This window comes from Coregonus clupeaformis, unplaced genomic scaffold (assembly GCF_020615455.1).
Source record: "Coregonus clupeaformis isolate EN_2021a unplaced genomic scaffold, ASM2061545v1 scaf0595, whole genome shotgun sequence".
Lineage (NCBI taxonomy): Eukaryota > Metazoa > Chordata > Actinopteri > Salmoniformes > Salmonidae > Coregonus > Coregonus clupeaformis.
The window spans coordinates 75191-187169 of NW_025534050.1; the positions used below are offsets into that span (position 1 = coordinate 75191).

Below are 111979 nucleotides of genomic sequence, written 5' to 3' on the forward strand. Positions count from 1 at the left end.
GGACCTAGTGAATGACCTGCAGAGAGCTGGGACCAAAGTAACAAAGCCTACCATCAGTAACACACTACGCCGCCAGGGACTCAAATCCTGCAGTGCCAGACGTGTCCCCCTGCTTAAGCCAGTACATGTCCAGGCCCGTCTGAAGTTTGCTAGAGTGCATTTGGATGATCCAGAAGAGGATTGGGAGAATGTCATATGGTCAGATGAAACCAAAATATAACTTTTTGGTAAAAACTCAACTCGTCGTGTTTGGAGGACAAAGAATGCTGAGTTGCATCCAAAGAACACCATACCTACTGTGAAGCATGGGGGTGGAAACATCATGCTTTGGGGCTGTTTTTCTGCACAGGGACCAGGACGACTGATCCGTGTAAAGGAAAGAATGAATGGGGCCATGTATCATGAAATTTTGAGTGAAAACCTCCTTCCATCAGCAAGGGCATTGAAGATGAAACGTGGCTGGGTCTTTCAGCATGACAATGATCCCAAACACACCGCCCGGGCAACGAAGGAGTGGCTTCGTAAGAAGCATTTCAAGGTCCTGGAGTGGCCTAGCCAGTCTCCAGATCTCAACCCCATAGAACATCTTTGGAGGGAGTTGAAAGTCTGTGTTGCCCAGCGACAGCCCCAAAACAATACTGCTCTAGAGGAGATCTGCATGGAGGAATGGGCCAAAATACCAGCAACAGTGTGTGAAAACCTTGTGAAGACTTACAGAAAACGTTTGACCTGTGTCATAGCCAACAAAGGGTATATAACAAAGTATTGAGAAACTTTTGTTACTGACCAAATACTTATTTTCCACCATAATTTGCAAATAAATTCATGAAAAATCCTACAATGTGATTTTCTGGATTTTATTCCCTCATTTTGTCTGTCATAGTTGACGTGTACCTATGATGAAAATTACAGGCCTCTCTCATCTTTTTAAGTGGGAGAACTTGCACAATTGGTGGCTGACTAAATACTTTTTTTCCCCACTGTATGCTTAAATCATCAGTTATTTTTATGCACTGTAGAGAATATGTACTTAATTCTATCTGCATTCAATACTAATTTCAGGTCAACAAAGTTTTTCTGTAATACAATGAAGGTACACTGTAGTTCAGATAGAGCCTGGTCAACAGCATACACAACAGTATCATCAGCATACAAGTGCAGGTTACAGTTTTTTACAGACAAGTCAATATTGTTAATTTAAACAGTAAGAAGTAAAGCACCCAGAATGAACTTTGCGATGACACATTTCATAATGTCCAGGAAACCTGATTTAACACCATCAGTAGATTGGGGCTTTAATATCGTATTATGTTTTTGTGCGATATTCCAAATGCCTGTATCGCAGAATTCGCTTGTTCTCATGTTGTCTTTTTGGTCTCATCTCGTTCGCTCCTTCTGTGCTGTGGACCTTTACACCAGAGATCTGTATAAATGATAAGATGCTTATGTCTCCGCCCTAACAATGGGAGTCGTTGTCCCAATGGTGGGAAGGCAGGCGACAAGCTTATGTTCAAAATGCAGTACCAGTCAAAAGGGGTTTTCTTTTTGTTATTTTTTCTACATTGTAGAATAATAGTGAAGATATCAAAACTATGAAATAACACATATGGAATCATGTAGTAACCAAAAAACATTCTGCTCAAGATGGCGCTGATAGGGTGGCTGTCATGAGCCGTCGTGGATGTGGTGGAGGAGTCAAGTGCAGGAAGCAGAGGTTAGTCCAACAAGACTTTTAATAGTGTCCAAAGTAAGTGTACAAGCCCCGACCTCGAAAACACGAAGAGGCGAGGAACATTACGCACATGCGTAAAACACTTCAACAAGGCAAAATAGACACGGAAAAATAAACACGTATCAAACAACGTGGCAACGGACAACAACACACAAAAACCCTAGATTACAACATGGAACTTATAAGACACGTAATCAACACTAAAACAAACACAGGTGTGACAGACAGACAAAAGCAATGGAACACAGAAACATAGAGCGGTGGCAGCTAGTACTCTGGGGACGGCGAACGCCGAAGCCTGCCCGAACCAGGAGGAGGAGCAGCCTCTGCCGAAACCGTGACAGTACCCCCCCCTTGACGCGCGGCTCAAGCCGCGCGCCGACCCCGGCCTCGGGGACGGCCAGGAGGACGCGGACCCGGGCGCGTGGGATGCCCATGGTGAAACTCAGTCAGGAGGGATGGATCTAGTATGTCCCTCCTGGGCACCCAGCACCGTTCCTCCGGACCGTACCCCTCCCACTCCACGAGATACTGGAGACCACTCATCCGGCGTCTCGAGTCCAAGATGGTCCGGACTCTGTACGCCGGGGCCCCCTCGATGTCCAAAGGGGCGGAGGGGTCTCTCCTATCTCATCCTCTTGGAGTGGGCCAGCTACCACCGGCCTGAGAAGAGACACATGGAACGAGGGGTTAATATTTTTATACTCTATAGGCAGTTGTAATCTGTAACACACCTCGTTCAATCTTCTCAGGACTTTGAAGGGCCCCACAAACCGCCGACCCAGCTTCCGGCAGGGCAGGCGGAGGGGCAGGTTTCGAGTCGAGAGCCAGACTCGATCTCCCGGTGCGTACACCGGTGCCTCACTGCGGTGACGGTCGGCGCTCGCCTTTTGGTGACGGATGGCACGCTGCAGATGGACATGGGCAGCGTCCCACGTCTCTTCCGAGCGCCGAATCCACTCGTCCACCGCAGGGGCCTCGATCTGGCTCTCGTGCCACGGAGCCAGGACCGGCTGATAACCTAAAACACACTGGAAAGGTGTTAAGTTGGTGGAGGAGTGGCGGAGAGAGTTCTGGGCCATCTCTGCCCAGGGGATGAACCTCGACCACTCCTCCGGCCGGTCCCGGCAATAGGACCTCAAAAACCTACCCACATCCTGGTTGACTCGTTCCACCTGCCCATTACTCTCTGGGTGGTACCCCGAGGTAAGGCTTACCGAGACCCCCAACCGTTCCATGAACGCTCCCCAAACTCTGGAAGTGAACTGGGGACCTCGGTCAGACACAATATCCTCGGGGACCCCATAGTGCCGGAACACATGGGTAAAGAGAGCCTCAGCGGTTTGTAGGGCAGTAGGGAGACCCGGCATGGGAAGGAGACGACAGGCCTTAGAAAACCGATCCACAACGACCAATATGGTGGTATTCCCCTGGGAGGGGGGTAGGTCAGTTACGAAATCCACCGATAGGTGGGACCATGGTCGTTGTGGAACGGGCAGGGGATGTAGCTTACCCCTGGGCAAATGTCTAGGCGCCTTACACTGGGCACACACCGAGCAGGAGGAGACATAAACCCTCACATCCCTGGCTAACGTTGATCACCAGTATTTCATGCTAAGACAGTGCACGGTCCGGCCAATACCTGGATGTCCAGAGGAGGGTGATGTATGAGCCCAATAAATAAGACGATCGCGGACCTCGAGCGGAACGTACGTCCGCCCCACAGGACACGCGGGGGGAGTAGGGTCGGTACGCAGTGCCCGCTCGATTTCCGTATCGACCTCCCATACTACCGGAGCCACCAAACAAGATTCCGGCAATATGGAAGTAGGCTCGTTGGACCTCTCCTCCGTGTCATACCGCCGGGACAGTGCGTCTGCCTTAACATTCTGGGACCCAGGGATGTATGTGATCTTAAAAACAAACCGGGTTAGGAACATATTCCACCTAGCCTGACGAGGGTTCAATCTCCTAGCTGCCCGGATGTACTCCAGGTTACGGTGATCAGTCAGAATGAGAAAAGGGTGTTGAGCCCCCTCAAGCCAATGCCTCCACACCTTTAGGGCTTGGACTACGGCTAACAACTCCCTATCCCCAACATCATAGTTGCGCTCCGCCGAGCTGAGCTTCTTCGAGTAGAAAGCACAGGGGCGGAGTTTAGGTGGCGCGCCGGACCGCTGTGACAGGACTGCCCCAATACCGGTCTCGGACGCGTCCACCTCAACCTGGAATGGTAAAGAGGGATCCGGATGCGCCAGCACCGGAGCCGAGGTGAACAGGTTCTTAAGCTTGATAAATGCCCTGTCCGCCTCAGCCGACCACCGCAAACGAACCCGGACCCCCCTTTAGCAGGGACGTAATGGGAGCTGCAACCTGTCCAAAACCCTGAATAAACCTCCGGTAGTAATTAGCAAAACCCAAGAACTGCTGCACCTCTTTTACAGTGGTTGGAGTTTGCCAATTACGCACGGCCGATACCCGGTCTACCTCTATCTCCACACCAGCCGAGGACAACCGATAACCCAAAAAGGAGACGGACTCCTGGAAGAACAGGCATTTCTCTGCCTTGACATACAAGTCATGCTCCAACAGTCTTCTCAATACTCGGCGCACCTGGGCTACATGCTCGGCTCGTGTAGAAGAGTACACCAGGATGTCGTCGATGTAAACTACTACACCCTGCCCATGCATGTCCCGGAAAATCTCGTCAACAAAGGATTGGAAGACTGACTGAGCATTCATTAACCCGTATGGCATGACGAGATACTCGTAATGACCCGAGGTGGTGCTAAATGCTGTCTTCCATTCATCCCCCTCCCTAATGCGCACCAGATTGTACGCGCTCCTGAGATCCAACTTTGTGAAGAATCGCGCTCCGCGTAATGATTCCGTCATCGTCGCAATCAGTGGCAGTGGGTAGCTGTATTTAACTGTGATCTGATTGAGACTACGATAATCAATACACGGGCGCAATCCCCCGTCCTTCTTCTTCACAAAGAAGAAACTCGAGGAGACTGGGGAAGTAGAGGGCCGTATGTATCCCTGTGCCAAGGACTCGGCTATGTATGTCTCCATAGCCGCTGTCTCCTCTTGAGACAGGGGATACACATGACTCCGAGGAAGAGCCGCTCCTGTTTGGAGATTTATCGCACAGTCCCCCCGTCTATGAGGAGGTAGCCGTGCTGCCCTCGATTTGCTAAACACGAGTGCTAAATCCTCATACACGGGGGGGAATGCGCAGTGCGGGCACTTGGTTCGGACTCTCTACCGAGGTCGCCCCTACGGAAACACCTAGACATCTCCCTACACACTGAGCAGACCACTCCATAAGAGCCCTCTGTTGCCACGCTATAGTAGGATCATGGGTGCTCAACCAGGGAAGGCCCAACACCACGGGATACGCAGGAGAGTCAATCAGATAAAACTGAATGCTCTCCTCATGACCCCCCTGCGTCGTCATAGTCAGTGGTGCTGTGACCTCCCTGATTAGGCCCGACCCCAACGGCCGGCTGTCTAGTGCGTGTACAGGAAATGGATTGTCTACCGGCCGAAGGGGAATCCTTAACCTACTACAAAATGCCCGATCAATAAAGTTCCCAGCTGCGCCTGAATCTACTAGCGCCTTATGTTGGGAATGAGGTGCCACCTGTGGAAACCTCACAGGAATGCTCATGTGACCAACAGAGAGCTCTGGGTGAGTGGAGCGTCTACTCACCTGAAATGACTCCCCAGTGCGTGGCCTGTTGTCACCTCTCCCAGGAGGCGGAGTGGGTGGGGTTATATCCTTCCTGTTTGGCCCTGTCCGGGGGTTTCTTCGGATGGGGCCACAGTGTCTCCGGACCGCTCCTGTCTCAGCCTCCAGTATTTATGCTGCAGTAGTTTATGTGTCGGGGGGCTGGGGTTAGTTGGTTATACCTGGAGTACTTCTCCTGTCTTATCCAGTGTCCTGTGTGAATTTAAGTATGCTCTCTCTAATTCTCTCGTTCTCTCTTTCTCTCTGAGAACCTGAGCCCTAGGACCATACGTCAGGACTACCGGGCATGATGACACCTTGCTGTCCCCAGTCCGCCTGGCCTTGCTGCTATTCCAGTTTCAACTGTTCTGCCTGCGGCTACGAAACCCCTACCTGTCCCAGACCTGCTGTTTTCAACTCTTTAATGATCGGCTATGAAAAGCCAACTGAGAGACCTGAGCCCTAGGACCATACGTCGGGACTACCGGCCGTGGTGACTCCTTGCTGTCCCCAGTCCGCCTGGCCTTGCTGCTATTCCAGTTTCAACTGTTCTGCCTGCGGTTATGGAACCCCTACCTGTCCCAGACCTGCTGTTTTCAACTCTTAATGATCGGCTATGAAAAGCCAACTGAGATTTATTCCTGATTATTATTTGACCATGCTTGTCACTTATGAACATTTTTGAACATCTTGGCATGGTTCTGTTATAATCTCCACCCGGCACAGCCAGAAGAGGACTGGCCACCCCTCATAGCCTGGTTCCTCTCTAGGTTTCTTCCTAGGCTTTCGCCTTTCTAGGGAGTTTTTCCTAGCCACCGTGCTTCTACACCTGCATTACTAGCTGTTTGGGGTTTTAGGCTGGGTTTCTGTACAGCACTTCGAGATATTAGCTGATGTAAGAAGGGCTATATAAAATATAATTGATTGATTGATTGAGACCCTCCCCAGCACCTGGCCGCAGTGTGTCCTCCACGACCGCAGGTGGTGCAGTGGATGGCCCCCCTCGGGTTCCCTCTCCTCCTCTCTCTAGCGCCAGCACCCCCTAGCTCCATGGGAATCAGCTCGGGGGCGCTGGAGGGTGGACTGGACGACCCCCACTCGGGACGTCCGCGGGTAGCCAGCAGGGTATCCAGACGGATGGAAACGTCCACCAACTGGTCAAACGACAGGTTGGTGTCCCTGCAGGCCAGCTCCCTACGAACGTCCTCGCGTAGACTACATCGGTACTGGTCGATGAGGGCCCTCTCATTCCACCCCGCATCCGCCGCTAGTGTCCGGAACTCCAGTGAGAACTGCTGTGCGCTCCTCCTCCCCTGTCGGAGGTGGAATAGACGCTCTCCCGCCGCTTTCCCCTCAGGAGGATGATCGAAAACAGTCCTGAAGCGGCGAGAGAACTCCGCGTAGGTGATGGTAGCGGCGTCTATTCCCCTCCATTCGGCGTTGGCCCATTCCAACGCTTTGCCGGAGAGACAGGAGATGAGGGCGGAGACGCTCTCGTATCCCAAGGGCGCCGGGTGTATAGTGGCAAGGTACAGTTCTACCTGCAGAAGGAATCCCTGACACCCGGCTGCAGAACCGTCATATGCCCTCGGGAGTGAGAGCCGAATGCCACTGGGTTCCGGTACTGAGAGAGGAGGACTGGTTGTTGGTGATGCGATGTTGTAAGGGTCCTCAGAGTTCACCAAACGGCGCAGGGTGTTGGACACCTTGTCCATAGCGGTCCCGAGTTGCTGGATCATGGCGTCCTGGAAATTGATCCGGTCCAGCAGGGATTCGGGAGACGCCGCTGATCCTGCTGACTCCATGATGGTGTGTTGTTCTGTCATGAGCCGTCGTGGATGTGGTGGAGGAGTCAAGTGCAGGAAGCAGAGGTTAGTCCAACAAGACTTTTAATAGTGTCCAAAGTAAGTGTACAAGCCCCGACCTCGAAAACACGAAGAGGCGAGGAACATTACGCACACGCGTAAAACACTTCAACAAGGCAAAATAGACACGGAAAAATAAACACGTATCAAACAACGTGGCAACGGACAACAACACACAAAAACCCTAGATTACAACATGGAACTTATAAGACACGTAATCAACACTAAAACAAACACAGGTGTGACAGACAGACAAAAGCAATGGAACACAGAAACATAGAGCGGTGGCAGCTAGTACTCTGGGGACGGCGAACGCCGAAGCCTGCCCGAACCAGGAGGAGGAGCAGCCTCGGCCGAAACCGTGACAGTGGCCATGCTACTAGTCAACTTTGCAGTATTTTGTTTTACATTATTAGCCCCGGAAATGTTTTGTGTCATTACATACAGCTGGGAAGAACTTTTGGATATCAGAGCGGCGCAACTACCAGCATTATGACCAGGAATACGACTTACCCGAATCGGATCCTTTGTTCGTACCCCCCAGGGCAATTGAACTGATTCCAGAGGCTGATCCAAAATACCGCCGGGTGGAGAAGAGGTATTCGGAGTGGTCTTCTAGTCCGACTCAGGAGGCGAGCACACCACCCACCACTTCCTAATATATTACTCGCTAATGTTCAGTCTCTGGATAATAAAGTTGACAATCTCACGGCAAGGATTTCCTTCCAGAGAGACATCAGGGATTGTAACATACTTCATTTCACGGAAACATGGCTCTCTCGGGATATACTCTCTGAGTCCGTACAGCCAGTTGGGTTCTCAGTTCATCGCGCAGACAGACATAAATATCTCTCCGGGAAGAAGAAGGGCGGGGGTGTTTGTTTCATGATTAACTACTCATGGTTTGATTGTGATAACATACAGGAACTCAAGTCATTTTGTTCACCTGACCTAGAATACCTCACAATCAAATGCCGACCGTATTACCTCCCAAGATAATTATCTTCGGTTATAGTCACTGTCACGGTTTCGGCCGAGGCTGCTCCTCCTCCTTGCTCGGGCAGGCTTCGGCGGTCGTCGTCCCCGGAGTACTAGCTGCCACCGTTGTATGTTATCGATGTTCGTTTGGTTTTGTCTTTATTTTACACCTGTTTCCATTTGAGTTAATTGTGTCCTCTATAAGTTTCTCGTTTTGTTAGTCGTGTGTTGTGTGTTATTGTTCGCCTGTCATCAGATGCGGCTTGTCTTTTGGATTTTGTATTTTTCGTCGTCGCACTGTACTGTTTTCGTGCGCTCTGGATTACTTGTGTTTTGCGCATTGTAGCGCATAGTCCGCCTCCTATTTTGTTTGAGGCAGTGTCGATATTCATTGTGATCAGTAAAGTTGGTTGGACTTAGCTTCTGTGTCCTGCGTGTGACTCCTCCACCACATCCACATCAGCCACTGTGACAGAATAACACACCCCTTATGGAGTCAGCAGGAGCAGCAGCAGCACCCGAGTCTCTGGAGGAGCGCGTCCGCGGGCAGGACGATCGGATCAATCAACTCGGGACTGCCCTGCAGGATGTAATTAACACTCTGCACCGATGGGAGACCAGAGGGGTACCCACACCTCCACCTACCCTACCATCACCATCGGTCAGTCCTCCCATCGGTGTTCCGGAACCCAGTGGGATTCGGCTCTCGCTCCCGAGGGCGTATGATGGCACCGCTGCCGGGTGTCAGGGGTTCCTCCTGCAGGTGGAACTCTACCTGGCCACCGTACACCCGGCGCCCTCGGGACACGAGAGCGTCTCCGCCCTCATCTCTTGTCTCACCGGCAAGGCGTTGGAGTGGGCCAACGCCGAATGGAGGAGGATAGACGCAGCTACCATCACCTACGCAGAGTTCTCTCGCCGCTTCAGGGCCGTGTTCGACCATCCACCTGAGGGGAAAGCGGCGGGGGAGCGTCTATTCTACCTCCGACAGGGGAAGAGGAGCGCACAGGAGTTCGCACTGGAGTTCCGGACTCTAGCGGCGGATGCAGGGTGGAATGAGCGGGCCCTCGTCGACCACTACCGTTGTAGTCTATGGGAGGACGTCCGTCGAGAGCTGGCCTGCAGGGATACCCACCTCACCTTCGACCAGCTGGTAGACATGTCCATCCGGCTGGACACCCTGCTGGCCACCCGCGGACGTTCCGAGTGGGGGTCGTCCATTCCACCCTCCAGCACCTCCGAGCCGAGCCCTATGGAGCTCGGGGGTGCTGGCGCTAGAGAGAGGAGGAGGAGGAGCCTGAGGGGGGCTGTCCCCTGCACCAACTGTGGTCGTGGAGGACACACTGCGGCTAGGTGCTGGGGAAGGTCTCCTAGGGGAGAGGACAGCAGGCCACGTACTGGGGAGTCATTCCAGGTGAGTAGGCGTCCCACTTACCCAGAGCTCTCTGTTGGTCACGTCTGTTTACCTGTACATTTTCCTCAGGTAGCACCTCATTCCCAGCATAAGGCGCTAGTAGATTCAGGCGCAGCTGGGAATTTTGTGGATCGTAAATTTTGTTTAAAACTAGGGATTCCCCTTCTTCCTGTCGACGCCCCATTCCCTGTCCATGCTTTAGACAGCCGTCCATTGGGATCGGGGTTGATTAGGGAGGTCACAGCACCACTTAGGATGAGGACGCAGGGGGGTCATGAGGAAACTATTCAGCTATATCTGATTGACTCTCCTGCGTGGTGGTGGTGTTGGGGCTTCCCTGGCTGATTACCCATAATCCCTCTATTTCGTGGCAACAGAGGGCTCTTAAGGAGTGGTCTGCCCAGTGTGTGGGGCGATGTCTAGGTGTTTCCGTGGGGGCGACCTCGGTGGAGAGTCCAAACCAGGTTCCCGCACTGCACATTCCCCCTGAGTATGAGGATTTGGCTATCGTGTTCAGTAAATCGAGGGCGACGCAGTTGCCTCCTCATAGGCAGGGAGACTGTGCGATAGACCTCCAGGCAGGAGCAGCGCTCCCACGGAGCCATGTGTATGCTCTGTCTCAAGAGGAGAAGAGAGCTATGGAGACTTACATAGCCGAATCTCTGAGACAAGGATACATACGGCCTTCCACTTCCCCTGCGTCCTCAAGCTTCTTTTTTGTGAAGAAGAAGGATGGAGGGTTGCGTCCGTGCATTGATTACCGTAGTCTCAATCAGATCACGGTGAAATACAGTTATCCACTCCCTCTGATTGCGACTATGACGGAATCATTGCACGGGGCGCGTTTCTTCACAAAACTAGATCTCAGGAGCGCATACAACTTGGTACGCATTAGAGAGGGCGATGAATGGAAGACAGCATTTAGTACCACCTCGGGTCATTACGAGTATCTCGTCATGCCATACGGGTTGATGAACGCTCCTTCAGTCTTCCAATCCTTCGTGGATGAGATCTTCAGGGACATGCAGGGGCAGGGGGTGGTCGTGTACATTGATGACATTCTTGTGTACTCTTCTACCCGAGCCGAGCATGTAGCCCTGGTGCGCCGAGTGTTGAGGAGGCTGTTGGAGCACAACCTGTATGTCAAGGCAGAGAAATGTCTGTTTTTCCAGGAGTCGATCTCCTTTTTGGGTTATCAGTTGTCGGCGTCAGGGGTGAAGATGGAGGTTGACCGGGTGTCAGCCGTGCGCAATTGGCAAACTCCAACCACTGTTAAAGAGGTGCAGCAGTTTTTGGGGATTGCAAATTACTACCGGAGGTTTATCCTGGGTTTTGGACAGGTGGCAGCTCCCATAACGTCTCTGTTGAAGGGGGGTCTGGTGCGTTTGCAGTGGTCAGCCGAGGCGGACAGGGCTTTTGGGAGACTGAAGGACCTGTTTACTTCGGCTCCGGTGCTGGCGCATCCGGATCCCGCTTTACTATTTCAGGTAGAGGTTGACGCGTCAGAGGCCGGTATTGGGGCCGTACTTTCGCAACGGTCCGGCACGCCACCTAAACTCCGCCCCTGTGCTTTTTACTCCAAAAAGCTTAGCCCGGCGGAGCAAAATTATGACGTAGGGGACAGGGAGCTGTTAGCCGTCGTACAGGCCCTAAAGGTGTGGAGGCATTGGCTTGAGGGGGCTCAACACCCTTTTCTCATTTTGACTGACCACCGTAACCTGGAGTACATCCGGGCAGCTAGGAGACTGAACCCTCGCCAGGCGCGGTGGAACATGTTTTTAGCCCAGTTCATATTTAAGATCACGTACATCCCTGGGTCCCAGAACGGTAAGGCAGACGCACTGTCTCGGCGGTATGACACGGAGGAGAGGTCCGTTGAGCCCCCCCATACTGCCGGAGTCTTGTCTGGTGGCACCGGTAGTGTGGGAGGTCGATGCTGAAATCGAGCGGGCATTGCGTACCGACCCTAGTCCTCCACAGTGCCCGGAGGGTCGGACGTACGTTCCGCTCGAGGTTCGGGATCGATTGATATATTGGGCTCACACGTCACCCTCCTCTGGACATCCTGGTATTGGCCGGACAGTGCACTGCCTTAGCGCTAAGTACTGGTGGCCAGGGATGTGAGGGTTTATGTCTCCTCCTGCTCGGTGTGCGCCCAGTGTAAGGCGCCTAGACACCTGCCTAGGGGAAAGTTACAACCCCTGCCCGTTCCACAACGACCATGGTCTCACCTCTCGGTGGATTTCGTCACAGACCTTCCCCCCTCACAGGGGAATACTACTATACTGGTCGTTGTGGATCGGTTCTCTAAGGCCTGTCGTCTGCTCCCAATGCCGGGTCTTCCTACTGCCCTACAGACCGCCGAAGCTCTATTCACCCACGTTTTTCGGCACTACGGGGTACCCGAGGATATTGTGTCAGATCGAGGTCCCCAGTTCACCTCCAGAGTCTGGAGAGCGTTTATGGAGCGTTTGGGGGTCTCGTGAGCCTGACCTCGGGTTACCATCCGGAGAGTAATGGGCAGGTGGAACGTGTGAACCAGGATGTGGGTAGGTTTCTTAGATCGTATTGCCAGGGCCGGCCGGAGGAGTGGGCGAGGTATGTCCCCTGGGCAGAAATGGCCCAGAACTCTCTCCGCCACTCCTCAACCAACCTAACCCCTTTCCAATGTGTGTTAGGTTACCAGCCGGTTCTGGCACCGTGGCAGCAGAGCCAGATCGAGGCTCCTGCGGTGAATGAGTGGGTGCGGCGCTCGGAGGAGACGTGGAACGCTGCACACGTCCACCTGCAGCGGGCCATCCGTCGTCAGAAAGCGAGCGCCGATCTCCACCGCAGTGAGGGGCCGGTGTACGCACCTGGTGATCGAGTCTGGCTCTCTACCAGAAACCTACCCCTCCGCCTGCCCTGCTGGAAACTGGGTCAGCGGTTTGTGGGGCCTTTTAAAGTCCTGAGAAGATTGAACGAGGTGTGTTACAGGTTACAACTGCCTAGTGATTATCGTATTAACCCCTCGTTCCATGTGTCTCTTCTCAGGCCGGTGGTAGCTGGTCCACTCCAGGACGATGAGATCAGAGAGACTCCTCCGCCCCCATTGGACATCGAGGGGGCTCCGGCGTACACAGTTCGGTCCATCTTGGATTCGAGACGTCGGATGGGGGGTCTCCAATATCTCGTGGAGTGGGAGGGGTACGGCCCAGAGGAACGGTGCTGGGTGCCGAGGAGGGACATCTTAGACCCGTCTCTCCTGACTGAGTTCCACCGTGGTCATCCCACGCGCCCTGCTCCGCGTCCTCCTGGTCGTCCCCGAGGCCGGGGTCGGCGCACGGCTGGAGCCGCGCGTCAAGGGGGGGGGGGGTACTGTCACGGTTTCGGCCGAGGCTGCTCCTCCTCCTTGCTCGGGCAGGCTTCGGCGGTCGTCGTCCCCGGAGTACTAGCTGCCACCGTTGTATGTTATCGATGTTTGTTTGGTTTTGTCTTTATTTTACACCTGTTTCCATTTGAGTTAATTATGTCCTCTATAAGTTTCCTGTTTTGTTAGTCGTGTGTTGTGTGTTATTGTTCGCCTGTCATCAGATGCGGCTTGTCTTTTGGATTTTGTATTTCTCGTCGTCGCACTGTACTGTTTTCGTGCGCTCTGGATTACTTGTGTTTTGCGCATTGTAGCGCATAGTCCGCCTCCTATTTTGTTTGAGGCAGTGTCGATATTCATTGTGATCAGTAAAGACGGTTGGACTTAGCTTCTGTGTCCTGCGTGTGACTCCTCCACCACATCCACATCAGCCACTGTGACAGTCACAGCCGTGTATATTCCCCCTCAAGCCGATTCAACGACGGCCCTCAAAGAACTTCACCGGACTTTATGCAAACTGGAAACCACATATCCTGAGGCCACATTTATTGTAGCTGGGGATTTTAACAAAGCAAATTTGAAGAAAATGCTACCGAAGTTCTATCAACACATTGACTGAAGTACTCGCTCTGCTAAAACACTCGACCACTGCAACTCCAACTTCTGGGATGCCTACAAGGCCCTCCCCCGCCGTCTCTTCAGCAAATCTGATCACAACTCCATTTTGCTCATCCCTTCCTGTAGGCAGAAACTCAAACAGGAAGTACCTGTGCTAAGGACTATTTAACACTGGTCTGACCAATTGGAATCCACGCTTCAAGATTGTTTTGATCACACGGACTGGGATGTGTTCCGGGTAGCATCCGAGAATAGCATTGACAAATACACTGATATGGTTACTGAGTTTATCAGGAAGTGTATAGGAGGTGTTGTACCTACTATGACAATTAAAACCTACCCTAACCAGAAACCATGGATAGATGGCAGCAATCCCGCAAAACTGAAAGTGCGAACCACCGCATTTAACCATGGCAAGGGGACTGGGAATATGGCCGAATATAGAGACAAAGTGGAGTCGCAATTCAACGGCTCAGACACAAGACGTATGAGGCAGGGTCTACAGACAATCACTGACTACAATGGGAAAACAGGCCACGACGGACAAGCTAAACACCTTCTTCACCCGCTTTGAGGATAACACAGTGCCATCGACGCGGCCCGCTACCAAGGTCTGTGGGCTCTCCTTCTCCGTGGCCGACGTGAGTAAGACATTCAACTATGTTAACCCTCGCAAGGCTGCCGGCCCAGGCGGCATCCCTAGCTGCGTGCGCATACCAGCTGGCTGGAGTGTTTACGGACATATTCAATCTCTCCCTATCCCAGTCTGCTTTCCCTACATGCTTCAAGATGTCCACCATTGTTCCTGTACCCAGTAAAGCAAAGGTAACTGAACTAAATGACTATCGCCCCGTAGCACTCACTTTGAGTGACTAGTCAAGGATCATATCACCTCTACCTTACCTGACACCCTAGACCCACTTCAATTTGCTTACCGCCCCAATAGAGCCAAAGACAATGCTATCACCATCGCACTGCACACTGCCCTATCCCATCTGGACAAGAGGAATACCTATGTAAGAATGCTGTTCATTGACTATAGCTCAGCATTCAACACCATAGTACCTTCCAAGCTCATCATTAAGCTCGAGGCCCTGGGTCTGAACCCCACCCTTTACAACGCCCCCAGGTGGTGAAGGTAGGAAACAACACCTCCACTTCGTTGGAGTGCTGCAGAGATGTTTGTCCTTCTGGAAGGTACTCCCATCTCCACAGATGAACTCTGGAGCTCTGTCAGAGTGTCTATCGAGTTCTTGGTCTTCCTAGAGTGGCCAGCTTTAGGAAGAGTCTTGGTGGTCTCAATCTTCTTCCATTTAAGAACGATGGAGGCAACTGTGTTCTTGGGGACCTTCAATGCAGCAGAAATGTTTTGGTACCCTTCCCCAGATCGCTGCCTCGACACAATCCTGTCTCGGAGCTCTATGGACAATTCCTTTGACCTCATGGCTTGGTTTTTGCTCTGACATGCACTGTCAACTGTGGGACCTTAAATAGACAGGAGTGTGCCTTTCCAAATCATGTCCAATCAATTGAATTTACCACAGGTGGACCACAATCAAGTTGTAGAAACATCTCAAGGATGATCAATGGAAACAGGATGCACCTGAGCTTAATTTCGAGTCTCATAGCAAAGGGTCTGAATACTTATGTAAATAAGGTATCTGTTTATTTTTTATTTTTAATACAATTGCAAGAATTTCAAAAATCCTGTTTTTGCTTGATCATATATATATAAGGCTGTAACCTAACAAAATGTGGAAAAAGTAAAGGGGTCTGAATATTTTCCGAAGGCACTGTATCTTTGACTCTGAATTGTTTAAAAGGGGTGTGTTTATCTGCCAGAGGAATAAATATGGAGGAGAAATGTTCTGGAGCCAACTCAGGATCCGGAATACAGGAGATAGTGGCTAAATCTGAGTAGAACATGTCAAGGAGAGATCTTTTTAAAAAGTATCTTAATTAAACAAGGATTAGTATTTTGCTGTTTGGTATCTTTAATACACACTATGAGACAATATTCACTGAGATCTATGGTAATATTTTATGTATCATTAAGGCAAATGTTGGGAAATGTCAAAAGTAAAATTTAGTAAACATGATTGACATTCTATAATCTAGATGCATGTTTAAATAAGGAATATAGCCAATACAGTGTGTAAACATGCTTTAATGAATGTATGTATATAATTTTTTAAGAAAGTGTCTGAGCCACGCCACCAATATAATGAGATAAGGGAAAGAGGCCTCATATGGAAAAGCGCCCATGGCCTTTTGGAGTAAACCACATGTGACATCTGGACGTTGAAAGATAAGGGTGGAGTGGCACTAAAATAAGTTAATCATTTGCCCTAAGGGGAGTAACTGTATATGCTATGTAAACATGATTATGCATTTGTGTGTGTATAAAAGGGAGCTCTAAGCCAAAGAGAGACAGCCGTTCCATGGAACTGCTCGGCTTTTGTTATTAGATAATAAAAGTCAAATTTTGGGATTCACAGGCTCCAGTTTCTTGAGAGATATTTTTGAGTTGACAACTTTTGAGTCAAATATTTCTACGACATAAATGGCGAGCTTTGCCAGGAGTTGAAAACAGGGACCAGAGACGGTGTACATCTGCAGTTGTGAAACGGCTTGGACGGACCATACAAACAAAAGCGGCCGCTTTTAAAAGGTAAGCCAAGTTCTTACTTATATAGTATAAAGTTTGTGTGGTTCGATCCGGGGCCCGGCATCAGCTGCAGAATACCAAGTAGGTCTCTCCAAATTTAAGAACCATAAAATTAGGGACTGGGAGCTTTTGGATTTAAAATGCATGTTAAATGATGAAAATCCTCGAGGGTTGCAATAATTAGAAAATAGTTTAAGTAGATCTGCTCTGTAGGTGGATGGTCTGCTTGGGTTGGTGTGAGTCAGTCATTGTGGTTGAGTGGGGTGGGTTATCTGTCTCGTTTGAGTTGATCATTTGGTCAGTATGAATGCATCTGTTTGACTAAACCGACGGTTTGACGCGTCTTGTACTCGTCGATGTCACTCGGTTGTTTGTCTGAACCGTTTGTTCAAATCATTTGATTCAATTGTTCGTCCTGGTGGTCATTCTGTTTAATCCATTGTGATTTGATTGGTTGTGGTCAAGTTGGATGATTCATCTGTTTCATTCAGTTTGCCCATCTGGACAGTCTGATTGATCTGTTTGATTCGATTGCTCAATTCATGCATTCGATCATCGGGGTCACTCGGCTGCTCATCTGATGCGTCTGTTCGATTCGGTCGATTCACTTGATTCATCTTGCTGATCACTTTGTCTGGGTCATTTCGGCACGGGCGGCTGTCCATCTGGTTGAGCGATCAGACAATAACATGTTAGAAAGTCCTACGAATACCACTTTAAAACGTGTCGGGAAGTTAATCGTTTTTTATGACTGCTTAGGTACGCGAAATCCTGTACAAATATTGCTTTTTCTCTTTGTCGAGGAAGTGAATCAGAGAAGGAGGGCAGAATTTACAGGTCACTTAGGAAAGCGTAGTAGAAGTCCAGGTGTGTCGAGGAAGTGTATCACCTAGCGGGCTAAATAAATAGAAATCCTGTATAAAATCGTCTTTCTTGTGCTGGGGAAGTGAATCAGAAAGGGTCGATCAGGTAAAAAGATAGGTCATCCGGAGTAGTTGACATAAATTGGAAGTTAACACCGGTCATCCTGAGTAGGTGAACGGGTTAAACAGCCATTAAGGCTTCAAAATGTAGAGAAAGTGTTAGATAGAGTAGGTCTGATCATCTCATGTGGATGAGTGGTTTGCTTGGGCTACTGTGATTCATTCAACTGTCTGACTCATTTGGGCACAAGTGGCTGCTCATCTGTGTGAGTGAGAATAATAAGAAATCCTGCAAGTAAATAGCATTTTCTGTAAGGAAAGGAACAATATTTGAGGTCGTTTGAAGCTTCTGTCTGGTGGAGAAAGGGCATGCCCAATCTCGCATTAGGAAAGAGAATAATTAATGTTATGTGGATATACATTTACCAACTGAGTGGAAAATTCACATTACTAGGAGGGGTATGAGAAATCCGGTTGGAGGAACAGGTTACGTGTACCGGTGTGATCATATGACGTCTATGCATTGTATTTTGATCAATCTTTTAGGGTGTGTTTCTGACATTATATTTGGAAACTTTAGAGGTGATGTAGTATTGTGATAAATTGACTACAGTAAAATAACAACTGGGATAGGGTTAACATTCCAAATTTGGGCACTTGGATAGAATAAAATATTCCTGTAGGTTATACAAATAGTAACTAAGCAAGTTTGAGAACAACATTGTGTGAATGTGGAATGAGAGTGGTATAAATGGTGTAAATTAGTGGCACTCTGAAGTTTGAATGATGAGATATAGAGGTGTGTAAGATAATTATATATACGTTGGAATAATAAGCTTTTCATGTAAATGATATCTTGGAGTTTCATACAACAATGCCTGTCATAGAATTTTGTAAGATCAGTGAATAGTGACCAGCCTATACGATTCTGGGAGGATTCTATGACTGAGGGGAAGGATTTGGGTAATTAGTTGTTGTTCCGCTGAGACTAGATTATGATTAACTGATTTGTGGCAATAAAGAATCATTAGAAACATGAATGGTTTGGTAGATGTGAATATATTAGAATAGAAGGAATTTTATGTGAGTGTAATTTAAAACGAGGGATTGGATGAAATTAATAGGTGTTGACTTACACGCCCAAACACGTAGACGTACGTGGGGGATGGGAGACAGTACATAGAGCATGTGGTGGAATTAAGCATTATAATAAGCTATCTATTAATATGCCGCTCACCAACACCATGTCAGGCAAAGATGCACAGACAATAGAATTTTCATGACAAACGCAGTTAATACATATGACAGTTCCAGTAGAATAAAAAGCAGGAAAAAGTTATTCGTACATACAGTGCCCTCCACTATTATTGGCACCCCTGTTTAAGATGTGGTCGAGGACTTCCAAAAATTCTCCTTTTTTTTTAAACAACATAGAACCCAAATGCAAAAAAAGAGAAAAATCCAACCTTTTATTTAAGTACATTACTTTGGTGGTAAAAAAAAAAATCACACATTTAGAAAAAAATAACTTGAAATCATGTGTCCCACAATTATTGGCACCCCCAACAATTCCGCTGAAAATTTTAATTGATTTTTTAAAAAATATATTTTTCTGTAGTTGCTAAAGTTGGTCAGGGTATCTAGGAACTTTTAATTAGTAATACATGACTTCCTGTTTCCCTGGGGTATAAATATGACGTGACACAGAGGCCTAATTCTCTTACCCATTTGTCAACATGGCAAAGACAAGAGAACACACCATTCAAGTAAGGAAGATTTGTGTCGACCTTCATAAGTCAGGCAATGGCTACAAGAAAATAGCCACTCGCCTTAACTTGCCCGTATCTACAGTCAGGGGAATCATTAAGAAGTTTAAAACAACTGGAACAGTGACAAACAAGGCTGGAAGAGGTCCCAAGTTTATCTTGCCACAACGCACAGTGAGGAGGATGGTAAGAGAAGTAAAAAAAAGTCCTAAGCTCACTGTCACAGAATTGCATCAAAGAGTGGCATCTTGGGGTCACAAAGTCTCCAAAACAACCATCAGACGCTCTCTACATGCCAACAAGCTGTTTGGGAGGCATGCAAGGAAAAAGCCTTTTCTCACTAACACTCACAAACGTAAACGTCTGGAGTTTGCTAAGCGACACTGGGACTTCAACTGGGATCGTGTGCTTTGGTCAGATGAGACTAAGATTGAGCTTTTTGGCAACAAACACTCTAAGTGGGTCTGACGTAAAATAAAAGATGAGTATGCCGAAAAGCACCTCATGCCCACCGTGAAGTATGGTGGAGGATCTGTGATGCTGTGGGCCTGTTTCTCTTCCAAAGGCCCTGGGAACCTTGTTAGGGTGCATGGCATTATGAACGCTTTGAACTACCAGGACATTTTAAATAAAAACCTGATGGCCTCTGCCAGAAAGCTGAAGATGGGTCGTCATTGGGTCTTTCAGCAGGATAATGATCCAAAACATGTGGCAAAATCTACACAAAAATGGTTCAGCAGTCACAAACTCAAGGTCCTCCCATGGCCATCTCAGTCCCCAGACCTCAACCCAATCGAAAACCTGTGGGGCGAGCTAAAGAGGAGAGTGCATAAGAGAGGACCCAGGACACTGGATGATCTAGAAAGATTGTGCAAAGAAGAATGGTCAAAGATCCCTCTCTCTGTGTTCTCCAATCTTGTGAAATGTTATAGGAGGAGATTAAGTGCTGTCTTGTTGGCAAAAGGGGGTTGTACAAAGTATTAACATCAGGGGTGCCAATAATTGTGGGACACATGATTTCAAGTTTTTATTTTTCTAAATGTGTGATTTTTTTTTTACACCAAAGTAATGTACTTAAATAAAAGGTTGGATTTTTCTCTTTTTTTGCATTTGGGTTCTATGTTGTTTAAAAAAAAAGGAGAATTTTTGGAAGTCCTCGACCACATCTTAAACAGGGGTGCCAATAATTGTGGAGGGCACTGTATATTAGTGTCAGAACAAATTCCAGTTAATTTAGTAGGAAGAGATACACTGTGTAGAATGGGGGTCCAGATTAAATGCAGATCAGAGGGACTAATAATAGTTAAGGAAGGGGTATGTCCACAGAAGGTAATGGGGAAACCATCATCACATTAGTAAACTATTCTGGTAGAAGGGGGGCCACAGGCATGTAGGAAAGTTCAACCAACGAGGCAAGGGATAGCATATTTGAGTTTTCGACATCACAAAGCATGTTGGGGGTGATTGAGTGGTAGCAGTGCGGCTAAGGAAAAGCCTAGGGGTTTTATGGGATTTTATTTTGTTTTATGTGCGCTGAATTGTGGAATTCACCGGAGAAGGGAGCAGTCACAAGTGATGTTCTTGAGGGTTGTCTGAAAGAAGGGATCAGGAGATGTGGCAAGAGAGTGAGAATTTCGAATTTAGATTGTGTGGACTGATTAAGAGGTATCAAAATGGAAACTAACTAAATGTGTACTTTTTCTTCCAGGAAAAAGGGGGGAGTGATTCTCTTTTCTTTGAAATATTTTCTGAGACTATAAATAAGGCCTGGCCATGTTTTGTTTGTTTATTGTTTTACTATATGGTGTTCGAATAACCACAAACAAACCACTTAGTATAAAATGTTAGCTGTATAGGATTTTTATTTCTATTTTGGGGTTTTTGATGGGATGGAAGTGAAATATCTTAAAGGGGCAAACACATGTCATTTGGGTTATTATTTACTGAGGGATAAGTAAATACGTGTGATTTATTTTGATAAGAGCTGTACGAAGGACTTACTGTACACTCGGAATACAACATTTATTAAATGTTTTGATGGTTGTTAATGAGTAGTATACTATTGGATGGAACAATTCATTGAATGATTTCAATGACCTCTGAAATCTGTCCTGGCTTTATAGTGTGACCTGATCACCCGCACTGTAAATTCTAGAGGCTTGCTGAATTGGGGGTTAGATATAATAAGGATAATTGTGAAGATGTTTATAATTTGGAAAAAATCCTATATATTAGTACCAAACAGGACAAGGATGAAGTGAGAGAGTTAGTCCTGAAGGAGAGGTATTCCTTGAATAGTGTTATGGGATACAGTTAAGTAAAGATATGCTCAAGGGTTGTCATTTTAAGTTTAGTTATTATTTTTGGTTTGATAGGCAATATTGTTGTTGTTTTGTTTTTTGAACACATGAATCACGATGTGATGCATGTGTCCAAGGGGGGAAGTTGGGCTTACAGAAGTTTTAATATTTTATAATGGTTTTGTGGGGAAATATGCAAGGTGTATTAAGGATATGAGCAGTAGTAATAATGTGTTATGGGTTAGGTTAAATCTTTTTTGTTTTTGTGATAGGAGGCATGGTGTAGAGGGGATCTGTCTATGAAATGAGTGGACTACAACAAGCTGGAAGCAGGTGCGCTTCATAATCTCAAGGCTTCTCTTGACGGATGAGAGGACATAAGTAGCATACTGTGTCTCACCTAACCTAACAATGTTCTTAAGATTTTATTTTCATGGGTGAAGATAACTCTGCCCAACTGAGTAGGAGAATCTGAGTATTTTCTGTGCCCTGGAGACTATGTGATGGCAAAAGACTACAGAAGAAAGAGCTGGAAAGACCCTATGTGGAGGGGCCCGTACCAGGTGTTGTTGGCTACCTCAATGATTGTAAAAGTGGGAGAGACCGATACTTAGATCCATGTTTCCCACTGTAGGAGTGTTCCAACCCCAAGAGAGGAAGACGGCCCGCTATTGGGTAGCATTGTTGTCTTTTGTGTTTGTCTGTGCTTGTTTCTTTGCAGCAGTAACTCCGAGCTTCCCTATGGGTAGGCTGATAGAAGGACACTCTTTGCAGACCGATGTCGATAGATTGAGAGGGACTCTGGCTGATCCGGAGACCCTAGTGACGGAGGAAGGTTAACAGCTAAAGTGACCATACATCGTTGTACAGGTTACACCAATGGTGGTACGGATAGAGGGGAGCGCGATCGGGTATCTTCTAAACCATTGTACCAGAGTGAGGGAACTGATGACTAAGAGACCACCAAGACTTTCAAGACCTCCCAAGACCTTCAAGACCGCCGAGAGATTCTAGACCACCGAGAGATTCCAGACATTCAAGATGCACCAGATATCCTCATCATTGATTTCTCTGCATGTGACTAGTTCCCTGAGAATAAGGGGAATGGGGTACTGATAATAGTAAAGAGCAGAAGAACAAGACATAGAAGGGATATAGACAGGATTAGAATGTATATTCCTGCGCAGGCAGGAACCATAACTAAAATACAGAAGAGAGGGAATGGAAGGAGCCATTAAACAATGATTGGTATAGATAAGTACAATATATTGCATTACAATTAAATAAAAGAAAATAGTCTAATATGCACCACATCTCTGTTTTAAATAGTTAACAGTAGTTCAACATCTCCACAGTTACTAGGACTGTGTGCTAGGATTCAATCACAACTTTTGTAATATTTAGGAAATTCTAACTATAAACAATTTTATGATCAACCAGGATGAGGAGAAAAGTGTAAGCAATTGTTAGAATAGGAACAAGGAAAAGGGAAACACCAGAGTAATATCAAATAGACTATGAGGAAATATAGGAATGTTACAATAAAACAATTGGGTTATATAATTTGGGAGAATTCAAGGGAGAATGTGAAACTAGGGGGCGTTTAAACAGATAGCCTTTGGAATATAGGGACCCCTCAAAGAAATGGGTATTAAGAATGAGTGATGAAACATAATGATTTGTCATATAGACAATGTTAATAGGGATGTTTTGGATTGGAAATTAACTCAACTAAACTGTTATGATCTGTCCTTTCCTGAGGTTACTACGGATGGTGTCGTAATGCATAGCAGAGATAATTCGGTCCAGAACGGTGTAAACCTCAATAAAAACCAAAAACCCTCTACCCGGCTGAAGAGGAACAACAAAGGCGTTGAAGACGTTCCTGTCCGACACCACCTCTGCCAGGAGATCTGAATCCAGCATCAAATCAAAGCAATCAATGGCCTTCTCTTTTGTGCCTTTTCTCTCAAGAATGTGACAGGAGTCCATGTGGAGTGAGCAGGAAGAGAGAGGTCTATGCCAATGCAACGTTCTTCGTAGTTTGGGTATACTGGTTGGAAAATGGACAAAACAGAATGGGGGTAGAGGTGAGGTGGTTCAGGTGTGACATTGGAATTGGGATATTGCCATGGGCAATCCAAGATGAACTATGAAGCTATCTGAAGAACATAATGAAGACGCCAGAAGATTGAGTGCCGGTAGAGGAAGGGAGTGTTAGTTGAGGTAGTATGTTGATTAAGGAGGTATTATACACTACTAAGTTTATAGTAATTTAGACTAGGAATGCATTAAGATACTGATCTGTTGTAATTCTCGTTATGAGGAAGTTAATGCTAGAATTATGATAATATAAATATACATTCTGCCAGTGTCAAAATGTGCCAGGGTGAGAGTTTTAACTTTAAATGAAGGAACCAAGGTGACTAACTAAGAATTGTCATTCTAACCCTCCCGTTGTCCTAGGGTCAAAATGACCCGCCACTGTGTTGAACCAACTTTCTTTAATTTTTATATTTTTTTGATCATTTGTGAGAAGGAGGCAGTGATACTTTCTTTAAAGTCTCACTGCCTCCTTCTGACAAATGATCCCAAAAATATAAAAATTAAAGAAAGTTGGTTCAACACAGTGGCGGGTCATTTTGACCCTAGGACAACGGGAGGGCTAAAGTTGTTTTGGGTAATTCATTTGATTATGATTATAAATTATAGGTGGACTGATTGATCTGAATAAGTTATTAATATTAATGCCTAATGATGTTGACATTGCAATTAATGGATTAGATATTGATATTGATTATTTTGATTGTTATAATACTTGTGATATGGGTGAAAAAGGTTATGTAAGCTAAAGATGTTGACACCATTCTTAACATGTCCTAGATATTATTGTTAAGACAAAGTTGCATATTTTGATGTGTTAGGATACTAACACATATGGGAAATGCTACAACTAAACAAAGGTGGGAAGCAATGTTTACAAAGAAATACACCCAGTTCAGGGAGCTCCAGGAATGTCCATTTGGGAATTCTGAATGTTTGTATGAAGTTGTTCCTGGGGGTTGATGGGCCTGCCATGGTTACAAAGCCCAATAGAAAATGTGGAGGTTAATTTCGAGGAAAACCTTCCAGACTTGTAACCAATACCTGACTGGGCTCTGGGTCCTCATCAGGATGGGTTAAACAATGAGGAATATATATTGGTTTAAATATATGCATATAAAAAGTAACCACATTTGGCAAGGCTAAGAATAAGTAAATGCACCGGCTTACATTCATTTAAAAGTAAATCTTTGTCATTATTGGGACTTTGGAAGTCCCAGAGGGGGGATTATATGGTAATATTTGATGTATCATTAAGGCAAATGTTGGGAAATGTCAGAAGTAAAATATAGTAAACATGATTGACATTCTATAATCTAGATGCATGTTTAAATAAGGAATATAGCCAATACAGTGTGTAAACATGCTTTAATGAATGTATGTATATTATTTTTTAAGAAAGTGTCTGAGCCACGCCACCAATATAATGAGATAAGGGAAAGAGGCCTCATATGGAAAAGCGCCCATGGCCTTTTGGAGTAAATCACATGTGACATCTGGACGTTGAAAGATAAGGGTGGAATGGCACTAAAATAAGTTAATCATTTGCCCTAAGGGGAGTAACTGTATATGCTATGTAAACATGATTATCCATTTGTGTGTGTATAAAAGGGAGCTCTAAGCCAAAGAGAGACAGCCGTTCCATGGAACTGCTCGGCTTTTGTTATTAGATAATAAAAGTCTACTTTTTGGATTCACAGGCTCCAGTTTCTTGAGAGATATTTTTGAGTTGACTACTTTTGAGTCAAATATTTATACGACAGATCATATGCAAATACTCCACTAGACAGAGATCAATTGAGTCAGATTAAACTACATGCATATACTCTTACATTGATCTGAGGCCGGGGATAGCCAATCCAGATTCAAATCCCTTAAAATGTCCAACTCCGAGGACATAAAAGGTAGACTGAGCATTTGACAGACCCCCTCAAGTCGCTGGATGCAGGGGCTGGGGCGAGAACTGGGAGAGCAGTGTTGGCAGAGCTCAGTCTACCCTGTGGACTGAGTGGAGCTACTGCTGCAGGGGATTGGAGTGCTTGCCAATGCTCCATGATGGGTGTGCACATGAGGCCTTGGTGTGGCTGCCATTGGGGGCAGGAGTGTCCCAGGCCTGTCCTGGGGATGGGCGTCGTGAAGGTAACCAAAATTGAGGAGGGTGGTGAGGAGGGCAGTGTGGCCTGCAATGCTCCAAACTCTGCATGGGGCCTCTGACTGAGTACGGCTTGGGCATAGCTCAGTGTATCTGCATGCAGTTCCTGGGAGAGAAGTGGTGGAGGGTGGTGTGGGGGGCAGTGTTGCTGGCTGTTCTCCAGTCTCTGTGAGGCGCCTCCAGAAGCAGGTCTAAAGGAGTGTCTGATTTGTCTCAGGGAGTTGGTGGCTGTTCTGAAGCTCCTGTGGGGTGAGGTGGACTGGCCACCCACAGCAACATCCTTTTAACGTCCTGTTGAAGGTGGGGACTGGTGTACATTGCCGTAAAGACAGTCCAGGCTGAGGGTGTGATGGTGGGCCAGGTGCACGTTGGGCCATAACACACAGTCCTGAGAGAGGCTGGCATTTACCCTCTGGATGGTGGCAGGGTGGAAATCTCTTTGGAGCAAGGTAGATATTACTATCTTCGCAAGGGGGAAAATGGTGAAGGCTATCTCTATCAGTGATGTGGCCACCCTCTCCTGTTGGGCATGCAGGTCATTGGTCCCCGTGTGAGTGATGATATGGCTTGTGGAGCCAAGCTGGTCCACAGTAGCTCTGTCTGTTGTGGGGCACCATAACTTTGATACCTTTTTATTTGGGAAAAGTTTCTCTACTATAATATAAACGTTTGAGTCCATCGTTATTATAATGTCTGGTTTCTCGTCAGATCTATGGAGGATGGCAGGAGTGATGGGAGTAATTACAAGCCATGAGATGGAGATGGAGGGGGTCAGCTGGGTTGGTGCATTGTTTGGTTGGTAGGTTCTGATTCAGCTGTTGGCCTGGTCCTGGGTTTTTGTGGGACTCTTTGTAGAGTGGATGGTGGTGGCTGAGAAATCCCTGCCTTAGCTCCTGTAGCTCCTTTTGCAGGTTGTGCATGTGGCTGGTGTTGACTGTGCTGGACTTTTCCTCTCTAAGTCTGCACACTTCCATCCTCAACATTTTTTCATTGCACACTGCAGCTCCCGTATCTCCTTCCTATGCTGATGCACCAGGCTGATCTCCTCCTCTATAAGATGCTGTGGTACTGCAGGTGTCACGTGTGAGAGAGGCATGCTCAGGGCTCTGTCTGCTGCAGGTGAGGGAGGGAGAGGGACACTGGGGACTACATGCTGGGGCACAGAGGGAGTGGAGGCTGTCCTAGGTAGTGACAGTGGAGTAAGTTCAGCAACAAGTTTTTATTTGGTCGAAGTAGTGGACAAATTGATCCAGACTGGCCTCCGAACTTTGAATCATCACAGTGCCATTATTATCAATGTACAGTTGCCTTATTGTTCTGTTTTATGATATTAAGTTCATTGTGGAGAGCTGTGTGCCAAGCATTACGACCATCATGTTGGTGTTGTGGAGAGCTGTGTGCCAAGCATTAGGACCATCATGTTGGTCTTGTGGAGAGCTGTGTGCCAAGCATTAGGACCATCATGTTGGTCTTGTGGAGAGCTGTGTGCCAACCATTAGGATCATCATGTTGGTCTTGTGGAGAGCTGTGTGGAGCTCTATTTTCTTGTAACTGGATGTGATGACTAGCTTAGAAAGAATGCATTAATGATTAAGCATAAAAGGTTTGTACCGTACTGATATAAATTGTTTCACATAACAAGCTGTGATTCATGTGAGGAGCTGATTTAGGGAGTAGGGGGAGATAAGAACTTGTATTTCTCACAGACACATACACACTGCCTCTTTCTTAAACCATCATACTCAAGGATGTGTACTGCAAAAGTGCTGACTTTCTGGAAAAGTTGCAAAACAACTAGACACCTAGCAACAGTGGAGCGCCAAGGGTCTGGGACCAGCCTGTGTGCCAACGATAGGTTGGGCAAGTCTAAACCACGCTCAGTCTCTACCCTGATAGGCCCAGCAGAGAGCGGGAACTAAAACTGTCAGGGTATTTACGGAATAATTTGTAATGAGGAAGTCAGTTCTCTGTCTGCCCTGCGTGGTGTTTCAGTGAGCCCGTATACGAACCATCATACTTATCATACATACATTTTGCATATAATACATTTAGCTTGGATTGAATATCTCTTGATTATGTTATCTTATTCCAATACCAGATTTGAATTACGCAATTTCTAACAATTGGTGACCTCCGACTGTGATCTGGTAGCGGAACTTCGCTGGAATTCATCCAGCCCATTGGACATCGCTGTCGTCGAACGGTGTGTTTCACAAAGTGCCTGGGCTTCTAAAAACAGGTAAGCAGACACCTATTGTTATGTAACTAAAGTTCTGCACATTGGCTTTATCCAAATTAATATTGTGAAGCACCTGTTTGATGTAAGTGAACTCTATTACGCTATAAATAACGATTATAGAATACTAATTCAATTTTATAGAATACCATGCAAATGTTAGATAATTCTGATGGTTAAACCCATGGGAAATAGAAGCGGCTGTGTGCCCATAGAAGCGGCTGTGTGCCCATAGAAGAGGCTGTGTGCCCAAATAGTAGCGGCTGTGTGCCCATAGAAGAGGCTGTGTGCCCAAATAGAAGCGGCTGTGTGCCCATAGAGGAGGCTGTGTGCCCAAATAGAAGCGGCTGTGTGCCCATAGAAGAGGCTGTGTGCCCAAATAGAAGCGGCTGTGTGCCCATAGAGGAGGCTGTGTGCCCAAATAGAAGCGGCTGTGTGCCCATAGAAGAGGCTGTGTGCCCAAATAGAAGAGGCTGTGTGCCCATAGAAGAGGCTGTGTGCCCAAATAGAAGCGGCTGTGTGCCCATAGAAGAGGCTGTGTGCCCAAATAGAAGCGGCTGTGTGCCCATAGAAGAGGCTGTGTGCCCAAATAGATTGTGTGTCGAGTGTAAGTGTGTCATTAATGACTGTGTGACATATTTGACTGTGTGATAGGATTATGACTGTGTATTGTCAGTGAGTGCGATAACTGTGTACTATTTTTGCTGTGTGATAACTGTATACTACGTTTAACTGTGTAATAACTGTGTATCATTTTTGGCTTTGAATACAAACAATATTTTAAAACAGTAAATAATGAGAATTACAATTAGGAAATAAAGTTTAAATTGTGCAAACGTTAACAAAAGACACCCATAGGAGGTACTTTAAATAGACAGGCAGTGCGACGCTGTGGTCCATATCAGTTCAGGCTAGATATGGCTAGGATCATAACGGGCACTTAAATTTTAGTCGACTCCAGGCTAGGATCACCAGTGGTGAGAACTGGAGGCGTACGGAATAATTGGTTAAAGGTGTGACGCTTTTGACACGTATCAGCAAAGGCTCGGTACGGCTAAGATCAGAGTGTTGTCGTATGCATGAGAGTGTGAATGATAAACCTGTATACCTTGATAGAAAACTAATTGGGAATTAAAGACGTCTGTGGCTGTCCAAACTGTATAATTTGTGAATAACTGTTGGGTTTGTGGTTGCTTAAACCGTATAACCCGTTAATAACAATTGGGAACATAAAGGTAAAGTGATGAATGGCTAGTGTGACTGAACTGAAACGTTTGAGCTGATATGATTGAACTGTGGCGTTTGATGTTTGACATAACATAATACTGGTTTTGAATAGTTGTGTTGAAGCAATTCGGTTTATTATTTGATTTAATGTTTGATGTTCGACATAGCATAATACTGGTTTTAGGTGCTTGGGTTGAGGCTATTTGGTTTATTATTTGATTTAACGTTTGATGTTTGACCCTGCAAAATACTGGTTAAATAATTAGACTGAAATAATTTGGTTTATCGTTGAAATATAAATATGCACCGACTTTAACTAATTAGGTGGGAATAATTTGATTTAAAGAAATAGACTAACGTACTTTAAATAACGGCAGAATATTGGAAATGCTCAAATGAAAAACAGATAAAGCCTGTTCCGACTGGACACAGGAGGGTAGGGGCTGGAGACAGCGAGAGTGTGGCTTTTGAAGAGTCAGGAGAGAAAAGGGGGGTGATTTTGTCACGCTCGTCGAATACAGAGGACCAAGGCGCAGCGTGGAATGCGAACATACTTTTATTTTTAATGATCACACGAACAAAAAACAACAAAACGATACGTGACGTCCTCGGTTCCAAACACAAACCTACACAGGAACAAGATCCCACAAACACTGTGGAAAACAGGCTGCCTAAGTATGGTACCCAATCAGAGACAACAAGCAACAGCTGATTCACGTTGCCTCTAATTGAGAACCACACTGGCCAACCTAGAATACAAAACAACTATAAACAACACACCCTGGCTCAACATAACTGATTCCCAGAGCCAGGGCGTGACAGATTTGTGTCGATTGGTAGTTGGCTGGGAACACCACGGGGCGATTGTTTAAGAGGTGCCTGTGGGTTTCTGACGATATTTACACGTATGAACTTGCTCACCCGAACGTAGACGTACATCATGGGTGAGAAAGTAGAGAATATTTACATTTGCATTTTTGGTAATTTGGCAGACGCTCTTGTCCAGAGCGACTTGCAGGAGCAATTGGGGTTGAGTGCCTTGCTCGAGGGCACATCGGCAGATTTTTCGCCTGGTCGGCTCGGGGATTGGAACCGGCGACCTCTCGGTTGTTGGCGTGGCGCTATTGGTCACTAAACTGCCTGCCGCCCCATATGAGTTTAAGGTTGTGCCGTTGTTTGATCATGTGATACGGTTTAATGGGTAATCGGACCATAACTAATGTGGTTATGGAAGTAATGTATAAATAGTGGAGAGCCAAAAGGGGCTCCATTGAACTATTATGGTTTATTTGGCATTTCGGTTGCATTTCGGTGAAGTCTGTGTGTATGAGTGAATTCAACGGCTGGTGTGGGTGGTGACCGGATGCTACAGAGTGTTTGGTTTGGTGATGTTGAATGGACGAGTTGTAGCGTGATTTGGGGTTAAATAGAAAGACTCACTTATTCAATAGAGAATGGGTGAAGGGAGAGATTGCATTACTTTGTGTTGCTAAATGAGGTGAGAGCTAGTGCGATTTTCATTTGGTGACGTCACTTGCTCTATGAACTGGAAGTATTTACTTAGAAAGCATCGCGGAATGTGCGGGGTGACTGGCGATGTATGGAGAGGGTCCCTGGTTCGAACACAGGTAGGGACAGTGGGTAAAGCTTTCGCATTGGGGCTATAGACCTAGATTATTACGTGGATTGAGAAATGTGGAAGGTTGAATTAGATGGCTTGAGTGGAAGTGTTCTAGAAGGGTCTGAGGATGTGTTGCAAGGTCCCCTTGCGCCTTCCCGGTTGTGTAGGAAGGAGCAAGGGGAGGGGTGAGAGTTCAAATGATAGGAATATCATTATCAACGATAGCAAGTATTTGTTGTCTGAATGCTTGACTGGAAGACAGTGCTTTGATAAATTCTAATTGTTATTACTTTATTCGATAGGTTGCTTAACACCAGTGGTGTATACAAATAGTTGGTAAATTTTAGAACGATAATTTATTTTCGTTAATGGGAACAGGGGATGCAAGTGGCATTGGCTGTTGTGCTGGGGGAATAGTGCCAGCCTGTGGTGGGTTCTGGATTTGTTATAAACAAACTTATATTTTAAACTAAAGTGATGGAATAGGCTACAATTATAACATTATCAGAAAAAAGGCACAATTTAATGTGAAATAGTTATTACAATTATTATTAATAGTTATTACAGTTATTATCATTGATCCAGTAATGATAGAAGGATAGTAGAGGAAATGCAAGGGATTAAATCTCATTTAGGGAAAGAAGAAGAGTATGAAATATTAGGGAGAAAATACCATTAACTGAGGGAACATTTGATGTAACCGTGATTGTATTGGCTAAAAACTGAAATATTATATTTACAGGGGGGACAGGAACAATAGAAGGGGAGACAGATTTTCCTAGGGGGTTGATCAAATAATTGATAATGGATCATTTGAGATGAGATCACATGTAGCAGAGTTAGGGTAATCAATTAAATAATCATTGTATACTCGAGGAATTTTGAGTGGTTTTATGGATTAGTTATGAGGAATTAGATTGATACAAACAATTATTGATGGGTTAAGACTGGGGATATCTGTTTCATGTTTTGTGTGTACTACCATCTTTAGATTATAACCAGGAGTAATATAATTAGCTCATCTCATTGGAATGTTGCCCAGGGCTAGGGGGAGCAGTAGTGAAGTTAGGCAGTATTTAGGTCATAAAAGTGAGATACCAAATTAAGTGGGGCCTGGCTATTTGTGGTTGTTGTTTTTCAAATTGGGTTTTTCAAACAAAAAAACAACACACCTAGTATGATGTTTATAAAGCCTTGTTGTTTCAATTTTTTGTTTCAATTTCTTTCAGCAGGTCAAAGGTGATAGGTCTTAGAGGAGCATGCACAGTGAATTTTATGGAGTTTTTTAGGTTTTGGCTGAGTTTGGGGTATATATGATTTCTTATGAGAATGAATGTCATGAGGACTTAATGAACATTTCGGATAACTAACATTTATGAAATATTTAGAATAATGGTCATGTTTAGTATACTATGGGATTAAACAGTACGTTGAATAATTTCAATGCCCTCTGAACTCTGTTTTAACTTTCTGGTGTTAATTAATTATCCACACTAGTAAATTCTAAAGGCATGAGAGGAGGACTTTAAGATTGTTTATTTTACCAAGTTGAGGGTAATTTATAATACTGTGAAAAGTGTGAAGAAGATTATAATTTGGTAATAATATATATGATTTGAACCATAAAATAACAGAAGAGAGAGTGGAGGGATGGCAATTGGATAATGAATTACCAATATTACCTAAGTGATTGTTTAGGTAGGTGGTAATATTGACACATGGGCAAATCATGTGTCAAAAGGGGGATGGTATGGTAGGAGATGGTAGGATTAAATAATAAATATATACGAAGGAGAGGACAAAATACAGCTGAACATGTATGTGTGAAGATAGTTTATTAACCACACCTGTATGTCAGAGGTTTTGTGCCCCACAGGTTAACTAAAGGAGAAGGTGACCCACTCTATCTAACCAGGAGACTGGTGAGCATCCAGTCCCTAAAGAAGAAAAACTGGAAGCAGGCCTGTTGGGAAGGGCCCTACCAAGTCCTATTGGTCACTGCCTTTGCCAGCAGAATAGCTGAGAGATCTATCTGGGTGCATGTCACACACTGCAAAAAGGTAAACCCAGCTACACCTGACGAACAAACACAGAGTTAGGAGAAAGAACCGATCACCACTAGGGCTCAGGGGTTGGCTCCTTAACGAAGATTCCCTTACCCTGCCTGATCATCCCTGTGTGAGTTCGATAGAAAGTAAAGCAATTGGTTGGCCTCCGGCGTCTGACATGTTCTCTGGGCGAGGGTGGGGATTCACAGGTCTCCTGACAGTAGGTAGCTGTCTGATTGTGGGGGCCATATTCCTAACACACTCAAACCCTCCTGATCAGCCAGAAGTAGTAGTTAACCTAACACAAGTTGATAAAATAATACCTGAGCACAGTCTACGAAGGCATAGGAGACAGCTAGACGTAGGGAAAGGGGAAGTACAAGGGACTTTAGGGAAGGACATCACCTTTTGAGGTCTTTGCGGACCAGTTGGGGACTACTGGCTGGTAGTATCGTAAAGGATGGGAGATATATATGTATGTCACCATGTACATCCTGGGACTATGTAGTTGCTCATACCGAGCGGGGGGGGGGATATGTCAATCTCCATACACAGTTTAAGGACAGGTGTAGTATTGTGAAAGTAGGGAATTACCAGAAATGGCAGTGCGACCCATATAAGGGTAGGTACTGTCTGAAAGTCTGAATTACGCTAAAACAGGTTACAGACCTGACAAGTGAGATATCCTCTTCAACTGGGGCACCCTATAGAGTAAACCTCTCTGAGGGAGGTAGTGAGACCGGGGCTGTGGTGAAGATAGTGCAAACTATAGACCTGAAGGAAGTAGTACAGGTGGAGACGGGGTATAGAAATCTTAACCTGTGGTTGGAATGGATTCAGTATACGGCAAGAACTATGTCTAAAGAGGACTGTTATGCCTGTGGGACAGCCAAACCAAGGTTAACAACTACTCCGTGCCCCTTGACAGACTTTAACTCTCTGTCAGGTTTATCCTCCATGATGAAATTGTTCAAGCCACCTGGGAATGTGGTGAAGGAGTCTTGTAGTAACTTGCACTATCTGTATCCCCCGATAACAAAGTCACCCCGACCTAGGTTGCCTCCGTTTGAAGTCTCAGGGGATTCTTATTGTTTTTCTAGGACTAGTAAGATAGGATACAGGGTAGGACATCTTAGCTCCTGCTCCCACACAGAGAATGTCACTTTGTTGCAGCCAGAGGATTTTAGGAACAAAACCAGGCCCGTGCTGACATCTGATGGTTGTGTGGTGATAACAGATTGTGAACTCACCTACATACGCAAACAATCAAACGAGTCAGAGACTGGTGAGTTGTCACGTAAAAAGTGGGACCTCCTCCCGGGATCCTTTGATGAAAGGATATATATTGATGGGATAGGAGTACCTCGAGGGGTTCCAGAAGAATTCAAAGCTAGGAATCAGATCGCAGCTGGGTTTGAATCAAGTCTTTTCTGGTGGTCAACAATTAATAAAAACGCAGATTGGATAAATTATATTTACTATAACCAGCAAAGATTTATAAACCACACTCGTGATGCAATAAAGGGATTAGCTGAGCAGACAGCGGCAACTAGCTTAATGGCATGGCAGAATATAATAGCTTTAGATATGCTTTTGGCTGAGCGGGGCGGAGTTTGTGTTCTGTTTGGATCTATGTGCTGTACTTTCATCTCCAACAATATAGCACCGGACGGGTCCGTGACCAAAGCGCTTCAGGGACGCACCACACTGGCGAACGAACTGGCTGAGAACTCTGGTATTGATAGCTCCCTAAACGGTTGGTTTGATAACATATTTGGTAAATGGAAAACTATTGTTGTAACTATTCTGGGTGAAGTTATAGCTTCTATGGGTATACTTGTTCTTTATGGATGTTGTCTTATTCCCTGTGTCTGAGGGTTGGTGAGAAAGGAGATGGAGAAGGCGGTTTCCCAACAGATGGTGAGATACGGCCCAATCCCGGACTCCGACCTAAGTAATGAAGGATATGACCTACCAGGCTTGGTGGAGTGACACCCTAGAGGGTGTCTAAAGGGGGCCAAAATGTACTTCCTTTTTGTGTTTTATGCTTTATTAATCAAGTTAACCATTGTGAATGTTTGTCTTTCCTTATGTGAAGGTAAAGGATTCCTGGGTGGCTGGTAGCCAACTCAGTACATGTTAGGTGTAGGGAAGGAACAGAGGGATTTTATTTTTTATATATTTACATTTTTATCATTTCTACTATATACGTGTATATGTGTTGATTTGTAATCACTTGCATTTAATTGGAGTGACACCATAAATGGTGTCAAAAGGGGGACTTCTAAAATGTTTGACATCTCGTATTTTGATTTGGGTTCACACCCAGTGGGTGTGAAAAGGGGGATTGTGGGGATCTATTTTCTTGTAACTGGATGTGATGACTAGCTTAGAAAGAATGCATTACTGATTAAGCATAAAAGGTTTGTACTCTACTGATATAAATTGTTTCACATAACAAGCTGTGATTCATGTGAGGAGCTGATTTAGGGAGTAGGGGGAGATAAGAACTTGTATTTCTCACAGACACATACACACTGCCTCTTTCTTAAACCATCATACTCAAGGACGTGTACTGCAAAAGTGCTTACTTTCTGGATAGACTTGCGCCAACGATAGGTTGGGCAAGTCTAAACCACGCTCAGTCTCTACCCTGATAGGCCCAGCAGAGAGCGGGAACTAAAACTGTCAGGGTATTTACGGAATAATTTGTAATGAGGAAGTCAGTTCTCTGTCTGCCCTGCGTGGTGAGCCCGTATACGAACCATCATACTTATCATATATACATTTTGCATATAATACATTTAGCTTGGATTGAATATCTCTTGATTATGTTCTCTTATTCCAATACCAGATTTGAATTACGCAATTTCTAACAGCTGTGTGCCAAGCTTTAGGGCCATCATGTTGGTCTTGTGGAGAGCTGTGTGCCAAGCATTAGGATCATCTGTGTCGAACAGAAGGTCTCCTTTTATATCCTTGTTAGCTTTTAGGATGAAGTCTGCCCTTAGAGTCTCTGGGGATTCTCTTAGCTATTTCTTTTTTCCTGACTCAATTGTAACATTTTCAGGATATGTGAAGGCAAGGTCTCTGAAACAATGATTAGAGAATGTATCCATCTTCATCTCCACGGTGACCTCTTTAAACAATGCACTCTGCTCTATAATGATGTGCATGTGCCTCTTGATGAAAGCACTTATTTAAATAATGCACCTAGAGATACAATGCATGAATAATACAAATAAAATCTAATTGTATTTGTCACATGCCGAATATAACAGTTTTAGACCTTACCGTGAAATGCTTACTTACAAGCCCTTAACCAACAATGCAGTTCAAGAAATAGAGTTAAGAAAATATTTATTAAATAAACTAAACTAAAACATTTAATAAAAAGTAACACAATAAAATAACAATAACGAGGCTATATACAGGGCATAGTGGTACCGAGAAAATGTGCGGGGGTACAGGTTAGTTGAGGTAATTTGTACATGTAGGTTGGGGTAAAGTGACTATGCACAGATAATAAACATCTAGTAGCATCAGTGTAAAAACAAAGTGGGGGGGGAAGGGGGTGTCAATGTAAATAGTCCGGGTGGCCATTTCGTTAATTGTTCAACATTCTTATGGCTTGGCTTTAAAAGCTGTTAAGGAGCCTTTTGGACCTAGACTTGGCGCTCTGGTACCGCTTGCCGTGCGATAGCAGAGATAACTGTCTATGACTTGCGTTACTGGAGTCTTTGACAATTATTTGGGCCTTCCTCTGACACCGCATAGTATATAGGTCCTGGATGGCGGGAAGCTTGGCCCCAGTGATATACTGGGCCATACGCACTACTCTCTCTAGCGCCTTACGGTCGGATGCCGAGCAGTTGCCATATCAGGCGGTGATGCAACCGGTCAGGATGCGCTCGATGGTGCAGCTGTATAACTTTTTGAGGATCTGGGGACCCTTGCCAGTTTCCTGAGGGGTAAAAGGTGTTGTTGTGCCCTCTTCACGACTGTCTTGGTGCGTTTGGACCATGATAGTTTGTTGGTGATGTGGACACCAAGGAACTTGACACTCTCGACCCACTCCACTACAGCCCTGTCGATGTTAATGGGAGCTTGTTCGGCCCTCCTTTTCCTGTAGTCCACGATCAGTTCCTTTGTCTTGCTTACATTGAGGGAGAGTTTGTTCACCTGGCACCACACTGCCAGGTCTCTGACCTCCTCCCTATAGGCTGTCTCATTGTTCTCGGTGATCAGGCCTACCACTGTTGTGTCGTCAGCAAACGTAATATTGGTGTTGGAGTCGTGCTTGGCCACGAGTCGTGGGTGAACGGGGAGTACAGGAGGGGACTAAGCACACACCCCTGAGGGGTCCCTGTGTTGAGGATCAGCGTGGCAGATGTGTTGTTGTCTACCCTTACCACCTGGGGGAGGCTCGTCAGGAAGTCCAGGATCCAGTTGCAGAGGGAGGTGTTCAATCCCAGGGTCCTTATCTTAGTGACGAGCTTTGAGGGCACTATGGTGTTGAACGCTGAACTGTATTCAATGAACCGCATTCTCACATAGGTGTTCCTTTTGTCCAGGTGGGAAAGGGCATTCATTTACTATTTATATTTGACTACTTTTACTTCACTACATTCCTAAAGAAAATGATGTTGTTTTTACTCCATATGTTTTCCCTGACACCCAAAAATACTAGTTACATTTCGAATGCTTAGCAGGACAGGAAAATTGTCTAATTCACACACTTATCAAGAGAACATCCCTGGTCATCTCTACTGCCTCTGATCTAGCAGACTCATTAAACACATGCTTTGTTTGTAAATGATGTCTGAGTGTTGGAGTATGCCCCTGGCTATCCGTAACAGAGAAAAGAAAAGAAAATGGGGCCTCGACCTTCGCCTCTTCCGAATCCATGCTGGAGTTGCAGCGATGGGACAAGACTGTTAACTACGGTTATGATGTCTTTTCATGGTGGTGTGGGAACAAGGTTAAATTGGTTAGAGAGGTGGCTCGTGGTGCCACAGAGTCTGGATTCTGGTATGTCGGGGGAGCTTGATGGTGTTTATCTTAGAATGATTGATAACAATGAATACAGACTTGGGGTACAGGGCAATAGCGTCAAAGAAGGGTGTGCCCACTGATGGTTACCATATGTTGTTGAGGAAACGTGTAACTGAAAGTATATAAACTGAGAGGTTTTCTTTGTTCAGTGAGTTCGACTGGCAAGAGGCGAAGCACGTGCCTTTTTGTTAGACGAACCACGGCACCGTTGATATTAAATATTTGTTTGAACTCTCCATCTAAGTGTTAAATATCTTCTTGCATCATGAATTACTTGATACCCTAGAAACTCATCATAACAACTACCAATTGGATATCACGAAATTGGGGAGAAAAAGGGGGGTAATAAAAAAAATATATATATATACAGTGGGGGAAAAAAGTATTTAGTCAGCCACCAATTGTGCAAGTTCTCCCACTTAAAAAGATTAGAGAGGCCTGTAATTTTCATCATAGGTACACGTCAACTATGACAGACAAAATGAGGAAAAAAATTCCAGAAAATCACATTGTAGGATTTTTTATGAATTTATTTGCAAATTATGGTGGAAAATAAGTATTTGGTCAATAACAAAAGTTTCTCAATACATTGTTCTATACCCTTTGTTGGCAATGACACAGGTCAAACGTTTTCTGTAAGTCTTCACAAGGTTTTCACACGCTGTTGCTGGTATTTTGGCCCATTCCTCCATGCAGATCTCCTCTAGAGCAGTGATGTTTTGGGGCTGTCGCTGGGCAACACGGACTTTCAACTCCCCTCCAAAGATTTTCTATGGGGTTGAGATCTGGAGACTGGCTAGGCCACTCCAGGACCTTGAAATGCTTCTTACGAAGCCACTCCTTCGTTGCCTGGGCGGTGTGTTTGGGATCATTGTCATGCTGAAAGACCCAGCCACGTTTCATCTTCAATGCCCTTGCTGATGGAAGGAGGTTTTCACTCAAAATCTCACGATACATGGCCCCATTCATTCTTTCCTTTACACGGATCAGTCGTCCTGGTCCCTTTTCAGAAAAACAGCCCCAAAGCATGATGTTTCCACCCCCATGCTTCACAGTAGGTATGGTGTTCTTTGGATGCAACTCAGCATTCTTTGTCCTCCAAACACGACGAGTTGAGTTTTTACCAAAAAGTTATATTTTGGTTTCATCTGACCATATGACATTCTCCCAACCCTCTTCTGGATCATCCAAATGCACTCTAGCAAACGTCAGACGGGCCTGGACATGTACTGGCTTAAGCAGGGGGACACGTCTGTCACTGCAGGATTTGAGTCCCTGGCGGCGTAGTGTGTTACTGATGGTAGGCTTTGTTACTTTGGTCCCAGCTCTCTGCAGGTCATTCACTAGGTCCCCCCGCGTGGTTCTGGGATTTTTGCTCACCGTTCTTGTGATCATTTTGACCCCACGGGGTGAGATCTTGCGTGGAGCCCCAGATCGAGGGAGATTATCAGTGGTCTTGTATGTCTTCCATTTCCTAATAATTGCTCCCACAGTTGATTTCTTCAAACCAAGCTGCTTACTTATTGCAGATTCAGTCTTCCCAGCCTGGTGCAGGTCTACAATTTTGTTTCTGGTGTCCTTTGACAGCTCTTTGGTCTTGGCCATAGTGGAGTTTGGAGTGTGACTGTTTGAGGTTGTGGACAGGTGTCTTTTATACTGATAACAAGTTCAAACAGGTGCCATTAATACAGGTAACGAGTGGAGGACAGAGGAGCCTCTTAAAAAATAAGTTACAAGGTCTGTGAGAGCCAGAAATCTTGCTTGTTTGTAGGTGACCAAATACTTATTTTCCACCATAATTTGCAAATAAATTCATTAAAAATCCTACAATTTGATTTTCTAGAATTTTTTTTCTCAGTTTGTCTGTCATAGTTGACGTGTACCTATGATGAAAATTACAGGCCTCTCATCTTTTTAAGTGGGAGAACTTGCACAATTGGTGGCTGACTAAATACTTGTTTTCCCCACTGTATTTGGTGTAATGATATTCTATGTACAATACTTCCTATGGTCACCAGGACAGAGCTAGCCCGTCGCCCTCCACCCTGCCAGAGTTCCCTGGTCACAACTCTCCTGGTAGAGCCTTACTGCTGGGTCTGAAGAGGGTGTCTGTGCGGCTGGTCGACTGCAGGAAAACACCAGGGCAGAGTGGAACTGTAAGAGAAGGACACGAGGAGGAGGGAGATGGAGATTTGATTTCATCAAGTAAGAACAATGTTGTATGTGAATTAGACTACAATCTGATTCTGAAACTTCTGTTAATTGATTGATAAACAATATACACTCAGTGGCCAGTTTATTAGGTACATCCATCTAGTACCAGATTGGACCCGCCTTTGCCTCCAGAACAGCCTGAATTCTTCGGGACATGGATTCTACAAAATGTCGGGAAAATGCTGATGCAATGGCATCACGCAGTTACTGCAGATTGGACGGTGACACATTCATGCTGCCAACAGCCGTTTCATCTCATCTCAAACATACTCTATTGGGTTTGGTCAGCAACAATGTTCAGACAGGCTGTGGCGTTAAATCGTTGCTCAATTGTTATCAAGGGACCTAACGTGTGCCAGGAAAACATTCCCCACACCAGTACACCACCGCCACAAGCCTGTACTGTTGACACCAGGCTGGATGGGTCCATGGGCTCATGCTCGGTATGCCAAATCCTGACTGCCATCAGCATGACGCAACATAAACCGAGATTTGTCAGACCAGGTAATGTTTTCCTATTCTCAATTGTCCAGTGTTGATCGCATGCCCACTGGAGCCACTTTTTGTTTTTAGCTAATAGGAGTGGAACCCGGTGTGGTTGTCTGCTGCAATAGCCCATCCGTGGCGAGTATCGACTAGTTATGCGTTCCGAGATGCCGTTCTGCACACCACTGTTGTACTGCACTGTTATTTATGGCCCGCCTGTTAGCTGGCACGATTCTTGCCATTCTCCTTCGACCTCTCTTATCAATGAGCTGTTTTCACCCACAGGACTGCCGCTGACGTTGTCTTTTGTTTGTCACTGGTTTTGCCTATTCTAACGTTGAATCAAAAAGTAACTGAATGCTTCAATACCGGTCTGCCTGCTTTATGTAGCAAGCCACAGCCACGTGGCTCACTGTCTGTAGTTGTACCTAATAAACTGGTCACTGAGTGATGATGATTTGTTTATGGACCCATATTTCATAAACCTAGTTATTCAATGTCTTTGTTTCTCAGGGGACACACCTAAATGTGGGTGGGAGGGGCTCATCATCTGCGGAACTTCAACCACATGTTGCAGATGAGGCAGAGAAGAGTTTCTCCAGATCAGAACACTTCAAGAAACACCAGTGTACCTATTATAAAAATTACAGACCTCTACATGCTTTGTAAGTAGGAAAACCTGCAAAATCGGCAGTGTATCAAATTCTTGTTCTCCCCACTGTATCTATCATCCTTGGGAGCAATTTCCAAACGCCTGAAGGTACCACGTTCTCTGTACAAACAATAGTATCCAAGTATATAAACCATGGGACCACGCAGCCGTCATACCGCTCAGGAAGGAGACGTGTTCGGTCTCCTAGAGATGAACGTACTTTGGTGCGAAAAGTGCAAATCAATCCCAGAACAACAGCAGTAAAGATGCTGGAGGAAACAGGTACAAAAGGATCTATATCCACAGTAAAACGAGTCCTACAGTGGGGAAAAAAAGTATTTACTCAGCCACCAATTGTGCAAGTTCTCCCACTTAAAAAGATGAGAGAGGCCTGTAATTTTCATCATAGGTACACGTCAACTATGACAGACAAATTGAGGAGAAAAAATCCAGAAAATCACATTGTAGGATTTTTAATGAATTTATTTGCAAATTATGGTGGAAAATAAGTATTTGGTCACCTACAAACAAGCAAGATTTCTGGCTCTCACCGACCTGTAACTTCTTCTTTAAGAGGCTCCTCTGTCCTCCACTCGTTACCTGTATTAATGGCACCTGTTTGAACTTGTTATCAGTATAAAAGACACCTGTCCACAACCTCAAACAGTCACACTCCAAACTCCACTATGGCCAAGACCAAAGAGCTGTCAAAGGACACCAGAAACAAAATTGTAGACCTGCACCAGGCTGGGAAGACTGAATCAGCAATAGGTAAGCAGCTTGGTTTGAAGAAATCAACTGTGGGAGCAATTATTAGGAAATGGAAGACATACAAGACAACTGATAATCTCCCTCGATCTGGGGCTCCACGCAAGATCTCACCCCGTGGGGTCAAAATGATCACAAGAACGGTGAGCAAAAATCCCAGAACCACATGGGGGGACCTAGTGAATGACCTGCAGAGAGCTGGGACCAAAGTAACAAAGCCTACCATCAGTAACACACTACGCCGCCAGGGACTCAAATCCTGCAGTGCCAGACGTGTCCCCCTGCTTAATATGCTCGTATAGCTCGACATTGACATGATTGGTTGACGGTAAGTGGGGGCGGTACTTCCTGTATAAACACAAATTCCCATCCTTGACTACTTCCTATACAACGAAGCCAACAAGCTATCGGCCAATAGCTTTAACATCACATGTATGTAAGATTATGGAACATATGATTATGGAGAGGCTAACTTACTTCCTGGAGAGCAGAGGGCTAGTATCGCCACATCAGAGTGGGTTCAGAAGGGGTAGGGGAACTATGGATCCAGTCCTCTGCTGAGAAGCAGAGGTCAGGAAGGCTCAGGTGAACAAGGAGACTGTTGTAGCTGTCTTTTTTTATGTGGAGAAGGCGTCTGATATGATGTGGAAGGAGGGATTGTTAATCAAGCTTGATATTATGGGGGTAGGAGGAAGAACGTACAACTGGATAAAGGATTTCCTGTTTGGAAGGGCTATCCAGGTGAGGGTGGGGATTTTGTGGCCATTTACACAGATGGTTCAAAAGATCCAAGGACAGGATGTACTGGGTCAGCATTTGTAGTGCAGGAATGTGGGGTGGAAGTCAGGAAACGTATTACAGATCATCTGGCTGTATATACGGCAGAGCTGATGGCCATACTGTTGGCCTTGCAGTGGGTGGAGGAAGTCAAACAAGACAGAGTAGTTATTTGCTCTGATTCATGTGCAGTGGTAATGAGTCTCCAGTCATTTAGCTCACGTAGCAGACAAGACCTGCTTTATGAGGTGCTCCAAACCCATGGCACGATTAAACAGATGGGTATACAGATACGATTTTTCTTGGGTCCCAGCCCATGTGGGGGTGGAAGGGAACGAGGCAGTAGATGAACTGGCTAAACAAGCACTTAGTAGTGGGGATGTTGATGTTTCAATCAGCAAGGCAGAGGCACAAAGACTGATATATACAGTGATGGTGCAGAGATGGCAGAAGCAGTGGAATAGAGATATACTAAGGGAAGGCATTTATTTCAAGTACAGAGGAAAGTCGGGGAGGACGACAGGAAGGGACAGAAGAGAGGAGGCTATTTTTACAAGATTAAGGGGGAGACACAGCCAGTTGAATAAGACATTAAATGTGATAGGAAAGTGTGATTATTGTCAGGAAACAGAGACCGTGGAGCATGTTTTGCTGCAGTTTGGGCAGTATCAGGGGGAAAGAGAGGATGAGATCTAGTATGAGGGAGAAGGGTATACAGGAAATCAGTTTAGAGTATATTGAGTAGAACGTCATTAGATATAGTCTCAAATATTTAATATTTTTTAAGAGTAACAGGGCTGGCAGGCAGACTTTAGTTTCTCCCTGTCTCTGGCCCACAGTCCTGTACAGTAGGTGGCGGTAATGCACCATAACGTTGGATGAAAACTGCCGATAAACCCCACTGAAGAAGAAGACTACCTCCTTCCAGCAGTGTGTAGCAGGGAGATTCCTAGATGTGAGAAGTGTGCAGGAGGACCTGGGACAAAGGAATGTGTAGTATTGATGGAAAAAGTTGTGTGTGTAAACGGTAGGGGTACCCATGGTGATGGAGATCAGAGGTGTCCGGTGAGAGAAAGACAGGTTGCGGTTGCCAGGATCAGAGTAGTGCAGAAGGTGTCGTATGCTGAGGCAGTGGAGAGAGTAGTAGAGGAAGATGGGTCCAGGGTGAGGGTCTGAGAGGATCCATGTGATTAGGCAGAGGTCAACAGAGCGTGATAGGAATAACATGCCATGGTTGTCAACTGACCAGCAGGAATAGAACGTAAATCACTGTGGATAGATGTTGTGGTGGCAGCTGCAGAGAAGTACTTGGGTTTACATTATTTTACTGCAGAGTTACAAGGTGTTTTGAACAATAATATCCGTCCTCTCAGGCTGCTGGCCTGGTGTAGGATCAGATGGCCAAAGTAGTGGAATAATGATGAGGTTTTAATGGGTTTAGGGTTAGTTGGTTTTCCCTCACTAACTTTAAGCATCAGTTGTCAGAGTGGCTTACCGATCACTGCACCTGTACACAGCCAATCTGTAATTAGCCCACCCAACTACCTCATCCCCATATTGTTATTTATTTTGCTTATTTGCACCCCATTATCTCTATTTGCACATCAACACATCGATTTTTCTATTGTGTTATTGACTGAACGTTTTGTTTATCCCATATGTAACTGTGTTGTTGTTGTTTTTATCGCACTGCTTTGCTTTATCTTGGCCAGGTCGCAGTTGTAAATGAGAAGTTGTTCTCAACTGGCTTACCTGATTTAATAAAGGTGAAATAAAAATAAATGAAAAAATGAATTAATACTACAGAATAGTAGGCAGACACACAGCCACTTCACTAGGTGGCGGCATGCACCTATAACAATTGTTTGCGGATCGCCATAATAACAAAGAAGAAGAAGCCCTGCTCTATTCCGTGAAGCGGAAGAAGTATACAGCCACTGACTACTGCGGAGGTTGCATTGCTTTAAATGCCTCATGGCCACTGCAGAGGTCTGATTGAACGTATATCGGGTTTTACTGCTTCGCTGCACAGATAGCGCTGCTGTAATCAGTCTGGTATTTTATAGGCTACCCTTACTGGGCCTCAGTAAATTATTACTATCTGGACTCTCGACGAGGATGTTGTTCCAAGTGGCTCTCGGGTAGAGGTAGACGATAACAGATATCAGGATTCTTGGTGAATAGGGTGTTGAACGTTTCATTGACTCTAATATATCAGGTAAAATCTTACCCAGGATCTTTCTGAAGTACGATTAGCCTACATTAGACGTTTATTTGTCACAACTGAAATCGAGTTTCGATATTTAAAAGGACGTTTGATTGTTCTGGTCTAGTTGTGACAAAGAAAGTAACTAGCGTAGGCTAGCTACAGATTTACTCTTGAGGTTTTTTTATTTGAAGAAACGCTGAAGAAAGAATAGCTTCCACGATGGATCAGGTAAGTTTGGTTTACTTTTCTTAACAGTATGCCTACTGTGGTGTATAACATGTCTAGGCCTAGTTTTCATCATCTGGTGGTAATAAACAGTATATTTTGTCCTTCAGCAAAGTAGCCTACTAGCCTATCGCACACAGATTGATACAAGGCAATGCGCAACGAGCAGCTAAAGTCAGAACCATGGAGAAATAGTGAGTCCAAGCCTACACCTTGCAGTAGGGGTGTTGGTAAAATGACCAGGGAAGCCAATCCAGAAAATTAGCCATTTTACAACCTATTTGTTGTGATAATTGCGTTGTTTGTTCTATAACCTGCTAGTTCATATGCCTTGAGACAGCCGAGACAAGAAGACAGTGGCAGAATAAATTCAACCACACCTTTTTTCAATCATAAAACCAGAGAGGAACATCTGTCTGGTTGAGTATATAAAACATGTTGCATGTAACAAACAGTTACGTGACCTACAGAATGGTCAAGCAAGTTAATGTTTTCGGGCCTACTAAACAACTTGATTTAGAGTTACTGTAAGTAGCAAAGAAAATAATACTAATAATATGCCATTTAGCAGACGCTTTTATCCAAAGCGACTTACAGTCATGTGTGCATACATTTTTACGTATGGGAAAACAGGCGCTGCCTCCACTATTCAAGCACCATTTCAACTTCATCATCATCTAATCACCTATGCTTAGTCTACAACAGTGACAACTAAAATATACTAAAAACCAGGGGTGCAACTTTCACTGGGGACGGGGTGGACATGTGCCCCGAACTTTCTTAAATTGCATCACCCCCCCCCAGTTTTATCATTGGAATGAGATACAAAACGAGGCAACGGTGTGCTTTAGGACCATGCAGACGCCTTCGAGCGGTCGGGTAGGCTGTTTGGAGTGTTTATCCGACTGGAATAAACAATTCAATAATTAAGTCCCAATTCTAAAACCAAAGTTGCGCCCCTGCCAAAAACGATTTAGTCTGATCAACCTAAGCTAAATATGTGTATCCATGGTACTGATTTCTGTGTGCGTGCAAGTAGAAAAATAACATGTTGACTCACCCAACTTGTAGAGAAATGTAAATTCCGTCCTCCTCTGTCATACAGTACACGCTTTTTTTGTTTTTTTTGGCCTAGGCTACCTGGCTAAGATGCTTGCACGCTAGCCTAGTGTTATGATGATTTGTGATACAAGATTCATGAATGTATGGAGAAATCATAAGCTGTATGTGGACAGAGAACAAGGATAAGCCATGTGTTATGTCGGTCACAAGGGAGTACTAGAAGGTCAGTGTGCCAAGATAGATTGGGGGGCCACTGTTGCTAATCTTAGGATTGGTGCGTGATGGATTGGCCTGGCTAGGGTGCCACCCGACAACAAGGAGAGGAATGATATGTAGGAAGTGAGTGGCAGTTAGTAATAGTTAGCAACTGGGTACGATAAAAGTTGGTTGGAAGGGCATTATATAAGTTGAAAGATGTGGTAAGGAAGTCAGTCATATGATGAGGCAAAGCATATTCCTCTTATTATGTGATCCAGTACTGAAATAAATGTAAATCAAACTTCCATCTGTGTCAACTGCTCTCTTACATCCTGAACTTCTCAATACCAGAAACTCATCATAACACCTAGTAACTTCCATTCATGGCCAACGATGCACCAGGCCAGCTAGTTAATGGCCCCTTTTCAAATTATTACTCTTTTTGAGAAGTAACTGTGAGATGCTCATCCCCCCCCCAAAAAAATGTGGACAATTATTATTTTATATTTTGTTTTAGATTCCATTATATTCTATTCTTTAGTGTTCAGTATTTTCTGCGACTACTTCGCTAAAAGTATTGCGTCTGATTAAAACGGCACTATAGTTTCAATAAAGTGACCATTTGAATAAGTTTGTAGGTGCAACAGTTTTTATTTCTGTCCATTTAAGAACCAACAATGTGCTACCTTTTTGTAGCATTTCTGACAATGCTAACTTAATTTCAGCCAAATCTGAGTTCTATCTAACCTGGTCAGCAACTTGGATGCTTGGCAACAATACAACTGCTCTTAGCTAACGTTAGCTTGCTTGTCCAATGTCCAGCAGCTAGCCTCTTTAGCTAGCTAACACCAGTCAGCTGAAAGTAGCTAGCTAGCTAACAAACAGGCAAAGAATGGTAGCTAGCTGTAATTGTTCATGGAAGTTTTGTTAAACAAGTAACTTCAGCCATTAGCTAGCTAGCTAGTTAGAACCAGACAACATCGACACAGAAGCTAGCTAATGATAGCTAGTTCACGTCCAAATGCCAGTCGTACATTTTTGTTCAAAACATAGCTACATCAGTTCAAAACCAAATTGTCATGCTGCTACCTTACAATGCATGCAATGCAATGGACTTTTGCAACACTAGCTAGCTATCTACTCCATAGAACAAGTTATGCTAAGAGCTAGCTACAGTTGAAGTCGGAAGTTTACATACACCTTAGCCAAATACATTTAAACTCAGTTTTTCACAATTCCTGACATTTAATCCTAGTAAAAATTCCCTGTTTTAGGTCAGTTAGGATCACCACTTTATTTTAAAGTGTGGTCGCCTGCTTCAATAGCCCATCAGTGACGAGGATCGACGAGTTGTATGTTCCAAGATGCCGCTCTGTTCACCACGGTTGTACTGCGCAGTTTGTGGCCCGCCTGTTAGCTTGCACGATTCTTGCCATTCTCCTTCGACCTCTCTCGTCAATGAGCTGTTTTCACCAACAGGACTGCCGTTGACTGAATGTTTTTTTTTTTTTGCTGCACCATTCTTGGTAAAACCCTAGACACTGTCGTGCGTGAAAAGTCTAGGAGGGCCGCCGTTTCTGAGATACTGGATCCGGCGCACCTGGCACGGACAATCATACCACGCTCAGCCGCTTGGGTCACTCGACTCACTGTATGTAGGAGCGGTCTATTTTCATGGAGGTAGTGTACCTAATAAACTGTCCACTGAGTGTATTTTGATATATTGTTGATATTTCTTTATGGATCCATATTTCCAAAACCTAGTTATTCAATATCTTTGTTTAGCAGGGGACACCCCTAACTGTCGCTCTCTCAGTGGGAGGGACTTTTCATCTGTGGAGCCTCAACAACGACATGTTGCTGACGAGACAGAGAAGAGTATCTCCCAATCAGAATACCTCAACAAACACCCCAAGAAACACCAGCAGAGACATGCAGGGAAGAAATCTCACCACTGCTGCTCTGACTGTGGGAAGAGTTTCACTACATGGAGGTCCTTCATAATTCACCAGCTGAGTCACACCGGAGAGAAACCGTACTGCTGCTCTCAGTGTGGGAAGAGTTTCACTGCTTCTCAAACCTTAAAATTTCATCAGAGATTTCATACAGGGGAGAAGCCTTACCCCTGCCTGATTGTGATAAAAGCTTTGCTAATTCGGGAACTCTAACCAAACACCAGTGTGTACACACAGGAGAGAAGCCTTATAGCTGTGATCAGTGTGGAAAGAGCTTCAATAAGTCAAGCAACCTGACTACACACCAGCGAACACACACAGGAGAGAAGCCGTATAGCTGTTATCAGTGTGGGAAGAGCTTTGCAGTAGCTTCCATCCTGAATAGACACCAGGTAATACACACTGGAGAGAGACCTTATAGCTATGATCAGTGTGGGAAGAGCTTTGCTGTAGCTTCCTCCCTGACTACACACCAGCGAACACACACTGGAGAGCGACCTTAGATAGCTATATGTGGGAAGAGCTTTGTCCATTTAGGGCCAATGAGAATACACCAGAAAGCAAAAATGGGTCGTATTTAATCTCCTATCCGGCACCGGCACCGGTTCCAGATACCTAAATAAAGGATCAATAGAAAACATCTAGCGAAAGATCATATCCATCTCCCATTCTTAAACAGTTGCCTCACTTCGAGGCAAGCAACACTGAACCATGCATGAGAGCATCAGCATCAGCTGTTCCGGATGACTATGTGATCATTCTCTCCCTAGCCGATGTGAGTAAGACTTTTAAGCAGGTCAACATTCGCAAGGCCGCAGGGCCAGACGGATTACCAGGACGTGTATTCCGAGAATGCTCTGACCAACTGGCAAGTGTCTTCACTGACATTTTCAAGATGTCCCTGACTGAGTCTGTAATACCAACATGTTTCAAGAAGACCACCATAGTCCCTGTGCCCAAGAACACTAAGATAACCTGCCTAAATGACTACTGATCCATAGCACTCACGTCTGTAGCCATGAAGTGCTTTGAAAGGCTGGTCATGGCTCACATCAACACCATAATCCCAGAAATCCTAGACTCACTCCAATTTGCATACCACCCTAATAGATCCACAGATGAAGTAATCTCTATTGCACTCCACACTGCCCTTTCCCACCTGGACAAAAGGAACACCTACAGTGGGGAGAACAAGTATTTGATACACTGCCGATTTTTCAGGTTTTCCTACAAACAAAGCATGTAGAGGTCTGTAATTTTTATCATAGGTACACTTCAACTGTGAGAGACGGAATCTAAAACAAAAATCCAGAAAATCATATTGTATGATTTTTTAAGTAATTAATTTGCATTTTATTGCATGACAAGTATTTGATACATCAGAAAAGCAGAACTTAATATTTGGTACAGAAACCTTTGTTTGCAATTACAGAGATCATACGTTTCCTGTAGGTCTTGACCAGGTTTGCACTCCTCCATACAGACCTTCTCCAGATCCTTCAGGTTTCGGGGCTGTCGCTGGGCAATACGGACTTTCAGCTCCCTCCAAAGATTTTCAATTGGGTTCAGGTCTGGTACTGGCTAGGCCACTCCAGGACCTTGAGATGCTTCTTACAGAGCCACTCCTTAGTTGCCCCGGCTGTGTGTTTCGGGTCGTTGTCATGCTGGAAGACCCAGCCATGACCTATCTTCAATGCTCTTACTGAGGGAAGGAGGTTGTTGGCCAAGATCTCGCGATACATGGCCCCATCCATCCTCCCCTCAATACGGTGCAGTCGTCCTGTCCCCTTTTCAGACAAGCATCACCAAAGAATGATGTTTCCACCGCCATGCTTCACGGTTGGGATGGTGTTCTTGGGGTTGTACTCATCCTTCTTCTTCCTCCAAACACGGCGAGTGGAGTTTAGACCAAAAAGCTCTATTTTTGTCTCATCAGACCACATGACCTTCTCCCATTCCTCCTCTGGATCATCCAGATGGTCATTGGCAAACTTCAGACGGGCCTGGACATGCGCTGGCTTGAGCAGGGAGACCTTGCGTGCGCTGCAGGATTTTAATCCATGACGGCGTAGTGTGTTACTAATGGTTTTATTTGAGACTGTGGTCACAGGTCATTGAACAGGTCCTGCCGTGTAGTTCTGGGCTGATCCCTCACCTTCCTCATGATCATTGATGCCCCACGAGGTGAGATCTTGCATGGAGCCCCAGACCGAGGGTGATTGACCGTCATCTTGAACTTCTTCCATTTTCTAATAATGGCGCCAACAGTTGTTGCCTTCTCACCAATCTGCTTGCCTATTGTCCTGTAGCCATCCCAGCCTTGTGCAGGTCTACAATTTTATCCCTGATGTCCTTACACAGCTCTCTGGTCTTGGCCATTGTGGAGAGGTTGGAGTCTGTTTGATTGAGTGTGTGGACAGGTGTCTTTTATACAGGTAACGAGTTCAAACAGGTGCAGTTAATACAGGTAATGAGTGGAGAACAGGATGGCTTCTTAAAGAAAAACTAACAGGTCTGTGAGAGCCGGAATTCTTACTGGTTGGTAGGGGAGCAAATACTTATGTCATGCAATAAAATGCTATTCATTGATTACAGCTCAGCGTTCAACACCATAGTGCCCTCAAAGCTCATTACTAAACTAAGGACCCTGGGACTAAACACCTCCCTCTACAACTAGATCCTGGACTTCCTGACGGGCCGCCCCTAGGTGGTAAGGGTAGGTAACAACACATCCGCCAAGCTGATCCTCAACACAGGGGCCCCTCAGGGGTCCGTGCTCAGTCCCCTCCTGTACTCCCTGTTCACGACTCTAACACCATCATTAAGTTTGCAGACGACACAACAGTGGTAGGCCTGATCACCGACAACGATGAAACAGCCTATAGGGAGGAGGTCAGAGACCTTGTTGTGTGGTGCCAGTACAACAACCTCTCCCTCAACGTGACAGGAAAAAAAAGAGGACTGAGCACGCCCCCATTCTCATCGACGGGGCTGTAGTGGAACAGGTTAAGAGTTTCAAGTTCCTTGGTGTCCACATCACCAACAAACTATCATGGTCCGAACACAACAAGACAGTCGTGAAGAGGGCACGAAAAAGCCTATTCCCCCTCAGGAGACTGAAAAGATTTGGCATGGGTCCTCAGATCCTAATAATAATAATAATAATAATATGCCATTTAGCAGACGCTTTTATCCAAAGCGACTTACAGTCATGCGTGCATACATTTTTTTTTTTGTGTATGGGTGGTCCCGGGGATCGAACCCACTACCTTGGCGTTACAAGCGCCGTGCTCTACCAGCTGAGCTACAGAGGACCACATGGATATAATCCTCAAAGTTATACAGCTGCACCATCAAGAGCATTCTGACTGGTTGCATCACCGCCTGGTATGGCAACTGCTAGGCCTCTGACCGCAAGGCACTACAGAGGGTAGTGCGTACGGCCCAGTACATCACTGGGGCCAAGCTTCCTGCCATCCATTTTTACATTTACATTTTAGTCATTTAGCAGACGCTCTTATCCAGAGCGACTTACAGTTAGTGAACACATATTTTTTTTATACTGGCCCCCCCGTGGGAATCGAACCCACAATGCAAACGCCATGCTCTATCAACTGAGCTACATCCCTGCCGGCCATTCCCTCCCCTACCCTGGACGACGCTGGGCCAATTGTGCGCCGCCCATGAGTCTCCCGGTCGCGGCCGGCGGCGACAGAGCCTGGATTCGAACCAGGATCTCTAGTGGCACAGTTAGCACTGCGATGCAGTGCCTTAGACCACTGCGCCACTCAGGACCTCTATACCAGGCGGTGTCAGAGGAAGGCCCTAACAATTGTCAAAGACTCCAGCCACCCTAGTCATAGACTTTTCTCTCTGCTACCGCACGGCAAGTGGTAACGGAGCGCCAAGTCTAGGCCCAAAGGGCTTCTTAACAGCTTCTACCCCCAAGCCATAAGACTTTTGAACAGCTAATCATGGCTACCCAGACTATTTGCATTCCCCCCCACCCCCTCTTTTATGCTGCTGCTACTCTGTTTATTATCTATGCATCACCAACTCTACCCACATGTACATATTACCTCAATTACCTTGGCTAACCTGTGCCCCAGCACATTGACTCTGTACCTGTACCCCCTGTATATAGCCTCCCTACTGTTATTTAATTTTACTGCTGCTCTGTAATTATATTTTTTATTTTTTACTTATCGATTTCTTTACTTAACACTTATTTTTCTTAACTGCATTGTTGGTTAAGGGCTTGTAAGTAAGCATTTCACAGTAAGGTCTACACCTGTTGTATTCGGCGCATGTGGCAAATAACATTTTGATTTGATTTAGTCTGATCACCATGGTAACCATGCTGGAGCATAATATGCAGCTCTGATCTGGGATCAGGTCTCCCCTGTGTCTATGTAATATCAACTATTGGGATTTAAATAGATAATAATAATGTTTCAACAATAGGTGTCTGCATTAATATTATGTGAATGCTAAAGGCCCGTAATTGTATTGTGATATAGCCAAGTAGCGAGCCTTGCGTCACCACTCGGAATACTATCAGATTCAAGTGTCTAGTTTTACTGGTATGCATTTATTTAAAGACTAAAGGACAAGTGCTAATATCTTGCAGTCAATGACCTAGCATTAAAGGTAAGAATCTCTGGATTAACTATCTAATGTTAGCTAGATGTTCTAATTAATACATTGGCTGCATTTCTTTAAATTGACAATTCTGTGACCTGTCATGGGCAGGTTTTAAAATGACACAATACCTGTTAGCAAAGGTGTTATCTAGAGATGATGTGCAGGAGCTTGCAGGGATTTGTAGTCTTTCATGATGTCTACTTTCATGCTAATTTGCATTTGCGAAATTTGAGAGTAAATAGAGCCGACTATACTGATAAAAGTCACCTTGTCAGAGAGAGATTTACATGGTTATCAAAATGTCTCTCCAGGGTAACCCTATGGGAAAAATGAATGGTGGAAAACAATTGGACCATTTCCCTGTTTGACCACTAGGTTTTATGGGTATTATGACTCGTCCACTGTGGGGCTCTAAAGAGAGAAATAGTAATGGCATCTTTTTATAGGCACTAATTTTGCCATGGTTCCGTTGGACAAAGCCTATGGTGAAAAGTAATGGCTTTTTTGTAGGGTGTTTAGATAAATGCCGAAAATGAGGTCTGCTGTAAACACAGGTTTAGGAGAGCTTATACGTTTTGTTCTACAATCTTTATCACTTCTTGTGAATTTAAGAATTTATATAATAAAAAAAGTATATAAATCACAAAAAGGCTTCATAATTCATGAAGGTCGTAGCTCAGCTGGTAGAGCACGGCGCTTGTAACGCCAAGGTAGTGGGTTCGATCCCCTGGACCACCCATACACAAAAATAAAATAATGTATGCACGCATGACTAAGTCGCTTTGGATAAAAGCGTCTGCTAAATGGATTATTATTATTATTATTATTATTATTATTATTAACTGACTGCTATTATTTCATAGAACAAAACGTATAAGATCTAAGCCTGTGGTAACCTTATTTTTGGCGTTTATTCCAAAACCCACATTTTTCCCACAGGGATGGCTGAACGAGCCAGAGGTAACTAATTTTCGAGTTTTAAAACTATAGCTCAACATTGACATGATTAGTTGACGGTAAGTGGGGGCGGTACTTCCTGTATAAACACAAACTCACATCCTTGACTACTTCCTTTTAGCAGTGTGTAGCAAGCATATTCCTAGATGTGAGAAGTGTGAATGAGGACCTGAGAGAAAGGAATGTGGAGTATTGATGGAAAAAGTTGTGTGTGGAAACTCTAGGGGGACCCATGGTGCTGGAGATCAGACGTGTCCGGTAAGAGAAAGACAGGTTGAGGTTACCAGGATCAGAGTAGTGCAGAAAGTGTCGTATCGCCTAATCAAAGAGTGACGGATACTGAGAGGATCCCTTTGATTAGGCTGAGGTCAATAGAGAGCGATAGAAATAACATGCTTTTGTATGTTTTTGTTTTTTTTGCGTTCATGGCCATGGTTGTCAACTGTACTGCAGGAATAGAACGTAAATGACAGTGGATAGATGTTGTGGTGGCAGCTGCAGAGAAGTACTTGTACTACAATATTTTACGCTGCTCAAAAAAATAAAGGGAACACTTAAACAACACAATGTAACTCCAAGTCAATCACACTTCTGTGAAATCAAACTGTCCACTTAGGAAGCAACACTGATTGACAATAAATGTCACATGCTGTTGTGCAAATGGAATAGACAACAGGTGGAAATTATAGGCAATTAGCAAGACACCCCCAATAAAGGAGTGGTTTTGCAGGTGGTGACCACAGACCACTTCTCAGTTCCTATGCTTCCTGGCTGATGTTTTGGTCACTTTTGAATGCTGGCGGTGCTTTCACTCTAGTGGGAGCATGAGACTGAGTCTACAACCCACACAAGTGGCTCAGGTAGTGCAGCTCATCCAGGATGGCACATCAATGCGAGCTGTGGCAAGAAGGTTTGCTGTGTCTGTCAGCGTAGTGTCCAGAGCATGGAGGCGCTACCAGGAGACAGGCCAGTACATCAGGAGACATGGAGGAGGCTGTAGAAGGGCAACAACCCAGCAGCAGGACTGCTACCTCCGCCTTTGTGCAAGGAGGAGCAGGAGGAGCACTGCCAGAGCCCTGCAAAATGACCTCCAGCAGGCCACAAATGTGCATACAGTGGGGGAAAAAAGTATTTAGTCAGCTACCAATTGTGCAAGTTCTCCCACTTAAAAAGATGAGAGAGGCCTGTAATTTTCATCATAGGTACACGTCAACTATGACAGACAAAATGAGGAAAAAAAATCCAGAAAATCACATTGTAGGATTTTTAATGAATTTATTTGCAGATTATGGTGGAAAATAAGTATTTGGTCAATAACAAAAGTTTCTCAATACTTTGTTATATACCCTTCATTGGCAATGACACAGGTCAAACGTTTTCTGTAAGTCTTCACAAAGTTCTCACACACTGTTGCTGGTATTCTGGCCCATTCCTCCATGCAGATCTCCTCTAGAGCAGTGATGTTTTGGGGCTGTCGCTGGGCAACACAGACTTTCAACTCCCTCCAAAGATTTTCTATGGGGTTGAGATCTGGAGACTGGCTAGGCCACTCCAGGACCTTGAAATGCTTCTTACGAAGCCACTCCTTCGTTGCCCGGGCGGTGTGTTTGGGATCATTGTCATGCTGAAAGACCCAGCCACGTTTCATCTTCAATGCCCTTGCTGATGGAAGGAGGTTTTCACTCAAAATCTCACGATACATGGCCCCATTCATTCTTTCCTTTACACGGATCAGTCGTCCTGGTCCCTTTGCAGAAAAACAGCCCCAAAGCATGATGTTTCCACCCCCATGCTTCACAGTAGGTATGGTGTTCTTTGGATGCAACTCAGCATTCTTTGTCCTCCAAACACGACGAGTTGAGTTTTTACCAAAAAGTTATATTTTGGTTTCATCTGACCATATGACATTCTCCCAATCCTCTTCTGGATCATCCAAATGCACTCTAGCAAACTTCAGACGGGCCTGGACATGTACTGGCTTAAGCAGGGGGACACGTCTGGCACTGCAGGATTTTAGTCCCTGGTGGCGTAGTGTGTTACTGATGGTAGGCTTTGTTACTTTGGTCCCAGCTCTCTGCAGGTCATTCACTAGGTCCCCCCGTGTGTTTCTGGGATTTCTGCTCATCGTTCTTGTGATCATTTTGACCCCACGGGGTGAGATCTTGCGTGGATCAAGGGAGATTATCAGTTGTCTTGTATGTCTTCCATTTCCTAATAATTGCTCCCACAGTTGATTTCTTCAAACCAAGCTGCTTACCTATTGCAGATTCAGTCTTCCCAGCCTGCTGCAGGTCTACAATTTTGTTTCTGGTGTCCTTTGACAGCTCTTTGGTCTTGGCCATAGTGGAGTTTGGAGTGTGACTGTTTGAGGTTGTGGACAGGTGTCTTTTAAACTGATAACAAGTTCAAACAGGTGCCATTAATACAGGTAACGAGTGGAGGACAGAGGAGCCTCTTAAAGAAGAAGTTACAGGTCTGTGAGAGCCAGAAATCTTGCTTGTTTGTAGGTGACCAAATACTTATTTTCCACCATAATTTGCAAATAAATTCATTAAAAATCCTACAATGTGATTTTCTGGATTTTTTTCTCTCAATTTGTCTGTCATAGTTGATGTGTACCTATGATGAAAATTACAGGCCTCTCTCATCTTTTTAAGTGGGAGAACTTGCACAATTGGTGGCTGACTAAATACTTTTTTCCCCCACTGTATGTCTGCTCAAACGGTCAGAAACAGACGCCATGAGGGTGGTATGAGGGCCCGATGTCCACAGGTGGGGGTTGTGTTTACAGCCCAACACCGTGCAGGACGTTTGGCATTTGCCAGAGAACACCAAGATTGGCAAATTCGCCACTGGCGCCCTGTGCTCTTCATAGATGAAAGCAGGTTCACACTGAGCATGTGACAGACGTGACAGAGTCTGGAGACGCCGTGGAGAACTTTCTGCTGCCTGCAACATCCTCCAGCATAACTGGTTTGGCGGTGGGTCAGTCATGGTGTGGGGTGGCATTTCTTTGGGGGGCCTCCATGTGCTTGCCAGAGGTAGCCTGACTGCCATTAGGTACCGAGATGAGATCCTCAGACCCCTTGTGAGACCATATGCTGGTGCGGTTGGCCCTGGGTTCCTCCTAATGCAAGACGATGCTAGACCTCATGAGGCTGGAGTGTGTCAGCAGTTCCTGCAAGAGGAAGGCATTGATGCTATGGACTGGCCCGCCCTTTCCCCAGACCTGAATCCAATTGAGCACATCTGGGACATCATGTCTCGCTCTATCCACCAACGCCACATTGCACCACAGACTGTCCAGGAGTTGGCGGATGCTTTAGTCCAGGTCTGGGAGGAGATCCCTCAGGAGACCATCCGCCACCTCATCAGGAGCATGCCCAGGCGTTGTAGGGAGGTCATACAGGCACTTGGAGGCCACACACACTACTGAGCCTAATTTTGACTTGTTTTAAGGACATTACATCAAAGTTGGATCAGCCTGTAGTGTGGTTTTCCACTTTAATTTTGAGGGTGACTCCAAATCCAGACCTCCATGGGTTGATACATTTGATTTCCATTGATAATTTTTGTGTGATTTTGTTGTCAGCACATGTAAAGAAAAAAGTATTTAACAAGATTTTCATTCATTCAGATCTAGGATGTGTTATTTTAGTGTTCCCTTTATTTTTTTGAGCAGTGTATAACAGAAAAATCAGTTGGTGGTGGCATGCATCTTTAACAATTGTTTGCGGACCGCCATAATACCAAAGAAGACCCATCCCAGTGTTGCCAACTTAGCGACAAATCTAGCCACTTTTTCTGGTGTTATTGGAGACTTTTGGCGACTCTGACGTGAAAGCACGTATCGTTCTTACTATTCTCAACGAGCAGCGGTTGCTGCCGTGGGCCCCACCCCTGTCCCAAAGCACTCACAGGAGGCCCAGTCCCTCCCTGCTGAGATGTTTACCCCTCCGCGTCCAGACTGCAAATGAATCGCGCATGCCGCCGCTGGCTGATCCCGCTCTGGCTTACATTCAGGGCGGGATGTAAATGTAAAATGTTCTTTGTCTAAAATAAATCACTGCACAAAAATAAATCACTGCATTTGACTCACACAGCCTCAGTCACTTACTCACCTCGTCCACTGTGTGTGTGCCTCTGTGACATAAGCTAAACATCTAGCTGGCTAGCTCATCATGTCTCAGTCTAAACTGTACACTCAAAAATACAGAAAGGAGTGGGGAATCAAATCCTGAATTCAAAGGCTGGTTGAAGCCATTTATTGGAGATGATACACGGGCATACTGCCTGTATTGTAAGGCTGATTTCTACGCCAAACTTAGTGATGTAAAAAAACACATGGCAACTCAAAAACATAATGAAAAGGCAAAGCCTTATAACAGTTCCACCCAAAACAAGCTGCCATTTATGGTTAAAAAAAAATGACTCTGCAAAAAATGCTGAGGCCACCATGGCATTAGCTATCGCTGAATACTGTTCCATGCTGGCATGTGATCACATTGGAGAAGCATGTAGAGCTGCTTTCTCAAACTCCACTGCTGCTACCCACTTCAAAATGCACAGGACAAAGTGCACAGAAATGATTAATGGTGTTCTAACACCATACTTTCTGAAAAAGTTGGTCGCAGATGTGGGTGACCAGCGTTTCAGCCTCCTCCTCGATGAGTCCACGGATGTAAGTGTTTCTAAGTACCTGGGGGTTGTGATAAGGTACTTTAGTGACACCAAGCAGACAATTGTATCAACATTTCTGGGGCTTGTTGAGTTGGAGGGAGGAGATGCCATATCTATAGCCTGTGCTGTTGGGGCTTTCCTCGAAGTGTTGTCTTAAAAAAGAGAAACTCCTGGGGATAGGGACTGACAATGCCTCTGTTATGACGGGGATTAACAATGGGGTCCATAAAGTGCTGAAGGAGGAGTATGGCCTCAAAGATCTGGTTCTTATTCGCTGTGTGTGCCACTCTCTGCAGCTTGCTGTAAGTCATGCTTCCAATGACACCATCCCCCGTAGTGTGGAGTACTTGGTACGAGAGACTTATAACTTGTTTTCAGTGTCTACAAAGCTCAGGGAGGCCTACAAGGCCATATATGAGACCATCAACTGTGGGGAGAAACCTTTACAGATAACCAAGGTGTGTGCCACACGTTGGCTCTCCATTGAACCTGTGGTTTCATGCATTTTGGACCAGTGAGAGGAGCTTAGGCTGCATTTCGCAGTCACCCAGTCCAGTGAACACTGTTACATGGCTGAGGTTTTATACTCCATCTACAGTGATCCTCAAAACATATTGTATCTGACTTTTTTGAAGTCAGTGCTGGGTGAGGTACAGTTGGCCATCAAGGCTTTTGAGGGAGAGCAAGTAGATCCTCTTAAGCTACTTGACAGCTTGGTTAGCCTGATCAAGTCTGTGAGCAGCAGGGTGCTGAATCCATTGGCAAATGTTGATATACTCAAAGGGCCAATAGATGGATACATCAGTCCCAAACCGTACCTTGGTTACCTTTTTGAGTGAAAGGCAGCTGAGCTCCACCTTGCGCCTGAGGATGAAAACAATGTCCGAAAGCGTTGTGTAGCCTTCACCATCTCCCTCACTAATGAGTTGACTGCCGGACAACATCGAAGCATTGCAGTACATGTCAGTTTTCAATGTGGAGGAAACTCTAAAGCACAATAAGAGCCCTGGAGAAATATAAAAAATTGCCAAGCTCCTTGGCTACTCCCCTGCAGAGATAGACAAGATTGTCCAGCAATGGCGTGCCATCCATGTTAGTAAATGGAATGAGACAAAAAACACACTGGGCTTCTGGAGTGAGATTTGGAAGTTCAGGGATGCAGCTGATATCAACCCGTTTCAAGAACTTGCCATGGCTGCTGTGTCTGTTGTCCTTGCCACACTCGAATGCTGAAGTCGAGAGAGTATTCAGCCAGATGAGTGTGGTAAAAAGCAAACTTAGAAATCGGATGTCCTTGCAGACCCATAACTCCATCCTGTACATTCGATATGGACTGAAGCTGTCTGGTGAGGCTTGCTATGATAATTTTTTATTTATTAATTTTTATTCACCTTTATTTAACCAGGTAAGCCAGTTGAGAACAAGTTCTCATTTACAACTGTGACCTGGCCAAGATAAAGCAAAGCAGTGCGATAAAAACAACAACACAGAGTTACATATGGGGTAAAAAAACATAAGGTCATAAAATACAACAGAAAATATATATACAGTGTGTGCAAATGTAGCAAGTTATGGAGGTAAGGCAATAAATAGGCTATAGTGCAAAATAATTACAATTAGTATTAACACTGGAATGCTAGATGTGCAAGAGATTATGTGCAAATAGAGATACTGGGGTGCAAAAGAGCAAAATAAATAACAATATAGGGATGAGGTAGTTGGGTGGGCTAATTTCAGATGGGCTGTGTACATGTGCAGTGATCGGTAAGGTGCTATGACAACTGATGCTTAAAGTTAGTGAGGGAGATAAGAGTCTCCAGCTTCAGAGATTTTTGCAATTCGTTCCAGTCATTGGCAGCAGAGAACTGGAAGGAATGGCAGCCAAAGGAGGTGTTGGCTTTGGGAATGACCAGTGAGATATACCTGCTGGAGCGCAGACTACGGGTGGGTGCTGCTATGGTGACCAATGAGCTAAGATAAGGCGGGGATTTGCCTAGCAGTGATTTATAGATGGCCTGGAGCCAGTGGGTTTGACGACGAACATGTAGTGAGGACCAGCCAACAAGAGCGTACAGGTCACAGTGGTGGGTAGTGTATGGGGCTTTGGAGACAAAACGGATGGCACTGTGATAGACTACATCCAATTTGCTGAGTAGAGTGTTGGAGGCTATTTTGTAAATGACATCGCCGAAGTCAAGGATCGGTAGGATAGTCAGTTTTACGAGGGCATGTTTGGCAGCATGAGTGAAGGAGGCTTTGTTGCGAAATAGGAAGCCGATTCTAGATTTAACTTTGGATTGGAGATTCTTAATGTGAGTCTGGAAGGAGAGTTTACAGTCTAACCAGACACCTAGGTATTTGTAGTTGTCCACATACTCTAGGTCAGACCCGTCGAGAGTGGTGATTCTAGTCGGGTGGGCGGGTGCCAGCAGCGTTCAGTTGAAGAGCATGCATTTAGTTTTACTAGTGTTTAAGAGCAGTTGGAGGCTACTGAAGGAGTGTTGTATGGCATTGAAGCTCGTTTGGAGGTTTGTTAACAGTGTCCAATGAAGGGCCAGATGTATACAAAATGGTGTCGTCTGCGTAGAGGTGGATCTGAGAGTCACCAGCAGCAAGAGCGACATCATTGATATACACGGAGAAAAGAGTCGGCCCAAGAATTGAACCCTGTGGCACCCCCATAGAGACTGCCATAGGTCCAGACAACAGGCCCTCCGATTTCACACATTGAACTCTATCTGAGAAGTAGTTGGTGAACCAGGCGAGGCAGTCATTTGAGAAACCAAGGCTATTTAGTCTGCCAATAAGAATGCGGTGGTTGACAGAGTTGAAAGCCTTGGCCAGGTCGATGAAGACTGCTGCACAGTACTGTCTATTATCGATCGCGGTTATAATATCGTTTAGGACCTTGACCGTGGCTGAAGTGCACCCATGACCAGCTCGGAAACCGGATTGCATAGCGGAGAAGGTACGGTGGGATTCGAAATGGTTGGTGATCTGTTTGTTAACTTGGCTTTCAAATACTTTCGAAAGGCAGGGCAGGATGGATATAGGTCTGTAACAGTTTGGATCTAGAGTGTCACCCCCTTTGAAGAGGGGGATGACCGCAGCAGCTTTCCAATCTTTGGGGATCTCAGACGTTACGAAAGAGAGGTTGAACAGGCTAGTAATAGGGGTTGCGACAATTTCTGCGGCTAGTTTTAGAAAGAAAGGGTCCAGATTGTCTAGCCCAGCTGATTTGTAGGGGTCCAGATTTTGCAGCTCTTTCAGAACATCAGCTGTCTGAATTTGTGTGAAGGAGAAGCGGGGGGGCATGGGCAAGTTGCAGCGGAGGGTGCAGAGTTGGTGGCCGGGGTAGTGGTAGCCAGGTGGAAAGCATGGCCAGCCGTAGCAAAATGCTTGTTGAAATTCTCGATTATTGTAGATTTATCGGTGGTGATAGTGTTTCCTAGCCTCAGTGCAGTGGGCAGCTGGGAGGAAGTGCTCTTATTCTCCATGGACTTTACAGTGTCCCAAAACTTTTTGGAGTTAGTGCTACAGGATGCAAATTTCTGTTTGAAAAAGTTAGCCTTTGCTTTCCTGACTGCTTGTGTATATTGGTTCCTAACTTCCCTGAAAAGTTGCATATCGCGGGGGCTATTTGATGCTAATGCAGTACGCCACAGGATGTTTTTGTGCTGGTCAAGGGCAGTCAAGTCTGAGGAGAACCAGGGGCTATATCTGTTGTTAGTTCTGTATTTTTTTGAATGGGGCATGTTTATTTAAGATTGAGAGGAAATTACTTTCAAAGAACCACCAGGCATCCTCTACTGACGGAATGAGATCTATATCCATCCAGGATACCTGGGCCAGGTCAATTAGGAAGGCCTGCTCGCTAAAGTGTTTTAGGGAGCGTTTGACAGTGATGAGGGGTGGTCGTTTGACCGCGGACCCGTTACGGACGCAGGCAATAAGGCAGTGATCGCTGAGATCCTGGTTGAAGACAGCGGAGGTGTATTTAGAGGGTAAGTTAGTCAGGATGATATCTATGAGGGTACCCATGTTTACGGATTTAGGGTTGTACCTGGTAGGTTCGTTGATAATTTGTGTGAGATTGAGGGCATCTAGTTTGGATTGTAGGATGGCCGGGGTGTTAAGCATATCCCAATTTAGGTCACCAAGCAGTACGAACTCTGAGGATAAATGGGGGGCAATCAATTCACATATGGTATCCAGGGCACAGCTGGGGGCTGAGGGCGGTCTGTAGCAAGCGGCAACAGTGAGAGACTTATTTCTGGAAAGGTGGATTTTTAGAAGTAGAAGCTCAAACTGTTTGGGCACAGACCTGGATAGTATGATAGAGCTCTGCAGGCTATCTCTACAGTAGATTGCAACTCCACCCCCTTTGGCAGTTCTATCTAGATGGAAAATGTTATAGTTGGGGATGGAAATTTCAGAATTTTTGGTGGCCTTCCTAAGCCACCATAATGTTTTGGAGCTTTTTGGCACATCAGCTGCTTACTCATTTAAGTCAGCTACCCTAACTGGGCCTCAGCCAATAAAAGTATCTGGACTCTCGACAAGGACGTTGTTCCAACAGGCTCTGGGGTAGAATTAGTTAGACAAAAACAAACAACAGGATTCTTGGTGAATAGGGTGTTGAACGTTTTATTGACTAATAGATCAGGTAAAATCTTACGCAGGATCTTTCTGAAGTAAGATTAGCCTACATTAGACGTTTATTTGTCACAACTTAAATCGAGTTTCGATATTTAAAAGGACGTTTGATTGCTCTGGTCTAGCTGTTCTTTATCTGAATGCTGTGACAAAGTAACTGTAGTGTAGGCTAGCTACAGATTTACTGTCACGTTTATTTTTTATTTTTTTTATAAACGCTGAAGAAAGAATAGCTTCCACGATGGATCAGGTAAGTTTGGTTTACTTTTATTAACAGTATGCCTACTGTGGTGTATAACATGTCTAGGCCTAGTTTTCATCATCTTTGATCTTCCATATCCCTTCGTTCCATTTGAACAGCTGGACAAAATAAACAATGGTGGTAATAAACACTTGTGATATTTTGTCCTTCAGCAAAGTAGCCTACTAGCCTAAAGCACACATATTGATACAAGGCAATGCGCAACGAGCAGCTAAAGTCAGAACCATGGAGAAATGAGGCCAAGCCTACACCTTGCAGTAGGGGTGGGTGGGTAAAATCCCCGGGGAAGCCAATCCAGAAAAATAGCCATATTACAACCTATTTGTTGTGATAATTGCGTTGTTTGCTCTATAACCTGCTAGTTCATATGCCTTGACACAGCCGAGACAAGAAGACAGTGGCATAATAAATTCAACCACACCTTTTGTTTAATCATAAAACCAGAGAGCAACATTTGTCCCTTGAAATTCACAAAACAAATTGCATGTAACAAACAGTTACATGACCTACAGCATGGTCAAGCCAGTTAATGTTACTAAACTATTGATTTAGAGTTACCGCAAGTTGCAAAGAAAACAGGGTCTGCCTTCACTATTCCAGCACCACTTCAACATAATCTAATCACCTATGCTTAGTCTAATACAGTGACAACTAAAAGATACCAAAAACGATTTAGTCTGATCAACCTAAGCTAAATATGTGTATCCATGGTACTGATTTCTGTGTGTGTGCAAGTAGAAAAAAACATGTTGAATCACCCGATGCTTGCTCGCTAGCCTTTAATTAATGGGCAACGATGCGCTACTCCAGCTAGTTAATTGCCCCTTTTCAAATTATTACTATTTTTGAGAAGTAACTGAGATACTCATCTCACTATTAATGCACTTTCAAAAAATTTAATTTGGACAGTTATTATGAAATATTTTATTCTGTTGTATTCCATTATATTATAGTTGTGAGATTAGAGTATTTTCTGTGCCTATTTAGCTGAAATTCTTGCCTTGATTTAAAACACTTTTATTTTTATTGAACCTTTATTTTATCAGGGAGTCATACATACAGTGGGGAGAACAAGTATTTGATACACTGCCGATTTTGCAGGTTTTCCTACTTACAAAGCATGTAAAGGTCTGTCATTTTTATCATAGGTACACTTCAACTGTGAGAGACGGAATCTAAAACAAAAATCCAGAAAATCACATTGTATGATTTTTAAGTAATTAATTTGCATTTTATTGCATGACATAAGTATTTGATCACCTACCAACCAGTAAGAATTCCGGCTCTCACAGACCTGTTAGTTTTTCTTTAAGAAGCCCTCCTGTTCTCCACTCATTACCTGTATTAACTGCACCTGTTTGAACTCGTTACCTGTATAAAAGACACCTGTCCACACACTCAATCAAACAGACTCCAACCTCTCCACAATGGCCAAGACCAGAAAGCTGTGTAAGGACATCAGGGATAAAATTGTAGACCTGCACAGGGCTGGGATGGGCTACAGGACAATAGGCAAGCAGCTTGGTGAGAAGGCAACAACTGTTGGCGCAATTATTAGAAAATTGAAATAGTTCAAGATGACGGTCAATCACCCTCGGTCTGGGGCTCCATGCAAGATCTCACCTCGTGGGGCATCAATGATCATGAGGAAGGTGAGGGATCAGCCCAGGACTACACGGCAGGACCTGGTCAATGACCTGAAGAGAGCTGGGACCACAGTCTCAAAGAAAACCATTAGTAACACACTACGCCGTCATGGATTAAAATCCTGCAGCGCACGCAAGGTCCCCCTGCTCAAGCCAGCGCATGTCCAGGCCCATCTGAAGTTTGTCAATGACCATCTGGATGATCCAGAGGAGGAATGGGAGAAGGTCATGTGGTCTGATGAGACAAAAATATAGCTTTTTGGTCTAAACTCCACTCGCCGTGTTTGGAGGAAGAAGAAGGATGAGTACAACCCCAAGAACACCATCCCAACCGTGAAGCATGGAGGTGGAAACATCATTCTTTGGGGATGCTTTTCTGCAAAGGGAACAGGACGACTGCACCGTATTGAGGGGAGGATGGATGGGGCCATGTATCGCGGGATCTTGGCCAACAACCTCCTTCCCTCAGTAAGAGCATTGAAGATGGGTCATGGCTGGGTCTTCCAGCATGACAACGACCCGAAACACACAGCCAGGGCAACTAAGGAGTGGCTCCGTAAGAAGCATTTCAAGGTCCTGGAGTGGCCTAGCCAGTCTCCAGACTTGAACCGAATAGAAAATCTTTGGAGGGAGCTGAAAGTCCGTATTGCCCAGCGACAGCCCCGAAACTGAAGGATCTGGAGAAGGTCTGTATGGAGTAGTGGGCCAAAATCCCTGCTGCAGTGTGTGCAAACCTGGTCAAGACCTACAGGAAACGTATGATCTCTGTAATTGCAAACAAAGGTTTCTGTACCAAATATTAAGTTCTGCTTTTCTGATGTATCAAATACTTATGTCATGCAATAAAATGCAAATTAATTACTTAAAAATCATACAATCTGATTTTCTGGATTTTTGTTTTAGATTCCGTCTCTCACAGTTGACGTGTACCTATGATAAAAATTACAGACCTCTACATGCTTTGTAAGTAGGAAAACCTGCAAAATCGGCAGTGTATCAAATACTTGTTCTCCCCACTGTATAGCTTCCATAAAGTGACCCTTGGACTTGTCGGATTGACACATTTTGAAAAGCTATGTAATGAGACATTATATAAACTCTTTATAGTGTTTTATTTACATTTTAGAGGTGATAAATTGGGCAAATCGGGTGAAGAAAGCCGGTTCCCCACATGACGCAGTAGCTTTCGCTTCCCCACCCGCCATTTTTAAAGAGACCCGGCGGAGCTCCATTGCTTTCTTCAATCATGCAGAGACGGGTAGCATGAAGGTCTCGTCATTGACTTTGCTGGAAAGGGGAGAAATGGTGCTTTACAATGGTATTCATATTACAGTTGACCTGGAAGTATTACCTTTTTTGGGGGCTAAAATAAGGTTAAGTGTACTGAACAATGCGATGTACAAAATGTTGTTAGCTAACGTTACTCCATAGGCCAAGCTACGGTAAGAGCTAGCCATATTTCACTGTCAGACAGGACACAACTCAAACTGTAGCTGAGAAAACAAATCAAATCAGATTTTGTTGGTCGCGTACACATACTTAACCACTTCGCTACACCCGCAATAAGATAAGCTATGTTCCTAGTTCCAACAGTGCAGTAATATCTAACAATTCACAACAATACACACAAATCTAAAATTAAAATAATGTTTAATTAAGAAATATATAAAAATTAGGACGAGCAATGTCGGAGTCCAGAGTATAAATACAGTACATTCATAAGTATGTGGACACCCCTTCAAATGATAGGATTCGGCTATTTCAGCCACACCCGTTGCTGACAGGTGTATAAAATTGAGCACACAGCCATGCAATCTCCATAGACAAACATTGGCAGTAGAATGGCCTTACTGAAGAGCTCAGTGACTTTCAACGTGGCGCCATCATGGATGCCACCTTTCCAACAAATCCGTTTGTCAAATTTCAGCCCTGCTAGAGTTTCCGCGGTCAACTGTTAGTGCTGTTTATTGTGAAGTAGAAACGTCTAGGAGCAACAATGGCTCAATCGAGAAGTGGTAGGCCACACAAGCTCACAGAGCGGGACCACCGAGTACTGAAGTGCGTTGCACGTAAACATCGTCTGTCCTCGGTAGCAACACTCACTACCGAGTTCCAAACTGCCACTGGACGCAACGTCAGCACAATAACTGTTCGTCGGGAGTTTCATGAAATGGATTTCCATAGCTGAGCAGACGCACACAAGCCTAAATTCACCATGCGCAATGCCAAGCGTCGGCTGGAGTGGTGTAAAGCTCGCCGCCATTGGACTCTGAAGCAGTGGAAACTAATTCTGTGGAGCTTCACCATCTGGCAGTCAGACTGACAAATCTGAGTTTGGCGGATGCTAGGAGAACGCTACCTGCCCCAATGCATAGAGGAGGAATAATGGTCTGGGGCTGTTTTTCATGGTTCGGGCTAGGCCTCTTAGTTCCAGTAAAGGGAAATCTTAACGCTACAGCACACAATGACATTCTAGACGATTCTGTGCTTCTAACTTTGTGGCAACAGTTTGGGGAAGGTCCCTTTCCTGTTTCAGCATGACAATGCCCCCGTGCACAAAGCGAGGTCCATGAAGAAATGGTTTGTGGAGATCGGTGTGAAAGATCTTGACTGGCCTGCACAGAGCCCTACCCTCAACCCCATCGAACACCTTTGGGATGAATTGGAACGCCGACCGCGAGCCAGGCCTAATCACCCAACATCAGTCCCCACAGCAATGTTCCAAAATCTAGTGGAAAGCCTTCCCTGAAAAGTGTATATAATGCCCATGACTTTGGAATGAGCTGTTTGACGAGCAGGTGTACACATACTTTTGGTCATGTTGTGTATGTGATGGGATACATAGACAATATGGACAGTATGTGGATATAATATTTATATCTGTAGATTACGTAGGATTGAATAGTGTGTGTGTGTGTGTGTGTGTGTATGTGTGTGTGTGTGTGTATGTATGTATGTATGTATGTATGTATGTATATATATATATATATATATATATATATATATACAGCAATAGTTGAATAGGATGGCCTTGACTAGAATACAGTATATACAAATGAAGTGGGTAAAAATTAAAGTTATTAAAAGTAACCAGTGTTCCATGCTATGTACATAGGCCAGCAGCCTCTAAGGTGCATGGTAACTTAACCGGGTGGTAGTCGGCAAGTGACAGTGACTAAGTTCAGGGCAGGTTACTGGGTGGAGGCCGTCTAGTGATGGCTGTTCAACAGTCTGATGGCCTTGAGATAGAAGCTGTTTTTCAGTCTCTCGGTCCCAGCTGTGATGCACCTGTACTGACCTCGTCTTCTGGATGATAGCGGGGTGAACAGGCCATTGCTCGGGTGGTTGATGATCTTTTTGGCCTTCCTGTGACGTTGGGTGCTGTAGATGTCTTGGAGGGCAGACATTGTGCCCCGGTGATGCGTTGGGCAGACCGCACCACCCTCTGGAGAGCCCTGAAATTGCGAACGTGCAGTTGCTGTACCAGGCGGTGATACAGCCCGACAGGATGCTCTCAATGGTGCATCTGTAAAAGTTTGTGGGTCTTAGGGGCCAAGCCGAATTTCTTCAGCCTCCTGAGGTTGAAGAGGCGCTGTTGAGCCGCCTTCACCACACTGTCTGTGTGGGTGGACCATTTCAGATTGTCAGATGTGTACACAAAGGAACTGGAAGCTTTTTACCTTCTCCACTGCGGCCCTGTCGACGTGGATGGGCAGAGAGGAGGAGATTGGAGTCGTGATCTGATTTGCCGAAGGGAGGGCAAATGCACATGTAAAAAGGACGTTGTCCACTTCAGTGTGCAAATACATGCATGCTAGCATCAGAAAAACTCACCAGTTTCGAACATCCAGAATAGATTCTAGTATGCACCTTCTCCTGTCTTGACATTTTCATCCAAATATGTGCGGATCAACAGTGCCAAACTAACAACTCTGCCATTTGACAGGCTTGATTGTATTTACAGCTCTGATCTGGATGGTGGACTAGCCCATGTGTTGGATATTTGTCAACGGCCATTCCAGTGGTGTGGCGGTTGGGGAGGGGGCTAATGTTCCCAAACCCTGATTATATAAATGTATAGGATGCATAAATGTAATGGTTTAGGCTAGAAACAAGCTGTAAAAGGCACCAGAAAGACGTGGCTCTATTGTACAGCCACATTTTGGAAAGGGGTGGGGACATTCGGCCCGTATCTTGAAAGAGAGGGTGGTGTTCCTCGTTCCAGCATCTCTTAAGATCTCCTCCTAACACATATGGACCCAGAACTAAATCGAGCGGCTGACCAATTACGTGAGACATTAGTTCTGGGTTAACCAAGATTAACTCAGGGGTGAAAGATGTGTTCAACTCCAATTAATTCTCAATCAAAGGTTCTGAACATAAGACGGGGGCATTACAAATGTTTAAATGTTTTACATTTGTAAATAATATACAACTTCCATTTGAAAAAACTGTACATTTGTAGAAAGTAGTGATCAATTACACACTTCAGGAGAAAGTAGTTATTATAAGGATGCACCCAATCAATCAGAGATTTAGACTAAAGTAACCAAATGTTTGGTCTAATGATATTCTATGTACAATACTTCCTGTGGTCACCAGGACAGAGCTAGCCCGTCGCCCTCCATCCTGCCAGAGTTCCCTGGTCACAACTCTCCTGGTAGAGTCTTACTGCAGGGTCTGAAGAGGGTGTCTGTGTGGCTGGTCGACTGCAGGAAAGCACCAGGGCAGAGTGGAACTGTAAGAGAAGGACACGAGGAGGAGGGAGATGGAGATTTGATTTCATCAAGTAAGAACAATGGGGTGTGTGGATTAGACTACAATCTGCTTCTGCAACTTCTGTTAATTGATTTTATAAACAGTATACTCAATGTCCAGTAAATTGTTGATCCAGTTTCGTGAACGGAGGGGGTGTACCTAATAAACTGGCCACGGAGTGTATATTGATGATAAGGGCGGCAGGTAGCCTAGTGGTTAAGAGCGTTGGGCCACTAATCGAAAGGTTGCTGGTCAAATCTCTGAGCCGACTAGGTGAAAAATCTGTCTGTGCCCTTGAGCAAGGTGCTTAACCCTAATTGCTCCTGTAAGTCGCTCTGGATAAGAGTGTCTGCTAAATAACAAAGAATTAAAACAAGATATTATAGTATTTATGGACCCATATTTCCCAAACCTATTTATTCAATGTCTTTGTTTCACAGGGGACACCCCTAACAGTCATTCTATCAGTGGGAGGGGCTTATCATCTGGGGAAACTCAACCACATGATGTTGCTGACGAGACAGAGAAGAGTTTCTCCAGATCGGAACATCTCAAGAAACACCAGCAGAGACGTACAGGGAAGAAACCTCACTGCTGCTCTGGCTGTGGGAAGAGTTTCACAAGCCAGAGTGGCTTCATTATTCACTGTGATCAGTGTGGGAAGAGTTTTGCTGCATCTAACACCTTCAAATCTCATCCAAGAATTCATACAGGGGAGAAGCCTTACTCCTGCCTTGATTGTGGGAAAAGCTTTGATAGTGCAGGAGCCCTAACCATACACCAGCGTGTACACACTGGAGAGAAGCCTTTTACCTGTGATCAGTGTGGGAAGACCTTCAATCAGTCAGTCCACCTGACAAAACACAAGCTGACACACACTGGAGTTAAGCCTTATAGCTGTGATCAGTGTGGAAGGAGCTTCAGTCAGTCAAGCAACTTGACCAAACACCAGCGTGTACACACTGGAGAGAAGCCTTTTACCTGTGATCAGTGTGGGAAGACCTTCAATCAGTCAGTCCACCTGACAAAACACAAGCTGACACACACTGGAGTTAAGCCTTATAGCTGTGATCAGTGTGGAAAGGGCTTCAATCAGTCAAGCAACTTGACCATACACCAGCGTGTACACACTGGAGAGAAGCCTTTTACCTGTGATCAGTGTGGGAAGAACTTCAATCAGTTAGGCAACCTGACAAAACACAAGATAAAACACACAGGAGTTAAGCCTTATAGCTGTGATCAGTGTGGGAAGAGCTTTGCTGTAGCTTTCTCCCTGAATAGACACCAGGTAATACACACTGGAGAAAAGCCTTATAGCTGTAATCAGTGTGGGAAGAGCTTTGCATTGGTTTCCTCCCTGATTAGACACTATCGAACACACACTGGAGAGAGAACTTATGTCTATGTGGGAAGAGCTTTGCTCTAGCTTTCTCCCTGAATAGACACCAGGTAATACACACTGGAGAGAAGCCTTATAGCTGTGATCAGTGTGGGAAGACCTTTACTGTAGCTTCCTCCCTGACTAGACACCAGCGAACACACACTGGTGATAAACCTTACATAGAGATATGTGGGAAGAGCTTTGTTCATTTAGGGCCAATGAGAAAACACCAAAAAGCACAAACATGACGTATTTCATCTCCCTCCTATCCGGCACCGGTTCCAGATCCCTAAATAAAGGATCAATAGAAAACATCTAGTGAACAGTCATATCCATCTCCCATTCTTAAATCAGGTTACTTATTCTGATCACCATGGTAACCTCTGAGTAGCATAATATTCAGCTCTGATCTAGGATCAGGTCTCCCCTGTGTCTATGTAATATCACACATTGGGATCTAAATGCATAAATGTTCTAGAAAATGTCATAGTGAACCTGTGTGTGTTGGGGGGGATGTTGATAATTGTATCTTCTTTCATATACTCATGATACTATTATTATTAAATGTCATTATGTAGAACAATGTTTCAACAATAGGTGTATATTCATGTATTCAATTGATCAATACATTCATTATATTATCTTCTAAACAAGAAGTTATCACTTTAATTTGATATTTTCATAATTATCTAAATTGATTAAAATGATCCAAAAACGAATCAATGATGAATTGGGTAATAATATCCATGTGGTCAAGGCAAGAACTATGTATACTGTGTCTTGTAACAATGGTTAATGTAATAACCTTTAGATTTTATGTAATAAAACCGGTAAATGTAATACCTTGTTGGTTAATATAAATAATGTTGAATTGTTATAATAATAACTTTTCCATTTAATGTAATAAGTTATGTTATCAGGTGAGTAACAATTTTTTTGATGAATAACATAACTTAAACCGATCATGTAATAACACCTAAACCAATTTTTTATGTGTTACTTCACTAATGTTAATGCACATACCACACTCCACCAATTGCAAACCCAAACACACAAACCTATGCACTTGTACTCACACACAATCACACACTCTTAATCATCAAAATGTATTGGTCGCATACACATATTTAGCAGATGTTATTGCATGTGTAGAAATGCTTGTGTTCCTAGCTCCAACAGTGCAGTAATATCTAACAATACACAACAATATACACACATTTAAAAGTAAAATAATGGCATTCTTTAAATGTACACAACTGTACAATCATACACACACACACAGATCCACACATTGATAAAAAATAAACTGAACTAATCTGTAGGTTTTATAGTCAATGAGCCATTGGGCTCGGTGGGGCTCACCTGGGGTCGATGTCCCTAGAGTGTAAAATGTGTTCTATCATTGCAGCAATGGTAGCTTTCTGTATATTTTCTATATTTCTATCCATCCCTCCATCCCATTCAGTTTTCCCATAGGGGTTTTACCCTATGACAATGTCAGAATACAGTACATCAGGTTATTGCTCATGTATACCCTTTAATCATATATCATTGGAAATATTAGATTCATAGCTATCCATCAGACACATTTTCAGAATGTTCAGATCGACAGAAGTGGGATCTTTGACCTCTAGGAAACATGTCAGAATTATCTGTCATAGCTTTAAAAATAAAATGATACATTTTAAACTTTGTTTGACAAGTGGTTCTGAAACGTCATAAAAATGACCTTTAAAAAGTGGCCAGACCCGACCGGACCCCCACCCCATCATGGTCTACCACCTCCACCCAGACCACCACTCCTCGGAGAGGTCACTACACGACTCAAAGGACTGATGTCAACGTCAGAAGACGGTAAGAGTGAAAACTATTTTCAGATAGAAACATAAACTAGACAAACATACTTTGATAATGTCATGTATTGTCAGTTGGACGAAACTTGACCAAAATACACATTTGGAAAAGGTGAATATCATTAATGTAAATGAAAGAGTAAGGGACCAAGTATGGACTGTGGCCAGAAGAAGGTGAAGAGCAAATCATATTTTGACTCTGACTCCAATATTATGTGAATGCTAAAGGCCCGTAATTGTATCAATGAATCTAACCAAGATAGCAAGCCTTGCATCACCACTCAGAATAATATAAGATGCAAGTGTCCAGGTTAACCGTTATGCATTTATTAAAAGACTAATGAACCACAGCTAATATCTTGCAATCAATGACCTAGAATTAAAGGTAAGAATCTCTGGATTAACTATCTAATGATAGCTACAGTGCCTTGCAAAACTATTCACCCCCTTGGCGTTTTTCCTATTTTGTTGCATTACAGCCTGTAATTTAAATTGATTTTTATTTGGATTTCATGTAATGGACATACACAAAATAGTCCAAATTGGTGAAGTGAAATGGAAAAAAATAACATGTTTCAGAAAATTCAAAACAATAAATAACAGAAAAGTGGTGCGTGGATATGTATTCACCCCCTTTGCTATGAAGCCCTTAAATAAGATCTGGTGCAACCAATTACCTTCAGAAGTCACATAACTAGTTAAATAAAGTCCACCTGTGTGCAATCTAAGTGTCACATGATCTGTCACATGATCTCAGTATATCTACACCTGTTCTGCAACACCACGCAAGCGGCACCATGAAGACCAAGGAGCTCTCCAAACAGGTCAGGGACAAAGTTGTGGAGAAGTACAGATCAGGGTTGGGTTATAAAATAACATCCGAAACTTTGAACATCCCACGGAGCACCATTAAATCCATTATTAAAAAATGGAAAGAATATGGCACCACAACAAACCTGCCAAGATTGGGCCGCTCACCAAAACTCCTGTACCAGGCAAGGAGGGCATTAATCAGAGAGGCAACAAAGAGACCAACGATAACCCTGAAGAAGCTGCAAAGCTCCACAGCGGAGATAGGAGTATCTGTCTATAGGACCACTTTAAGCCGTACACTCCACAGAGCTGGGCTTTACGGAAGAGTGGCCAGAAAAAAAGCCATTGCTTAAAGAAAACAATAAGCAAACACCTTTGGTGTTCGCCAAAAGCCATGTGGGAGAATACACAAACACATGGAAGAAGGTATTCTGGTCAGATGAGAATAAAATTGAGCTTTTTGGCCATCAAGGAAAACGCTTTGTCTGGCTCAAACCCAACACCTCTCATCACTCCGAGAACACCATCCCTACAGTGAAGCATGGTGGTTGCAGCATCATGCTGTGGGGATGTTTTTCATTGGCAGGGACTGGGAAACTGGTTAGAATTGAAGGATTGATGAATGGCGCTAAATACAGGGAAATTCTTGAGGGAAACCTGTTTCAGTCTTCCAGAGATTTGAGACTGGGACGGAGGTTCACCTTTCAGCAGGACAATGACCCTGAGCATACTGCTAAAGCAACACTTGAGTGGTTTAAGGGGAAACATTTAAATGTCTTGGAATGGCCTAGTCAAAGCCCAGACCTCAATTCAATTGAGAATCTGTGGTATGACTTAAAGATTGCTGTACACCAGCGGAACCCATCCAACTTGAAGGAGTTGGAGCAGTTTTGCCTTGAACAATGGGCAAAAATCCCAGTGGCTAGATGTGCCAAGCTTATAGAGACATACCCCAAGAGACTTGCAGCTGTAATTGCTGCAAAAGGTGGCTCTACAAAGTAGGGGGGTGGGGGGTGAATAGAAGCACGCTGACGTTTTCTGTTTTTTATTCTTCTGTCTTGTTTGCAAGAAAAAATATTTTGCATCTTCAAAGTGGTAGGCATGTTGTGTAAATCAAACGATACAAACCTCCAAAAAATCCATTTTAATTCCAGGTTGTAAGGCAACAAAATAGGAAAAATGCCAAGGGGGGTGAATACTTTTGCAAGCCCCTGTAAATGTAGTAATGAATAAATTGGCTACATTTCTTTAAATTGACAATTCTGTGACCTGTCACGGGCAAGTTTTAAAATTACACTACCTGTTAGCAAAGGTGTCAGCTACAGATGATGTCCAAGAGTTTGCAGGGATTTGTAGTCTTTCATGATGTCTACTTTTATGCTAATTAGCATTTGCAAAATTTGAGAGTAAATAGAGCCGACTATATTGATAAAAGTCACCTTGTCCGAGAGAGATTTACACGGTTATCAAAATGTCTCGCCAGGGTAACCCTATGGGAAATCTCCTAAAGGAAAAATGAATGGTGGAAAACAATTGGAACCATTTCCCTGTTTGACCACTAGGTTTTATGGGTACTATGACTCGTCCACTGTGGGGCTCTAAAGAGAGAAATAGTCATGCCATCTTGTTATAGGCACTAATTTTGCCATGGTTCGTTGGACAAAACCTATGGGGAAAATGAATGGTGTTTTTGTAAGGTGTTTTGATAAATGCCTAAAATCAGGTCCGTTGTAAACACAGGTTTAGGAGATCTTATTTGTTTTGTTCTATAATCTTTATCAACTTATGTCACTTCTTGTGAATTTTGAAGAATGTATGTAATAGAAAAAGCATATAAATGACATAAAGGCTTCATAATAATCTCCTGTCCTCTCAGGCTGCTGGCCTGGTGTAGGATCAGAGGGCCGAAGCAGTGGAATAATGATGAGCTTTTTAATTGGTGTTGGTTTTTCACAAAGTGTAATTAATTTATACTACAGCACAGTAGGCTGACACACAGCCAAATGCAATTCGTAGCGGCATGCACCTATAACAATTGTTTGCGGACCGCAATAATACCAAAGAAGAAGACCACTTCCTTCAGTCTGCTCTATTCCGTGAAGCGGAAGAAGTATACAGCCACTGACTACTGCGGAGGTTGCATTGCTTTTAATGCCTCATGGCCACTGCAGAGGTCGGATTGAACATACATCGGGTTTTACTGCTTCGCTGCACAGATAGCGCTGCTGCAATCAGTCTGGTATTTTATAGGCTACCCTTACTGGGCCTCAGTAAATTATTACTATCTGGACTCTCGATGAGGACGTTGTTCCAAGTGGCTCTCGGGTAGAGGTAGAGGTAGACGATAACAGATATCAGGATTCTTGGTGAATAGGGTGTTGAACGTTTTATTGACTAATAGATCAGGTAAAATATTATCCAAGATCTTTCTGAAATACGATTAGCCTACATTAGACGTTTATTTGTCACAACTTAAATCGAATTTCGATATTTAAAAGGACGTTTGATTGCTCTGGTCTAGCTGTGACAAAGAAAGTAACTAGTGTAGGCTAGCTACAGATTTACTCTTGAGGTTTTTTTATTTGAAGAAAAAATAGCTTCCACGATGGATCAGGTAAGTTTGGTTTACTTTTATTAACAGTATACCTACTGTGGTGTATAACATGTATAGGCCTAGTTTTCATCATCTGGTGGTAATAAACTCTTGGTATATTTTGGCCTTCAGCAAAGTAGCCTACAGATTGATACAAGGCAATGCGCAAAGAGCAGCTAAAGTCAGAACCATGGAGAAATGAGTCCAAGCCTACACCTTGCAGTAGGGGTGTTGGTAAAATCACCAGGGAAGCCAATTCAGAAAAATCGCCATATTACAACCTATTTGTTGTGATAATTGCGTTTTTTGTTATATGACCTGTTACTTTATATGCCTTGACACAGCCGAGACAAGAAGACGGTGGCAAAATAAATTCAACCACACCTTTTTTTCAATCATAAAACCGGAGAGGAACATCTGTCTGGTTGAGTTTATAAAACATGTTGCATGTAACAAACAGTTACGTGACCTACAGAATGGTCAAGCAAGTTAATGTTTTCGGCCTACTAAACAACTATTGATTTAGAGTTACCGCAAGTCGCAAAGAAAACAGGCGCTGCCTCCACTATTCAAGCACCATTTCAACTTCATCATCTAATCACCTATGCTTAGTCTACAACCGTGACAACTAAAATATACCAAAAACCAGGGGTGCAACTTTCACTGGGGATAGGGTGGACATGTGCCCCAACTTTCTTAAATTGCACTATAGTTTCCATAAAGTGACCATTTGACTAAGTTTGTAGGTGCAACAGTATTTTTTATTTCTGTCCATTAAGAACCAACGATGTGCTACCTTTTTGTAGCATTTCTGACAATGCTAACTTAATTTGAGCCAAATCTGAGTTCTATCTAACCTGGTCAGCAACGTGGATACTTGGCAACAATACAGCTGCTATTAGCTAACGTTAGCTTGCTTGTCCAATGTCCAGCAGCTAGCCTCTTTAGCTAGCTAACACGAGTTAGCTGAAAGTAGCTAGCTAGTTCGTTAGAACCAGACAACATGGACACAGAAGCTAGCTAATGATAGCTAGTTCATGTCCAAATGCCACTCATAATTTTTTTTTCTAAACATAGCTACATCAGTTCAAAACCAAATTGTCATGCTGCTACCTTACAATGCATGCAATGCAATGGACTTTTGCAACACTAGCTAGCTATCTACTCCATAGAACAAGCAATGCTAAGAGCTAGCTACAGTTGAAGTCAGAAGTTTACATACACCTTAGCCAAATATATTTAAACTCAGTTTTTCACAATTCCTGAAATTTAATCCTAGTAAGAAATTCCATGTCTTAGGTCAGTTAGGATCACCACTTAATTTTAATAATGTGAAATGTCTGAATAATAGTAGAGAGAATTATTTAGTTCAGCTTTTATTTCTTTCAGCACGTTCCCAGTGGGTCAGAAGTTTACATACACTCAATTTGTATTTGGTAGCATTGCCTTTAAATTGTTTAACTTGGGTCAAACGTTTCAGGTAGCCTTCCAAAAGCTTCCCACAATAAGTTGGGGGAATTTTGGAGCAGTGGCTTCTTCCTTGCTGAGCGGCCTTTCAGGTTATGTCGATATAGGACATGTTTTACTGTGGATATAGATACTTTTGTACCTGTTTCCTCCAGCATCTTCACAAGGTCCTTTGCTGTTGTTCTGGGATTGATTTGCACTTTTCGACCAAAGTACGTTCATCTCTAGGAGACAGAACGCGTCTCCTTCCTGAGCGGTATGATGGCTGCGTTGTCCCATGGTGTTTATTCTTGCGTACTATTGCTTGTAGAGATGAACGTTGCACCTTCAGGCGTTTGGAAATTGCTCCCAAGGATGAACCAGACTTGTGGAGGTGTACAATGTTTTTTTCTGATTTCTAGGCTGATTTCTTTTCATTTTCCCATGATGTCAAGCAAAGAGGCACTGAGTTTGAAGGTAGGCATTGAAATACATCCACAGGTACACCTCCAATTGACTCAAATGATGTCAATTAGCCTATCAGACGCTTCTAAAGCCACAATATCATTTTCTGGAATTTTCCAAGCTGTTTAACGGCACTGTCAACTTAGTGTATGTAAACTTCTGACCCACTGGAATCGTGATACAGTGAATTATAAGTGAAGTAATCTGTCTGTAAACAATTGTTGGAAAAATGTACTTGTCATGCACAAAGTAGATGTCCTAACTGACTTACCAAACTATAGTTTGTTAACAAGAACTCTGTGGAGTGGTTGAAAAATATATTTTAATTACTCCAACCTAAGTGTATGTAAACTTCCGACTTCAACTGTATATTTCACTGTCAGACAGGACACAACTCAAACTGTATCTGAGAAAACAAATACACATGTAGGAACAAATGCATGTTGGCTAGCATCAGGACAAACTCACCAATTTAAGTATGTGCCTTCTCCTGTCTGCTTGACATTTTAATCCAAATCTGTTTAGATCAACAGTGCCAAACTAACAATTCTGCCAATTGACCGGCTTGATTGTTTTTACAGCTTTGATCTGGATGCTGGACTAGCCCATATTTTGGATATTTGTTAAATATTTTATCTCAATGACATGTTTTGCTAAAACAATGGTTTAAGGAAATACAGGCAGACACCACATTACACAAGACAAAACCGCTCGGTCAGTTAATTATGACGGTCTTGTAAGGATAAAAGCAAAGCTTGCTTTCATATACACTGAACAAAAATATAAACGCAATAATTCTGCCAATTGACCGGCTTGATTCTGGCAATTGACCGGCTTGATTGTTTTTACAGCTTTGATCTGGATGCTGTACTAGCCCATACAGCGGGGGGGAAAAAGTATTTTGTCAGCCACCAATTGTGCAAGTTCTCACACTTAAAAAGATGAGAGGCCTGTAATTTTCATCATAGGTACACGTCAACTATGACAGACAAATTGAGGATAAAAAATCCAGAAAATCACATTGTAGGATTTTTAATGAATTTATTTGCAAATTATGGTGGAAAATAAGTATTTGGTCACCTACAAACAAGCAAGATTTCTGGCTCTCACAGACCTGTAACTTCTTCTTTAAGAGGCTCCTCTGTCCTCCACTCGTTACCTGTATTAATGGCACCTGTTTGAACTTGTTATGAGTATAAAAGACACCTGTCCACAACTTCAAACAGTCACACTCCAAACTCCACTATGGCCAAGACCAAAGAGCTGTCAAAGGACACCAGAAACAAAATTGTAGACCTGCACCAGGCTGGGAAGACTGAATCTGCAATAGGTAAGCAGCTTGGTTTGAAGAAATCAACTGTGGGAGCAATTATTAGGAAATGGAAGACATACAAGACCACTGATAATCTCCCTTGATCTGGGGCTCCACGCAAGATCTCACCCCTTGGGGTCAAAATGATCACAAGAACGGTGAGCAAAAATCCCAGAACCACACTGGGGGACCTAGTGAATGACCTGCAGAGAGCTGGGACCAAAGTAACAAAGCCTACCATCAGTAACACACTACGCCGCCAGGGACTCAAATCCTGCAGTGCCAGATGTGTCCCCCTGCTTAAGCCAGTACATGTCCAGGCCCGTCTGAAGTTTGCTAGAGTCCATTTGGATGATCCAGAAGAGGATTGGGAGAATGTCATATGGTCAGATGAAACCAAAATATAACTTTTTGGTAAAAGCTCAACTCGTCGTGTTTGGAGGACAAAGCATGCTGAGTTGCTTCCAAAGAACACCATACCTACTGTGAAGCATGGGGGTGGAAACATCATGCTTTGGGGCTGTTTTTCTGCAAAGGGACCAGGATGATGGGGCCATGTATCGTGAGATTTTGTGTGAAAACCTCCTTCCATCAGCAAGGGCATTGAAGATGAAACGTGGCTGGGTCTTTCAGCATGACAATTATCCCAAACACACCGCCCGGGCAACGAAGAAGTGGGTTCGTAAGAAGCATTTCAAGGTCCTGGAGTGGCCTAGCCAGTCTCCAGATCTCAACCCCATAGAAAATCTTTGGAGGGAGTGTAAAGTTTGTCTCTCATAGTTGACGTGTACCTATGATGAAAATTACAGGCCTCTCATCTTTTTAAGTGGGAGAACTTGACCAATCGGTGGCTGACTAAATACTTTTTTCCCCACTGTATTTTGGATATTTGTTAAATATTTTATCTCAATGACATGTATTGCTAAAACAATTGTTGCGTTTTTATATTTTTGTTCAGTATAATTTTAAATAAAAGCTTGAAAAGGTAGTGGAATGGGATTAGTGTGGTGTGTGTGTGTGTGAAGGATCATTGTATGCATTAAAAATCCCAGTGTAGGAGCACCTCCTCTAAGAGTCGGAATTGGGCTTTTTGAGAATGCTTGACTCATAAGCAACCTGCATAAACATTGTTTAAAGTACAATAGACCAACATAGCTACTGTAGGAGCATGGGTGGAGTAGGGATTGTGGTGCTCATGGGAATGTCCTTTTTCAGATTCAGACCAATGCCTACTTTTCACTTAAAACAGTTTTACTATAAAATAGATTTCTTGACACTGATAAGGGCACAGGAATATGTGTCTACTAAATTGCATAGCGACTGTAAAATATGCTACATTAAAGGCTGACTCAGCTAAATGACGCCACAAGTAGCACTGCAGATATTGCAATGAGCGAGATGCAAGACTTCGCTCTCACTCAGCCACACACAGTATATGCACATATGAAAGGGTACGCTTCACGCTGTTCCAGGATGCTAGCCATGGGATCAAAACAGTGGAGAAGTTTAGCCTCGCACTTCAACGTTCTTTGTTATTGCGGAAATTCTTCTTGGATAGGCCTACCTCAAATCCCGGCAGTGTGTTAACTTAATTTAAAATATTTAACTTAATAAATAACTTAGTATGTGAAGACCCTGGTCTTACCCCAACCAGCAGTGCAGCCACCAGTCCCAGGGGGGCCCTCAAGGAGGTATCGTGACAGACAGTTGTAGGGTACATTGCTTTATAAAATAAGCAACAACCGCCTAGACCAATTCCAGGGTTGAATTTAATCATCTCAATTTTGCCGTATTTTAAAGTGTTAAATAATGTTATGGTGTTAAATAATGTTTTATAGTGTTCAATAATGGTAGGCCTACATCAAAGTTTGTTTTTTTATCTGCAGGAACAGTTGCACCAATGGCCCTCACACTAGCTCCACTTCTGCCTAGATACTATGTTAAGGAATCCCTCATTATCTTTCCTTCCTCCCAAAATGTGCACTTTCTCTTCACTGGTTTGAAAGGAAATGATTGGTATAAAACATATGGTGGATACTCCCACTAGCCCATGACTTTTCAATTAGTTGCGATTTTCACAAGTATGTGTTACATTTTCAGAACTTTAAGCACAAAAATAGGTTTCAAAACTCTTAGGCCATTTTCAATTGATTACTTTTGAAAATATTTTCCTGACATTTGTTAACAATACATTTAACTATAATTTCATCAAACTGCTAAAAACTGAACTACGAAGACAACATTGTATAGTGTCTACTTTACGTACAGTTTGAAAACTGTATGAATTGACATTAATTTAATTTAGGTTGGAAGGTAAAACCAAATAATATATGGATTTGGCTGTAAAAACTACATTATCCTTCTTCAGCCAGTGTGCTTCTATACAGTAGGGCATCGTGGGTCACTGTGCTACCATTTGAAATTATTGTGTAGTGTACAATGCACTGCTGAAATACTTGGGTGGTAAATTACAGTTTATTCCACTCATTATCTGAATAATGTTACACTGTGAGCTGATTTTAGATGATGATGTTACAGTAACAAGTCACATAGAAAAGTTGAAATTGAGTAATGGGGCAGAAATTGCACAAAGCTACACCAATACCTTTTTACTGTAGGCTTCTGCTACATGCCACAATACCCCTATATCTGATGGTTTCTTCTATTCATGTAATGTATAAGGATACTGAAATTATAAGACTGAAATTTTTCTCAACATGCTCCAATAGTGGGATAATGAGTAGCAGTAGTTCAGGTGTTTAGGTTTTTCCTCACTGGTTATTTGAACAAATCACGATTTCGCAGGTGTTAGCATCTTTCAAAAAGTGATTTGAAAAAAGCTGTACATTTGTGGAAAGTAGTGAACGATTGTACACTTCAGGAGAAAGGAGATATTTTAAGGATGCACCCAATCAATCAGAGATTTAGAATACAGTAATTAAATGATTGTTTTAATAATATTCTATGTACAATACTTCCTGTGGTCACCAGGACAGAGCTAGCCCATCCCCCTCCACCCTGCTGGAGTCCCCTGGTCACAACTCTCCTGGTAGAGCCTTACTGCTGGGTCTGAAGAGGGTGTCTGTGTGGCTGGTCGACTGCAGGAAAACACCAGGGCAGAGTGGAACTGTAAGAGAAGGACACGAGGAGGGTGATGGAGATTTGATTTCATCAAGTAAGAACAATGGGGTGTGTGGATTAGACTACAATCTGCTTCTGCAACTTCTGTTAATTGATTTTATAAACAGTAAAACACTCAATGGCCAGTTAATTGTCGATCCAATTTTGTGAATGGAGGGTGGGGGGGTGTACCTAATCAACTGGCCACTGAGTGTACAGTGAGGGAAAAAAGTATTTGATCCCCTGCTGATTTTGTACTTTTGCCCACTGACAAAGACATGATCAGTCTATAATTTTAATGGTAGGTTTATTTGAACAGTGAGAGAAAGAATAACAACAACAAAAAATTTCAGAAAAACGCATGTCAAAAATGTTATAAATTGATCTGCATTTTAATGAGGGAAATAAGTATTTGACCCCTCTGCAAGACATGACTTACTTGGTGGCAACACCCTTGTTGGCAATCACAGAGGTCAGACGTTTCTTGTAGTTTTCCACCAGGTTTGCACACATCTCAGGAGGGATTTTGTTCCACTCCTCTTTCCAGATCTTCTCCAAGTCATTAAGGTTTCGAGGCTGATGTTTGGCAACTTGAACCTTCAGCTCCCTCCACAGATTTTCTATGGGATTAAGGTCTGGAGACTGGCTAGGCCACTCCAGGACCTCAATGTGCTTCTTCTTGAGCCACTCCTTTGTTGCCTTGGCCGTGTGTTTTGGGTCATTGTCATGCTGGAATACCCATCCACAACCCATTTTCAATGCCCTGGCTGAAGGAAGGAGGTTCTCACCCAAGATTTGATGATACATGGCCCTGTCAATCGTCCCTTTGATGCGTTGAAGTTGTCCTATCCCCTTAGCAGAATAACACCCCCAAACCATAATGTTTCCACCTTCATGTTTGACGGTGGGGATGGTGTTCTTGGGGTCATGGGCAGCATTCCTCCTCCTCCAAACACGGCGAGTTGAGTTGATGCCAAAGAGCTCGATTTTGGTCTCATCTGACCACAACACTTTCACCCAGTTCTCCTCTGAATCATTCAGATGTTCATTGGCAAACATCAGACGGCCCTGTATATGTGCTTTCTTGAGCAGGGGGACCTTGCGGGTGCTGCAGGATTTCAGTCCTTCACGGCGTAGTGTGTTACCAATTGTTTTCTTGTTGACTATGGTCCCAGCTGCCTTGAGATCATTGACAAGATCCTCCTGTGTAGTTCTGGGCTGAATCCTCCCCGTTCTCATGATCATTGCAACTCCACGAGGTGAGATCTTGCATGGAGCCCCAGGCCGAGGGAGATTGACAGTTATTTTGTGTTTCTTCCATTTGCGAATAATCGCACCAACTGTTGTCACCTTCTCATCGAGCTGCTTGGCGACAGTCTTGTAGCCCATTCCAGCCTTGTGTAGGTCTACAATCTTGTCCCTGACATTCTTGGAGAGCTCTTTGGTCTTGGACATGGTGGAGAGTTTGGAATCTGATTGATTGCTTCTGTGGACAGGTGTCTTTTATACAGGTAACAAACAGATTAGGAGCACTCCTTTTAAGAGTGTGCTCCTAATCTCAGTTCGTTACCTGTATAAAAGACACCTGGGAGCCAAAAAAATTTCTGATTGAGAGGGGGTCAAATACTTATTTCCCTCATTAAAATGCAAATCAATTTATAACATTTTTGACATGTGTTTTTCTGGATTTTTTTGTTGTTATTCTGTCTCTCACTGTTCAAATAAACCTACCATTAAAATTATAGACTGATCATTTCTTTGTCAGTGGACAAACGAACAAAATCAGCAGGGGATCAAATACTTTTTTCCCTCACTGTATATTGATGATAAGGGCGGCAGGTAATCTAGTGGTTAAGAGCGTTGGGCCACAAATTGAAAGGTTGCTGGTTTGGATCTCTGAGCCGTCTAGGTGGAAAATCTGTCTGTGCCCTTGAGCAAGGTACTTAACCCTAAATGCTCCTTTAAGTCGCTCTGGATAAAAGTGTCTGCTAAATAACACATTTATGAACATTGTTATAGTATTTGTTTATGGACCCATATTTCCAAAACCTAGTTATTCAATGTCTTTTTTTCACAGGGGACACCCCAAACCGTCGTTCTCTCAGTGGGAGGGGCTTATCATCTGGGGCGCCTCAACCACATCATGTTGCTGACCAGACAGAGAAAAGTCTCTCCAGATCCGAACATCTCAAGAAACACCAGCAGAGACATACAAGGAAGAAACCTAACCACTGGTCTTCTGACTGTGGGAAGAGTTTCAGAAGCCGGATTGGAGTCATAATTCAACAGCGGATTAACAACGGAGAGAAACCGTACTGCTGCTCTCATTGTGGGAAGAGTTTCACTGCCTCTCAAACCTTAAAATGCCATCAGAGAATTCATACAGGGGAGAGGCCTTACCCCTGCGTTGATTGTGGGAAATGGTTTGCTTTTTTGAGAGCTCTAAACATACACAAGCTGACACACACTGGAGAGAAACCTTATAGCTGTGATCAGTGTGGGAAGAGCTTTGCTCAATCAGGCCAGCTGACTATACACCAGCGCATACACACAGGAGAGAAGCCTTATAGCTGTGATCAGTGTGGGAAGAGCTTCAGTCAATCAGGGAGCCTGAATTCACACCAGCGAATACACACTGGAGAGAAATCTTATAGCTGTGATCAGTGTGGGAAGAGCTTTTCTCGATCAATACATCTGACTATACACCAGCGCATACACACAGGAGAGAAGCCTTATAGCTGTGATCAGTGTGGGAAGAGCTTCAGTCAATCAGGGAGCCTGAATTCACACCAGCGAATACACACTGGAGAGAAGCCTTATAGCTGTGGTCAGTGTGGAAAGAGCTTTGCTTTCTCAGGAGAGCTGACTAGACACCTGCGATCACACACAGGAGAGAAGCCTTATAGCTGTGGTCAGTGTGGAAAGAGCTTTGCTTTCTCAGAAGAGCTGACTAGACACCTGCGAACACACACAGGAGAGAAGCCTTATAGCTGTGATCAGTGTGGAAAGAGCTTTGCTTGCTGTGCACAGCTGACTAGACACCTGCGAACACACACTGGAGAGAAGCCTTATAGCTGTGGTCAGTGTGGGAAGAGCTTCAGTCATTTATGGAATCTGAATTCACACCAGCGAACACACACTGGAGAGAAGCCTTATAGCTGTGATCAGTGTGGGAAGAGCTTCAGGCAATTAGGGAATCTGAATTCACACCTGCAAACACACACTGGAGTGAAGCCTTATAGCTGTGATCAGTGTGGGAAGAGCTTCAGTCATTCAGGGAGTCTGAATTCACACCAGCGAACACATACAGGAGAGAAACCTTATAGCTGTGATCAGTGTGGGAAGAGCTTTGCTTGCTCTGCACAGCTGACTAGACACCTGCGAACACACACTGGAGAGAAGCCTTATTGCTGTGATCAGTGTGGGAAGAGCTTCAGTCAATTAGGGAATCTGAATTCACACCAGCGAACACACACTGGAGTGAAGCCTTATAGCTGTGATCAGTGTGGGAAGAGCTTCAGTCATTCAGGGAATCTGAATTCACACCAGCGAACACACACTGGAGAGAAGCCTTAGACTGAATTCACACCCGCGAACACATACTAGAGAGAACCCTTAGTTAGGTATATGTGGGAAGAGCTTTGTTCATTTAGGGCCAATGAGAAAACACCAAAAATCACAAAAATGACGTATTTCATCTCCTTCCAATCCGGTTCCAGATCCCTAAATAAAGGATCAATAGAAAACATCTAGTGAACAGTCATATCCATCTCCCATTCTTAAATCAGGTTACTTATTCTGATCACCATGGTAACCTCTGTGGAGCATAATATGCAGCTCTGATCTAGGATCAGGTCTCCCCTGTGTCTATGTAATATCACTCATTGGGATCTAAATGGATAAATGCTATCATAGAAAATGTCATAGTGAACCTGTGTGTGTTGGGGGGATGTTGATAATTGTATCTTCTTTCATATACTCATGATACCATTATTATTAAATGTCATTATGTAGAATAATGTTTCAACAATAGGTGTATATTCATGTATTCAATTGATCAATAAATTCAATCCATTATCTTCTAAACAAGAAGTTATCACTTTAATTTGATATTTTTATAATCATTATCTAAATTGATTAAAATGCTCCTAAAACTAATCAATGATACATTGGATCATAATATCTATGAGGTCAAGGCAAGAACTATGAATACTGTGTCTTGTAACAACGGTTAATGTAATAACTTTTAGATTTGTAATGGAAAAAAACTGGTAAATGTAATATCTTGTCAGGTAATATAAAATGTTGAATTGTCATAGTAATAACTTTTCCATTTAATGTAATAAGTTACATTATCAGGTGAGTAACCTTTTTTTGGATGAATAACAATGACTTCAACCGATCATGTAATATCACCTAAACCAATTTTTTATGTATTACTTCACTAATGTTAATGCACATACCACACTCCACCAATTGCAAACCCACACACACAAACCTATGCACTTGTACTCACACACAAACACACACTCTAATCATCAAATTGTATTGCTTGCATACACATACAGTACCAGTCAAAAGTTAGGACACATCTACTCATTCCAGGGTTTTTCTTAATTTTTTATCTTTTATATATTGTAGAATAATAGTGAAGACAAACTATGAAATAACACATATTGAATCATGTAGTAACCAAAAATGTGTTAAACAAATCAAAATATATTTTATATTTGAGGTTCTTCAAAGTAGCCACCCTTTGCCTTGATGACAGCTTTGCACACGTGGCATTCTCTCAACCAGCTTCACCTGGAATGCTTTTCCAACAGTCTTGAAGTAGTTCCCACATATGCTGAGCACTTGTTGGCTGCTTTTCCTTCACTCTGCGGTCCGACTCATCCCAAACCATCTCAATTGGTTTGAGGTCGGGTGATTGTGGAGGCCAGGTCATCTGATGCAGCACTCCATCTCTCTCCTTCTTGGTCAAATAGCCCTTACACAGCCTGGAGGTGTGTTTTGGGTCATTGTCCTGTTGAAAAACAAATTATAGTTTTGATGTCTTCACTATTATTCTACAATGTAGAAAATAGCACAAATAAAGAAATCCCCTTGAATGAGCAGGTGTGTCCAAACTTTTGATTGGTACTGTATTTAGCAGACGTTATTGCGGGTGTAGAAATGCTTGTGCTCCTAGCTCCAACAGTGCAGTAATATCTAACAATACACAACAATACAAACACATCTAAAATATACACACCTGTACAATCATACACACACACACACACACATTGATAAAACATTTACTGAATTAATCTGTAGACCTTATAGTCAACGAGCTAGGGGGCTCACTTAGGGTGAAAATGTCCCTTAGTTATTATTTTTAAAGATCTATGTCCATAGAGGGTAAAATGTGTTCTATCATTGCAGCAATGGTAGCTTTCTGTGTGTTATCACTATTTCTATCTATCCCTCCATCCCATTCAGTTTTCCCATAGGGGTTTTACCCTATGACAATGTCAGCATACATAATTTATGTCATAAAAAAAGCATATAAATCACATTAAGGCTTCATAATTCATAAAGGTCATATTAACCAACTGCTATTATTTCATAGAACAAAAGGTATAAGATCTCCTATGCTAACCTTATTTTCTGCGCTTATTCCAAAACCCACATTTTTCCCCATTAATTTTGTCCCATAGGGATGGCTGAACGAGCCAAAGGTAACTCATTTCTGAGTTTTAAGACTGTCGAGCTTGTATAGCTCGATATTGACATGATTGGTTGACGGTAAGTGGGGGTGGTACTTCCTGTATAAACACAAACTACCTTCCTTGACTACCTCCTATACAATGAAGCCAACAAGCTATTGGCCAATAGCTTTAACATCACATGTATGTAAGATTATGGAACATATGATTACGGAGAGGGTAACTTACTTCCTGTAAAGCAGAGTATATAGTATAGCCACATCAGAGTGGGTTCAGGAAGGGTACGGGAACTATGGATCCAGTGCTCTGCTGAGAAGCAGAGGTCATGAAGGCTCAGGTGAACAAGGAGACTGTTGTAGCTGTCTTTTTTCATGTGGAGAAGTCGTATGATATGATGTGGAAGGAGGGGTTGTTAATCAAGCTTGATATTATGGGGGTAGGAGGAAGAACGTACAACTGGATAAAGGATTTCCTGTTTGGAAGGTCTATCAGGTGAGGGTGGGGAAGTCTTTATCAGGCAGCTACTTGGTGGATAACGGTACACCACATGAGAGTGTGATTAGTCCTCTGTTGTTCTCAATCATGATCAATGATGTTTACTCTCAGGTACAGCCAGATATAGGGAGGTCGTTATTTGCAGATGATGAGGCCTTATGGAAGAGGGGAAGAAATGTGCCATACATAGTCAGGAAGGTACAGCAAGCAATTGATGAGGTAGAGCGGTGGGCATTAATGTGGGGATTCAGATTCTCTGTAGAGAGAACTCAAACAGGGTTCTTTACCAGGAGGAAGGTGGGAGATGAGGTATGCTTGAGGTTATATGGAAGAAACTTGGAGAGGGTGGGGGCCTTCAGGTTCCTTGGGGTATACTTTGACACTAGACTGACCTGGGCAGAACACATTGAGAGAGTGGTGGGAAAGTGTAAGAAGGTGCTAAATGGGATGCGCTGTCTGACGCGGAAGCAGTGGGGGGCTGGGCATTCCTCATTGAAGACCATGTATGTAGCATTGATCCGATCTGTATTAGACTATGGCAGTATAGCATTTGGTTCGGCAGCCTGGACCTCACTGGAAAGAATAGATGCCATACAGGGGCAAGGACTCAGAATATGCAGTGGGGCGTTTCGGACGTCCCCAGTGGCTGCATTACAGGTAGAGATGGGGGATATGCCATTGCAGATTAGGAGACAGCAGCTGGCAATGAATTATTGGGTCAACCTACAAGGACATGGGGTGTCTCATCCTTCGAAAGGGATTTTACAGGCATGCTGGGAACAATAGCAAAGACAGAACACAAGCTTTGGGGGGGGGGAGGGAATGGGACTGTGTGGAAGGGAGTTTAGTCCAATGGTAGTTATTCCTGTAAATCCACCATGGCTACTCCCGCCTCCAGTGGTTGATCTAGAAGTGTTGGAGAGACTACAGGAAGATACGGAGGGTGTTGATCCATCTGATTTCTTTAAGAGACGTCTGGAAACTATGTATCAGGATTTTGTAGCCATTTACACAGATGGTTCAAAAGATCCAAGGACAGGATGTACTGGGTCAGCATTTGTAGTGCAGGAATGTGGGGTGGAAGTCAGGAAACGTATTACAGATCATCTGGCTGTATATACGGCAGAGCTGATGGCCATACTGTTGGCCTTGCATTGGGTGGAGGAAGACAAACAAGACAGAGTAGTTATTTGCTCTGATTCATGTGCAGTGGTAATGAGTCTCCAGTCATTTAGCTCACGTAGCAGACAAGACCTGCTTTATGAGGGGCTACAAACCCATGGCACGATTAAACAGATGGGTATACAGATACGATTTTTCTTGGGTCCCAGCCCATGTGGGGGTGGAAGGGAACGAGGCAGTAGATGAACTGGCTAAACAAGCACTTAGTAGTGGGGATGTTGATGTTGATGTTTCAATGAGCAAGGCAGAGGCACAAAGACTGAAATATACAGTGATGGTGCAGAAATGGCAGGAGCAGTGGAATAGAGATATACTAAGGGAAGGCATTTATTTCAAGTACAGAGGAAATTCGGGGACGACGACAGGAAGGGACAGAAGAGAGGAGGCTATTTTTACAAGATTAAGGGTGAGACACAGCCAGTTGAATAAGACATTAAATGTGATAGGAAAGTGTGATTATTGTCAGGAAACAGAGACCGTGGAGCATGTATTGCTGCAGTGTGGGCAGTATCAGGGGGAAAGAGAGGATGAGATCTAGTATGAGGGAGAAGGGGATACAGGAAATTAGTTTAGAGTATATTGAGTAGAACGTCATTAGATATAGTCTCAAATATTTTATATTTTTTAAGAGTAACAGGGCTGGCAGGTAGACTTTAGTTTCTCCCTGTCTCTGGCCCACAGTCCTGTACAGTAGGTGGCGGTAATGCACCATAACGTTGGATGAAAACTGCCGATAAACCCCACTGAAGAAGAAGACTACCTCCTTCCAGCAGTGTGTAGCAGGGAGATTCCTAGATGTGAGAATTGTGCAGGAGGACCTGAGACACAGGAATGTGTAGTATTGATGGAAAAAGTTGTGTGTGTAAACTGTAGGGGTACCCATGGTGCTGGAGATCAGAGGTGTCCGGTGAGAGAAAGACAGGTTGAGGTTGCCAGGATCAGAGTAGTGCAGAAGGTGTCGTATGCTGAGGCAGTGGATAGAGTAGTAGAGGAAGATGGTTCCAGGGTGAGGGATACTGAGAGGATCCATGTGATTAGGCCGAGGTCAACAGAGAGTGATGGGAATAACATGCCATGGTTGTCAACTGTACCACAGGAATAGAACGTAATGCAGTGCCTTAGACCACTGCGCCACTCGGGTTAGTTGGTTTTCCCTCACTAACTTTAAGCATCAGTTGTCAGAGCAGTTTACCGATCACTGCACAGCCAATCTGTAATTAGCCCACCCAACTACCTCATCCCCATATTGTTATTTATTTTAATTATTTGAATCCCATTATCTCTATTTGCACATCACCTTCTGCATATCTGTCATTCCAATGTTAATAATAATAATAATAATTTGCCATTTAGGAGACGCTTTTATCCAAAGCGACTTACGGTCATGCGCGCATACATTCTTTTGGTGTATGGCTGGTCCCGGGGATCGAACCCACTACCTTGGCGTTACAAGCGCCGTGCTCTACCAGCTGAGCTACAGAGGACCAAATTGTATTTATTTAGTACTATGGCCTATTTATTGCCTTTCCTCCATAACTTGTAACGTATATATCGATTTTTCTATTGTGTTATTGACTGAACTTTTTGTTTATCCCATATGTAACTGTGTTGTTGTTGTTTTTATCGCACTGCTTTGCTTTATCTTGGCCAAGTCGCAGTTGTAAATGAGAAGTTGTTCTCAACTGGCTTACCTGATTTAATAAAGGTGAAATAAAAATAAATGAAAATGAATTAATACTACAGAATAGTGGGCAGACACACAGCCACCTCACTAGGTGGCGGCATGCACCTATTACAATTGTTTGCGGATCGCATTATAACAAAGAAGAAGAAGCCCACTTCCTTCAGTCTGCTCTTTTCCGTGAAGCGGAAAAAGTATACAGCCACTGACTACTGCGGAGGTTGCATTGCTTTTAATGCCTCATTGCCACTGCAGAGGTCTGATTGAACGTATATTGGGTTTTACTGTTTCGCTGCACAGATAGCGCTGCTGTAATCAGTCTGGTATTGTATAAGCTACCCTTACTGGGCCTCAGTAAATTATTACTATCTGGACTCTCGATGAGGATGTTGTTCCAAGTGGCTATCGGGTAGAGGTAGAGGTAGACGATAACAGATATCAGGATGCTATGTGAATTGGGTGTTGAACGTTTCATTGACTCTAGTAGATCAGGTAAAATCTTACCCAGGATCTTTCTGAAGTACGATTAGCCTACATTATACGTTTATTTGTCACAACTGAAATCGAGTTTCGATATTTAAAAGGACGTTTGATTGCTCTGGTCTAGTTGTGACAAAGAAAGTAACTAGTGTGGGCTAGCTACAGATTTACTCTTGAGGTTTTTTTTTTTGAAGAAAGGCTGAAGAAAGAATAGCTTCCACGATGGATCAGGTAAGTTTGGTTTACTTTTCTTAACAGTATGCCTACTGTGGTGTATAACATGTCTAGGCCTAGTTTTCATCATCTGGTGGTAATAAACAGTATATTTTGTCCTTCAGCAAAGTAGCCTACTAGCCTATCGCACACAGATTGATACAAGGCAATGCGCAACGAGCAGCTAAAGTCAGAACCATGGAGAAATAGTGAGTCCAAGTCTACACCTTGCAGTAGGGGTGTTGGTAAAATGACCAGGGAAGCCAATCCAGAAAATTAGCCATTTTACAACCTATTTGTTGTGATAATTGCGTTGTTTGTTCTATAACCTGCTAGTTCATATGCCTTGACACAGCCGAGACAAGAAGACAGTGGCAGAATAAATTCAACTACACCTTTTTTTTCAATCATAAAACCAGAGAGGAACATCTGTCTGGTTGAGTATATAAAACATGTTGCATGTAACAAACAGTTACGTGACCTACAGAATGGTCAAGCAAGTTAATGTTTTCGGGCCTACTAAACAACTTGATTTAGAATTACTGTAAGCAGCAAAGAAAATAATACTAATAATATGCCATTTAGCAGACGCTTTTATCCAAAGCGACTTAGTCATGTGTGCATACATTTTTACGTATGGGAAAACAGGCGCTGCCTCCACTATTCAAGCACCATTTCAACTTCATCATCTAATCACCTATGCTTAGTCTACAACAGTGACAACTATAATATACCAAAAACCAGGGGTGCAACTTTCACTGGGGACGGGGTGGACATGTGCCCCGAACTTTCTTATATTGCATCACCCCCCAGTTTTATCATTGGAATGAGATACAAAACGAGGCAACGGTGTGCTTTAGGACCATGCAGAAGCCTCCCGAGCGGTCGGGTAGGCTGTTTGGAGTGTTTATCCAACTGGAATAAACAATTCAATAATTAAGGCCCCCCAATTCTAAAACCAAATTTGCGCCCCTGCCAAAAACGATTTAGTCTGATCAACCTAAGCTAAATATGTGTATCCATGGTACTGATTTCTGTGTGCGTGCAAGTAGAAAAATAACATGTTGACTCACCCAACTTGTAGAGAAATGTAAATTCCGTCCTCCTCTGTCATACAGTACACGCTTTTTTTTTTTTTTTTTGGCCTAGGCTACCTGGCTAAGATGCTTGCACGCTAGCCTAGTGTTATGATGATTTGTGATACAAAATTCCTGAATGTATGGAGAAATCATAAGCTGTATGTGGACAGAGAACAAGGATAAGCCATGTGTTATGTCGGTCACAAGGGAGTACTCGAAGGTCAGTGTGCCAAGATAGATTGGGGGGCCACTGTTGCTAATCTTAGGATTGGTGCGTGATGGATTGGCCTGGCTAGGGTGCCACCGGACAACAAGGAGAGGAATGATATGTAGGAAGTGAGTGGCAGTTAGTAATAGTTAGCAACTGGGTACGATAAAAGTTGGTTGGAAGGGCATTATATAAGTTGAAAGATGTGGTAAGGAAGTCAGTCATATGATGAGGCAAAGCATATTCCTCTTATTATGTGATCCAGTACTGAAATAAATGTAAATCAAACTTCCATCTGTGTCAACTGCTCTCTTACATCCTGAACTTCTCAATACCAGAAACTCATCATAACACCTAGTAACTTCCATTCATGGCCAACGATGCACCAGGCCATCTAGTTAATGGCCCCTTTTCAAATTATTACTCTTTTTGAGAAGTAACTGTGAGATGCTCATCCCCCCCCCAAAAAAATGTGGACAATTATTATTTTATATTTGGTTTTAGATTCCATTATATTCTATTCGTTAGTCTTCAGTATTTTCTGCGACTACTTCGCTAAAAGTATTGCGTCTGATTAAAACGGCACTATAGTTTCCATAAAGTGATCATTTGAATAAGTTTGTAGGTGCAACAGTTTTTATTTCTGTCCATTTAAGAACCAACAATGTGCTACCTTTTTGTAACATTTCTGACAATGCTAACTTAATTTCAGCCAAATCTGAGTTCTATCTAACCTGGTCAGCAACTTGGATGCTTGGCAACAATACAACTGCTCTTAGCTAACGTTAGCTTGCTTGTCCAATGTCCAGCAGCTAGCCTCTTTAGCTAGCTAACACCAGTCAGCTGAAAGTAGCTAGCTAACAAACAGGCAAAGAATGGTAGCTAGCTGTAATTGTTCATGGAAGGTTTGTTACACAAATAACTTCTGCCATTAGCTAGTTAGAACCAGACAACATCGACACAGAAGCTAGCTAATGATAGCTAGTTAACGTCCAAATGCCGGTCGTACATTTTTGTTCAAAACATAGCTACATTAGTTCAAAAACCAAATTGTCATGCTGCTACCTTACAATGCATGCAATGCAATGGACTTTTGCAACACTAGCTAGCTATCTACTCCATAGAACAAGCTATGCTAAGAGCTAGCTACAGTTGAAGTCAGAAGTTTACATACACTTTAGCCAAATACATTTAAACTCAGTTTTTCACAATTCCTTACATTTAATCCTAGTAAAAATGCCCTGTTTTAGGTCAGTTAGGATCACCACTTTATTTTAAGAATGTGAAATTTCAGAATAATAGTAGAGAGAATGATTTAGTTCAGCTTTTATTTTTTTCAGCACATTCCCAGTGGGTCAGAAGTTTACATACACTCAATTTTGGCCCATTCCTCTTGGCAGAGCTGGTGTAACTGAGTCAGGTTTGTAGGCCTTCTTGCTCGCACACGCTTTTTCAGTTCTGCCCACAAATACCTTCTATACACTCCAATAGTTCTACACACTCCAATACCTTGACTTTGTTGTCCTTAAGCCATTTTGCCACAACTTTGAAAGTATGCTTGGCGTCATTGTCCATTTGGAAGACCCATTTGCGACCAAGCTTTAACTTCCTGACTGATGTTTTTAGATGTTGCTTCAATATATCCACATATTTTTCCTTCCTCATGATGCCATCTATTTTTTGAAGTGCACCGGTCCCTCCTGCAGCAAAGCACCCCCACAGCATGATGCTGCCATGGGGTTCTTCGGCTTGCAAGCTTTCCCTTTTTTCCTCCAAACATAACAATGGTCATTATGGCCAAACAGTTCTATTTTTGTTTCATCAGACCAGAGGACATTTCTCCAGAAAGTACGATCTTTGTCCCCATGTGCAGTTGCAAACCGTAGTCTGTTTTTTTTATGGCAGTTTTGGAGCAGTGGCTTCTTCCTTGCTGAGCAGCCTTTCAGGTTATGTCGATATAGAACTTGTTTTACTGTGGATATAGTTACTTTTGTACCTGTTTCCTCCAGCATCTTCACAAGGTCCTTTGCTATTGTTCTGGGATTGATTTGCACTTTTCGACCAAAGTACGTTCATCTCTAGGAGACAGAACGCGTCTCCTTCCTGAGCGGTATGATGGCTGCGTGGTCCCATGGTGTCTATACTTGTGTACTATTGTTTGTACAGATGAACGTTGTACCTTCAGGCATTTGGAAATTGCTCCCAAGGATGACCCAGACTTGTGGAGGTGTACAATGTTTTTTTCTGAGGTCTAGGCTGATTTCTTTTAATTTTCCCATGATGTCAAGCAAAGAGGCACTGAGTTTGAAGGTAGGCATTGAAATACATCCACAGGTACACCTCCAATTGACTCAAATGATGTCAATTAGCCTATCAGAAGCTTCTAAAGCCATGATATCATTTTCTGGAAATTTCCAAGCTGTTTAACGGCACAGTCAACTTGGTGTATGTAAACTTCTGACCCACTGGAATCGTGATACAGTGAATTATAAGTTAAATAATCTGTCATGCACAAAGTAGATTTCTTAACTGACTTGCCAAACTATAGTTTGTTAACAAGAACTTTGGAGTGGTTGAAAAACTAGTTTTAATGACTCCAACCTAAATGTATGTAAACTTCCGACTTCAACTGTATATTTCACTGTCAGACAGGACACAACTCAAACTGTATCTGAGAAAACAAATACACATGTAAACAGCACGTTGTGCAGTGAACAAATCCATGTTGTCTAGCATCAGGACAAACTCACCAGTTTCAAAAATCCAGAATAAATTCAAGTATGCGCCTTCTCCTGTCTTCTTTACATTTTAATCCAAATCTATTTAGATCAACAGTGCCAAACTAACAATTCTGCCAATTGACCGGCTTGATTGTTTTTACAGCTTTGATCTGGATGCTGGACTAGCCCATATTTTGGATATTTGTTAAATATTTTATCTCAATCACATGTATTGCTAAAACAATGGTTTAAGAAAATACAGGCAGGCACCACATTACACAAGACAAAACCGCTCGGTCAATTAATTATGATGGTCTTGTAAGGATAAAAGCAAAGCTTGCTTTCATATACACTGAACAAAAATATAAACGCATCATGTAAAGTGTTGGTTTCATGAGCTGAAATAAAAAATTCCAGAAATGTTCCATACGCACAAAAAGCTTATCTCTCAAATGTTTTGCACAAATTTGATTACATCCCTGTTAGTGAGCATTTCTCCATTGCAAGATAATCCATCCAACCACATTGGGCTCGGAACAATAGAAGGTGAATCTAAAATGTGCAGTTTTGTCACACAACATATTGCCACGTCTCCAAGTTTTGAGGGAGCGTGCATTTGGCATGCTGACTGCAAGAACATCCACCGCAGCTGTTGGCAGAGAATTGATTGTTCATTTCTCTACCATATGCCGCCTCCAACGTCGATTTAGAGAATTTGGCAGTACGTCCAATCAGGCCTCACAATTGCAGACCATGTATATGGTATCGTGTGGGCGAGCGGTTTGCTGATGATAACATAGTGAACAGAGTGCCCCATGGTGGGGTTATGGTATGGGCAGGCCTAAGCTATGGACAATGAACACCATTGCATTTTATCGATTGGCAATTTGAATGCACAAAAATACTGCAAGATCTTGAGGCCCATATTGTTTTATGGTAGCTGTAACCAACAGATGCATATCTGTATTCCCAGTCATGTGAAATCCATAGATTAGGGCCTAATGAAGTTATTTCAATTGAATGATTTCTTCATATGAAGTAAAAACTTTGAAATTGTTGCATGTTGCGTTTTTATATTTTTGTTCAGTATAATTTAAAATAAAAGCTTGAAAAGGTAGTGGAATGGGATTAGTGTGGTGTGTGTGAAGGATCATTGTATGCATTAAAAATCCCAGTGTAGGAGCACCTCCTCTAAGAGTCTGAATTGGGCTTTTTGAGAATGCTTGACTCATAAGCAACCTGCATAAACATTGTTTAAAGTACAATAGACCAACATAGCTACTGTAGGAGCATGGGTGGAGTAGGGATTGTGGTGCTCATGGGAATGTCCTTTTTCAGTTTCAGACCAATGCCTACTTTTCACTTAAAACAGTTTTACTATAAAATAGATGTCTTGACTGTGATAAGGGCACAGGAATATGTGTCTACTAAATTGCATAGCGACTGTAAATTATGCTACATTAAAGGCAGACTCAGCTAAATGACGCCACAAGTAGCACTGCAGATATTGCAATGAGTGAAATGCAAGACTTCGCTCTCACTCAGCCACACACAGTATCTGCACATATGAAAGGGTACGCTTCACGCTGTTCCAGGATGCTAGCCATGGGACCAAAACAGTGGAGAAGTTTAGCCTCGCGCTTCAACGTTCTTGGTTATTGCGTAAATTAACCCACTATGCTATTTACTTTGTGCATCTAGCCTACGTCATATTGCTGAGTCTACCTTTAAACTCAGAATATGCTATTCTGTTCTTTGGAATGTTTTTTGTGCTTAAATATTTATTAGACTGTTTAAAATGTAGACAAATTGCGTCATTGTTGGATTCTTCTTGGATAGGCCTTCCTCAAATCCCGGCAGTGTGTTAACTTAATTTAAAATATTTTACTTAATAAATAACCTAGTATGTGAAGACCCTGGTCTTACCCCAACCATCAGTGCAGCCACCAGTCCCAGGGGGGCCCTCAAGGAGGTATCGTGACAGACAGTTGTAGGGTACATTGCTTTATCAAATAAGCAACAACCGCCTACACCAATTCCAGAGTTGAATTTAATCATCTCAATTTGACGTATTTTAAAGTGTTAAATAATGTTATGGTGTTAAATAATGTTTTATAGTGTTCTATAATGGTAGGCCTACATTAAAGTTGATTTTTTTATCTGCAGGAACAGTTGCACCAATGGTCCTCACACTAGCTCCACTTCTGCCTAGATACTATGTTATCGAATCCCTCATTATCTTTCCTTCCTCCCAAAATGTGCACTTCTCTTCACTGGTTTGAAAGGAAATGACTGGTATAAAACATATGATGGACTCTCCCACTAGCCCATGACTTTTCTGTTAGTTTTGATTTTCACAAGTATGTGGTACATTTTCACAACTCCAAGCACAAAAATAGGTTTCAAAACCCTTAGGCCATTTTCAATTGATTACTTTTGAAAATATTTTCCTGTCATTAGTGGGTAAGAGCGTTGTGCCAGTAACCGAAAGGTCGCTGGTTCTAATCCACGAGCCGACTAGGTGAAAAATCTGTCGATGTGCCCTTAAGCAAGGCACTTAACCCTAATTGCTCCTGTAAGTCGCTCTGGATAAGAGCGTCTGCTAAATGACTAAAATGTAAATGTAAATGTCATTTGTTAAATATAAAATAAATAAATATGCCATTTAGCAGACGCTTTTATCCAAAGCGACTTACAGTCATGCGTGCATACATTTTTATGTATGGGTGGTCCCGGGGATCAAACCCACTACCTTGGCGTTACAAGCGCTGTGCTCTACCAGCTGAGCTACAGAGGACCACATTTGTTAGCAATACATTTAACTATAATTTCATCAAACTGTTAAACTGAACTACGAAGACAAAATTGTATAGTGTCTAGTTTACGTACAGTTTGAAAACTGTATGAATTGACATTAAATGAATTTAGGTTGGAAGGTAAAACCAAATAATTTATGGATATGGCTGTAAAAACTACATTATCCTTCTTCAGCCAGTGTGCTTCTATACAGTAGGGCAAAGTGGGTCACTGTGCTACCATTTGAAATGATGGTGTAGTATACAATGCACTGCTGAAATACTTGGGTGGTAAATTACAGTTTATTCCACTCATTATCTGAATATTGTTATACTGTGAGCTGATTTTAAATGATGATGCTGTTACAGTAACAAGTCACATAGAAAAGTGGATCTTGAGTAATGTTGCATGGAGCAGAAATTGCACCAGGCTACACCAATACCTTTTTCCAGTAGGCTCATGTAGTGTATAAGGATACTGAAACTATAACTGACATTTTTCTCAACATGATCCAATAGTGGGATAATGAGTAGCAGTAGTTCAGGTGTTTACGTTTTTCCTCACTGGTTATTTGAACAAATCACGATTTCGCAGGTGTTAGCATCTTTCAAAAAGTGATTTGATAAAAACTGTACATTTCTGGAAAGTAGTGAACGATTGCACACTTCAAGAGAAAGGACATATTTTAAGGATGCACCCAATCAATCAGAGATTTAGAAGACAGTAATTAAATGTTTGGTCTAATAATATTCTATGTACAATACTTCCTGTGGTCACCAGGACAGAGCTAGCCCACCCCCCTCCACCCTGCTGGAGTCCCCTGGTCACAACTCTCCTGGTAGAGCCTTACTGCTGGGTCTGAAGAGGGTGTCTGTGTGGCTGGTCGACTGCAGGAAAACACCAGGGCAGAGTGGAACTGTAAGAGAAGGACACGAGGAGGAGAGAGATGGAGATTTGATTTCATCAAGTAAGAACAATGGGGTGTGTGGATTAGACTACAATCTGCTTCTGAAACTTCTGTTAATTGATTTATAAACAGTAAAACACTCAATGGCCAGTTAATTGTCGATCCAATTTTGTGAATGGAGGGGGGTGTACCTAATCAACTGGCCACTGAGTGTACAGTGAGGGAAAAAACTATTTGATCCCCTGCTGATTTTGTTCTTTTGCCCACTGACAAAGAAATGATCAGTCTATAATTTTAATGGTAGGTTTATTTGAACAGTGAGAGACAGAATAACAACAACAAAAAATTCAGAAAAACGCATGTCAAAAATGTTATAAAATGATTTGCATTTTAATGAGGGAAATAAGTATTTGACCCCTCAGCAAAACATGACTTAGTACTTGGTGGCAAAACCCTTGTTGGCAATCACAGAGGTCAGACGTTTCTTGTAGTTGGCCACCAGGTTTGAACACATCTCAGAAAGGAATTTTGTTCCACTCCTCTTTGCAGATCTTCTCCAAGTCATTAAGGTTTCGAGGCTGATGTTTGGCAACTCGAACCTTCAGCTCCCTCCACAGATTTTCTATGGGATTAAGGTCTGGAGACTGGCTAGGCCACTTCAGGACCTTAATGTGCTTCTTCTTGAGCCACTCCTTTGTTGCCTTGGCCGTGTGTTTTGGGTCATTGACATGCTGGAATGTTGTTCTGTCCCCTTAGCAGAAAAACACCCCCAAAGCATAATGTTTTCACCTTCATGTTTGACGGTGGGGATGGTGTTCTTGGGGTCATAGGCAGCATTCCTCCTCCGCCAAACAAGTTGAGTTGATGCCAAAGAGCTCGATTTTGGTCTCATCTGACCACAACACTTTCACCCAGTTCTCCTCTGAATCATTCAGATGTTCATTGGCAAACATCAGACGGCTCTGTATATGTGCTTTTTTGAGCAGGGGGACCTTGCGGGTGCTGCAGGATTTCAGTCCTTCACGGCATAGTGTGTTACCAATTGTTTTCTTGGTGACTATGGTCCCAGCTGCCTTGAGATCATTGACAAGAATCTCCTGTGTAGTTCTGGGCTGATTCCTCACCGTTCTCATGATCATTGCAACTCCACGAGGTGAGATCTTGCATGGAGACCAAGGCTGAGGGAGATTGATAGTTCTTTTGTGTTTCTTCCATTTGCGAATAATCGCACCAACTGTTGTCACCTTCTCATCAAGCTGCTTGGCGATGGTCTTGTAGCCCGTTCCAGCCTTGTGTAGGTCTACAATCTTGTCCCTGACATCCTTGGAGAGCTCTTTGGTCTTGGACATGGTGGAGAGTTTGGAATCTGATTGATTGATTGCTTCTGTGGACAGGTTGTCTTTTATACAGGTAACAAACTGAGATTAGGAGCACTCCCTTTAAGAGTGTGCTCCTAATCTCAGCTCGTTACCTGTATAAAAGACACCTGGGAGCCAGAAATCTTTCTGATTGAGAGGGGGTGAAATACTTATAAATTGATTTGCATTTTAATGAGAGAAATAACATTTTTGACATGTGTTTTTCTGGATTTTTTTGTTGTTATTCTGTCTCTCACTGTTCAAGTAAACCTACCATTTTAAAATTATAGACTGATCATTTCTTTGTCAGTGGGCAAACGTACAAAATCAGCAGGGGATCAAATACTTTTTTCCCTCACTGTATGTGTCACGATCGTCGAAGGAGGAGGACCAAGGCGCAGCGTGGAATGCAAACATATTTTATTTAAAAAGTATCACACGAACAAAACAACAAATGATAACGTGACGTCCTCGGTCTAACACAAACCAACACGGAACAAGATCCCACAAAGAACAGATGAAAACAGCCTACCTAAGTATGGCTCCCAGTCAGAGACAACGAGTAACAGCTGCCTCTGATTGGGAACCAACCTGCCCAACATAGATCTATACGATCTAGAACAGAAACCAAAACATAGAAAACACAACATATAAGCTACACAGTGAAAACTAAACATAGAAAATCCACACCCTGTCTCAACATTTCAGAGTCCCCAGAGCCAGGGCGTGACAGTACCCCCCCCCCAAAGGCGCGGACTGCGACCGCGCCTAAACATAAACTAAACAGGGGAGGGCTGGGTGGGCATTCCTCCTCGGAGGCGGCTCCGGGCTTGACCACCACCCTCCAATAATCCCCCCGTAGCGCCCCTGGTCCGGTCTGGCCCCGCTGGCTGGAGCTGGACTGGACATCGTAGGAGCGGATTGCTTAGGCTCCGGTGTGGAGCAGCTGACCGGTACCTGACCAGGCACCGGTGACCCAGGCACTGGTTGTGCCGGACTGACGACGTGCAACCCCGTCTTGGTGCGTGGAGCAGGAACTGGCCGGACCGGGCTGACGATGCGCACCCCTGGCTTAGTGCGTGGAGCAGGAACGGGCCGGACCGGGCTGACGATGCGCACCCCTTGCTTGGTGCGGGGAGCAGGAACAGGCCGGGCCGGGCTGGCGACGCGCACCATTGGCTTGGTGCGAGAGGCAGGAACAGGCCGGGCCGGGCTGGCGACGCGCACCATTAGCTTGGTGTGGGGAGCAGGAACAGGCCGGGCCGGGCTGGCGACACGCACCATTGGCTTGGTGCGGGGAGCAGGAACAGGCCGGGCCGGGCTGGCAACGCGCACCATTGGCTTTGTGCGGGGAGCAGGAATAGGCTGGGCCGGGCTGGCAACGCGCACCATTAGCTTGGTGCGGGGAGCAGGAACAGGCCGGGCCGGGCTGGCAACGCGCACCATTGGCTTGGTGCGGCGAGCAGGAACAGGCCGGGCCGGGCTGGCAACGCGCACCATTAGCTTGGTGCGGCGAGCAGGAACAGGCCGGGCCGGGCTGGCAACGCGCACCATTGGTTTGGTGTGGGGAGCAGGAACAGGCCGGGCCAGGCTGGCAACGCGCACCATTGGTTTGGTGCGGGGCACAGGCCGGGCCGGGCTGGCGACGCGCACCGTAGGCTTGGTGCGAGGGACAGGAACGGGCCGGACCGGACTGGCAATACACCTCAGTACCTCTCGCCGTGCCTCTACATCTTCCTTCCCTTTTCTCACCAATGGCTCCCGTAACCCGGTGGCCTTCTCTCTTTGTCCACGAACTCGCCCCTTCTCTGCCTCCAGCAGCCCCATCGTCCATGCCATGTGCCCCCCTAAACATTTTTTTGGGTGCCTCTCGCCTGTCCGACCACGGCCCGATTGGCACCGCTTCTCCTCTCCTGCCTGGGTCTCCCCCTTCATAGCCCTCCGGCAACGGACGGCCTCCTCCTCCGTAATCTGCCCCCAACCGAGGAGGACATCTACTAATGTTACCTCCTGCGTGCGCTCCTGGACACGCTGCTTGGTCCTGGTGTGGTGGGATCTTCTGTCACGATCGTCGAAGGAGGAGGACCAAGGCGCAGCGTGGAATGCAAACATATTTTTTTTTATAAAGTATCACACGAACAAAACAACAAACGATAACGTGACGTCCTTGGTCTAACACAAACGAACACGGAACAAGATCCCACAAAGAACAGATGAAAACAGCCTACCTAAGTATGGCTCCCAATCAGAGACAACGAGCAACAGCTGCCTCTGATTGGGAACCACCCTGCCCAACATAGATCTATACGATCTAGAACAGAAACCAAAACATAGAAAACACAACATAGAAGCTACACAGTGAAAACTAAACATAGAAAATCCACACCCTGGCTCAACATTTCAGAGTCCCCAGAGCCAGGGCGTGACAGTATGATGATAAGGGCGGCAGGTAATCTAGTGGTTAAGAGCGTTGGGCCACAAATTAAAAGGTTGTTGGTTTGGATCTCTGAGCCGTCTAGGTGGAAAAACTTGAGCAAGGTACTTAACCCTAAATGCTCATTTAAGTCGCTCTGGATAAAAGCGTCTGCTAAATAACACATTTATGAACATTGTTATAGTATTTGTTTATGGACCCATATTTCCTAAACCTAGTTATTCAATGTCTTTGTTTCACAGGGGACACTCCAAACCGTCGTTCTCTCAGTGGGAGGGGCTTATCATCTGGGGAGCCTCAACCACATCATGTTGCTGACGAGACAGAGAAGAGTCTCTCCAGATCAGAACATCTCAAGAAACACCAGCAGAGAGGTACAAGGAAGAAACCTCACCACTGGTCCTCTGACTGTGGGAAGAGTTTCCGAAGCCGGAGTGGAATCATTATTCAACAGCGGATTAACAACAGAGAGAAACCGTACTGCTGCTCTCATTGTGGGATGAGTTTCGCTGCCTCTCAAACCTTAAAATTTCATCAGAGAATTCATACAGGGGAGAGGCCTTACCCCTGCGTTGATTGTGGGAAATGCTTTGCTTTAGCTTGCTCCCTGACTATACACCAGCGCATACACACAGGAGAGAAGCCTTATAGCTGTGATCAGTGTGGGAAGAGCTTCAGTCAATCAGGGAGCCTGAATTCACACCTGCGAACACACACTGGAGAGAAACCTTATAGCTGTGATCAGTGTGGGAAGAGCTTTTCTCGATCAGTACATCTGACTAGACACCAGCGCATACATACAGGAGAGAAGCCTTATAGCTGTGATCAGTGTGGGAAAAGCTTTTCTCGATCATTACATCTGACTAGCCACCAGCGCATACACACAGGAGAGAAGCCTTATAGCTGTTATCAGTGTGGGAAGAGCTTCAGTCATTCAGGCCAACTGACTAGACACCAGCGCATACATACAGGAGAGAAGCCTTATAGCTGTGGTCAGTGTGGGAAGAGCTTTTCTCGATCAGTACATCTGACTTGCCACCAGCGCATACACACAGGAGAGAAGCCTTATAGCTGTGGTCAGTGTGGGAAGAGCTTCAGGCATTCAGGGAGCCTGAAATCACATCAGCGAATACACACTGGAGAGAAGCCTTATAGCTGTGATCAGTGTTGGAAGAGCTTCAGTGATTCAGGCCAACTGACTAGACACCTGCAAACACACACAGGAGAGAAGCCTTATAGCTGTCATCAGTGTGGGAAGGGCTTTTCTCGATCAGTACCTCTGACTATACACCTGCGAACACACACTGGAGAGAAGCCTTATCGCTGTGGTCAGTGTGGGAAGAGCTTCAATCAATTTGGGCATCTGAATTCACACCAGCGAACACACACTGGAGAGAAACCTTATAGCTGTGATCAGTGTGGGAAGAGCTTTGCTCAATCAGGCCAGCTGACTATACACCTGCGCATACACACAGGAGAGAAGCCTTATAGCTGTGATCAGTGTGGAAAGGGCTTTGCTCGATCAGGCCAGCTGACTGTACACCAGCGAACACACACTAGAGAGAACCCTTAGATAGGTATATGTGGGAAGAGCTTTGTTAATTTAGGGCCAATGAGAAAATACCAAAAAGCACAAACATGACGTATTTCATATCCCTCCTATCCAGCACTGGTTCCAGATCCCTAAATAAAGGATCAATAGAAAACATCTAGTGAACAGTCATATCCATCTCCCATTCTTAAACAGTTGACTTAGTCTGATCACCATGGTAACGTCTCTGGAACATAATATGCAGCTCTGATCAACGATCATTTCTCCCCTGTGTCTATGTAATATCATACATTGTGATCTAAATGGATAAATGTTATCATAGAAAATGTCATAGTGAACCTGTGTGTGTTGGGGGGGATGTTGATAATTGTATCTTCTTTCATATACTCATGATACTATTATTATTAAATGTCATTATGTAGAATAATGTTTCAACAATAGGTGTATATTCATGTTTTCAATTGATCAATGAATTAAATCCATTATCTTCCAAACAAGAAGTTATCACTTTAATTTGATATTTTTATAATAATTATCTAAATTGATTAAAACTAATCAATGATACATTGGGTAATAATATCCATGAGGTCAAGGCAAAAACTATGTATGCTGTGTCTTGTAACAGCGGTTAATGTAATAACTTTTAGATTTCTAATGTAATAATAACGGTAAATGTAATAACTTGTTGGTTAATATAAACAATGATAAAATGTTTAATTGTTATAGTAATAACTTTTTACACATAATTTAATAAGTTACGTTATCAGGTAACAACGTTTTTGATGAATAACGTAATAACTTCAACCGATCATGTAATTACACCTAAATAATTTTTTCCCCCAATGTACCTAGTCCATAATGTTGAGGCCTATGGGATTTCCGTTGAAGAGGTAAGGGAGGAGGATGGTACATGTGATCTGCATACCATATTAATACCAATTGACATACCTTTGTATGCCTCCTCGTCTATGTACAGTGGGGGGAAAAAGTATTTAGTCAGCCACCAATTGTGCAAGTTCTCCCACTTAAAAAGTTGAGAGCGGCCTGTAATTTTCATCATAGGTACACGTGAACTATGACAGACAAAATAAGAATTCTTTTTCCAGAAAATCACATTGTAGGATTTTTTATGATTTTTTTTGCAAATTATGGTGGAAAATAAGTATTTGGTCAATGACAAAAGTTTCTCAAAACTTTGTTTTATACCCTTTGTTGGCAATGACACAGGTCAAACGTTTTCTGTAAGTCTACACAAGGTTTTCACACACTGTTGCTGGTATTTTGGCCCATTCCACCATGCAGATCTCCTCTAGAGCAGTGATGTTTTGGGGCTGTCGCTGGGCAACACAGACTTTCAACTCCCTCCAAAGATGTTCTATGGGGTTGAGATCTAGAGACTGGCTAGGCCACTCCAGGACCTTGAAATGCTTCTTACGACGCCACTCCTTCGTTGCCCTGGCTGTGTATTTGGGATCATTGTCATTCTGAAAGACCCAGCCACGCTTAATCTTCAATGCCCTTGCTGATGAAAGGAGATTTTCTCTCAAAATCTCACGATACATGGCCCCATTCATTCTTTCCTTTACACGGATCAGTCGTCCTGGTCCCTTTGCCGAAAAACAGCCCCAAAGTATGATGTTTCCACCCCCATGCTTCACAGTAGGTATGGTCTTCTTTGGATGCAATTCAGCATTCTTTGTCCTCCAAACACAACGAGTTGAGCTTTTACCAAAAAGTTATATTTTGGTTTCATCTGACCATATGACATTCTCCCAATACTCTTCTGGATCATCCAAATGCACTCTAGCAAACTTCAGACGGGCCTGGACATGTACTGGCTTAAGCAGGGGGACACGTCTGGCACTGCAGGATTTGAGTCCCTGGCGGCATAGTGTGTTACTGATGGTAGGCTTTGTTACTTTGGTCCCAGCTCTCTGCAGGTCATTCACTAGGTCCCCCCGTGTGGTTCTGGGATTTTTGCTCACCGTTCTTGTGATCATTTTGACCCCACGGGGTGAGATCTTGCGTGGAGCCCCAGATCGAGGGAGATTATCAGTGGTCTTGTATGTCTTCCATTTCCTAATAATTGCTCCCACAGTTGATTTCTTCAAACCAAGCTGCTTACCTATTGCAGATTCAGTCTTCCCAGCCTGGTGCAGGTCTACAATTTTGTTTCTGGTGTCCTTTGACAGCTCTTTGGTCTTGGCCATAGTGGAGTTTGGAGTGTGACTGTTTGAGGTTGTGGACAGGTGTCTTGTATACTCATAACAAGTTCAAACAGGTCCCATTAATACAGGTAACGAGTGGAGGACAGAGGAGCCTCTTAAAGAATAAGTTACAGGTCTTTGAGAGCCAGAAATCTTGCTTGTTTGTAGGTGACCAAATACTTATTTTCCACCATAATTTGCAAATAAATCCTACAATGTGATTTTCTGGATTTTTTTTCTAAATTTGTCTGTCATAGTTGACGTGTACCTATGATGAAAATTACAGGCCTCATCTTTTTAAGTGGGAGAACTTGCACAATTGGTGGCTGACTAAATACTTTTTTTCTCCACTGTACCTGCAGACACAGACACAAAGGTGAGCAGTTCAGTCATCTGCACCCAATACAGCAAGCCATATTCTTATCGCCTACATATTCTTACATCTTTGATGATGTAAAGATTAGTCTCCTGAGTGGTGCAGTGGTCTAAGGCACTGAATCGCAGTGCTAACTGTGCCACTAGATCCTGGTTCGAATCCAGGTTCTGTCGCAGCCGGCCGCGACCGGGAGACTCATGGGCGGCGCACAATTGGCCCAGCATCGTCCAGGGTAGGGGAGGGAATGGCCGGCAGGGATGTAGCTCAGTTGATAGAGCATGGCGTTTGCAACGCCAGGGTTGTGGGTTTGATTCCCACGGGGGGCCAGTATAAAAAAATATATGTATTCACTAACTGTAAGTCGCTCTGGATAAGAGCGTCTGCTAAATGACTAAAATGTAAATGTAAATGATTGATATCCATTTAATTGTGTCCATTTTCTGTTTTAGAAAGATTTGCACAAATATGAAAAGATAGATGGTATCATCATCAAACAATATCAATTTAGATCATACAAGGGTCAAACTTTACCTTAAATTGAGGAGATCATTACATTTTTCAGTTAAGTGCCTGCACCTGCTGTCCTTTCCAATCCAAATGTTTCAGTTGGGCAGTTAGCTTCCTGCAAGAACGTCCACCAACTAAGGAGGTTCCTGATTAACCCCACCTCCTATGGGGTTCTTGGAATAACCTTTTGGGGGCGATTTTCAGTGACAAGAACCTTAAGGTTCTTCGAAGATCTTAGAAGAACCCTTGTTGAACCACTAATTTTTAGAGTGTATGACAATGTCAGCATACAGGTTATTGCTCATGTATACCCTTTAATCATATATCATTGGAAAGATTGTATTCATAGCTATCCAGCAGACATATTTTCAGAATGTTCAGATCAACAGAAATTGGATCTTCGACCTCTAGAATACATATCAGAATTGCCTGTTAAATTGTACATTTTAAACTGTGTTTGACAAGTGGTTCTGAAAGCCCCACTACCCACCCCATCATGGGCTACCACTTCCACCCTGACCACCACTCCAAGGAGAGTCAGAGAGGTCACTACACGGCTCAGAGGACACAAACCTATGCACTTGTACTCGTACACAAACACACACTTTAATAATCAAATTGTATTGGTCGCATTCACACACAGTGCCTTGCAAAAGTATTCAGCCCCCTTGGTGTTTTTCCTGTAATTTAAATGGATTTTTATTTGGATTTCATGTAACGGACATACACAAAATAGTCCAAATTGGTGAAGTGAAATGAAAAAAATAACTTGTTTCAAAATATTCTAAAACTATTTCACCCCCTTTGCTATGAAGCCCCTAAATAAGATGTTGTAAACCCAATTACCTTCAGAAGTCACATAATTAGTTAAATAAAGGCCACCTGTGTGCAATCTAAGTGTCACATGATCTGTCACATGATCTCAGTATATCTACACCTGTTCTGAAAGGCCCCAGAGTCTGCAACACCACTAAGCAAGGGGCACCACCAAGCATGCGGCACCATGAAGACCAAGGAGCTCTCCAAACAGTTCAGGGACAAAGTTGTGGAGAAGTACAGATCAGGGTTAGGTTCTAAAAAAATATCAGACACTTTGAACATCCCACGGAGCACCATTAAATCCATTATTAAAAAATGGAAAGAATATGGCTCCACAACAAACCTGCCAAGAGAGGGCCGCCCACCAAAATTCACGGACCAGGCAAGGAGGGCATTAATCAGAGAGGCAACAAATGAGACCAAAGATAACCCTGAAGGAGCTGCAAAGCTCCACAGCGGAGATCTGTAAATAGGACCACTTTAAGCCATACACTCCACAGAGCTGGGCTTTACGGAAGACTGGCCGGAAAAAAAGCGATTGCTTAAAGAAAGAAATAAGCAAACACGTTTGGTGTTCGCCAGAAGACATATGGGAGACTCTCCAAACAAACTTCTTTCTCCCCTCTCTCTCCAGATAAAATCTTGTGACTTGTGACGGCAGGCCGCCCAACAACCTGCCCGCTTGAACCTATCCCCTCCTCTCTTCTCCAGACCATCTCCGGTGACCTTCTCCCTTACCTCACCTCGCTGATCAACTCATCCTTGACCGCTGGCTATGTCCCTTCCGTCTTCAAGAGAGCGAGAGTTGCACCCCTTCTCAAAAAACCAACACTCGATCCCTCTGATGTCAACAACTACAGACCAGTATCCCTTCTTTCTTTTCTCTCCAAAACTATTGAGCGTGCCGTCTTTAGCCAACTCTCTTGCTATCTCTCTCAGAATGACCTTCTTGATCCAAACCAGTCAGGTTTCAAGACTGGTCATTCAACTGAGACTGCTCTTCTCTGTGTCACAGAGGCTCTCCGCACTGCTAAAGCTAACTCTCTCTCCTCTGCTCTTGTCCTTCTAGACCTGTCTGCTGCCTTTGACACTGTGAACCATCAGATCCTCCTCTCCACCCTCTCCGAGCTGGGCATCTCCGGCGCGGCTCACTCTTGGATTGCGTCCTACCTGACCGGTCGCTCCTACCAAGTGGCGTGGTGAGAAGCTGTCTCCGCACCACGTGCTCTCACCACTGGTGTCCCCCAGGGCTCAGTTCTAGGCCCTCTCCTATTCTCGCTATACACCAAGTCACTTGGCTCTGGCATATCCTCACATGGCCTCTCCTATCATTGCTACGCTGATGACACACAACTAATCTTATCCTTTCCCTCTTCTGATAACCAGGTGGCGAATCGCATCTCTGCATGTCTGGCAGACATATCAGTATGGATGACGGATCACCACCTCAAGCTGAACCTCGGCAAGACGGAGCTGCTCTTCCTCCCGGGGAAGGACTGCCCGTTCCATGATCTCGCCATCACGGTTGACAACTCCGTTGTGTCCTCCTCCCAGAGTGCGAAGAGCCTTGGCGTGACCCTGGACAACACCCTGTCGTTCTCCGCTAACATCAAGGCGGTGACCCGATCCTGTAGGTTCATGCTCTACAACATTCGGAGAGTACGACCCTGCCTTACACAGGAAGCGGCACAGGTCCTAATCCAGGCACTTGTCATCTCCCGTCTGGATTACTGCAACTCGCTGTTGGCTGGGCTCCCTACCTGTGCCATTAAACCCCTACAACTCATCCAGAATGCCGCAGCCCGTCTGGTGTTCAACCTTCCCAAGTTCTCTCACGTCACCCCGCTCCTCCGCACACTCCACTGGCTTCCAGTTGAAGCTCGCATCTGCTACAAGACCATGGTGCTTGCCTACGGAGCTGTGAGGGGAACGGCACCTCCGTACCTTCAGGCTCTGATCAGTCCCTACACCCAAACGAGGGCACTGCGTTCATCCACCTCTGGCCTGCTGGCTCCCCTACCTCTGCGGAAGCATAGTTCCCGCTCAGCCCAGTCAAAACTGTTCGCTGCTCTGGCACCCCAATGGTGGAGCAAGCTCCCTCACGACGCCAGGACAGCGGAGTCACTCACCACCTTCCGGAGACATTTGAAACCCCACCTCTTTAAGGAATACCTGGGATAGGATAAAGTAATCCTTCTACCCCCCCCCCAAAAAAAACAAAAAACATTGTAAATTGGTTATCCCACTGGCTATAAGGTGAATGCACCTATTTGTAAGTCGCTCTGGATAAGAGCGTCTGCTAAATGACGTAAATGTAAAAATATGGAAGAAGGTATT

General features: G+C 44.0%; 2 protein-coding genes and 1 pseudogene across 3 annotated transcripts; all 3 read left to right on the forward strand.

The window, feature by feature from the left end:
- The first annotated feature begins 44591 nt into the window (after positions 1–44591).
- LOC121551519 (gastrula zinc finger protein XlCGF57.1) lies at positions 44592–87025 on the forward strand. 2 transcript variants are annotated; one of them, XM_045216070.1, is made up of 3 exons: positions 44592–45122; positions 82792–82975; positions 84998–87025. In XM_045216070.1, exons 1-3 carry the CDS (start codon positions 45114–45116, stop codon positions 86494–86496), a joined length of 1692 nt encoding a protein of 563 aa, XP_045072005.1. In that variant the 5' UTR covers positions 44592–45113; the 3' UTR covers positions 86497–87025. The 2 variants fall into 2 exon arrangements, with proteins under 2 accessions (XP_045072005.1, XP_041720153.2); XM_041864219.2 differs by lacking the exon at positions 44592–45122 and adding an exon at positions 76102–76598.
- LOC121551521 lies at positions 63491–72152 on the forward strand (annotated as a pseudogene).
- A 5138-nt stretch (positions 87026–92163) lies between the features above and the next one.
- Positions 92164–106397, forward strand: LOC123485171 (zinc finger protein OZF-like). Its single transcript, XM_045216071.1, has 3 exons — positions 92164–92697; positions 100263–100449; positions 104424–106397. The coding sequence occupies exons 1-3, from the start codon at positions 92689–92691 to the stop codon at positions 105752–105754; spliced, it is 1527 nt and encodes a 508-aa protein (XP_045072006.1). The 5' UTR covers positions 92164–92688; the 3' UTR covers positions 105755–106397.
- The last annotated feature ends 5582 nt before the right edge of the window (positions 106398–111979 follow it).

What these genes read in the sequence shown, in the direction of transcription:
- LOC121551519 (XM_045216070.1), top strand. An exon ending in TGGAGATTTGATTTCATCAA is followed by an intron (nt 82,976 to 84,997) that starts GTAAGAACAATG and finishes TTTTTTTCACAG; the next exon opens with GGGACACCCCAAACCGTCGT.
- LOC123485171 (XM_045216071.1), top strand. An exon ending in TGGAGATTTGATTTCATCAA is followed by an intron (nt 100,450 to 104,423) that starts GTAAGAACAATG and finishes TTTGTTTCACAG; the next exon opens with GGGACACTCCAAACCGTCGT.